The sequence below is a fragment of the Tursiops truncatus genome, chromosome 1 (assembly GCF_011762595.2).
Source record: "Tursiops truncatus isolate mTurTru1 chromosome 1, mTurTru1.mat.Y, whole genome shotgun sequence".
Classification (NCBI taxonomy): Eukaryota; Metazoa; Chordata; class Mammalia; order Artiodactyla; family Delphinidae; genus Tursiops; species Tursiops truncatus.
In genome coordinates, this window is record NC_047034.1 from 139,459,074 (window position 1) to 139,581,811 (window position 122,738).

Genomic DNA, 122,738 nt, shown 5'->3' on the forward strand with positions numbered 1-122,738 from the left:
AGTGCAGCCCCGAGAACAAGGAGGGGTACATTTTTATAATCAAAGAAAAAATGGAGAGGGGAGAAGACCACCTTCTTCCTAGTTCTTGGGCAGATGTCAACACTCACATCATTATCTCCTCTTCTGACCCTGCATGGTCTAAACGGGACTGTCATGGCACTATTTCAATAATATGTATTTTAGCAAAAGTGTTGCAACATGTACTAAAGTATGGTCATTTATCTCAGGTTTAGGTATAATGTTCCCTTTCCCCTACTTTTTTTTTTTTTTTTTTTTTTTTTTTTTTGCCTTTCACCTATATTCCTGTTTTGGCTACATGCAGAAATGCTACTCTTCAAGGACTGTTACCTCTCTGACTTCATGTAACAAGATTCAGACCCCATATCTATTGTCTTGTGTTTTAACTATCAGGGTTTGTGGCTTGAGTGTGCCTGGTGTTTGGATGCACCTGGTCTTCCTACAAGGTAGTGTAGATTGTTGCTAGGTTACTGGATTCTTTTCTTGAGTGGTCATTAGCTTACAACAGTCTCTCAAACTACCTTAATATTCCCTTTCTGTCTTTAATCCCCTAGTGGGATTTCTAAACTAATTATTTAATTATCCTACTCTATCCCTATCATTTTCAGCTCAAAAGACTTCTTTTCCCTAGCAAACTAGATCTGGGGAAGTCTGGGAAGGCTTCACGGAGGAGGTGACATTTGAACTGGGGCCTTGAAGTTTATCCAGGATTCTATCCCGCACAATTTCAAGTGCTGCCATTCACAAGGTAGTCTCGGGCTCCCCCTGCAGTTGTGCAGGGCAACTCTGAGTTCTTCACACAGAAATGGAGAAGGTGCACCAGTTAGACTTGGCTGTCTAACAAATCACCTCCCAGATTCAGCAGTTGATTTAAAACAATAAGCATTTACAGGTCAGCTGGCTAGTTCTGATCTCAAGCAGGCTTATTCCTGTACCTGAGTCTGCTACTGAGTCAGCTGTAGGGTGATCGACCATCCTGGTTTGCCTGGGACTGTCCCAGTTATAGCACTAAAGGACCCGCCTCCCCGGTGACCCCTCAATCCTGGACAAACTGAAACAGCTGGTCACCCTAGTTGACTGGGGCTGTCGGGTCTAGGTGGGCCTGGGTGAGAATGGCTGGCGCCTCTCTATGTGGTGTCTTTCATCCTCCAGTGGGCTAGCCCAGGTTGTTCTCATGGCAGCAATGACAGGGGTCCAAGAGAGCAAGTAGACACGTGCAAGTTCTGTTAAAGCCAAAGCTCAGAACTGGCACATCGTCACTTCTGCCACATTCTGTTGATCAAAGCAAGTCTTAAGACCAGGGGTAGGAAAATAGCCTCCCCCTCTTTATGAGAGAGGCACATTGCCAGGGGCATGGATATGGGAACAAGTGTGGGAAATGGGCCAATTTCATAATCAATCTGTCACATAAGGGAAGTCCTGACTCAGATGTAGCAATAAGCCTGGCTGACCTGTAAATGGTTATTGTTTGAAACCAGCTACTGAATTTAGGAGGCGGTTTGTTACACAGCAAAATCTAGCTGATATACTCCCAACTCATGGGGTATATTTGGGGAAGGGCAGGAAGTTCAGTGTGGCTAGAGCATAGTGGGCTGTCAGAAGATGGGAGAGAGATAAGAATGGCTGGGTCTGTGTGTTTTCTCATCTCCTGGACTGGCAAACGAGGACAACAGGAGAGGGACCATGATTCCTTTATACAGATGAGAAAGACTGGGGCCCAGATAGGGCAGGCACACACCCAAGGCCACACAGCATGGGTAGGGACTGGAACCAGGGCTTTCCCTGCTGGGCCAAGGGAGGCCATGGGAGGAAGGGGGGCTTGATGGTGCTTTTGCAATCTCTTACTTAAGACCAAGAGGCCATCAAGTATTCGTAAAAGAATGGGGAGGGGTGGCTTGATGGAGATGGGTGGGTGTTGAAATCACCAAAACCCACTGGCACCTATACTTCTGCAGGACTGTGCTTATTTATTCCCTCAATTTGAATGACTGGATTTTTCCCCTCCAGATATTCCCTGGGGCTCCCTCTCTATAAGTAGTAGCAAATGGATTTACAGGTGTTTAATTAGGCTGGAAAATTATAGACAGCCAGAAGCCTTGACCATGATTCTCCCACCTCCTGGGGAGGCGCCCCTAGGCCAGGAGATCAGCCCAGTTCCAGTGAAAGGACCTTCCTGCTGATGAACCGGCCAACCAGGCCCCTGTAAATCCACTGACCTGCCACTAACTTATTGTGTGTCTTTGGAAGAGCTGCTCTTCTCTATGGGCCTCGGGCTCCTGGTCTGTACCGTGAAGAAGGGGATGAGGGGAGACACAGTGTCGGGGGATTTGAGAAAGCAAGGAGACCTGGAAGTGGCAGGGACAACCATGAGCTGTGCAGAGGACATTACGGGCCCCAGAGTGGCTGTGAGGAGCGGGGTGGCCCGTGGAGCGGGGAGGAGATGGGAGAGGCTCTGTCCTCTCTTGGAAAGGGTAGATGATATTCCTCTTTGACCAGCAAGCCCACTGTGTGCCCAACTGCACGTAGTCTGCACGGACTCACTTCAGCTTCTCCGCACTCCTGGAGTGGGTGTTTGCTACCGTGATAGACAGACGGGGGAAGCAACTGCCCTGTATCACACAGTAGGTGTGAAGCACGCGCAGTCTGACTCGGATTCCTGGCTTTCTCCGCAAATCTGCTGAATGTCTGCAGCCACCCTCCCACCTCCACCTGCCCGGGATTAAACCGGATGTGCTCCACTGGCCCTGCAGACACACCCTCTGCCTTGCCCTCTGTTCCACCAACTGCATCACATGAGCCCCCTCACCTCCGACTTCCGGTTCCTTCAGCCCCCGGCAAGCAGCAGCAGGAGCTCGGAGGGTGGAAGGTGGAGGTGAGGGAGACTGGGGATTTGTTCCCCGGGCCCCTCCCTGCCGGGCCAGGCTGCATCCTCTGTCAGGTGGCACCCCCCAGAGCCTCAGCCCTCAGGGTCCTGAGCAGGGCTGCCTTCACAGCCCTACAGGCGCTGACTGCTGCCCACTCTTGCTGGGCTCAGGGTGTTTCACCAGCCCTAAACCTGTCACTGGACTCATTTCCATCCTGACTCTGAGAAGGACCCTGGCAGACACCCCCGCAAGGCTGTTCCTGCCCCCAAAGGGCCCTGTGCTCTGTCACCCATAATTCCTCCTTTCCCCTCTCCCTGCCCCACAAGGCCTTCCCCTGTGGACACAGGGTTGGGAGGAAAACAGACCGATCAAGCTGGTTCCCAGCAAAGAAGTGTTTCCCACCCATCGGTCCCTGCAAATCTCCAAAGCCAGTCTTTAATATTTCACTTTAATCAACTCTCTTTTCTGTAAAAACTTAAAAAAAAATTGAATCTGAGTTTTTAGAATAAATTTTTAATTTTAGAACAGTTTTAGATTTATAGGAATATTGTGAAGGTAGTTCAGAGACCGACCAACTCTCTTAAACTTTATTTTAAAAGGAAACTTTTCATTATTCCTGCAAATGAAACCAGCATGATGTGCCTCAGACTTTCATCTTAAAAATGAACAATGAAAACAAAACAATGTTATTAAATTTTTTAAATTAAAATAAAAAATTAACAGCCCAATAGAAGTATTAATAAATCTGATTGATTTATATAATGCATTTTGCATGCAGAGTTGGCTGGGATCTGTGCGTGTGCGTCATGAAGCGCTCCCCAGTGCAGGGCCATCACCGGGCACCAGGCTGTTTTCCACCATGACCCACGTCAGTGCCCTGCCAAGAGTCCTCTGAGGAATGGACCAGCTATAGCACAGCCAGCGTTTATGGAGTCCTGCCTCTGGTGGGGCACTGTTCCGATGCCTTACATCTATTAACTTGTCAGAGCCTCAGAATAACCTGATGAGGTACCAGGTACTATTACTACCTCAATTTTTAGAGGGAGACACTGAAGCAGGTTAAGGAACTTGTTCAAGGCCACAGGCCAGAGCCACACGGGGGTAGTCAGGCTCCCAAGTCTGCATATGACTGTGCTCTGTTACTGACAGCAGAGAAAACAGGCATTTTCCCCATCCCACTGCAGCCTCCCCGGACCACGGCAGCAGCACCGAACTCACCTCTGTTCTCTCCCGCCTGTCCATTCTTCGCTCTGCAGCCGTGCGCTCTCAAACACGTGGAGCTCTGTGTAATAGAGCTGCCCTTTCAGACCTGCCCTTGCTCAGCATTGCACAGTGACATCCACCACTCCTCAGTTTTATTCTCCCCCAACCAACTTTGTACTCTGAAATTCCTCTATTACATAGAAGAGGTGGAAGACTAGAAAATGAACACCCTATATCCTTATCCAAAATTCAACAATCGCTAACATTCTCTCTCTACCTGTGTGTATTCTTCTATTTTGAATTGAAACAAAGCCTTTCTTCATGTGTCCTTGGCAATAATACCAGGTTTGATGTGCTTGTTATTTTTTTCTAAATACACTTGAAAATAAATACATTACTGTGAAAAGAAGATATTTGGCCATGTACCTCCTAAAATCACCCTGTGCATCCCTCCTGATATGACCGCCACACACTGGGGAAATCAGTCCCTAATGTGGGATGGATCTCCGTGGACCTCCATGGTTGTTTTCAGCAAGGATGCCACCTAAACTCACCAGTTCCCTCTGGTGGCAGGGCTGGGAGCTGTGTAGGGAGATTCTGTGGGGTCTAGGTGGGGAAGGCAGAGGCATCCTGGGGGTCTTCCACCTAGGCTGGGAAGGGAAGAAGGACAGTGCAGTCATGGCTTTGCACTGGCTGTTCCCTGTACTCTTCCTGTGTATTCGGAGGCACCCTCCCTCCCTTTAAGTGGGTGTCTGCTCAGATGTCCCTCTCAGAGAGGCCTTGCTAACCACCTAGCTACAGTTTCCCCACCCCGCTCAACCTGCTTAATTTTTCTTCAGACAAACACTTCAGACCACGACACTGTTTTCTATACTAGTCTGTCAGCTCCATAAGGGCAGGGACACAGCTGTCTTTACTCAGCACTACACTCCCATGCCTGGCACAGAGACTGACACTAGCACGTGCTAAATAAATGAGGGTTGAATGAGCAGATGAATGAATGAATCAGTGGCCTGGGGTTCAGATTCAGACTCTAGGGCTGTTGCTGTCACTAGGGGAAATCCAGCCTCCGCGTGCATGCCCTCAGTGATGGGGATCTCAGTCCCTACATTCCTGAAAGATGACCACATTCGAAGAGTTACTTTCTAGGTTTTTCCCACAGATACGATTTTTTATGTTTTCCCCAAAGCTGAGACTTATGTTTGTTTCAAACAGTAATGTAACTTCCCGAGGAAATGAGAGGGAGTTCGTGCCTGCCAGGGACTCAGGGAGGGCAAGGACCCTCTGCTTTCTTCTCACTCCCATTTACGCATATTTCTGAGTAAGAGCCCAGTTTCCCATCAGGCTCTGGGTCCATGGGGTCCCCACTGCCCCCACACTTCCCTACTGATGGAAAGATGGGAACATCATCCTCTCACCTGAGAAGACTTGTTGACAAAATCCTGAACTGGATGAGGCAATGGAAAGTGCTCCAGCTGAGACGCAGCAGGCCTGGGTTCTCTGCCACAGAATCACTGTGTAACCATGAGCCTTACCTTCCATACCTGTAAAATGGGGACAGTGAGTTTGCCCTGAGCCCAGGGATAAGAAATTATACTAGGTCAGATTTCCAAGCCCCAGGGGCCTTCTGCAAATAGCAACGGAACCACCCCATCCCCAGAGGCTCCGGGCACAAATCAGCAGCAGAGAAGCACCACGGGGCCCACTTTACCTAAGCACAGGCAGAATTGTAGCAGAAGAACAAGGTAAGTGGCTCCCGCGGCGGCCTGATTCTGAGCTGTTGGCGTGATGTGTGGGACAAATTAAGTTCATAAAATAAAGTCAGAGTGGGCTGTGGCAACTTGGCCACAAACTGTGCTCCTTGGCCACCTTGGCTGGGGACCTGGCACGGTTGCCCCTTGGAAGGCCCAGCCCATTGTCCACCATGTCCACCTGCCCTCCCCACAGACCACACTGAGTCTGGGCACCAGGCATTTGCTCAGGCCGTGTTCCTGCCTGATGTGCTCTCCCTGACTGGCTCAGCCCCACAGTTCCTGATCCAGAGAACAGGGTCTGGTGGGAGTTGAGGTGCTCCTGGGGGTGAAGTACCTGGGCCAGTAGTCGAGGTTCAAGGCCCAGTTTTAGGGTGAGGGCTGCCCCCTGCCTGACATCCAATGGGTTAGGAGTGAATCAACTCCCAGGTTCCATCAGGAATCCCTCCTACTGGGATTCTCACACCCTGTGTACTAACCTCCCATGCTTCAAGGTCAGCATCAGGATGCCTCCTCCAGGAAGCCCTGCTGGAATGGCTCAGATTCAGCCCCCTAACTCCCAGGCACATAAGCTGCTCCCAAGGTGGGAAGGTCCTGGGCTGGGCCCAGCAAGATCATCCCTGGCCACCCTGTGTAAGATGCCAGCATCCTCCTTGCCTTAACATTTCCAGTCCCCTTTCTCTGCTTTAAACTTTGAGCATGGTCCTCATCTGATGCACTTTAAATTTGCTGATTTGTTAATTCTCTGGCTCTCGCACTAGCATGTAAGCTCTCTGAGGGGAGGGCCTTTGTTGTTTTTGTTTGCTTTCATATTTCTGTGCCTAAGCAGTGCCCGTGTGCAGTAGCCTCAAGTATTAGTTAAACAAAGAATGAATGAAAGGAAGGACGCACAGCACATGCAGAGACTCAGGGGTGTGAAAGGGCGTGGGAAGGAAGAAGGCGCCACCGAACGCAGGATTCCTAGAGTGTGGTCTCGAGGTGAGGTGGGAAAAGGTAGTAAGGCCCAAACTGAGAAAGGTCTTGAATGCCAGGCCAAAGGTTAGAGGGGGGTGGGAGCTACGGCAGGACGTTAGATGGGGGAGCAAGAGTGTCACATCGGGGTTTAGAAAGACCCTTCTGGCTGGGTGGGAGGGAGGACTGTGGGGCAGAGAGGAGTGGGAGTGGAGAGAACAGTGAGGAGACCATGGAAGTAGTCAGGCGAGAGAGGGCGGGCACCTGGGGGGGGGGGGTCATAGTGGGACCTGGAGGGCGAGCAGGAGGCTTGGGCTGGGCAGGGACTGACAGGCAGTGGGGAGCATCCTCTGGGACCGGCTCTGTCTGGCTAGCCTCGCCCCGCAAGGCTGCCCCACGAGGGGCAGGGAGCCAGGGGACCCAGTCTGGCCCTGCCTCTTGGGACTCCAGGGATGCACGGTGCCTTCTGTTAATGGCAGGAAACTGCAGCCAGCATTGCCCACCTGGTGTCTGCCATGCGGGGTGTGGAACAGGGAAATTAAACCAGTGTGGGGAGCTCAGCTGACGCCACGTACCTGGCTCCTGAGGCTTCGGATGTATGACCCTGTGGGAGAAGGGAACCGTCACTGACTGAGCACCTACTCTGTGCCAGGCATGGGATGGGTGCTCTATATGCATTTGATCCTTACAGACAGCAAGGCGGGTACTATTACCCCCATTTTACAGATAGGGAAACTGAGACCCAGAGAAGCTAAGTAATTTTGGGGATCACACAGTGGCAGAGCTCTTTCTACTCCACGATGCTGCCTTCTGAAAGGAAGCCAGGCAGAAGGCACACAGAAAAGGAATTTATGATCAACACGGCAGCCCAGCAATGGAGGGGTTGCTTAGGGAGGGGTAGGTGGCCCGTCTTAAGATGTGCAATTAGAGATCAAGTGAATGCTTGGCCGTGTCTGCGTGGAGGGGGGGGAGGGCGAACTGTCTTCTAGGTTCCCCTCTAGCTGGGCACCTCACAGGGTAGGAAGGCCTGAGCTGAGGGACAGCTTTGCCTCTGCCCCAGGCCCCCACAGATCCCCTTCCCAGGAGAAAATGCCCCCTTCCTCAGGCTAGACCTGATACTCTGCAGAGCCACGGACCTGCCACTTTTGCTTGCTCTCTATCACATAGCCCTGGAACCATCAACCCTGCAACACAGGCCCAGAGAGGAAATGGGGCTGGCCCAAGTCACAGTTATGCCCCTGGAGGATTAGACCAAACATGTTCAGTGGTGTCCAAGGGCTCTGGCCACTGTCTAGTCCGCTGGGCCCAGCCCTGCCCTGGCCACCATGATCGTCCCAGCTGCTGGACACATGCCTGCTGGTCGGAGCTTCTCAGAAGAACCAGGAAGCTGGAATTGCTGTGACTCCCGGCCCTGTCCCCAGTACGGCCTTTGGGGACTCTGCATGCGCCTGCACAGGTGTGCAAGCTGGAAGTGTGGGTGGGGCCAGAGCATTTTATCTCTTAACATGGCTTGAGGGTTGGGCTGCCTGGGGTTCCATCCATTAAAGCAGCTTCTCTTTTAGTCCCAGGGGCATCTCTCAGGTGGCCAGTCCCCACTGGAGGGCTAATGACCTGAGTCCACTCCACCAATTCTACATGTTCCAGACCTGATGAAGGGGATGCAGTCTCAAGAGTCCTGGGTCTGAATCCCAGCTCTCCCCCCAGCTGTGTGACCTTGGGCACATGTGATGGGCACATGTGATGGGCACATGTGAGGTTCCCTCACATCTCTGGGCCTCAATTTCCCAGAGGGTTCAAACATTCCAAGAGCAGGACACAGCCTGTACTGTAGTTTGTTTGTTTGTTTGTTTGAATCAAATTGGTTGCCAACATTTAAAACATAAAAGATCAGGAAATTTCACACAAAAAAATCTAGATTTTCAGGTTTCACTGAAAAATCAGAAGATCTGGGCTCACTGGGTTCCCACCCCCGTCAGGTAATAACCCACTAGAGTAAGTCATTTTCTCCAGTCCTGACAGGCCAGGCAGCCCCTGGAAGCTGGTGGGTTTTCTACCCCTGAGTCAAGCTGGGAGCCCCCAGCCTCTTGCCTCAGCAACCCCGGAGCTCCTGGCCCAGGCCTGGTCATTGTATATGTGCTGGGTTGATGAATGAATGAATAAATAGATGAGCACAGCAAAAATGATAATAATAATGCCTGCTCCCTGCCCCCCACTTTCCCAGAGGAGCACAAGGAGGTCCTGGCATTTTATAAACCTTGAAGTCCCAGGAATAACAATAACCAATATGTAGGTAGCACTTACCAGGTGCCTAGCTCTGTCCAAGGCAATTTTCTTCCATTATCTCATTTGTCCCTCACCATGCCCCTGTGAGGTGGGACCTTCTCCATCCTGGGGAGGAGAGGGTAACAGGGAATAGTATGCCACTTACAGGGTTGGTGGGAGGATTGACTGAATTAATGAAGGTAAAGTGCCTGGAAAAGAGCCTGGCACACAGCAGGTGCTCAGTAAGCGCGGGCCATTGACACACAAGCCAGGTACTTTCACAGCAGTGATCTCGTGTGGTGGACAGGTGAGCCCCCCCGAGCTGGGAGGGGTTGAGACTTGCCCAAGGTCACAGGGCAAGTGGCTTGGAGAGGATTCTCAGATGCGGAGACGCGTGACTTCCTGCAGCGGGGGCCGCTGCTATGGAGCGGGTCCTGAGGGGGCCGGGTCCAGGAGAGGGTCTCTGGGTAGAGAAGGTGGGAGGCAGGAGAGCAGAGGTCTGGAGCCTCAGCAACATAATTCCAGCCCTGGCTTGACTTTGGCACTCTGGGCTTCCTCTCTCCCCTCCCAGGTTTGCAGCTGGTGTCTGGAGGCTGCCGCCCTGCAGCCTGAACCCAGTGCCCTCCCTCCGGCTGACCCACCCACCCACCCTCTCGGCCCAGCTCCTCACCCTCCAAACGGGGGAACCAAGGCCTGGGGACAGGCAGCCTGGCAGGGTGGAGGTGCCTGGGTTTCACTCCTCCCAGCCCTGCCACTTACCGGCTCTGTGACCCTCTGATTCTCCTTTCCTCATCTTTTATGACTCATCAAAAGTGTTTACCTTGGGCTTCCCTGGTGGCACAGTGGTCGGGAGTCCACCTGCCGATGCAGAGGACACGGGTTTGTGCCCCGGTCCGGGAGGATCCCACATGCCACGGAGCGGCTGGGCCTGTGAGCCATGGCCGCTGAACCTGCACGTCCGGAACCTGTGCTCTGCAAAGGGAGAGGCCACAACAGCGAGAGGGCGGAGTACTGCAAAAAAAAAAAAAAAAAAAAAAGTGTTTGCCTTGAGCCAGGCACTGGGCTCAGAGCCTTGCATGCATCCTTCCACATATTCCCGATGACAGACCCGTTTCATGGCTGGGAGGATGGAAGCTCAGTCTTTCCCTTAGTTGCACAGCTGGGAGCAGATTCAGAGTCAGGTCCGGGTGAGTCCAAAGCCTGAGTTCTTTAAATGAAGAAAGTGATATGTACCTCATCTGGTCGTGAGAACATAGAATAAAAAATAAAATAGGGCTTCCCTGGTGGCTCAGTGGTTGAGAGTCGCCTGCCAATGCAGGGGACATGGGTTCGTGCCCCGGTCTGGGAAGATCCCACATGCCGCGGAGCGGCTGGGCCCGTGAGCCATGGCTGCTGAGCCTGTGCATCCGGAGCCTGTGCTCCGCAAAGGGAGAGGCCACAACAGTGAGAGGCCCATGGACCAAAAAATAAATAAATAAATAAATAAAATAAAATAGTAGTTAAAGCTTCCATAGCCTTTAATTACCGTGCCAGTGGCTGTTCTAAATATTTTACATTCTTTTTTTAATATTCTTTTCCATTATGGTTTATCACAGGATATTAAATATAGTTCCCTATGCTATACATTAGGACCTTGTTGTTTATCCATTCTAAATGTAACAGTTTGCATCGGCCAACCCTGAACTCCCAGTTTGTCCCTCTCCCTGTCCCCCTCCCCCTTGGCAACCACAAGTCCCTTCTCTGTGTCTGAGTCTGTTTCTGTTTTGTAGATAGGTTTATTTGTGCCATATTTTAGATTCCACGTATAAGTGATATCATATGGTATTTGTCTTTCTCTTTCTGACTTACTTCAGTTAGTATGATAATCTCTAGTTGCATCCATGTTGCTGCAAATGGCATTATTTTGTTCTTTTTTATGGCTGAGTAGTATTCCACTGTATATATGTACCACATCTTCTTTATCCATTCATCTGTTGATGGACATTCAGGTTGTTTCCATGTTTTGGCTATTGTGAATGGTGCTGCTATGAACATAAGGGTGCATGTATCTTTCTGAATTATAGTTTTGTCTGGATATATTCCCAGGAGTGGGACTGTTGGATGATATGGTAATTCTATTTTTAATATTCTGAGGACCCTCCATACTGTTCTCCATAGTGGCTGCACCAAAGTTTCATTCCTACCGACAGTGCAAGAGGGTTCCCTTTTCTCCACACCCTCTCCAGCATTTGTTATTTGTAGACTTTTTAATGATGACCATTCTGACCGGTGTGAGGTGGTACCTCATTGTAGTTTTGATTCCCATTTCTCTAATAATTAGTGATGTTGAGCATCTTTTCATGTGCCTACTAGCCATCTGTATGTCTTTGGAGAAATGCCTATTAAGGTCTTCTGCCCATTCTTTGACTGGGTTGTTTGTTTTCTTGTTGTTGAGTTGTATAAGCTGTTTGTATATTTTGGAGATTAAGCCCTTGTCTGTTGCATCATTTGCAAATATTTTCTCCCATCCCATATGTTGTCTTTTTGTTTTTTGGGTTTTTTTTTTTTTTATGGTTTCCTTTACTGTGAAAAAGCTTGTAAGTTTGATTAGGTCCTATTTGTTTATTTTTGTTTTTATTTCTATCGCCTTGGGAGACTGACCTAAGAAAACATTGGTACGATTGTTCTAAGTATTTTACACATGTTAAGTGGTTTCACCCACACATCAACAGTATCAGCAGGCATCAGTGCTCCTATTATCATCTCCCTGTTATAGATCCAGAAACTGAGGCACAGAGAGGTTAACATGCCCAAGGTCACAAACTAGTGAGTGGTAGAATCAGAATTTGAATTCAAGCCTTCCAGCTCCAGAGTCCTTGCTTTCACCCACTATGCTGTGAACATAGAGCATCATGCATGAGGCATGTGCTGAACCCCAAACCCACAGGAGCTCTCCCCATCAGCTCCGTCATCAGTATGTCAGCTGCAGAGCCAGCAATGAGGATGCAGGCCCCAAGGATTCCTGCCCCAGACTGCTCCCCCACCCCATCACTCCAGCCCCACCCCAGGGTCTAGTCGGGTACACAGGCCATAACCACCAGGACAAAGAATCAACAGCCTGAGAACAATGTAGGAGTCGCACCACCCATCTCCCTAGAAACCCAAGACAGGGCTGGCCCAGCTGACGCAGGGAGGGATGAGGTGTTTGCCTCCTGTTCTCTATCCTCACCCGGACCTCCCCCTCTCAGTTCCCTGAGCCTAGACAGGGAACTCTACAGCAGACACCACAATCTGGGAGCCATGAGCATACTCTCCACTTTCTTCTGTCCTGTATCCCACCCCTCCAGGTCCTCCTAAGTGAGGACACTTATGATGCTGTTTCATTATGCCCTTTCCAATTTCTGGGCCTTTGCTTGGACTACTCCTTCTGCCTGAAGGCTCTCTCACACCCCTTCGGAAAGACCTCCTTTTCCCTGTAAGCAGAGTTTGTCCCGCATTCCTCTGATACCCTACGGCCCCCATCTCCCCTTTCATGTCCCATCACACACCATTGTGATTGTGTATGTGTCGTTTCAAGCACACAATGCCCTCTACACACATAGCAACAAACTCAGAAACATGTAAGCACATAGAAATATACCACTCTCTTCTCACAGGGTTCTCACAGGGTACACTCCCACACCCAAAGGCCCATGTATGCACTATGACCTTCTAACCAAGACACGCATGTACGTGCTTACACTCAAGCAAGTATCAAGGTAACATCTGTGACTTTACATATGTACACACACATGCACATACACACTCACAGCACACAATCCAAGCGCACAGGGCCGAGCTACCCACAGAGAATCACATACTGCAGAAATAGTCAGGCTTCTACACTCTTGAACACACATAGATGTTCACTCATGCAAAAACATGCAACAACACCCACCAGTGGGATCACACGTGGGGATGCCGAACTGCATACATTCCGGAGTCATTCCCTGGGTAGGCTGGCCTGAGGCTGGGAGGATGTCTCCTCGGAGACAGTTGGAGCCTGGGTAGCAGGGCCTGGGAAACCAGGTTACCACCTCCCACTGGAGCTTGCGCCCGGAGGGGAAGATAAACGATGTGTCTATTGGGCTCCTGTGTGGAGGGTCCTGTGCGGGCGGGGGGCTCTTGGGCTGATTCCTGGCTTCTGTTTCCTACTTGCCACTTGTGCTTTCAGACCAGCAAGCCCCTGCCCTCAGGCCAGGCCTAAGCTTTTCCTCTAGGCGCCCTTGGCAGCCTAGTCCTTAAATAATGGAACCAGCTTTTACCAGCATTCGCTGAGCACAGGGCCAGACTGGGAGAACACCACCCCAGTGGCCTCACAGGGCTCAGGCTGGTGTCTACGCTGACAGCACTGACACCATCTGGAGGGATTCTCTTGACACCTGACATGTAGGATTATTCTGCACATTTTAAAGGAGTGGAAATGGAGGCTCAGAGAGGTAAAGGGACTTCCCCAAAGTAACACAGCCAGGGGGTGGTGGGGCAGAAATGGACCAGCCTTCCCAAGGGAGCTCCTGGTCCCTGGGCTCCCAGAACAGCACTGGGTCACCCTCACCTACTCCTGGGGGAAGCAGCAGGAGCAGGGAGACCCCAGGGTGAGGTGGAGTCTTTTCTGGGGTCTGGGGAGGCAATGAGGTAAACTTTGCTGTGGTGCAGCCTGGACTTTCTGCCTCTGGGAGGTCAACTCCTTGACAAATCAGGAGAGGGACTCCAGGCCTGAAAGCCATAGACATTGGTGGAACAGCAGTGGCTGCTGTTACCTGTGCTCCCAGCCCCATTTCTGGGTCCTAACAGGCTGTGACCCAGTTACCAGGTAGAGGCAGCATCCCTGGAAGATTCCTATGGGACCCCAGGCTCCTGAAGCCCCTGACCCAAAGGAGTTGAGTATCTCAGTTTATTGTGGGCACTGCAAGGGAATGGCTGGATCTGGCACCAAGGGTTTCAGAAATTACCACAGGAAAAGCTTATAGCTAAGAAACCTCCATGCCAGGCTGATTGCCTTTAAAAATTAGGCAAGACAGCCAGGAGAAGACCGAGCTCAGATCTAGAGGAAGCATGAAGCTGCTCTAGGCCTGGGCCTCCCCAACCGCTGGACTCCAGCAGAGATTTTCAAACTATGTACCCCACTTGGGGAGGGGGCCTGGGTGGAGGACTGCCAGCTTTGGGGCTCTAGGATTCCTCTCCACCCTTCAGCAGGAGCACTCAGTGTGACTACAGGCTCGCCAGTCTTATTTCTTCTTCCTGGACCCACAGGAAGACTGCATTTCTCACCTAACTTGCCAAGGTGACAAAGGCCAGTCACTGGGTTCTTTGGAAAGAGTGTGAGCAGAAGTGATGTACGTTGTTTCCAGGCCCAGTTTTAAATCCCCTAATGTGACACTCTTTGCTCTTTTGTTTGCTTCTCATAGTGACAATGTATTGAACTTACATCATAGATAGGGACACTAAGATGGAAGCAACTTGGATCCCTGAGTAATCATGTGGAGGAGAGATGCTCAGGAGAGCCACTAACCCACATTGTATTTGTGTGAGTGAGAAACAAACTTTTATTGTGTTACCCCACTGAGATTTCAGGGTTTATTTGTCATCTCAGCAGAACCCAGACTAGCATGGCTAATATATTCCTCTTGGATGGATTTTATATCTTGAGGTTGCACAAAGATTTTTATTGAAGAAAGAACTCCGTGACTAAAATCCCACATCCAAAGTGTCCTCTCTCAGGTCTCCCAGTTCTGATGTCCGGACATTCTGTATTTAGACAGCTGTGGGCAGTGGAAGTCAGGTGGCTTGAACTTGGTCATATACCCTGACTATGTGGCCTTGGGCAAGCTTCACACTTTTCTGCGCCTCGGTGTCCTCACCTATAAAGTAGAGGCAAAGATGCTTCACCTACAGGGCTGCTGTTAAGATCAGTGAGCAACTGTAAACTGTAAAGGGGGGAGATTTGCTTCAGGGAATGCACTGACGGTTTGTCATTATGCTCATCCCACCCACCACACCCACCACAGGCAAGGTCAGGGGAAAGAGACTTCAAGAAGGCATGAAATTTCATTCATTCAGCTGGGGGACACTTCCAGCCCTGTGTGGGGCCCTGGGCCACAAGGCAAGGCTCTGCAGAGAGACCGTCTCTCTTCTCAGCTGTATCTTCTCTGTCTTGGAGGAGGGGGTGGTATCTGACCTAATCACAGGTGATGGCTCATTAAGAGGTTACTATGTTCCTGGCCCTTAATGATTCAATGAAGTCTCACTCAGGCAGGTACATTCCTCATCCTCCTTTTACAGAGTAGGAAACTGGAGGCACCGAGAGACTGAGCCTCTTGTCCAAGGTTACACAGGTAGGATGTGGGCAGTGCTGGGATTTGAACCCAGGAAGTCCTACAGCAGTGCCTGGACACAAGACCTCTGGGCTATTCAGATCTCTTAGCATGTGTAGCAGCGGTGTCTGGGTGGCGGATGCAGGACGGAGGAGGGGAGGCTGTCCAGGGAGTGGGCTTCCAAGATTTAGCCAAATAGTAAAATTTCTCTGTTGCTTTGTCCCCTTCTGTCTCTCTGACTCTCTCCCCAGTTTCCTTCTTAAGCTCGTTTGATACCACTCTTCCCGACTTCATAGTTTTCCTCGCCTCACTTTAATTCTTTCAGAGCCTCCTCGCTGCCCTCAGGATAGAGCCTAAGATCTGAGGCTTGGCATTCAAGGCCCCAGGAGGTGCCCTTTCCAGTCTTGCTTCCTGCCGCTGCACTGTCTTCTTGTCCTGTGCCCTGTGCTCTACTTAGATTGAACTGTGTGAACTGCCTTCTCTTTCCCACCCCATGTCTCGCTCCATGTTGTCTCTGCCTGGAGCTCTCTCCCCACCTTTCCCACCAGCTCACTCAGCTCCAGGCAGCCGTCCCGGGATCTCCAGGTTTGGCCATGTTTTCTGCAGTGCTGTAGCCCAGGGCTGTGTCTCTCCTCTGATCCTCTGGGTTGCCACAGTCTCCATCTCCGTCTGAACCTTAACAGCTCCTCTAGGGCAGAACCTGGGCTGGGACCCCAACATTGCCCAGCACAGGGCCTGGCACAGAGGGGACATCAGTGACCTTGGGTTGCAGGCGAGATCTCAGGAACTCTTGAGGATGGCCTCACACAGAGTGACAGGTGGAGAGGAGTCGGGGGTAAGACCCAGGGTGGGGAGAGGGTGTGAGGACTAGGGCATAGGGAGACTAGAGTGGCTGGAGGGGGTCATTTGAGTTCTTGGGGACAGATACCCAGACTGATTCAGAAGGATGCCAGGGCCAAACCACAAACATCCCTTTAGACCGTGGCCAGGCTGTGGCCCTGGCATTAAAAATTACACGTATTATCTAATAATAGATATATATAAAATAGACATGTGTTGCATTTTTATAAGAAATAAACAGACTAGTCATATGCTTTATTATCCAAACCAGAACTTTCTGAGAAAGAAAGGGATTGCAGTGAATAATTATGTGGGACAACAGGTATCAATCAGGGCTGTTCTGGAAACCCCGTATGTATGGCCACCCTGGGTATAAAGCATAATAATGAACACCTTTGAACCCAACTTAAAGGTGAGAGATGACTAATGCTATGGGCTTCTTCCTTATCCCATTTCCCTGCCTCCCCTACAGAAGTAACCATTATCTTGAATTTTGTTGAATCATTTCCTCAGTTAAGCTTGTATCACATATGTATGAAAACCTAAACAATATACTTTATTTTTGCTTGTTTTTGAGGCCTCTAAAGGTTGGATTTTGTCCTATGAAGTCTTCTGCAACAAGCTGTTCTCCCTCAGCGTTGTTTCTAAGATTTCCTCGCATAGTTGTCTGCAGCTATATTTGATTCATTTCCACTGCTGTATAGGATTTCATTATACGGAGATGGCATAATTTATTAATTCATTTTCCTTCTAAGGACATTAGCTTAGTTTCCAGGTTTTTGCCATTATAAATGGCACTACTATGAACATTTTTGTATGGGTCTCCTGATGCTTGTATGCATGAGTTTCTCTAGGGTTTACACTTAGTAATGAAATCACAAGTTCAAAGTGGTTGCAGTAATTTTCACTGCATTAGGAGCATAGGAAAATTCTGTTGCTTCACGTCCTCACCAATACTTGTCACTGTCAGATTCATTTTGTGTGGAAAATCTCATTGTGGTATAAATTTGCTTTTTCCTGATTACTATAAGGTTGAGCATCTTTTCTTCAGGTCTATTTTCGATTCATATTGCCTCTGCTGTGAATGCGTGTTCATATCTTTTGCTATTTTTTTGAGTTATTTGTCTTCTTAGCATTGGTTTGTAAGAGTTCTTTATGTATTCTGGGTAGAATGCTTTGTTCATTGTTTGTACTGTAATGTATTCTCCCAATCTGTGGCTAGTCTTTTAGACAATGAGAAAAAAATTAACTTGGAGGAAGCAGAGACTATACATGGTGATAAATACTCACAGGAAACAACAACAAAACACTATTAACATCCTGAAAGAAATAAGAGAAAATATTGCATCATGAAAAAAGAACAAGGTACAATAAAAAAGGAATAGACATTGAAAAAGCAAAGAGCTCTTGAAAATATGATCAGAGGAAAAATAAAAATCTCTGTAGAAGGTTGAAAAAATGTTCTAGATAGAAAAAAAACGAGGTGAAAATATATATATAAGAAATGTAGAAGACCAGTTCAGGAGGGCCAATATTGGAATAATTAAGGAGATCCAGAAAGTAAAAAACAGAGAAAATGGAGGCGAGGAAATCGTTCTGTTATAGAGGTAGCTCTAGAAAATTTTCTCCAAACTGAAGATGAGTTTCCAGAATAAGAGGACCCACTGGGCGCCCAGCACAGTGAATGGAAACAGATTTACTCAAAGACACACTGAGGACACAGGTGCCTAAACACTTCCAGGGAGAAAGAACAGGGTTCTGTAAACAGGAAACAAAATGGCATTGGACTTTTCAACAGGAACTAGAAGACAATGGAGCAAGCCTTCAAGATTCAGAAGGAAAATTATTTCTAGCTTAGAAATCTATATCTCATCAAACCACCAATTAAATGAGAGGCACTTTTAGAAATACAAGGTCTCAAAAAGTTTACTTCAGATACCTCCTCTCAGAAAGCTGTGAACATAAGTTTGTCTTCTATGTCTGTGAGTCTGTTTGCTTTGTAAATAAGTTCATTTGTATCATATTTTAGATTCCACATATAAGTGATATCATATGATATTTGTCTTCCTCTGTCTGACTTACTTAACTTAATATGATAATCTCTAGGTCCATCCATGTTGCTGCAAATGGCATTATTTCATTCTTTTTTATGGCTGAGTAATATTCCATTATATATAGTCTTCTCAAACCAATTGTCTATTGATGGGCACTTGGGTTGTTTCCCTGTCCTGAGATTACCAAAGGGAAAAGGGAAAGGGGGAGGGATAAATTAGGTATATGAGATTGACAAACTATTATACATAAAATAGATAAGCAACAAGGATTGACTGTATAGCATAGGGAACTATGTTCAATATTTTATTGTAACCTGTAATGGAAAATAATCTGAAAAATATACATATATATATATAACTGAGTCACTTTGCTGTACACCTGAAACTAACACAATATTGTAAGTCAACTATACCTCATTTTATCCTTTTTTTTTGACAATGTGGTGCAGCTTGTGGAATCTTAGTTCCCTGAACAAGGATCGAACCCACACCCCCTGCAGTGGGAGCATGGAGTCTTAACCAGTGGACTGCATTACAAAAAAAAAAAAAAAAGCTATGAGCAGATGTTGCCCCAAATAAGGTCGTGAGGAAGACACGGGATGTCAGAAGCAGGAGATTCAACACAGGAGAAAAGTGCAGAGAAGCCTCCAGATGATGGGGAAGGGAAAGCCCACAAGGAGAGCTGAGCAGCTGGTCTTGCTATCAACCAGTCCAGGATGGAGAGTCAGAAATCTGCAGCAACTTCCCAGTCAAGTAAATTGGTAGAGTACTAACATGGGTGATTGTATTAATAGGAGTTTACACAAATGAGGGAGAGTTTGGGGATAAGGGATGAATACTTAGAAATGAAGCAAAAAATAAAATGATAAATAAATAAATATCCATTACTAACTCCAGGAAAAACACAGTTATGCAGGAAAAGATGCTAATCATGGCACACTGTGAATAGCATTTATTTTGTTATGATCACATAAAAATCCTTTCAATATATGACACTAAAGCTCAGGCAACAAAAGAAACAATAGATAAACTGGACAACATAAATAAAAAATAAAAACGGTGTATCAAAAGGCACAATCGACAGAGTGAATAGGTTACCCACAGAATGGAAGAAAATATTTGTAAGTCATGTATCCAGTAAGGGATTAACATCCAGAATACATAAAGAACTCCTACAACCCAACAACAACAACGAACAGAAAACTTAATTTAAAAATGGGCAAAGGACTAGAACAGACATTTCTCCTAAGAAGATATACAAATGGCCAAGAAGCACATGAAATGATGTGCAATATCACTATCAAGGAAATGCAAATCAAAACCACAACGAGGGGACTTCCCTGGCGGTCCAGCGGTTAATACTCGGTACTTCTACTGCAGGCGCAAGGGTTCGATACCTGGTTGGGGAAGATCCCGCATGCTGGCAGTGCGGCCAAAAAAAAAACACACCACAATGAGATACCACCTCATACCTGTCAGGATAGCTACTATAAAAAACAAAACAAAACAGAAAATAACAAGTGTTGACAAAGATGTGATCCCTTGTGCACCGTTGGTAAAATGTGAAATGGCGCAACTACTATGGAAAATAGTATGGCAATTCCTCAAAAAATAAAAATGGAATTACTATATGATCCAGCAATTCCGCTTCTGGGTATATTACCCCAAAGAACTGAAAGCAGAGACTTGAAGAGATATTTGTACACCCATGTTCATAGCAGTATTATTCACAATAGCCAAGAGGTGGAAGCAACATATGTGTCCATTGACAGATGAATGGATAAACACAATGTGGAATATACATATAATGGAATATTATTCATCCTTAAAAGGAAGAAAATTCTGCAACACGCTACAACATGGATGAGCATTGAGGACATTATGCCAGTGAAATAAACCAATCATAAAAGGGCAAATACTGTACAATTTCACTTACATGAGGTACCTAGAGTAGTCAAATTCATAGAGACAGAAGTTAGAACGTGGTTGCCAGTGGCTGGGGACAAAGGAGAATGGGGAGTTACTTAATGAGTACAGAGTTGCCGTTTGCAAGATGACAGTTCTGGAGATGGGTGGTGGTGATGGTTATGCAACAATGTGAATGTGCTTAATGCCACTGAATTGTACACTTAAAAATGTTAGGTAAATTTTATGTTATGCATATCTTTCCACAACTAAAAATAATTTTAAAACTTTTTAAAATCAAAGAATCACAACCATATTGGAAGGATGAGTGACGGTTGACTCAGAGAGTGAGTGTGTGAGAGTCCGTGTGTGTAGGTGTCTGGAGGTGCAGGGGGGTGGTGGTGAGAGAGCTAAATCATTGTCTTCATGGTGGGAAGTCAAAAGATAGTGCCTGAAACCGAAAGATCAAGAAATAGAAATGTGGGACTTCCCTGGTGGCACAGTGGTTAAGAATCTGCCTGGAAATGCAGGGGACACGGGTTCGAGCCCTGGTCCGGAAGATCCCACATGCCACGGAGCAACTAAGCCCGTGCACCACAACTACTGAGCCCACGTGCCACAACTACTGAAGTCCACATGCCTAGAGCCCGTGCTCTGCAACGAGAGAAGCTACTGCAATGAGAAGCCTGTGCACCGCAACGAAAGTGTAGCGCCTGCTCACCACAACTAGAGAAAGCCCGCGTGCAGCAACCAACACCCAACGCAGCCAAAAATAAAATAAATAAATTTATAAAATAAAAAAAAGAAATAGAAATGTGTGTTATTTAACTATAGGGAGGTAAATACCAAAAGAATCAGCTAAAAGATTTGAAAGTGTTTGCATCTGGGGAGAAGGAGATGGAGGTGGGGAGTGAACGACCTAAGGTTCTCATAACAAAGTGACAGAACTAGTTGATTCTTTAAACTATGTGAAGTAAAACTCTGATAAGAAAAAATAAAATAAAAACTCAACCAAAACAAAAGCAAACAGAAAATTGCTGAGCCTCCTCTAGAAGGCCCTGTGACTCAGGCGATGGGTATCCAGGGCCTGACGACCTCTGAGTCACCTTGAGGAGCCTGTTGTCACGGGCAGAGTGGCCAGGGCTTCTGCCCTCTATCCTTTTTCCCAGAGTAAATGGGGGACGCAGAGCTGGCGGCCCTGAGAGAAGCGAGACACATCTGGATGGACGGAGGAGCATTGTTTATTTGAATGAGCACACATTTATTTTAATGTGTATTGGAGAATATGATTAGCATATCAAACCTGTGATTTCACGGAGATTATTGCTTAGGATGAAGCGACGTTTATTAAGTGAAAGGATTTAAAGGGAAATACTAGGATGACAGTAGAGCAGGTAAGGGGAAATGGAGAAAGTCATTCCCCGGCGATAAGAATGACTGACTGGTCATGGGAAATACTGACCTAGTCCAACCCTCATGTTAGGGATGGGGAGCCCAGCCCAGAGAGGAAAAAGGACTTGCCCAGTGTCCTCTAGTAAGGCAGTGAAGGAGACAGATGTGACTCCCCTGACAGCACATGGCCAGGAGGCAGGAAACCAACACTGGGTCTGTCTTGCTCTGCTCTGGTCAGCTCTGAAACCCTGAAACGCCTTCATCCTCTCAGTTCCTGGGTGTATTCCTCTGTATGAGGTTCTGCAGCTAATAGCAGTAATGTTCACGATAATTGTAGATAGTCCTTAGGAAGTGTTTACTGTGTACCTGAAAAAGCAGCAACAATTATAATAGCAAACACATATACAAGGTATACTATGTACAGAAAACTCTTCTAAATACTTTACTTATATTCACATATTTCATCCTCACTAACCCTATGAGATAGTGTGGCAGCCAGTCTCTGAGATGGCCCACAGTGATTTTTGCCTCCTGGCTATTGCTCTCCTATATAGTCCTTCCCACATGGAATAGGGCTGACCTGTGAAACCAATAGGATATTGCCAAAATGATGGAGTGTGACCTCCCTAGTTAGGTCACAAAAGACACTGTGACTTCCTCCTTGCTTTTTCTCTCCCCCTCTTGGATGGGGAAAGCTGGCTGCCATGTCATAAGGACACTCAAGCAGTCCTGTGGAGAAATCTGTGTGGTGAAAAACTGAGTCATCCTGCCAACAGCCAATGTGAATGTGCCAGCCATGTGAGTGAGCCAACTCAAACCCTCCAGCTGCAGTTAAGCCTTCAGAAGACTATAGCCTGGCCAGCATCGTGACCCAACGAAGTTGCTCCCAAATTCCTAACTCACAGACAATGTGGGGGATAATAAATATTTGTTGTTGTTTTGAGTTGTTGTTGTTTTGAATTTGGGGTATTTTGTTATGCAGCAATAGGTAATTAATACTCGTAGGTAACATTGTCATCCCCATTTTATAGATGAGGAAATTGAGGCACAGAGTGTTCAAGTATCTTGTCCCAGATCACACAGTTAACAAGTGATTTAAACCATGGAGGTTTGGATCTGTATAAAGTTCATGTAATATATTAGAATCCCTTTTACAGGAATGAAGACACTGCTGGGAAAGAGAGAGAGAGAGAGGGAAACACAGGGACAGTGGCAAAGAGAAATTGGCAATTGGTTCCCAGTACAGCATAACAGACTTAGGCTAGACTTCTGTAAAGTGATGATAGTAGACAGTGGGAGAGCTCTGCTGCCCTTGCAGTTCAGCTGTGATCAGCTTGGGGCCACTGGTCTCTGTCCCTGGCTGCGTGGTTGACGCAGCCTTGGATACCTCGGGGTGGGGATGTGATGCCTGTGGGCACCCCCTCTCTGGGGCTCTTATCACCCTGCACTGACACTGTCTGCCCCCAGACCAGAGATCCTCAAGGGCAGGGATGGAGTCTTGCTCATCTGTGCCCCTTGCCTGGTGCAAGGCCAGTCAGAGCAGGCTGGGGGAGGTATATATGCAGAAGGCTCTCTGGCCCTGGCCCTGGAGAGAATTCATATGGTCACACTACCCTTTAACAAATTATCACTGGGGACACAGAAGGGACCAGGATGACCCAGTTTCTGACTTGAGCAGCTCCTTATTGGATGGAGGATACAACAATGATAGCCCAGTGCGATCAGAGAGATTGGGACACGGCGTGTTGTGGGAGGCCAGAGGGGTAGGGAGGACCTCTCTAGAGGAGGCCTGAGAACTTCCCAGAGGAGGAGGAATGTGAGCTGAGGCCCAAAGGATGCACAGACGTCAGCCAGCGCAAGACTGTTCTCAGCAGAGGGTACAGCCTGGCAGAGGCCTGAGGCCTGAGGCTGTCTTGGAGGACAGGGTGAGGGAGTAGAATGTGCAAGGGGTGGGCCACTGGCCTCTGGTGGCTCTTAAAGCAGGACACAGAGACTTGGGATGGGCAGGGTGGCATGCTGACAGCAGCTGGAATGTCACCTGTTTCTGTCTCGTGGGGAATTCATTGCACTTGGGGTTGGGCTTGAGGATTTTCTTTGGAAACCCAGGACTGGGCAAGGCCTATATGCTTGAGTCAGCCCAGGATGGAGAGAGAGGACAGGTGAGGACAAGAAGTCACTTGGGAACAAGTTGTACAAGGACCTCAGTGTCCATTTGGTGTATGGGGTGTGTCAAAGCTTTCTTCATTTGCCCTTCACTAGATTAACCAACTTAGGTGCCCTGAAAAATTCCCATTTCTGCCCTCTGGGTTCAAATGCTAGGCCTGCCATTTACTAGCTGTATGACCTCCCCACCCCTTAGTTTGCTCATTTGTAAAATGGAATCAACATAAAACCTGCCTCATGGAGATGTTGTAAGGACTAAATGGGTTAAAGCGTTTAAAACACCTAGATGGTGCTTGACCCCCTCCCCACCTCCAGCAAGTGTACAATAAGTATTAGCTATTATTATTACTTGATATGGTTTTCCTTTTAACCTTTTCAAGAATTTAAACATCATTTATCTAATGCCTGTTATATGCCACGCCTTGTATCTATCCTCTGAAAATAGGGATGAATAAGACATAATCCTCCTAGGCATACAGAAACCATGGTAAAGGCAACAACAAACAAACGTTGATCAAACATGCCCTGTAGGAACCCAGAAATGCAGGAGAGCTGGTTCCTGTCCTCAGGAAGGTCACAGGCTGACTAGGGAGAGAGAGAAGTGGTCCAAATTGGGTGGGGGCTGAGAGGAGCCTGGAGAACCTCCAATGAGGGGGTTTTCGAGAGACAAGGAGTTGCCCACTTTGGCAGCTGGATGTGTGTCAGACAGTATGAGCAAAGACCCTCTTGGAGGGGAGGTGAAGGAAGGCTCAGTCTTTATTCTCTGAGTGTTAGGAGGTTATCGGGGGTTTTTGACAGGGAATTATGTTTGAATAACAGTAACATAACTAATAGCTATTATGCACCTGCAGTACAGTGCATGCTGTGCATGTCCTCTAATGTAATCCTCACAACCTTGTGAGGTACTGTCACCATTCCCATTTTACAGATTAAAAAACTGAGCCACAGAGGTTAAGTGAGTTGTCCAAGGTCATGTAGCTAGGAAGGGAAGGAACAGACTTAAACTCAGGTAGTCTAACCCAGAGCCCATGCTCTTAATCTCTTTACCCTGCTGCCTCCGAACTTTAACCTACACAATCTTAAAACTAGAATAGACCTTTGAAATTCTCCATCTCTATTTTGCAGAAGAGAAACTGAAGCTCAGAGGTGGGAACTGACTTTCCTTGAGCAGAGTGAAGGAGGGGCTGAGATGAAGCAGTCAGTCTTGGCTGCAGGAAGGGCTCCAGAGTCCTAGGCATCCTGCTGTCACAGTGGCCATCGTTGTACTTGGAACAAAATCCAAACCTCCTGCTGGGGCCTACAAAACCCTCATGTGATCAGAACATTGCTGACTCTGACCTCGCCTGGTCACCCAACTTCTCCTCACCGAGCTCCAGCCCACCTCAAGGCTTCTGTCCTGCTGGTCCCTTTGCCAGGAATGCCCTTACAGCCAATCTTCCTATGGTTGGGCTCCGTCTTAGTCCACATGGGCTGCCATAACAAAATATCATAGATTGGGTGGCTTAAAAACAACAGAAATTTGTTGGGAGCCTGAGAAGTCCAAGATCAAGGCACTGAAAGATCAAGATGCCAGCAGAGTTGGTGTCTGGTGAGAGCCCACTTCCTGTTTCATAGATGACTCTCTTCTCGATGTGTCCTCACATGGTAGAAGGGGCCAGAGATCTTTCTGGGGCCTGTTTTATAAGGGCACTAATCCCATTTATGTCCTAATTGACTCCCAAAGACCCCACTTTCAAATACCCTCACATTTGGGATTAGGTTTTAACATATGAATTCTGGGAGGACACAAACATTCAGTCCACAGCAGGCTCCTTCTTGCCATTCAGCGAAATGTCACCTCCTCAGAGAGGCCTTCCCTGATCACCTCTCTAAAGTTACCTCCCATCACTCTCACATCACCCTACTTTATTTTTTCCATAGCAGTTATGATGATCTGAAATTATTATCATTTCTTATTTGTTTGTTTTCTTGCTTTTGTGTCTGTCTCTCCCAACTAAGATGTAAGATGTAGGAGAGCAAAGAGGGACGTCATCTATTTCTACACTGTATCCCTGGGCAATGCCTGGCACATAGGAGGTGCTCCATAAGTTTTTGTTGAAAGCATGCTTGCATTTCATTGTCTGTCCGTTGATAGTCTGTCTCCCCACCAATCAAGCTGGTACCATGTCTGATTCACGTTGGCACTCCTAGGCCCAGGGTTGGCACAGAGCAGAGCTGGGATGTGCTTGTTGGATGACCGAATTGCTAAGGGGCTGCCCTCTGTGGGAAGAAACAAGGCTCAGTAACAGGACTGCTGATGAGACAGAGTGGCTTCCAGGCCTGAGACTAACAGCTCCTGAAGCCCCTTCTTCTGCCCCTCTGACATGGATGTGAGGCAGCAAGAGAGGAGGGGAGAGTGGACCTACACTGGGCCTAGCCACCTCCCAGTCTGTCTTTTAGTGGCCAGTGCCCTCAAAACTCATTGTCCAAAAAGGCTGGGCTGGTTGGGCCTTGCTTACCAGCAGGTAGCTAAAATCTAGTCACCTGTACCCTGGCATGGATGAGATGAGGCTGAGACCTTCCAGGGGAGAGGTCTTATTCATGCCAGCAGAAGCAGACAGCAGCCCTTGGTGTGCGTCCCCTATTAGCAGGGATGAGGCGTCCCTTCTGTGGGGTCCCACAGTCTCTGCCCTTCTCCATCACAGAAAGGACTACCCTGTCGCCCCTGCAGTTCCCCCTGATTGTCTGCCCCTCTGCCTGGCCCAACAGAACACTGAATGAGAATGAATGGATCAAGTTTGTGAGCCAGGCCCAAGCCACCTGCCTCACATCCTTGGCCGTGGGAATTCTCACATGAGAATGCAACATAGGCATGTTAACCAGCTACACAGACGTGTAACATCCGGGTCGGAGTCTTGGAGGGGTGCAGAGGTTCATTCCTGCTCCCCCAGCTTCTCCCTGATCACACGAATCCTGGCACCCCAATCCCTGTCCACTACCATCCCTGCTCCGTGTGCACATGCCCAGGCCTGTGCACCCGGGAACATCATCTCCCCTCCCGTCCAGGTTCACTCCTAGGCCTCCCTCAGCCACCTATCAGCATGTCACCTCCTCCAGGCAGCCTGTGCTACTTCCCTTGGGCTGTCTGCCACCTCTGGGGGTAGGGGCCTCGCCTGGCTCATCCCAACGTCTGCAACGCCCAGCACGCGGCGGGCCTTGAGCAGGGTCACCGAGCACGGACCTAGGGAGAAGAGGACCAAGGGCATGAGGGAGGAGGGAAAGGAGGCGGCAGCGGGAGGAGCGTGGGGCGGAGGCGACAGCAGGGGGCGGGGGGGGGGGCGCGCGCGCAGGCTGAGGCAGCCCAGGCCTGGGGCCGCGCGCCCAGCCTGAGCCCGCCCCGCCGCCGAGCGTCACGGAACCTGCTTGAAATGCAGCCGAGGAGCCGGGGCGGGCGGCAGCGGTGGCGGCGGCGGCGGGGGCAGCGGCAGCCCCGGCGCCGCGGCAAGGACTCGGAGGGCTGAGGCGCGGCGGCGGCACGGGGTGCGCGGGGAGCGGCGGCCGGAGCCCGGGGCCCGCCATGGGCCGCCCCGAACGGGGCGCGCTCCGGCCGCTGGCGCTGCTGCTGCTGCTGCTGCTGCTGCAGCTCCAGCATCTCGAGGCGGCGGCGGATCCACTGCGCGGCGGCCAAGGTGCGTGCGGCCGGTCCCCGGCCCGTCTTTGCGCCGCCGGAGCGGCCAACAAAGCACGGCCCGGCGGCCGGGGGGCGGGTTGCGCCGAGGCCTCCGAGCCCGGGCCTGGCAGGGAGGCGCCCGGGCGGGATATGCTCCTCGGGACCCAGCTCTCCCTTAATTTGCCCTAGACCCCCGCCCCCGCGGCTCCCTGTGTGGTGGGCTCTGCCCTCCGGCACCTGCTCTTGGGGGATGGGCGCCGTGGGGGCCGGGCGGGCCGGGAACTTTGCTGGGGGTGATCACTGATGCTTTCGGGAGGGCTGTGTGATTCTCGCCGTTGGCGTTAATTTGACACGCGCGCTCCGCGGCGGCGATGAGCGGAGCCCGGAGACTACCCCGCCTGACAATGCGTTTCCGGCGACCCCTGCGTGTGGCAGAGAAAGAGGGGCTGCGTGCGAGGCGGATGTGCCCGCAGCGCCCAGTGCGCGTGTCGCGGCGTGTTGAGGGGCTCCCTGTGGGCTGTGTCTGCGTGCGTCTCTCACTAAGGGCCGTGTGTGCGGGTGAGTGTTCTGAATGGGGGGCATACCTAAGTGGTGGTACACCGACTGTGTGTGCCTGCCACAGAGCAGCCCGTCATCCCAGGAACCCTTACCATCCTGCCCTCCTTCCTGATCGAGGGTGCCAGAGGCCTCCAGGTCGTTGGCTTCAGCATCGGGCCCTCTCCTTCACTCAGTAGACCCCTCCCCGCGGCCGGGATCGCTTGTTCCGGGGATCCGGCTCACGCCCCCTCTCCCCCGCGCAGGGTCGGTCAAGGAGTGCGAAGAGGACCAGTTCCGGTGCCGGAACGAGCGCTGCATCCCCTCTGTGTGGAGATGCGACGAGGACGACGACTGCTCGGACAACAGCGACGAGGATGACTGCCGTGAGTGGCGGGCCGGGGAGGGAGGGAAAGGTGGGGGACTCCTTGCTCAGCGTCCACGTGGCTGCAGCCGCCACCGGGCCACCTGCCTGGACCTTTACTGCCGGAGCCTGCAGCCGGGAACCCTCCCGGGAGCCCTTTCCCTCCAGGCACTTAGGGACCCAGCGGGTTCTGGGCCGGCAGGTCCTGATGGAGCCGGGGGCGAAGCCCGGCGCAGCACGGCCCGGGAGGAGGGCACGCCACGCCCGGGTTGCTGGGCCGGAACTGTGGGGCGGCGACGCGACGCTCCCTGCAAGCGTCTAGCTTTCTGCGATCAGGCCCTCCGGGACTCTTGCCTAGGCCCCACGGAACGCGCTCGTGTCTCAAAGTTCCAGGCAACTCTGGGCCTAGCCTCACTCCTTTTCCTGCTGGGTTTTGTGAATGAATGGGCTCCCCGGGGCCCCTGATTGGCTGTGCGAGGACCACCCCATAGGTCCCTGTGGCCGGAGCAGGCCAATCGTGGAACGGCTGGGTGTGCAGTTTTCTGGCGCCCTTGGCGTTGGGGCCCTGCCCTGGCCCCGCCTTGGCCACACCCCCGCTCCTCCCCTGGGTAGTAGGTGCAGGCGGGGCGCTGGCGCTCGCTGCCTTTCTGCCTAGTCATGGTGAAGACCTTTCTTGTGCCACCCTGGTTGGCCGACTGCGCTCTCCTGCCAGCCAGACTGAGGCATGAGTCATGGGGCAGAGCAGGAAGGAGGGGACCAGAGGGATGAGTTTGTTTCCTGGAAGGGGGGGTGAGGATCCCAAGGCCGTGCGTGAACCCATGGTCACATGCAGGTGGCCGGCCGCCTTTGCTGAGTGTGGTGTCTGTACACCTGGGCACGACTGCTTTGGAAGTTGTTTCGTGAGGTGCATGTGGTTTCTGTGGGACCTGAGGCGAGTTAGCAAGCAGTTGCCACAGTGGAAGGAGTATAGTTCCAGGAACAGATAAACAGGACTCTATAAAACACAGACGCGGGCAGTCATTCATTCATCATTACTGAGCACCTGCTGTATGCCAGGCACCGGGACACTTTGGAGAGCAGGCCCACCCCGCAGGCCAGGGAGTGCAGGTTCTGTGGGAGGAGGGCAATAGGTGGACAGGCCCACAGCACCACGCAGTGGCAAGAGGGGTAGAGAGACCACCTGGACAGGCATTGTCTGTTGAGTTATAGTGGTTTTTTTCGGGGTTTGCTAGTCAGCCCCCAGGTTCATTCTCAGACCAACCCAGATTTGGCTGTGTGACATGGGCGCATCTTTCCCTCCTGTCTCAGTTTCCTCTCCTGACCACTTGGGCTAATGATTCCTGCCCTGGTTTTGAAGACCAGTTCTAGAAATGTAATTGAAAGTGATGCGACTAACATGTGCCGACTGTTAGCTGTGTGCCAACCACTGTGGTAAGTGCTTATCTTATATAAACTCCTGTAACCTTCAGAGCAGTCCTATTTTATACACCAAAACAAACCAAAAAACACAAAACAAAAAAGCCCCAAGGCACTGAAAGATCAAGTTAGTTATTCCACAGCTGTTGAGCTGCTAAGTAGGAGCTTAAATTTGAGCGTCTGACTCCAGAGTTCTTAGTCTAATTATGACCCTAACCATTTCCCAATGATATTGAAATTCTGAAAATGCCTGAGCCAGGGTAAAATGTGATAGTGAGTCTCCTCGCCCGGAGTTGTTCTTCTGTGGTTTCCTTACAGGGGGAGTGCTGAGGATGAGGCGAGGAAGTGGAAACTGTGCATTTCTGGGCTGGTTTTACCTTATCTCCCTGGCTCTGTATAACAACAGTTTTGTTGGGGGTGGCCGTGAAGAGCAGACGTGTTTCTTGTCATCCCCCTTTGTAGATAAGGACTCTGGCTCAGAGAAGTTGAGTGATTTGCCTAAGGTCACACAGCTGAGAGTGACAGAACTTGGTCAGGGTGTCCACCTGCCTCCTAGCTCAGGGGCACTGTCTGCTCTGGTGGGAGTGTGGTGCAGAAGGACCCAGGAGGGTGATCCGGGTGCTTTTCATCTCCATCGAGGCTCTGGGCAAGATGGAGGAGTGAAGTAGCGGGTGGCTGGGCGACCCCAGATGGGACCAGGGCCAATCTGACGGCCACTCTGGGCTCCTGCTTTCATTCTGAGGTGGATGGGGTAGAGTCACAGGCAGAGGGTTAGTGAACAAAAGCAACTGACGTTGAGGGCTTTGCTGTTGGTGTCAAGTATCCATCCCCCACACTGGGCTTTTCTGGGCTTTTCTGGGCTTCTCTGGGCTTGTCTCTTCATCTGCCAAATGCGGGGTAGCTGTTCCTCTACCATCGGTTATACCCGTAGGAAGTCTTCACCTGGGGCTGGTGAAGAGAAGGGAGTGGATGAGTGTCCACACCACCAAGGTCTTTAGAAAGGGACCCCTAGGGGCCACAGAGAGAAATCTTGAAGAAAGGGGTGGGAGCTTTGGGTGGCTGTATGAGGCGTGGTGTTGGAAAATGGTCTTTTGTCACCCCTTCCTTCCCTATCTGGGGAGTTCCCTCCCTTCCGGGCCACCTGCCCGAGCTGCATTTCTTGGAACCATCCTCCCTGCCTTATATTTGACCACTCCAACCATTCCACCCTGTGAGAGGGCCTGAATCACCCCATCTCTGTACCTCTCGGCCTGCAAAATGGGGATTGCCATTTGTAAGTGAAGTCTGTGTGGGGCAAAATGCGTTCAGGCTCCCAAAGGGGTCAGAATGCAGACCGTGAATTCTGAGAGCTGATGGAGGTTGGAGGGAGGGAGCTTGTATGTGGGGGAAACCAAGGAAGGCTTTCTGGAGGAAGAGACAGCTAAGGCAGGCCTTGAAAGATGGTAACTAATGCCATTCCCTCAGAGCTTACCATTTAAAAATAGGTGATGCAGTCTCCGCATTATAGAGGAAGAACTGGGGTTCAGACAGGTGAAGTGACTCCGCCAAATTCACACAGCTCCTCGGGGTTGGAGCTGGAACTCAAAGTAAGACCTTCTAAGTGCGGAAGCTTACCCGCAGCAGATGGGACTCGGCCTTTTGGAGACACAGATCTGACGGGGATGGGGAAGGGAAAGGCTCATGGGGTTTCAGTTCCCAGCTCAAAGGGCCTTCAAAGTGGAGGAAGGGGCTGGAAGCCCAGGGGCGGCCCGGCCAGGGGAAGGGGTGGGGTTCCTGGCTGCACCTGGGTCACGTAGGCCAGCTGGCGCCTTGGCCTCAGTTTCCTGTTGCTGCTTAGTGTCTGGGAGCAGAGACATGGGTTCTGGTCTCCAGCCAGCCCTTTGCCCCCAGAGTAGCAACAGCAACAATAATGAACGCTTACTGAGTACTTGCTGTGGACCAGTTGTGCTGAGATTCTACATGTATCACCTCGTGCACCTCGAGTCTATAAAATGGGGTGACTCTTGGAAGTACCCGCATTTTCCTCATTTTACAAAGGCACAGAGGGGTTAAGTAACAAGGGTGTATGATTTTTTTTTTTTTTTTGCGGTACGCGGGCCTCTCACTGTTGTGGCCTCTCCCGTTGTGGAGCACAGGCTCCAGACGCGCAGGCCCAGTGGCCATGGCTCACGGGCCCAGCCTCTCCGCAGCATGTGGGATCCTCCCGGACCGGGGCGCGAACCTACGTCCCCTGCATCGGCAGGCAGACTCCCATCCACTGCGCCACCAGGGAAGCCCAAGGGTGTATGATTTTTAAGTGAAACTGAAACTGCTGGGGTGTGAATGCAGGCACCCAACTAATGGAACTTGTGCTGCATCAAGCACTAGCTGACGACCTCAGGCAAGTCCTCCCAGGCCTCTGTTTCCCCATCTTGAGGGGACATCAACCCCCGCACTCCACTTCCAGCTCTGGGAAGAGCTCTGCGCTTCTCCGTGTGGATGGACTGCTTAGACAGGTGGACCGGTCGTATGCTCAGTTTCCTCTACCTGTTTAGGCTTCTTTAGGCTGCCCTGTTCTCCCAGCCCCCATCACCGCTCCGTTCCAGTTTTAATAAAGAGTGGCCGCAGCAAGGTCTCCCGTGGCCGAGAGTTCATTAGCTGGCAAGGCCAGGCTGTAGGAGTGCTGAGGCCTGCTGGGAAGTAGCCTTGTAAATAATTAAAGCTCGGCCACAGCTCCCAGCTGGGGCTGCAAGCCCGCATCTGGTCTTCAGTGTGCCGCCTGGCCTAGCCCATTCTCACACCCCTGACACGAGGCCCAGCTTCATGTCCTTTATTGGATGGAGTCATCTGACAGATCGTGCTGCTCTCTCTGAACCTCGGTTTCCTCATCTGACCCACCAGCTCCACCATTCGGAGTCCTCCCGAAGCTCCCATGTACCCATAGGATAGGGTTGGCTTAGACTCCTCTGCATCTGGCCCTCTGTGACCAGCTTCCGCTGCCCCACTGCCCTCCAGCCCCTTCCTGCTCTTCCTATGAACCTGTGACACCAAACTTCTGTCATATTCTGGCCTTTCTACTGCTTCTTACTGCTAGGCCTTTGCACGTGCTATTCCATCTGTGTGGAACACTTTCTGCTCCCTCACCTGGCTACCTTCTTTTTGTCATCTTAGAATCATCAGTGCAGGTATCACCTCCTCCAGAAAGCCCTCCCTGCTCCCCTCTTTCCCCAGGGCTGAGATACAGGAGTCGAAAGAGGGGACTTAGAGATGTGTGTTGGAATAACTCAATGTGGCCTTGAATCAGATACTCCTGGTTTTCTATCCCAACTGTGACCTCTGGCTGAATGGCCTTGGAGGTGATAGTAGTTTCTCCCTCCCAGTGATGAGGATTAAGTGAGATAATGTGCCTGGTAAGCAGTAGGTGTTCAATGAATGGAGTGGGTCTGTCTGTTCCTGGAGGAGGAGTCTCACTGAGGTCTCTAGATACCTGTCTGCCAGGACCCCCCTGGTTCTCCTGCCCGCATTTGCTTAGCCCGAGATCCAAAGGCTCGCGCAGCTGAGGCGTGCCTCAGCCAGAGGGTTCCCCAGCCACAGTGGAGGTGGTCCCAAGGCCATTCGGCCCTGAGATGGACCTGGGAGTGGAGGAAGGTACCCAAGGAGGGCCTGAGGGAAGAAATGAATCAAACAGGCCTGGTTGGTCTCAGTGAATGAGTGGCCGGGGCCCTGGGAGGGCCCGAGGAAGACTTCCCTCAGGCCGTATGCTTGTCCCAAGGCTGGTTTCCAGACCTGTCTGTGCCTGGGAAGGGGAGGAAGCCCTACAGCCCCCATGGCTCTGCCCCACAGGGCCTAAGCTTCTCCCTTCCCTAGGGCCAGGTCTGTGTCTCCGTGGCTGGCCCCAGCAGGCCTTGGGAGTGTTTGCTGAAGACTCTCCCATGGGCCTTCCTGGGGGCTCTCCTGGGACGGAGTTCCCCTCTGGGAACCCCCTGGGCTTTCTCAGGCCTGCTGGGGGTTCCCAGTGCAATAGGCCTCAGGGCTGGTTGGCTTAGTCCTCTCGGTTGTCCGCAGGCAGCTGACTTGACAGTTCTCCCTCCTTAGGGAAGTAGCAACAGCAGGTGAAACCAGAGAGTTGCCCCAGGGAGAGGGTGAGGAGCGAGAGGACCCATAGGGCTGATGGAGCAGGAGGGTATAGGCTTATTTGTGCCACCCTTCAGGGCTGTTACCAAGTGCAAGTCTCCTGGCCCAGGGTCTGTGGTCAGACCCCCAGGCCAGTGCCATCCCCATGAAGCCAGTCCTGGGCCTAGGAGAGCGTGTGGGGCCCTGCTCTGGGGGCTGGGCAGCCAGGCCTCGGGGCCCTGGATCTCAACAGCTCTGCAAATGCCCGCAAGCCCAGATCACCCAGTCTTTGAAGGCCTGGTGGAGATGCCACCTCCCCCAGGTGGCCTTCCCTGACCTCTTGTCCTCTTGCTCCCTAGTCCCTGAGCACCCACAACATGTCCCTGTTCTCCCCTCGATCTCAGATCTGTCTTCTCCACATTGTCTGCTCTGCTATCCTTGTGCTGAGCACGAGGGATTCCAAAATAAATAGCTCCCTTGAGGGAATTACTACTAACAGATACTGACTACTCACCCCCATGCCTGGCACGATGTTGGACAATCTGCATTCATTAATATTACTACTCACAACCCTGTGAGGGCTGTTTTCTTATTATTCCCATTTTAAAGATGATGAAACTGAGGCCCAAAGAGAAGTGACTTGGCCAATGTCATGATGTTTGAGTGCTAGAGCCAGGATTTGGCCCAGGCCTGTCCACTCTGGAGCCCAGACTCTTCCTTAGCGTCTTCCTCTCTGAGCTTTGTCTACCCAGTTGGGGTCAGAGGGCCTGGGGCTCAGAGGGCATGGAAGAAGAGGGTGAGGGGCTGCAGTGTCCAGTGATGCCTTCCTGCACTACAGGTTTCTGTCTAGGAGGGACTGTCTTTTCTGGAGACCACATGGGGCCCCAACATAAGGCCCCCCTTGTCCAGCACCCCCTCATGGGTGTGACCCTCCACAGTTTCCAAGGGCCTTCCTTGGCCATTGCCTGTGGGGTGGTGAGTACTGTTTCCATTGTACAGATAGGGAAACTGAGGACCCAGTGATATGTCGCTGATGCAGATGACTTCAAGGGGTGTCATTTCCAATATTGCCATCCTTCCTCAGAAAAGGCCAAGAGCCCAAGTCATCCAAAATGTGGACTTCGGTTCTCTGACCCCCATGCAATTCGCTGACTCTAGGTCTCATACATACATGCTTTTCTTCTGCTTGGATTGTCCTTCCCTGGCTTCTACCCATCCTTCAAAACCCAGCTCATTACCACGTCCATGAAGCCTTCCCTGTCTTCCTGGTGTGATCTAACCTCTCCTATGTCTGGATGCCCATGGCTTTGTGCACCCTTGTAATAGCCCATCATAGGAGCTCATGGTTGCTGGGAGAGTCTGTGGTGGGGGACCACAGGGCCTGGCCCAGAGCCGAGGCATTTGAGGGATGGTGTGTGCATGAATGAATGGACTGAGGAAATGTCCCCGACTTTTGAGGGTGAGAAGCATATATCGGTCAGATGTAGGGGACCCAGGGGCCTCTGAGAAGGCCCTGGGGGGTCCTTGAAGCTGGAGAAGGGAGCTGAGCATCCTTTAGGGACCATAGTCAGGCCCCCTCTTGTGAGCTGGGTCACCTGAAGCCCCGAGGGCAACAGTGACATCCACAGTCACACAGGACCTGGGCATGCAGGCCTCTCAGTGCTCACACTGTAAACTTGGGAGCTTCCCAGCTCCAGGCTTCAGAAGGTGAAACCGAGGCCCTGGTGGCTGGACATCAGCTCCTGGTGTCAGCAGGGACCCATTCTCAGAACTAGGGTGTCCTCAGTTCCTGGGTTGGGACTGAGTCAGAACAGTACGCTCCCAACTCCCACCTGCTGCCACCCCGCCCCCCCTCTCCTTTTCCTGCTGGACCAGGGAACAAGGCGTTCTCAGGCTGCAGGCGGGCACTGGCTCCTGCACACAGAAAGGGCTTGGGACTTCCCCACGGGGACCGCAGGTGCATACTGCCCCTGGCTGGGGCCTGCTGCCCACCCCCAGATCGCTGGGAACTCATCTAAAATAATATTGTTAACTATAGTAAGAGTTCACGAACATGCTCACTGCTGGGGGCTTTCTCATGCAATACCTCCCTCAGCCGGTGCCTGGACGCATCATCACTGCACTTCACAGAGAAAGAGCCGAGGCTCTGAGAGGTGAAGTCACTTGCCCCAGGCAGGTCAGCGGGTCAGCGGCAGGACTGGGCCATGCCTGTCTGGCTGCATTGTGACACAGGTGAAAGGAAGAGATACACGTTCACACATCCCAGTCACAGCTACAGTGGGAGTGGCCTGGGGTGTGCTGCGACCGCCCTTCCTTTCTAGGTACCCCAGGCATCCGTCCTTGCCAGCCCCTGCCAGTGGGTGTACCGGCTCCCTCCTGAGCAGCTCTGGCCCCTGGGTGCCCCCAGGCATGAGCGCGGCCCCAGGTGGCAGCTTTGATCATCAGTTGTGCTCGCCATGGCTCCTCTTACAAGCCAGTGTATGTCACAGGCCGTAGGAATAGCCCCTCGGCTGCAGTGGCTCAGGAGCGGGCCCTGCCTGTGAGCTCCCCCATCCCCCTGCACCTGGTTTGACCTCCCTGACCCTGGCAGGGCCCAGGCCAGGTGCCCACAAGCCGGCTGCTTTGCGGGCGAGGAACCCAGCTTTTTATCAGGCCCCTTGGAACACCCTCTAGTGACTAGGAGAGTTACCCAGAGAGGCAGGGCCATGGGGCTCCTAGGTCCACACAGTTCCTATGACCCCTCACGGCCTCCACGCACCTGCCCCTTGGATATGGCAGCCCAAAGCCTCTCTGAGGTCAGCCAGTCTGGGAATGGTCACATGGGAATGGTGAACGTGACCACCGCCCTCCCTTGGTCACTGGCTTTGAGATGCCACAAGGGACTTTACCCCAGCCGCTCTGGAGACTATTTCCGTTTCCGGCCCTCTCAGCCTATTCGAACCACAGTATGGCCTCTTCCAGTTTGTGCCTCACAGCTGCTCTGGGAGGAAGGTGGTGCAGGAGTTCATTATCGTCCCCATTTTCCTGATGAGGAAAGTGAGGCTCAGCAAGGGCATGGGGCTCCCCTGGGGCCACACAGCCTGTTACTGGTAGTGCTGAAGCTGAAACTCACTTCAATTGATTTCCTTTGTTTTTCCAACGGAAGTAAGTTTTTCTGATTATATAAAGGTAATTTCATACTTGTAATTTAAAGAAAAGAAAACACACAGACAATTCAGAAAAGGGAAAAGAGGAAGGTAGGAGTCCCCCTTGGTTATACCACGGTGGGAGCTGCCTGTCCTCCCAGAGGTGTTCTTGCATTCTCTGCATGCGAGCTGGTGTGCATGAACATGTGTGTTTCTGGGTTTTCTTTTTTTTTGGTTTTTGGGTGTTTTTGCAAAACGAGCTTGTGTTATGTCAGTTGTTTTCTCCCCACATCATGCACATCTTTCAGTGTCAGTAACAGTAGGTACGTATTATCGTTTTAAAGGGCTAGATAGTAGTCTACTGCATGAATCTTCCCTAATTTAATGACACAGTCTCCTATTGATAGACATGTGTTTAGTTGGTTATATATATATTTATATATATATATATTTTTCCTGTTCTGCACAGTGCTGGGGTGAATACCAGTACTACACCTTTGTGCATTTGTCTGGTTCTTCCCTTAAGAGGAAGTCCTAGGAAAGGCATGGCTGAGCATGTGCGTTTTCATCCTCACCTTGTCGCAGTCCCTCAAGGAGATGTTTTCCTATCTCACAACACCCCCTGACTCCGCATGGCCCTTCCCAGCCAGGCTGGCGGCCAGCAGGACCTCCCTCTTCCTTGAGCACAGGGCCACCTCACCCTGGCCCTGTGGGGCAGACCAAGTAGCCAGATCCAGGCCTCACAAAACAAAGCAAAGAGAAGGAACAACTGTGTTCTGGCCCCAAGGACTCCCCACCCCCACCAAAGAAAGCAGAAGGGAGTATAATTGGTCTTCATTTTTCTCAAGATATTTGTAGAATCTGTCTCCTCCACAGCTTTATAAAAATTGTTCTGCCCTTGCCCCTAACTTGCTGTGTGACCCTGCGTGAGGCGCTCTCCCTCTCTGAACTTCATCTCCCCTTTACCCATTGGTCCTTGCTCCACCTGCACTGTAACCAGCACTCTGAGCAGATTTCTTCTCCCTGGAGCTGGGCTCAGGACCAGTCCTGGCCTGGGGGAGGGGGACCTGTGGCCCTCGAGCTCCTTAATGCCTGGTGAGGGTTGGTAGGAGTGTACCTGGCTTTGTGGGTAGATTCCAGGCAGGCAGATGGAGGGTAGCTGGACTTTTTAGGGTCCACTTCCAGAACTCAGCCCTAAGACCCAGGTTCCTTGGGCCACTTTCCCTTTTGTCTTCTTCCTGTGCCCATGCCTGCACTGGATGCAGTGGAGTGATGGAGAAAAATGGAGTCAGGCCACCAGCCCTGTGACCCACTAGCCAGGGTCCCTGGTATGGGTCTTATGTTGTGAGCTTTAGATCCTTGGTCTCTGAAATGGGGATGATGAGCCCACCTCTCAGAGGTGTGCAGGCTGATGTAAAGTGTTCTGCCCAGACCTGGCCCTGAAATGAGCATCCCCTTTCCCCTTCCCGAGCCCCTGATCCCCACCAAGTGGAAGCGACCGTCAACAGCTTTCCTTCTCCTCCTCCAAGGACATAACAAGAGGGCAGTTGCTGAAATAGCAGCAGGAGAGATGTAGGTCAGCTGGCCAGTTGGGAGGACTTGGCTGCCTGGGAGAACAGCAGTTTCTCGGGCCGGGAGGGACTGTAGGAATCATCTCATCCGCTGCCATCTGCACCGGGGGCCCCAGGGTGGCTGCTTCCTGGGTGGCCTAGGGGAGCTGGTTACGCAGAGAGAACCAAGGAGAGCTAGTTAACCATCCGGGCCTGGCATAGTTAGTTATCTAAGAGGGGACCTTGGTTCACCAGTGGGTCCAATTTAACATCAGAGAGTTGGCAGCTGAGAGAGGCAGGAAGGGCCTGTTGACCCAGGTTAAGCTGCTGGTACGAATAGCTGGAGGCCAAGGGTGGGCTTTCCTGGTGGCGCGAATCCAGGGATATTCGTGCCAGTGCTCTTCCCGCCCTCCCTCCCTCTCCACTTCCTGGACCCCGAGCTGCCATCTGCTGCCCCCATCACTCTCAGAGCCGCACACGTGCGTGTGCATGGAGTGTGCGTGCTCAGAGAGCAGGTGTGCACCAGGAGGGAGGTGACTGTTCTGGACGCACAGAGGCTGCAGGGACAAGGTGACGCTCTTCCTCCCATGCTGGCCAAGGCCGCCCAGCCAAGGCAAAGCCAAAGCCCCCCACTGGGCTGTTTGTGGCGGGGAATTATTTGTAGCTGGAGAGGTGCCAGCGGTCTCTGTTCCCAGCCTGCCCCCTGCCATGGCAGCCTCTCCCCTCCAAGCCTCAGCCTATAGCCCACTGTCTGCACCCACCCACGCCCCATGCAGAGGGCTGAGGCTGATATAAACGCCATGGCCTGGAGACCAGGCCCACCTCAGCTCCACCCCTGCTCCTACCTTACCTAATGGCCATCAGCAGGTCTCTGCCCCTCTTGGGTCTCTGCTCACTGGGAGCGGGGCATCTCCAGGCCCCTCTCAGCCCCAATTCCCTGGGATTCTTTTGTTTTCCCCTGAGAATCACGGAGTTCACAGGAGCTCCGCCATGGCCAGGACCCAGATGTGGCGGTCCAAGGAGCTGCCCCCGTTCCCTGAGGCCCAGAAGGCCCAGAGCAGGGAGCAAGGGCTGTGAAATCCAACCCATCGCACAGGGGATGTGGCATAAACCGTATGTGCAAAGCTGGAACCAACTGTTAATTAGCAGCACCTATATCTGCTCGGGGGTTTCCGCCTGTTTATTTTTTTGCTGAGTCTGACCAGGCCAATTCTTTAATACCCATAGCCCCAGGCTTTAAATATGCTGCATATGTAATGCTCTCCTGTCTCCTTCTCTTTTCATCCCCCATCTGCACAGCTGCCTGCTTCTTGGAGGTGCACGGACAAGGCACACGCGTGGCCTCCCAGTGTCAGCTGGACTGGGGTTTCCACTGCAGTCCTTCCACGTCCTAGTTAGAGGCCTGGGATAAGTCCCTTGAATCTGAACCCCAGACTCCTGCTCTGTGCACGCGGGTAATGAGCAATTCCTGGTCTGGGTACAGTACCTGAAGCCTCACTGGATCTCACAGAGCCAGTTGGTTCTTCCTACACCGGGAACTGGGCCATACCAGGACACAGAGGTCTGCCAGCCATGTGGCTGGAGCCCCTGTTCTCTCTGCCACCCCTTCTCCCAGACCCCTCGCCCTCCCTCTCCCTGGCCTTTGGCCTCTCCCACACTTGCAAACGCTGCCCTGAGTTCTCCCCCTGGAAGCAGAGACCTGAGCCCTTGTCGCTGTTGATCCGTTACGAGCGAGTCCCCCCCAGGCCCTCACCCTCACCACACCAGGAGCCAGGTAGCCTCACCTTGTCGCTGACTTGCTGAGGGACTTGGGCAAGTCTCTGCTCCTCCCTGGGCCTCAGTTTTCCCACCTGTGAGGATTGGATCAGGAGAGTGAGTCACTTTGGACACCGTTTGAAATGCAGATTCCCTGACCTCTGTCTAGGTCTGACTCCAAACCTCTGCTTGCTGTGCGGCCAGGTGGGAGCCATAGACGTGGGGGTGGGAAGCCCCCCAGGTCCCCTACGTCTGACTGCTTCCGCATTGCCTCATCCATGAGCAACTCCACTGTGGCTCAGATAACAGCAGGGCCTCTAACTAGGCTGCCTGGGATCGAGTCCATACTTCACTGCTTCCTAGCTGTGGGACCCTAGGCAAGTTACTTCACCTCTCTGAGCACTTGTCTCCTCTCTAAAATGGAGCCACCAACACCTAACCCTCTAGGTGGTTGGACGATGATACGAGTTTGTTTAGGAAAAGCACCAAGAATAGTGTCTGGACGTGATCGGTGCTCAATTCAAGATTTGCTCCACTTATTTTGACCTCTTTTTCTGAACCTCCATCTCCCATCTGTCCTTTAGGAATCCCCTCCCATGCCAGGCTGCTGCACTGCTGGGTGGGCTGGGAGGGGCCAGGGAGCACCCCCAGAAGTCACCTTTGTCCCTGCTTCTTCCCCTGCAGCCCCAGGCCATAACTTACTGTCCTAATTTAATTAGGAAGAGTCCTTACAGGGATCTCATTAGGAAATGAGCCCAGAGCCTTGGGGACCTCCAGGAGGGGTGGGGTGCAGGAGGAGGTTGCATTGTGTCTGATCCTGCCCAGCCCTTGGCCCCATGCCCCAAATGTGCCCAGAAAGATAAGGGAGCCGAGCCCCTTAGACCTGTGACATGGAGTGTGGGCAGCCAGGGCCTCCATCCTCTGCCCCCTGCCCAGCTTTGGCCTCACCCCCCTGGATGGGGGTGGGGAAGATTGAGAGATGAGGTTTCTCTTGTTCTGCTCCACCTGCCCCTGGTGCCCAATGTCTCTGGCCTGGCACAGAGCAAGCCTTGGTGAATGTGTGTTGAGTGAATGAATGAGTGAGCTGTGGCTCTCGGGGCTGGAGCAGCGTCTTCATTTGGCCAAAGCAGGCTCCCAACCCCCATCCCAATGCCGGAATCCCCTCAGCAGCCCCAGGGGCTGGAGATGGGGAGGAGGCAATTGTCTGCTTGCATACCTCCAGGGACAGGGAGCTCACTGAGCAACCTGATAGCTTTTTCTGTCCCTGGATAGCCCTTCCTGTTACAAAATCTGTCTTCCTTTCAATCTCAAATCTGTCTCCAGTGACGCTTCTGCCCTACCCAGGTCCCAGCTCTGTTTCTGGGACCTCTGCTCACAAACACTGCCCCCTGCCTTCACTCGAAGCCTGCTCAGTGTCCCTTCCTGGCCTGTGATAGCTGACATGCTGTGTGGCCTTGGGGAAGACCTATCCCCTCTCTGGCCACTGCTTCTTGGAGCCTGGTGGGCTGCACAGTCTGGGCTCTATAAACATTGGCTGCTTTCTGTAACCATGACCTACCTCCCAAGGAAGTGGGGGGCTGAAGACAGATGTGCCATGTCCAGCAGTAAAGGTGACACCTCTGCAGACAGCTTATCTCCGGGTCAGCAAGGTGGTAGTGCCCAGACCCCGCGACGACCTGTGGCTGGGCACACGGGCACTGGGGGCTGTGCACGGACCTCTTCTGCCCTGAGACCAGTCCACAGCATGGACACTGTCCTGGCCTTGGTTAGGAACCTGGGAGTCATCACAGCCCCCGTCTCCCTTACCTCTAACGGCCACCAAGGCCTGATCCTCCTTGGTGGATCCAGGCCCTTTCCCCATCCCACTTCAGCCTCCCCGGACCATGGTAGCAGCACCAACCTCGTCTCTGTTCCCTCCCTCCTGTCCACTCTCCGCTCTGCCGCCGAGCGCTCTCAAACACGTGGAGCTTTCTCCTGCCCTTGCTCAGCGTCCTACAGGGACGTCCCCCACTCACAGGATAGTCTACTTGCTAACATTCAGGGCCCTTCAATGCCCAAACACATACCTGGCATCTCTCCTGCTGCAGACCTCACCATCCACTTGTCCCCCCAAACCCCATGGCTCTGTGCTCCAGCCACACCCCACATGTGTTTGATGTCACAGGGGCATCATCACACTCTCACATGTGGGTCCCTCTCCCTGGAACGCCCTTCCTCTGTTTGTTCAACCCCACTTTGCTTTAAGAGTCTCCATTTCCAGGGAGCCTTCACACCCCAGCTGAGTCAGGGCCTCCTCTGGGCTCCCCTGTCCCTGTGTTTCCTTCCATCTCCATCCTTGCCACTCTGCGTCAAGATGGTCCGATTAAGAGTCTGTGGTTCACACCAGACCACGGGCCTCAGGAGATGGGGCAGGGGGACCTGGCTAGGGCCTGCGGAGAAGCAGGGAAGGGAGGAGAGCGGGTGGGGCTCTTTGGCTTTTCACACGCCCAGCGCCCCTCCCACCCCAGGCTGTGTTTCTGCTCCTTGCGCTGCACCTCCTGTGCCACGTGCCCACTCGCACATGGTGTTTCTGTGAGCCCCCGAGAAGTGCCTTGTGTGGACTGGAGCCTTCGAGTCTGAGCTCCAGCATCCACTGCAGGCCTCCTCTGTGCCAGTGCCCTGCTGGGACCTGGGGAGGATCTGCAGATGGAAAAGCAGGCCTTGGCCGCCCAACTCAATATGTGACCTTGGGCAGTTGGCTTCTCTGAACCTCAAGCTTCCTTGGCAGTGAAAGGGGTGGATGACCCATGTCTCCTTCCCCTTTTCCTTGGGCACATCTGTGCTGCAGTTGGGGGCAGACGTGGCTTCACAGGACCCTGAAACGGCAGCTAGACCAGAACTTCCTCCCCGCTGGGGCCTGTGGGGCCTTGGGCCAAGCTTCGCCGGGATGAAGGGGGAAAGGGGTTATGCTCTCTGTTCGGTGCAAAGACCCACCCCCATGTTTGCCTGCACTTTGGCATTACCAAGCGCCTGCTCCCACGCAGGGTGCCCGGCTTGGTACCGCCCCCGTTTTAAAATGAAAAGTCTCATGTCCAATGGGACACTTGGCCTGCCGGCCTGCACCCTGCCCACCCCCGTCGCTGCTCCCCCGGCTCTGCAACAGGTCTTCCCCCGTTACCTGTGGGTTCTGCTGCCAGTTGGGCAGGGCTCACTCTAAAGAAAGGAAAAAGCTGATTTCTTCCCCACGTTTTGGGAGAATTCAAAGAGACATAGACCCCCTTGGAAGGTCTGGAGGAGCCAGGGCTGAGCACCCCTGTTGGGGTGCTGGTGTGGACATGGCCAGGAGGCCTGGCCTTTGTTCTGACCCTGCCTCTGACACAGCTAGCTGTGTGACAGCTCCCTCTGGGCCTCAGTTTCCCCAGCTCTGCCCTTCTCACCTCACATCAGTACAGTGAGGATCATTACCTCGACAGCCCTGCCTTTGCGTTCCTGCCGCCCTTTATATTCTTCAAGGCATTTTTCTGTCTGTTCACGTCCCATTCTGGCCTCGCTACTCCCAGGAGGCGGGCGGCACTAGGACCTTTATTCCCACATCAGATAGGAAGAAGCTGGGGACACAGGCCGTTTGCCTTGTACAAGGTTCTGTGGTTTACAGAGCCCTTTCCGTGTATTGCCTCTGGGCTCCTAGTATCCCTTGGGAGGTGGGCTCAGCAGGATTTGCTGTACCAGTTGTACAGATGGGGACACTGAGCCCACAGTCGCACGGGATTTCGACTCCTTAATGGTTTGGGAGAACGTAAAGGATGAAGCCTGATGGGTGGGTGGCCGGGCTGTGGCCGCGGTGTGTGGTGATTACCCGTAAGTGGGGGTCACTGGCTGGCTGGTCCTCTTCCCCGCCCTACTCCCAACTTTGTCAATGGCTTCATCAGTAGGAGACAGATGCAAGGGAAAGGAGGACACAGAGAGGAGTGGGGAGAGAGAGGACGTGGGGTGCGGGGGAGAGCACTGGGGAGGTAGGGGGGAGGGGTGGGGTCCAAGCAGCATCGCTCCTTCCTCTTGTGGTTCTCACAGCCTGTCTGCACCGATTCCTGACAGATGGAGGGAAGGGGAGAGCTGGTGCCAAGAGGCTGTCACCGCAGGCAGGCAGAGCGGGGGGGGTGCTTTGTGGCTAGTGTTTGTACGGGGAGGGGGCAGCAGCTGGTGGGCTGCCTGCTGGGCCTCCTGGGAGCCTGCTCCCCGGGAACCGTGGTTGGCAGGGTTGTAGATGCGGGGGGGGGGCAGGAAAGTGGGCAAGGGGTGAGCCTGCCACCTGCCTGGGACTGGCCGTGCCCTTGCCCCTGTCCAGGCAGACAGCCACCCGTCTCTCCTCTGCTCCCTGCTGCCAGCAGGGCCCTGCCTCCAAGGACACCTCCTACCCCCCTGACCGGGTTTCGGGGTGGATGGGGGCTCTGGAGGCTGATGCTGAGCTGTGGTCAAGGTGGACCAGGGCAAGGAGAGCATAGGCACCAGGAGGCCGTCGGGATCACAGGGCCACGAGGGGCTCAGAGCAGGTGGGGCCTGACCTCATGTCTGCAGGGCCAGAGCGCATTCGCTGAGCCGCCCCGGGTGTTCCCCAAAGCCCCCTTCATGCCGAAGGGCCTCTTGCTTTTTCTCCAGGCTCTGACACGTGTACAGGGGTGGGCAGCCCTGGCCCGGGGGTCAGTTTGGCAACTTCAGTAGCTCTTGCTTATTTAGATCGTGGGTTTCTCCAGGCAGGGTTGTGTCTCATGCTCTCTTTCCCAACTCCCGTTGGCCAAAACAGGGCCCAGCACAGTGGAGGGGCCCAGTGAATGCTTGTTGAATGAATGGATGGATCTCTTGCTTGCACACCTCCTGGGACGGAGACCTCACTTCTTTATAAGGTAGTTCTTTTTATTTCCAAAAACAGAGTTCTTTCTGAGAGGCCCTGTGGGTCCCAGGCCTGTCACAGGGGCTGTACAGAGCCCCCTGGCTAATCCTGCTGCCTTGGAGCTGCCCCATAGAGACCAGAGAACCCCCGAGCCCACCTGGCTCCTCAGTGGCACCTGTCAGGGCTGGTCTCCACTAACCTGGGGGGGGGGGGTCGGTAATCATAGCCATCGTTTATTGAGCTGCCGCTCAGTGCCAGGTTGTACCTCACTCGACCCTCAGGTCAGCCTGATAAAATAGGTACTGTTTTTATCCTTCATCATGCAGAGGAGAGAAATGAGGCAGAGGTAATGAGAAGCTTCCCCAAGGTCGTGGGGCTAGTGACTGAGTCAGGAAGTTGGGGGGTGAGCTGGGGGGAGGGGAAGGCCTCCTGGGGCAGGACTTGGGGGGTGTGTGGGGCTTGGCCGGGCTGAGGAGGGTTATACGCTGGAGGTAGATCTGACCCTGCACCACACACTGTCCACTCCCTCCTCCCTACACTGTTCCCAGACACATCCTTGACACCAGGACTCCAACTGGGTGTCCCTCAGGTGAGCCCTGGGGACCTGGGGCCCAGAGCCCCTCCTGTTCCCCTGGTTGTGCTCCAGGGGGAGCCCCAGGACTTTAACATGGCCTGTCCTGTTGGGTGATCTAAGGTGTGCAGGGTGATGGCTAGGGGCCCAAGGTGTTGGGATGGGCAGGTGGGAGCTGGGCCTCCTTCCTGCTACTCCTTAAAGTTGGTTCTGGTCAGAGGTGTCCTCCACATTAATATTAATGATGGCAATCATTAATGATAAATTATGGTGTTCCCGGCCCATGCCAGGGCTGGGCTGGGTGCCCTGGGGGAAAGCCGAGGGGAGTAGAAGGGGGGGACCAATCCTGAGAGCCGTGGGTGCACCTTCCACTGCATTTTTCTCTTCCCCAGAGCCTGACACAGGCTGGGCCCTCGGGGGTCAACTTAATAAAGTCTTAGTGGTTGAAAAACAGATACCTCTCTGGTGGGACACCTACTGCCCAAGGGCCTGCTTCTCCCCTTCCTCCATCATTGACAGATTGATTCCACTAACATTACTGCCAGGCCCCGTGCCCACCCAGCACGGCCCCCACTGCCTGACCTCACCCCTTGCCGTGGCTCTCGAGATCCTTCCAGGGGCTCTCAGTGAGCGTCATGGGTGACTGTGGTCCCCTGACCCCCCTGACTGTGTGACCTTGGGCAAATTAGCTCCCCTCAGAGTGCCTTGGTTTTCTCATCTGTACAATGGGGTTATGGTAGTTTCTTCCTCAGAGGACTATGAGGAGGATTAAACGAGATGGACGATGAGCACAGCGCACGGTAATCACTCAATAATGTTTGTTCTTATGCTCAGGATGGGGTGGGGGGGGGAGGAAATGAAGATCTCGGAGCACCTTGGCTCTCCACGCATGACCTCAGGAATCCTCTGACAACTCTGTGAGGGGGGATTTATCTTGTTCCTTTGCTGATGGGGATGGTGAGTCACAGAGAGGTAGGGTGACTCACCCAAGGCCTCTCAGCATGTGAGCGGCAGATCCGAACCCTGGTCTCTCAGGCTCCGAGGCCCATGCATTTGTCACTGAGCCAGGAAGGGACGAAGGGCTTAGCCTGAAAACTCCTTTGGAATTGGTGTTGCAAAGGCTCCCGGCTTCCTGTGCTGATCTTCAAACCTCCATCCCCCAGATCCCGAATCCCTCCTAATCCTGGGAAAGAGGCAGCCCCGGGTCACATCCATCAGCGGCTCTGAGTGCTCTCCCCGGGCCTCTCATCTCCCGCGTGAGCTGGGGAGTGGCAGGCGAGGGCCTGGACTTCGAGGACGGGGGATTTCCCGACTCGGTTGAAATCTGTCACAACATTCATATTAATTAAGCCTCGTTAATTCAGCCCTCTGCTTAGGCAGAGCTCCTGACAGCAAATTACTCATAAGTGAGGCAGTAAATTTATTGCTGCGTTTTCCCAAACACTCAGCAGCAAAGAACATGCCCCGGGGAAAGTCAGAGGAAAGGCCTGGAGGGCAACTGCTGCATGGTTCCTGCCAGCCTGGACCACCAGGGACCGTGACCCAGAGAACGGCGGGGGTTCACCAGGGGACCTGGGTGAAGATGGGCTCTGGTCCATTCAGAGCAGGCTGCCTGGAGACAGAGTGAGCGTCCCCTCACTGGAGGCATGTAAGTGGGAAGGCAGGGAGCATTGCAAGTCCCCCTGGGCTGGCCCGTCGTCTTCCCGCCTCATCCGTCTCACCCGGCAGACCGCGCTGGCTCTGTGCATTGTCTCCTCTGACAGTGCCTTGGAGTCCCACAGTAGGGCTCGTAAAGGGTGAGTTGGGATCTGGACGTGAGCCCCAGAGACCACCCTGGTGTCTGTAAACACCTTCCTCTGCAGTGAAGTCTGAGGAACCGAAGTGTGCAGGCGGGACCAGACAACCCGGCCAGGGGTGCTGCGAGGGGTCTCTCCCTCTCCTGGGTTATAGGGTGCTCTTGGAACCAGGATCAGGACCACATCTGGGCAGATGACCCTTGAGTCCGGACCCCCCTTACTAGGCTAGGTATCAGACCTCCAGGTGAGGATGCAGGCTCTCCCGGGCAGTGGGAGCCCCTCTCCCTCCCCGGCCCCACAGTCCTTCCCCCTAAGGTCCGCTTCCTTCCTTGGTTTCGAACTGGGCCATGCCTGGGACATTTGGAACAAACCCAGGCTCTGGGTACATAGAACTTTTGAAAAATTAATTAGAGCATTAAATGGTAGCCCTCTGGGAGAATCCCACCATCTGGCTGTTGCAGGAGAGGCAGGAAAATCTATGCATATCTGTCTGTAGCGTGTGAGCATCACATGAAGCCACCTGTGTGTGTGTGAGTGTGTGGCCCGTGTGCTGCGGTGTGTGCACAGCATGGCGTGTGTGTCTGTGTTTGGTATGTGGTGCACATCTGAGTGTGCAAGTGGGCGGTGTGTTTGTGTGCATGTGTGCCCATCTGCATGTGCTGTGTGCATGCGCCCGAGGGTCTGCATGTCTGCCTGAGCACACTTCTGTGCCCAGGCCTGGCTTCTGGGGGCAGTGAGTCAAACTGAGCTGTGTGCAGAGAGGGGGCAGCCTCTCCACCCTTCCTGGCTGAGGTGATGCTCACAGAAGGGCAGGTGGGCCGTGCACAGGTGGGACAGGGGTAGGTTTGGCAAGTGCACAGCAGGCCTGCAGGGGGCGGGCAGGGTGGGATTCTCATCCCCTGTTTGACAGATGGGGAAACCCAGGCCTGCCCAAGCGCTGAGCCAGTGTGTGGAGAGGCCAGGACTGGAGCCCTGGCTCTGGGCCCCCTGTGCAGTGCTCTTTTCACACCTTTGGCTTCTTTTATGCTGTTGGGTTTTCATGGAGGCTCAGAGAGGTTCTTGAGAGGGTACCACTCACATTTCTCAGGGTTGCTCAGGGGGCAAGGTCAGGACTTGCACTGCAGATCCTGTATCCTTCTTACTGTGTGGAGGAGGGTGGAGTCAGGGCAGAACACTGGGCCGATGGATGGTCACTGACTTGCTGTGTGGCCTGGGCCCATCCTGTCCCTTTCTTTTTTTTTTTTTTTTTATCAATTAGTTTATTAATTTTTGGCTGCATTGGGTCTTCGTTGCTGCGCGTGGGCTTTCTTCGTTGCTGAGCAGGGGCTACCCTTCATTGTGGTGTGCAGGCTTCTCACTGCAGTGGATTCTCTTGTTGCGGAGCACAGGTTCTAGGCACGTGGGCTTCAGTAGTTGTGGCACATGGGCTCAGTAGTTGTGGCGCACGGGCCCAGCCGCTCCGCGGCATGTGGGATCTTTCCGGATCAGGGCTTGAACCCGTGTCCCCTGCATTGGCAGGTGGATTCTTAACCACTGAGCCACAAGGGAAGCCCCATCCTGTCCCTTTCTGAGCCTCATGGGTGTTGTAGGAACTAAATAAGGAGATGCATGCAAAGGGCTTTGTAAACCTCAAGGTGTGGTAGATAGACGAGGGCCTGGCCCAGGGGCGGCTGCCACACTATGCTGAGGGCCACGTGTCTCCAGGGTTCCCTGAGGAGCAGGTAGGAGGTGGGGCCCTGGACGGAGGCTGGTGCCCTCCCCAGCCTTGCAGACTGTGAATCTTTCCCCGGCACTATCTGGCTGGGTGCTGAGTGCCGGCCCTTACTGTCTTCCAGCTCCAGTCTCCCACGAGTGGCTTGTGAGGATGAACTAGAGCAGGAACAGGGCTCAGAGAGCAGTGGGACCCACCTCTTCTCCAACGGGTGGTGACACTAAGGTCCAGAGAGGGTGAGTGCCTTGCTCAAGGCCACATAGCAGCTCAGGAGTACCGCTGGGACCGCAATGCAGGCCTCCTGGCCCCTGGCTCTGTTCTCCTTGGTCCTGTGTCTTTGGAAAGGGAGAAGAACAGAGAGGTGGTTCCTGTATCTGCAGGGAGGGAGGTGGGGGTACCAGCCAGCTGGAGAGAACTTAGGATCCCCTGAAGCTCCAGTTCATTATGCATGAATGAAGGATTTTTAAAGCATTGTTTCAATGATTGTTGTTTTTACTGTGTATGCAGAATGCTGGATGGTAAAGATGGTTTGTATCTTGGGCTGTAAGTTCTGTATAGATAGAAAAGCCCCAGGCCTCAAGATTGCACATGTTCTTTCATTTATTCATTCATCCAGCATCCATTTCCTAAGCATCCCCTTGGTGCTCACCATGTAGATCTTATCCTGCCTCCAGTGAGCTGCTAGTCTGGTGGGGAAGGGTCGTTGAGTGACAGGAACACGGGGTGATGAGGCTGTGGCCAGAACAGGCCTCAGATTCCATGTGGGCTCATGGAAGACTTTTCAGTAGAATGGGAGAACCCCAAAGAATGAGGAAGATGTACCCACCAGACACCCTGGCCTCACATGGGCTTGACCTTGGACAGGCTAACCATTCACCCAGAAATGGGCCGCTGGGCACCTTCCAGCTCCACTCCCCTCCCCTCCCCCATGCAGCTCTCCCTGGGCTCGGGCCCACACCCAAGAATGGAGGAGAGGCCCCCTTAGAGGACCCTGGCTGCCTGTGGGTCCGTGGGTGGAGATGGCAGGGCGTGCTGGTGGCTGGAGCTCGCCGCCTGTATGCCTAGGTGGGCCAGTCTTGACTCTGCCCCACTCAGGGTTATGATCACGGGGGGATTAGTGGCGACACCACTTCTAAAATAGCTTGTCCTTTGAGCCCAGCTGGCTGCCTGGCCATGATTCCACCTGGACCTTTTTCTCCAAGGAACAGCCCTTCTTTATACACAGAGAAACCATGTTAGGAAGAACCAGGAGGCCCAGGATGACAATGGCCAGGCCTCCTGATGCCCTTTAATAATTGTAACAAAAACTTCCTGAGGACCTACTAGGTACAGAGCCTGGGGGTGGGAGAGCGAAAAAGAAAAGTTGAGAGGAACTTGCATCACTACGTTGGGCACTGCTGTGTTATCTTATAAGCAACTACCCTGCAAGTCAGGATGCAGCATCACAATTTTAGATGAGGGAAACAGGTGCTCCGAGAGGTCAAGTAACCTGGCTGAGGTCACACAGCTAGTAAGGGGCCAAGCCAGGATGTGAGCTCTGCTTCCTTAACCTGCCCCTCGTGGGAGGAGGGCCACAGAGGGCTGCAGACGAGCATCTTCCAAATCTCTGTACTGGGAGAAAACGTCCACTTGAAGAAAAGGCCGAGGAGGATGGACTTGTCATGGGTGGTGGGCGTGCTCACGGAGCAGGCTGTTTCAGAGGCAGCTTCCCTATCAGCCAGGCTGTGGTGGGATCTGTCTTGTTGGAGGAACCATGCTGGCTCAGAGCCCGAGTGATGGCCCCCTGTCAGAGGGGCTCTGAGAAGTGGCAAGGGTCTAGGCCAGGATGCCAGTGGGGCGTGAGGCTCTGCTGGGCACCTGCCTCACTCCCTCTCTCAGCTCACTTCCCACGGCCGCAACCGTCTCCTCCTGCCCAGCTCTGGCCGGTAGCCCTCACAGAAGTCCTGCTGGGGCCCTGGCCGTAGACACCGAGCTGCGGCCCTTGGCCATTAACTCTGCCCGCGCTGCCTGTCCCTTAGCTGGCTGCAGAGAGGTGGGCGGTGCAGGCCAGAGCCCTGGGCGCCGGCCCAGCAGGACCAGCACCTGAGACACGGCCACCTCTGAAGATCTTGCCTAATGGCAGGGCTTACCAGCACCTAGCAGGGTACTTGGCGCACAGCAAGTACTTGATTCTTTCAGCTTCCAGAAGCAGAGACTTGAGACTTTTCAGTGGGAACAGGGGTCATCAGAAGCTTGGCCCTCCCAGGGTCCTTCCCAGAGTGCAGGACTAAGGGTGTGTGCTGGACCCCGACTGTACCAAACTCTTCCTTAAGTGGGCCGGGACCCCCTCCGCCATGAGCTCTCGCCAAGCGGTCCAGTGGCAACACGTGGGCCTGCCTCTTCTCCCCCACTCCGGCAGAGCCATCTCCCAGGAAACGTGGAATTTTCCCTCATTCCCTTTATGAGGGTGCCAGGGCAAACAAACAGCCTAATCCAGATGAGCGCTAGGCCACAATCACAGTCTCTTTAGGGGTTTTCTCTCTATTTCCAGCAATTTTGAGAAGCCTGAGTAATTGGTATTCCACACAGGTTAATAGAACTGCTGTCTCCTCTGTATTATGCCTTAATTTCCTTTATCACATAGCAAGTTGGAATTAATCGCCGCTCTCCTTCCTTTTTCCCACCGAAACACATTACCAGCCTGTCTGCTGGTTAAAGTCATCTTGTGGCAGCTCTTGGCGCCTTTCCACTTCCCTGGGAATCTTTCTGACCAGAGCCAAAGAACAAGGAGGGGTGAAAAATCCATTTGTACGAAGTGGGGATCTCCTGTTGAGAACTTATTTCCCTCCCTGTTCAAGAGGAAGGAACGTGTCCAGCCTCCAGCCGGCACAGCTGACTGAGTCCCCTATCGCTGAGAGCATTCAAGAGGGCGGGATGGCCATATGTCAGCGGTGGGAACAGAGGATTCCTGCACTGCTGGGGGGGAAGGGACAGGCCTTTGCCACTCCTGGCGCTTGGATTAGATTCTGCGATTTGAAGCTTCTAGGATTCTGTTGTTTGTAAGTTTAAAATTTTCTCTGTGATTTCCAAGTTGAGAAGAAGCTGTGAATCCATGATCCTACCATTGAGCCATTTGGGTCTAAGTACTTTTAAATCGTGCGCTTTAAGATTCTAAGATACTCTCATGGAATTGGAGATTCTGTTCTGTGACTCTAGGCTATTTTATGATTCCATGAGCCTCTTAAGCTGCAGTTCTGCTCCATGACTGGGTCTCAGGAGGGAGTGTAATTGCTTTGCCGAGGCTGCTTTGGGAGTGTGAAAAGCCCAGGCCTTCTCTGGCCTCAGTTGCCCCATTTATGAAATTGGAGGGTTGGACCAGGGGGCCCTCCAGGTCCTGCCTCGCAGGTGTGTTCTGCCTGCAGCTCCTTTAGCTCCTTCCGAGCTTCGTCCACACAGTGCCCCGTCAGCGCTGGCCACCCCACGGCACCTCTGGGAACCCAGAAACTTTTCCCATCTGAGCCACACCCCTTGCCCACTTGCCCCCAGCCCTCTCGCATTCCAGCAGGAAGGTGACCCAGCTCTCCTCCAAAGTCCCAGCAGGAAAGCTGGTGGGGGTGATAAGAAGAAATAAACCGGATCATTGACAAGAGCTCCGTCTTCTTTGTGAGCTGAACAGTTCACTCTACAATTTCAGCATCTACGATCTCCTTTAAATCTTGCCTCCCAAGAGGTGTAGTTACTGATTGTTAGCCCCATTTTAGAGGTGGGGAAACTGAGGCTCTGAGAGGTTAACTCACCTGTACTGGTGAGTTCCAGGACCCTGTGTCGCTTGCTGCTTGCTCAGCTGCCGGCCACATGCAGGCTGCATTGAACGAGGCGTGAGCAGCCCTAGGTGGTCAGTGTGATGAGGGAGCCCAGGGGCATCTCTCCCCAGAATCTGCTGCAGGGTGGGGTTGCCACCCACACACTCATGCTTCTCCCCTGGAACCACCCCTGGGATGTTCCAGGGCTTCAGAGAATGGACCTTGTTTCCTTCCCAAAGCACCAAGAAGCGAGACAAGAAACTGCCTTCTTCATCTGCTTTTAGAATCTACCTTTTCCTTCTGGATCAAACGGCATTTCGCAGGGCGGGCTTCCTCAGCCCCCACTGCTTCCCCATTGATGCAAAATCACCCCTTCTTTGAGGTCCAACTCAAAAGGCTCCTAGCTCACCGCCCCTGTCCCCCAAGCATCCCTCACCCCCAGAGACGAGCGGCACTGGTGAGAGCTCCCCAGGGCTGAGTTCAGCATTGTTTTCAGCTGGGGCACTGAGGCCCGGAGAGGGAGATGACTGTCTGAGGCCACACAGCAACCTCGCCACCCTCGATTCCTACCTTGTTCTGGGTTGCGGCCGGCCGTTATATCTGAGTTCTTGTCTCCTCAGCTTGGCTGTAATATCTGTGAGGGAAGGTCCACCTCTCATCCTTTGCTTTCCTTGTCAAGCATTAGGGATAAGATGCCCTGGGTTCTGGTCCTGCCTTGAGCTCTGTGACCTTGGGACAGTCCGTTGCCTTTCAAGGGCTTTTGCTTCCTCATCTCTCAAAGGGGGTGATGCCCCCTGCCTCACAGAGTTGCTGTAAGGAGCCAGACTGAGGGGCGGGGGGCTGAGGTCGTGAATCTGCCGCTCAGCACCGCATTCATTCAGGATCCCAGTTCTGCCAGATTTCCTTTGGCCTTCGCTGAGTTTCCAGCCAGAGACTCTCCTTGTCCCCAGAACAGCCCCGCGGTTCCCCACGTCTGAGCTGCTGCTGCTTTGTGGCCCCTGCTGTAGGGCCCTTGCCCCCTCTCCATGGAGCACCCACCCTGAGCCATGCACGTGCTCTGCTGTCCTCACCACCCAGCTGCACACCTGCCTCCCCTTCTAGACGCGGGTGCTGACTGCGCCGGCTCGGGGCATGTAGCCCTGCCCGCACGCCAGGAGTGCCCTCTGTCTGTCCCTTCCACTTTCTACCTGGAGGGGTACCAAGGCAGGCCTGTGAATGGTGCACATGGAAAACCTGACTCCTTTCTCCTTCGATGTCTAGATGAGGAGACCAAAGCACGGGGAGGGCAAGGGACTTGTCCAAGGTCACCCCAGTGGTCAGGGGCAACCTGGAGTAGTGCCCAGGGCTCTGAGGCCCAGGCCACTCAGTGGCACCTCCCCCACCACAACCCAGGCCTGGGTTTGCAGAATGCCCCCGGAATAGCCCTGTGAAGGGCTTTCCCATAGCCAAGGGCCCAGCTACAGTGGGAGGGGAAGGTTTGCATCTCCCTGAGGCCAGCTCCACAGGGAACCTTGGGATGACTCACTGAGCCCACTCTGGTCTGGTGGAGCCTCCCGGGGCCTCCCAGGCTGTCAACAGGGAGATGAGTGATGTCCAGCCAAGCTGCAGAGCTTCGCCTCGGCGCTGACGTCCAGGGTGGGCACAGCCTGGAAGGCTTGCTGCGGGCACTGTCCAGGTAGGTCTGACCTGCCAAAAATATGGCAACAAAACAAGTACCCTGTGGTGACTCGAGCTTGCTAGTGTCTGGGCTCTGGCAGGCCCCAGGCAGGAACTCCACTCCTTTGGGCCTTGTCGGAGGTAGAGGGCGTTGTCAGACGCCATCAACAGCTGATGCTTGAACTGGCCTTGAGGAGTGGGGAGAGTTTTGCCAGGTAGAGATGAAGAAGCACCTCCTGCAGGTGGAGCTGCACGAGTGGGACACCAGGTAGGCAAGCCCACGGTTTGTCCATGACCGTTGGGTGGATGTGGAGGCGTTGGTAGCTAGGGGTGGGTGAGAGCAGTTAGCAGGGCAGCCTGAAGTGTTCCTGAGCACCCTGCTAAGACACTTGGTCAGATTCTAGGGGAGATGGGAACCAGCAGGACCAGGAAAGGTGGCTTTCTGATGATGGAGAGGCCTCCAGCGGGACAGTGGAGGATTTCCAGTGTGGATTTCCGGCCCCCTACCTGGAGTCACAGCGGTGGATTGGGAGGGCCTGGGGACTGAGCCACAGATCCCCTCCTTTGCCAGCCTCACTCTGGACCTCTTTTTAGCACCATAACTAAAAAGAAAAGGAACTTAGAGGTCATCTCGTCCAATCCAGTCCTGTCGTGGAGGAAGAGAGCCAGGCACAGGGAAGGCAGAGGACTTATACAAGGTCACACAGTAGAACCAGGTCCCCAGGCCAGTGGTGGGAGAGAGCCCAGTGCCAACCCCGTTTGCAGTGAAATGGTCTTAACCGCTTTCCAAATAAAAGCTAGCAGCCTCCCAGACACAGGCCTCAACTACTTTGCAGAGCAGTGCCCTAACCCTCGGGCCTCCTGTTGGGCACCCAGTGGGCCAAGGACCCCTGGATGGCCGGCAAGCGGCTGAGGGTGGCAGAGAGCCCATACCAGCCTCCTGGGCAAGAAGCCCAGGGCCAGCACAGAGGGGGTGCCCCAGAGAGGGTGCCCCAGAGAGGCTGCAGCCCAGCCAGCCCCAGGGGATGGATTTCCCAATAACAGGGTGTCACTGCCCATTTATCACCAGGATAGCCCAGTGGGGCTCCTCTCAAAACGCTTCTCCTACCAGCCTAATTGGTGAAAGCGTTTGCATTTTCCACTCAGGTGGGGCTGCTTCCCAGCTGCTGCCTTGTGGTCAGAGGGTGCGGCATCCATTACTGCCTATGGGGGGGTAGTGGGGAGGGACTGCCCCTCCCCCAGACAGGTGGGGGTCATCACTCCGTCATTCACTGCTTCGTGCCACCTGGCTGCTTGGGTAGGAACGACTGGCCACCCGGCTTTTACTCCCTTAGCGAACCCGACGCAGGCTACTGACTGAGGCAGCTTCTCGGGCCCCTCTGGCCTGACCTCCTCGCCCACCGCTGCAGAGTTTTGTCCAGGGAGCCCTGGGTTTCCCACTCGAAGTCAGCGGGGTGGAAGCAACAGAGCCCAGAGAGGCCTGGCGGTGTTACCCAGCTTGTTGATGGCAGAGCCCGGCTGGAATGAGACCTGGAGCCTTTCCCTCAGCTGCAGAAGAGCTGTCCCTCTTCCCGCTGGGGCTGGTGATGGGAGAACGAGGCCTGGAAGGTGGAGTCCTTGGCAGGCTCTGAGGTCTCCTCGTGGGAGGCGGAGCTGTGACTGACTGGGGTTAGACTGGAAGGTCCCCAAGTTCAGAGGAGACTGAGTCCCCACTGGGGCCAGCCAAGTGCTCTCACCTGAGTGGAGGGACAGTGTGTGGCTGGGAACCAGGCAGGGCTCTGGCTGGAGGTCGTGGAGGGTTTCCTAGCCACACCTTCTGCTTTCTGGAGGCTCCTACCCTGAGGATACTGTGAGTTTCCCTCTAGCTGTTTCCTTGCAACCTCAAATCCCAGCACCAAGTGGGTGTCCCGTATCCGGAGTGGGCAGTCCTGAGCCTGGAAGTTGGTCAGGGAGTGGCCGTCCTCTCCATTGCTGCCTGCTTCTCCGAGCAGCACCCCTTGCACGGTGCTCGGTCCTTGTGCAGGCGCCCGCCGGGGACCCCTGCTGATCCCATCCACCTCTCCCCCACACCCGTTCCCCCCCAACCCCCTCACAGCTGTCACTGGCTTAATACCCCTTTGTCCACAAATCACTGCGACAGGAAGACCCCTTTGTCGTCGGTCCCTCGGAGACGTGCATCTTCCCTGTGGCGACAGGGAGACCCACATATCCCAGTGATGACTTGGACCTCCCTTGGTGACAGCGGGGCCGGGGTCGGGAAGCGTCCGAGAGCAGCTGGGATGTGCCAGGGCCTGGAAGAGGGACTTGGCTTTGGGAAGCCCCAGGTGGTCCCCTGGAGCAGCACCGTGAAGCACAACCCACCTGTGTCATAGAGTCACAGACCCAGAATGTCAGCTGGAGGGGGTCCTTAAAGATATGTTCACCTGAGGAAACTGAGGCCAAGGGGGGGGAAGTCACACGGTCTGTCAGAGGTGTGGGACCGTAGGTGTTCTTTGAGCACCTGCTTGGCGTCAGACTCTGTGAGGGGGACGCTGAGCTGAAGGAAATGTTGGCAGGCGCTGGTGTGTGGAGTCAGGTGGACACCCGGCTGAGGACGCTGTGTCCAATTTAAAAGCAAAGGCGCCCTCCCCAAAGAGTGACCCTCCCACCCCCGCTTCATTCTTTTATCTTCCGCCTGAAGCCCTTCACATGCCCACCCCTCCCCGCCAGCATCTGCTGCTTCGTTTCCTCTTACTCCCCAGGTGGGATGCGAGGGTGGAGGAGAAAGCGGACTCAGATGTCACCTGCTGATGGATGGTGGTGGCCTGAGCCCCGGAGCCCGCTGGGCAGCACAAAGCCGCAAGCTGAGCCCCTCCCACCGCGCTCCGTGGGTGTCGGGACGCTGTGGGAACGGGTTGCCTTTCTGGCACCACCCAGAGCCTCGAGTCTGACTGTCAGCGTGGACTCGGGGACACAGTCCTTTGCAGGATGGGGTCGGGGGATGTCTACAGCTTGTCGACACGTGTGCGTCACGCAGTAACTGTCCTGGAGTCCCGTCAGGAGGCTGAGGGTGTGTGGATCAGGGTGGTGCAGTCTTAAAAACTCGGGTCCTTAGAGAGTGAGCACCTTAAACTCACAAAAGCTATTCTAAATGTTGTATTAGACTCACGGGATCTTTAAACTGAGGGTTTTTAGGACCATCATGTGTCGGGGGCGGGATCGGGGGCGGGTTTGAACCCAGTGCTGCTGGACCCCAGAGCTGCTGCCGCTGGGCTGTGAGCCCAGGGTTTCACGGCCCCACCAGGGCTGCTAAGGGAGTGATGGGGTCCCCTCTCTCGCCCTGCTTCCAGTCGTGCAGCTCCATTTTACTCTATTTTATATGCTGGGGTTTCACTTAGGAAAAGCATCCCTCTGCTTCAAAATAAAGTTTTCCAGGCCCGGTGCTATGCTGCAGCTCTGGGCCAGGACCCGCCTCAGCCTGAGGGTGGCTCTGGCCGGCGGGTGAACAGGCAGGCAGACCGGGCTTCCCGGGAGGGGATGCAGGTTGCTCTGGGCCACTGGCTCCTCCCCCTCTCGCTCCTGCTGTATTGTTGCTGCAGCCAGAGAACACTCCGGGTCTGTCGTGCCGTTGACTGGGGTGACAGTTTAATAGTAGCTTCCTGGGCTGTCATTTAAATCTGCCTGCCAGGTTAGTAGGCCGGGGCCGGCTGGCACGCCCCTGCCCCCACCCCGGATCTTCGTTCTGCTGGCAGTGGTCGTCTTGGCAACGCCAGGGCCTGGCGAGCTCTGCAGAAGGGTAACCGTCGGGGGGAGCAGCTCTTTCATCTCCCCGACCCGAGTACAAGTGGCCCAGCTGCCTTAGGGCTGGGCGGCAGGGCCAGAGCCAGGCCGCTCGGTGCTGGTCCGAGCCTGAGAGAGGAAGTGGGAACAGACAAGTCCCTTCTGCGCACAGGGCTCCAAGGTGAGGGTTTACCTCTTTGCTCTGCCAGACTCTCAACTGCCCTGGGAGGGAAGGGACCTGCCCCAGGTGGCTCCGAAACAATGTTGAGCTGGAATCACCTGTCTGTGGGTCTCTGCTCTGCCCTCAAAGAATGTTCCCTGGGGCCCACGACCTGTCTGCAGAAACCTGAGGGCGGGCAGAGCCTGCATCTCTCGCATCTCCCTGTCCCGTGTGGCCTAGTATTAGTTCCCCCCAACCCCATCCTGGGCTTGCCTCTAGACATGTCCCTGCTCTTAGGACTGGGGTCTCCCCAGTGGAGTCCCCTCAGCTTCACTTTGCCCCAAGTACTCCAGGAATGCCTTCTCCTGTTTTTCATGGCTTGGTGGAGCTGGCCCAGAGACAGAAGATTGGGTCCCAGCCTCTGCTGTGTGACCATAGGCCAGTCCTTCCCTTCTCTGGGCCTCATCTTCTGATCTGAGGGGCTGGCACTATAGCAGTGTTTCGTGAAGTGTGGTTCATTGGACACTTGTTTCTTGGGAAATTAATAGACGTGGCATCCAACAAAGACACTCCTTGGCTAAACAAGTTTGGGAAGTGCTGGAGGAAACAAAATCCATCTGATATCTTTACTGTAGGCCTCTCAGGGCCCTTAGTAAGCCGGTGGGCATCATGAATCTTCAAGGGGAAGGTAATAAATCTTAACCCAAACCTCTGGGTGGACGGTCCTGCAGCTCTCTGTCCTGCCGTCTGCCTCTCTCTTCCTCTGCCAGGGCCTGATGGTCCGTGTGCACGGACACGCCAAATCCTGAAGGAGGCCCAGGCAGCTTGGAGCCATGGGTTTTGTTGGCTGCCCTGTGCTTAGCAGGGGCGGGGTGAGTCCCTAGGTGAGCTCAGGGAAAGCCAGGTCCCTGCACTGGGCCTCTGAGGGCAGCCTGGTGCCAGGTGGGGCGAGTTGGCCCCTGGCCTAGTGGAGCTCCCAGGTCCCTTGCCACTTGCCTCCTCCCCAGCCCCAAACGGCCATTCCGCTGGCTCCTCCACACCCCATGGCCTGTTATCCCTCTCCCTGGAACACCCTTCTCTGCTCTCCTCACTCCCACGGCTTGGATGACCTCTCTTCCTTGAACACAGTCCCCTCTTCCAGGAAGCCTTCCCTGCCCCCTGGGATGGTTGGGTGGCCCTCGCCTGGCTTCCTGGCCACACAGTGGGACTGGGGGTCAGAATGCCTGGGCTCAGGCACAGCCCCTCCCAGAGACACGTGCTGTGCCTTGGAGCAGCCCCTTCTCCCCAGGCCTGACTTCAGCTTCTAGAACAGGCGAGCCGCAGAGGGGACTTCAAAGCCCTGGGCTCTGACAGGACAGAGCGTTGTGATTGCCAAGACGAAGCCACACCGAGCAGCTCCACCCGGCAGTCCTGGCTAATCTTTGTTTTGAAGCCTCCTGTCTGCACTGGGGCTGCAGGAAGAGCATGGGTGGGGAATAACAGCACGAAGGACGCACATTGTCTCGGGGCAGGACGCCTCTGGGGGCGGGGAAGCTGGGAGGTGATGAGTGATCATAACAATTTCGCAAGATCATAGACTCTGGGCACAGAGGGCTGAAGATTCAGTCAGGTCCGCACTTGCATATCCAGATGAGGAGGCAGGCCCATGTGGCTGATGAGCCCAGTGTCACACACATAGCAGCTGGAGCTGCTGCCTTCACACGCCGCAAACTTGCACCTTTCTGCTTTTCAGTTCATAAGGTCCTTGCACCATCCTTAGCCTGTTTGCTTCTCACAACAACCCTCTGTGGTGAAGCAGAGATTTTATCCCTGAATGTAGGTGAAGAAAGTGAGGCTCAGAGAAGTTGTGTAACTTGCAAAAGGTCACACAGCCCACAAGTGGCAGAACAGAGTTCCATCAACCGTGAGCAGCCTGACGCTTTCCTTGGCCTGCGTTCTTGTTATAATTAGCAGCTCCCCCTTCTTTTGTCCTGGATTTCCCATTCTCTCCCCCTCTGCCCTGGGGTTGGCCCCTCCCCACTGCCCTTAGGAATCCCAAGTCCTTTGTGGCAGCCCATCTGTTGCCATGGCACCAGATTATGATGTCGCAGATCCTGGATGACTGTGTACTGCTCCTGGGCTGTGGAGTACAGGGATTCACAGAGGTGGGAATTGTCCAAGGGGTGACTGGCATGGAGGGACATAAATCCCTGGAAATATAGAGCCACGGCCTCGAGCCCAGCTTGGGAATCACCCTGGAAGCTGGAGCCAAGGCTCCAAGGCCAGGAGAGTGGGGACTGGCATGGTTTGCTCTGACAGCTTCAAAAGACTGCCCTGCCCTCATCTCTTGGTGGAGCTGATGTAGCCTCTTGACAAGGGGCTGTTGGGCTCTTTACACTGCACAACCTGACACTGGGATGCTTGCTCAGATCCCTTTTTGCCTTTTGACCTTGTGTGGCAGTGCTGCCTGGGAAAGCCACCATCCTCACTTGCCCAGAGAGGGAAGGAACTTGCCCAGGGTCACCCAGAGAGGAGGTGGCCGTGCCAGGGTTCAGGCTCAGCTCTGCTTCCAAATCCTTCCACGTGGTTACACTTCATACAGGGTCTGCCAAGATGGTTTAGTCTAGTCCCCAGCCTGAAACTGACCATGCTGCCTCAGTTTCCCCAGAGTGGTCCATTAGCAAAGCATAAGTTGTCACAGGCCCAGGTTTATTTTACCGCACATTTCTGGGCACATTCCAGGGGAGCCCTTCATGCAGGTGCCTCTGGTCTGTGGTGGATCCGCCACATTGCCTTGTCCTGCAGCCCCTGGGATCTAGTCCAACTGCATTTGCCTCTCTGGGGTCCTCATTTTTTGCCCGATAATGCTGAGGTGGCTAAGGGACTTAGTATAAAGAGTCCAAGCTTTGGAAGCTGCCACATGGACTTGAAATCCCACTTCTGCCACCTACCACCCTCACCTCTTTGAGCCTCAATTTCCTCTTCTGTAAAATGGGATTAACAACAGCTGCCAGAATAGCTACGAGGAATCACTGGGATATTGAGTGAAAGGTGGCAGGGCAGAGCAAGGGTGGAAAACGTCCAAACTGGTCATGACAGTGAAACAGGTCTGTTCCCCAAAACACCACCATGGGACATGCACCCGAGCCTGCCATTTCCTGGCCTCAGTGCTGCCCTTCAGGACTGTGATGTTGCTTGTGGCCGCTCTGGCCTGTCAGGACTTGGCACACTGTGGGAGGCCAAGCTGACTCCCAGGCTCCCAGGATGCCAGGGAGGAAAGGGTCCGTGGCGAGCATCTGGCTGGCCGAGGCCCAGCGATGGAGCCCCTCCATCCCCTTCTTCGTCAAGCCTGCCTTGCTCTCCTGGGGTTTGCTGGTCATGCACTCGTGCTGACGGGCTGGGCGGACTTCTCATCCGTGTGCTCAGGGCACAGACACAAGCTCACTGAGCACTGAGCTGAAGCTTCCATGGACTTCCCACCTATTCTTGGGCTTTTCTTCCGTATCTGATGCCCCTGGGCATTTTGTTTGGAGAGCCATGGTGGGGAAGAGGGACGTCTGACTGTGAGGTCCAACTGTGGCTCTGCTCCCACCGAGGTGTGACCTTGGTCATGCAACTTAACACCCTGGAGCTGAATTTCCCCACATGTCAAGTAGGGACAGAACAGGCCCTTTGTCGTGGGGTTTCCTGGTAAAGTGCCTGGCACAGAGACTGGCACACAGGATGCACTTGGAGAATGTTAGAATCGGAAAAAGAAAGCACTGGAATATATGTTTCTTTTTTGAATGCTGAGCTTCCTGTGGAAGGGGCGCCCTGGTGCTCATATTAGGAAATGCCCCAGGTGCCGTGGTTCATAAGTATACTTCCTTTCTGATGCACTATAAGCCATGATTTACCAAAAGCCGTGATTTACCAAATACCACATTGGTATTTATCACCCATGTGGACCCCTCAGTGCAGGGCTCAGGGAGGGCTTTTTGGGGGTCCTGGACTGGGAGGCAAGTGAGCTCGTTCTGACTGCTGCCTTCCTGTGTTTCCCTGGGCCAGCCCTTTTCTCTCTCTGGGTCTCAGGCCCCCATCTGTAGGTAGACTCTGATTCCTCTGGTTTCTTCCAACCCTGCACAGGCAGAGATGTTCTTCTAAGGAAAGTGTGAAGAAAGCTCAGCTTAGAATGCAGATGTACTGCAAGGATTTCATTGAAAAGAAAGACAGAAATGGAATGGATTCAGGAGGCCTAGCATCTGTCCCCAAATCCCTATTAGGCTGCTCAGTGGGGGAGCAGTCATGTGGCTCCAGAAGGGGCCAGAGGGCCTGTGGGAGGATTTACATAACCCAAGGCTGGTCACTGGGAAGGAGCTTCCCGGGGAGAGGGAGAGCCTGGCCCTGGAGGTGCGGGAGCAGAGGCTGGACAGCTACGTTTCCGATGGGTTCAATGCCCTGCACTGAAATCTACCCTGAGTTGGGTCCTGTGCTGAATCTGATGCAATCCCTGCGCTGGGGGAGTGTCAGGCCAGTGGAGGGACAGGGAGGGAGAAAAGTAAACCCTGTTGGTCCCTGTGTTCTTGTCCCAGTTCTGCTCCCAGCTGGGAGTTCTGCTCCCAGCTGCTCCGACCTGCTGTGTGCTTCCCCTATGAGGGCACAGAACACCCCATTTCCTTTGCTTCTAATTAAGGCTCAGACCATAAAAACAGCAATAGCTGCTACTTACTGAGCATCTGCTGTGTGCCAGGGTCTCTGCTGCCTGATCTTCATACATTATAACTTCTTGTTACTTCTCCTTGGAGCCCTTTGTTTCTTTCTCCCCATTATATAAATAAGAAAACAGATGCTCAGAGCTTAAGTAACATCCCCAAGATCACACAGATAGAAAGAGGCAGAGCTGGGATTCCAACCCCCTGTGTGGCCATAAGCGCCTTGGGAGCAGAGACTTATTTGGATGTCTTGCCCACAGATTCTCTTTCCCTCGCTCTGAACAAAACACACCTCATTAATCTTGCTACAAGGTGATCATTTACTTTCATAATTTATTATCACCAGCTCCCTGGTGCTTGCAGAAGGAGCCTCGACTTCAGTCTGGTTGTGGGGAGCAGGAAAGGCAGGTAAAGGGACTGAGAACTGGCTGAAGGGGCTAAGGCAGCTACCGTATGTGATCAGGGAAGGCTTCCCGGAGGCTGTGACAGTGGACCTGGCCTTGGGAGGAAGAGAGAGGTGTGATGGGAATGGGCATTCCCCGGATGGATGAATCCTGTCACCCTTGTTGAACCTGGAGAGCAAGGCCAGGGATTGCCCGTCTCCTCCTGGTGTGGAATGAATAAGCCTTTCTCTCCTGTCCACTCCTCTTGGTCAGGGAGGCTATGGGAGGTCACGTGGTCCAGCTTGCAGACCAGCACAGTCTGGTCACCCCGTAGCCACCTGAGTGTATGTCCTAGAAAAGCCCCGTGCCCACCAGGCCCCTCACACTCTTCTCCTTGCCCCGCAGCCAAGAAGACCTGTGCGGACAGCGACTTCACCTGTGACGACGGCCACTGCATCCGAGAGCGGTGGAAGTGCGATGGCGAGGAGGAGTGTCCCGACGGCTCGGACGAGTCCGAGGCCACTTGCAGTGAGTGTTGCCCCTAGGCTGGGGGAGGGGACCTGGCTCTGGGCTTCAGTTTCCTCATCAGGTCTTCCCGGTTGGGAGGTTGGGAGGCTCTGGTGAGGTGATCTGTCACGCACAGCCTCAGACTCACTTTGTGCTGAGCCCTTGCCAGCTCCGGGCTGACAGTCCGGTGCCTCTAGCTGCTGGTGTCTGGTGACCTGTTTCTGGACTTTCTTCCCAGCCCTCCGGCAGGTTGGGCCCCGCTCCTGTAGTTCCAGGAGCTAGAAACAGCCCCTTTGTGCCCTGCTGCCCAGAAGTAGCCAGAGCACATCCTCCAGGCCTCCCCTCAGCCTCCCCCACTAATTTGTTTCTGAGGACTCTAATCATAATTCTAATAGTGCTAATGGCGGCTGGTGCGTATCGAGCATTCAGTATGTAGCGGGCACTGTCCTAAGCGCTGTGTATGCTTTCATTCATCTAATTCCCACAGCGGCCTCATGAGGCAGGTACTGTCACTTTCTAACTTTTGCAGAGGCGGACACTGAGGCTCAGAGAGGTTGAGTGACTTGCCCAAGGCCACTCAGCAGGGATTTTGAGACCCCAGCTCTGTCCTCTGCTCTGGGTGGGCTGATGGCAGCGAAGACAGCCAGGGGTAAGGCGAGGGCCAGAGCGGAGCCCCAGGCCCCCGCCTCCCATACTCAGGCTTTGTCTCTCTGGGATTTCTTTTCCAGGCCCTAATCCTCAAAGCAAACTTACACCCACCAGGTCATTCCATGACATTTGTTAAATTAAAAAGGAGATGAGACGGGGGCAGGGAAGGACCCGGTGGTCCCGGAGGCAGAGCTTCAGCAGAATGAGCCTGAGACAAAAGGCCGGGGTGGGGGCCGCACGTGGAGGACAGGGGGCGAGGCGGGGGGGACCTGGTTGGGGGTGGGGGTGGGGCTGGCAGGGACCTGCGAGTCACAGTCCCGGATCTTCCTTAAGGGTCACAGTCACCCCAGAGGCAGAGGTGGGGACAATGGAGGCCAGCGTCCCATCTAGGGCTGCGGCTGGTGATAACTGGGTTTCCTTGTCTCCTAGCAACAGAGCTACCAGTCTCCGTGGGAGAGAAAGAGAAAGGGAGAGAGAAAGGGAGAGCAGGAGCCGTCCCCGCCCGAGACAGGGCACCCCCTCGTTCCCTTGCACAGCTGCCCTGCCTTCCCCGGACTTGCTGCAGGCCCTATTCTTCCCTCACCCCACCAAGTAGCCAAAGCTGGTGCAGCCCCAGGTGTCTGGGCCCAAGGGCAGCCCAGTGCTTTGTCCTGAGCTTGGCTTCGGGAGGAACAAAGCCCAGCCACGCCCACTGGTGACTCATCCTCCTGGCAACCTTGGGAGGGGGGGTGGGTCTGTTTAGAGAGAAAGAAACTGAGGCTGGGACAGGTTCAGCCACTTGCCCAAGGCTGCCCAGCTAATATAGGGCAGAGCTGTGTGCAGCCCAGAGTGTGTGTTTGGGCGGGGGGCTGTGGCCACCATGGCAATCAGCTCGGTCATCCAGACCCCATGCCTGCGGTTTCCCTGGACACTGGAGGTGGGAGGGGAGGGGGAGCATCGTCAGGGTCATTCCCGGGGTCTGTCCTGCTGCCTGAGCGCTGTGCCCGCCCCCCCGCCTCCCCAGGTCTCTGTCTCTTTGCATTGACGCTCCTTTTCATCTCCCTCCTGCCCAACCCTGCACTGCCGGGCTGCCTCCCTTCCCTGCTTGCCCCTCCTCCCTCTCCCTCTTGCCGGCTCTCTCTCTGCTGCCCTGCCCACGTTTCCCTCTGTCTTCCTCCCTCTCGCCATCCCAGCACTTGCTGCCTTCCCATCCTCTGGGCTGTGCGGGTGCCCTCGGGCCTCACGCCTCCTGCCTCCCAGGCCTGCTTTGTGTTCAGCTGTAGAGCACGTTTATCTGACCATTGAGTAACTGGAGGCTTAGGGAAGCTGAGGGCCCTGCTTCCAAGACACACAGGTGGTTCATGGCTGGTCTGCCTTCCAGGACAAAAGGCAGGCTCCACAGTGTCTCTGAGGCTTGACAGGGGGCTCCGTGGGAGCTGCCACCGAGGCCACACCCTGGGGGTCGGCGGCCCGGCTCTCCTCTGGGCTCTCCCAGTGATTCACTGTGAGGTCCTGCATACTTTCCCGCCCCTCTCTGGGCCCTAGTTTCTAACAGTCCAGAATTCCAAAGACTGTGATTCTAAGACTCCTGGACTCCTAGGATTCTGAGGCCCTCTTTCTCCCTTGCCTGTACCCAGCTGGGGCACAAGGCCTAGGATCCCACTTTCCATGCACAGTTACATTGGTCACAGGTGGGCAAGGTCTGTGGGTGGGGAGGGCTGCCTGGGGGAGGGCAGCCAGAGTGGGTCCTTGAGGGTCAGGCAGAATTTGCGGGAGCAGGATCTGGTAACAGGCTTGCTCACAGCGTCCTGACCAAGTGAGAACCCGGCAGCCAATTCACTGCCCATTTAATTGGCGTTGTCATAGCAACCTCCACAGCCTACCAGGTTCCTGGGGACTGTGCCAGCTTGCAGGATAGAGCCCCCTGCCTACCTGCAAAGAAAGATTATAGGCAGTAGTAAAGGGTAGTGGGTTTGATGTCTGATATATTTGGGTTTAGGTCCTTTAACCTGTGAGACCTCAGGCAAGTTGTCCAATCTCCCTGAGCCTCAGTTCATTTGTCTGCAAAATGGGGTAATGGTACCTACCCTACGGGGGTTATGAGGATCAAATAAAAAAATGCACACAACGTGTCAGTGCTGGAGCAAATGGCAGGGTTATTTTATGATTACGTTTTGACTGTAGGCCCTCTCCTCAATTTAAAGCCTTAGAATAGTCTAAGTGAGCGGGGTTTGCAGGGAAGGGAAAGGAATTTGGGAGCAGGTCCCCCTTCTTGTGTTCCCCCACTATGTCATCTGCCCCTCGCTGTCTGGGGTTTCTCCCAGCTCTATTTCCTTCTGGTTCCGGGTTCTGTGTCTATCAAATTGAGCCAGGAGTCACAGTGGGAAAGCGGGGACATTTGCCTAATGAAAGTAGCATTTCAGCTCTAATTATAGCTCACTTGACTGGGGCCATTTGTGATCCACCTTCAAGCATCTGTTGGGAGGGGCGTGGGATGGGGGTGGGGAGGTTAGTTCAAGGGGAAGGAGTTACAATTCTGGGTGCTGCTTCTTGAAAATGAGGTTTTTTTCATGCGTCTTAGAGCCTTCCCATCTGAAAGGGGGACCTCACAGATTAACCAAGCGTACCTTCCTATCAGAGACCAGAGATTTTATGAGATCCCAGCAAGGTTAGAGGCCAACCCAGCTGACCCTGTGAGAAGAAGCTTGGTGTAACTGCCCCCTTCTGCACAGTGGGACGTCCCATGTCGTGCCTCCTGGGGCAGCAGCTAGACCCTGTAGTTCCCACTGCCTGAGCCGCTGGTCCCCTCGGAGCTGGCAGTCCCCGTGCGGAGGTTGTCTGCCCCTGTGCCTCTTGTGACCTGACACTGCAGATGTGCTTGCTCAATAAGTAGCTGTCAGGCACTTTCATTCTTTTATTCGACAGACATTTCCCTTTTTGTTAATTTATGAACTTATGAATTAGAGAAAGTACCATTGGATTTGGATTTCTGGTGCAGGCTTCTCTGGGAATTTATAAATGCCTCCAGCCACTCCAGGGTGCAGTTGCAGGCCCTTGGTGACTTGGAGGATTCCTGATGTCTGAGAGACAGTGGGGCTTGTCACTCCTGCCTCGGAGGACCTGGGGTTACTTGGACAGCAGGCCAGAGGCATCCCTTGCGGCATCTGTTTGTCTGTGTGTGTGTGTGTGTGTGTGAGAGAGAGAGAGAGAGAGAGAGAGAGAGGGAAGGAGGGAGGGAGAGAGAGAGGGCAGGAGAGGACAAGAGGTGGAGAGAGGGAGAGGTGTTCCGTTCAGGGGTGGAGGCTGCGTCGTGGCAGGCCGCGTGGACTCTAATAATGTGTAATGTGCATCCCCAGAGGCGAGACCAGGGCCCTCCCAGCCCTTTGTATCTGCACTTCATGAAATAAAACTAGGGCATGTTTGCTGAGTTCCAAGTTTGCTCCAGGCCCTGAGTGAAGGGATTTCCATGTTTCCTCATTTAAACCACCCACCAACTCTGGGAGATTACGTCACCCCTTTTTCAGGTGAGGGGAGCCAGGGTGCAGAGAGGTTAAGTGACTTGTGGAAGGACCTTCATGTTAGTAAATGAGATTTGGACCCAGGCCTGTCCGGCTCCAAACCCATGCTCTGTCTCCTGCGTCGTGCTGCCTGGGGCCTTTAGCTTTAGTTATCCTGAAAGTGGACGTCAGACGGCCATCTGCTATCTCGCAGACTCTGCCTGAGCAAAGGTCCGGTGAGCCTCCTCCCTCCAGTGACCCCTCTGCAGCCCAGGGTTGCCGGGAGACCGGTGGGGCCTACTTTTCTCACGTGCAGTGTCCAGTGCCATAAGTTAAGCAGTGCAATTGGAGTTGAGGGACCTGGGGAGGAAGCCCAGCTCTGCCCTTCACCACAAGACTTCGAGCAAACGACTTTCACTCTCTGGGCTTTGCTCTCCCCACCCACCTCGTGAGGAGATACTGCACATCAACACTCCCCAGACTCACTTCCCAGGGCTGAGTGGTGAGAAGCCTCACCCAGGAGCCCGCGGGGCAAGGTCTGTGTCCTGCTTTGGGGAACAGCTGCACCCCAACGGAGACGGCAAGGTTCTAGGAGAGACAGCAGTTGGAGCACCCAGCGTCTAGTAGCCGGGCAGGTCACTTCCCCTCTCTGGGCCTCTGCCTCCTGTCACTCCAATGGCTGCTCCTCAGTGTGCCCTCCAAGGCCTCTTGTGTCCCGGCGTTCCAAGAAGGTGCCTTGGCTCTGTGAGGGTAGGAGGGCTGGTGTCAGGCACTGCTGAATCCTCGAGAGCCTGTAATTAGAGCTGTCTATTTAGGGACACAGCAAATGTCTTATTAATTATAAAGAAAGGAAGCAGACGGATTGTTTAATCATTGTCCTTGCTGAAAGGTTATGCAATTAACTGTATAAATATTCATTCAGAGTTCAAGCAGCTGCCTGCTGCATACCGGGGTATGCAGAACCAGGCCCCCAGAGATGGTGTGGACAGGTCAGGGGCCATTTCAGTCACCTGGGCTTTTGGGCAGAGAGTTTGGGGCTGGTTCTGGGCCACTTCTCTACCCGCAGGAGCAGGAGGGGTTTGATGGAAAAGGGCAGGGTTTTTAGTCCAAGGAACCGGGACTCTGCCCCTCACTGCTGTGCATTTTGGGCCAGTTACTTGGTCTCTCTGAGCCTCAGTTTCCTTATCTGTAAAATGGAGTGCTTACCTGCAGGACCACTGCCCTACTCCATTCCAGGGGTGCCACTGACATGATGATCTTTGTGAATGGTGCCCCTGGAGTTTGCACTCACAGCCTGCAGGGCCCACTTACCTGGCAGGGTGAGGGTCAGGATGACATGGGAAAGTATCAGCTCCTCAGAATGGAGCAGCCTGACCCACTGTAGGTGCCCAGTAAATGTGGCTCCCTGCCAGCTCCTCTGTTTCCTAAGGCCTGGCGCAGGGATATATGGCTGCCTCGTCCCTCCATCCCGTGGTTCCCTCAGGGGCTTGCAAACATACAGAACCTCCTCTATCACTTTTCTGGGAGTGAATTTAAGAGATGAAATATCCTATATCTTTTAGACTTGTAGAATGATAACTCAGGGGTTCTCAAATAGGGTGCATGAGAATCACCAGGGGAGGTGAAGTGGGGGGGAGTTGGCTAAAATGCCTGGGCTCTGCCCTCGGAAGTTTGGATTCAGTCTAGAGTGAGCTGGAGCCAAAGAACCTGCACTTCCAACAGCCCTCACACACCCACCCCTTAGTCAGGACTCCAGGACACACTGGTCGCTGCAGCCCCCTCGTGTTCTGCTGGGCCCAGAGTGGGAAGTGCTTTCTCGGGTCCTGCAGGGCGTGGGTGATGGAGGTGCTCTGGGCCCCTCTCCTGACTCCCAGGCCGCTCACCACCCTGCACTCGCCCCGAGGAGGCCGTTGTAAAGGGTCTTTGAGTGCCAGTGCTTTCCAGGGCTCTACACGACAGTATCTGTAAAGGGAAATTTCTGTAAAATGAATCCTGTGAATCCCGTATTCCCAACAGGTCGCCTTATATTTGTGAAATGTATTCCTAGGGATAACTTTGGGATCCACAGTTAGGGGTCCGAGGTACTCCTCTCCCACAGCGTAGTAGTGTCTGGGGGCCTTGACTCAGATACCTGCTCCCAACCCCACCTTGTCTGTGCCCTTTTCTCCATCTCTTGTGGCCTCTCACCCCAGCTATGGAAGTAAGAGGAAGAAAAACTGGTCTGAGATCAGAGAGAAAAACTGAGGGTAAGGCACCAGTAACCTGCCACCTGCAGGGGGCAGTGGACTGTGCCGTCTCTGGCATCAGACACAGCTGACTGCATCCTCACTCGGCTCTTGACAGCTGTGTGACTAGTACCTGGTGATGGGTGCCGTGTCTGGTACACAGCAGTGCTCAATAGCTACTCACTGAGGGAACAAACAAGTCCTCAGCTCTACGCGTGGAGAGTAATGGTAGGTATCATTAGTGAGCACTGGCTGGGCGTTCTAAGTGCTTTACAGACATTAACGTAGGTGTTCGTAACAATCCTGTGGGATAGGGAATAGTATTGTCCCCACTTTATGGGCACAGAGATGAGGATTGCTGGCCAAGGTAGATAGCCAGTGAGTGACCGAGCTGAACCCAGGCAGCCAAGCCCCAGAGCCCATGGCCTCGACCTTCGTGCCGGAGGCCCCAACATAATCTTCACCCTGCTGGGTTGTTGTAAAGATTAAATGGAAGCGTCTAGCTCTGTGCCTGGCACATCCTGGAGACCACTGAGTTCGGCCTCGTGTACCCCCTGAAAGGCAGAGGGAGCCAGCCGCGGAGGCCTGAGATGCGTCTGCCTCAGCTGGGTCTGTCACGTGGGACCTTCTGGGACGCTCAAGATGAGAGCCATCCCCAGGCCTGATCAGGGTTCTCATTCTTTCTTCCAAATTGAGAATCAACCCTGGGGCTTCGAGCCCCTGATTGAGTCAGCCTCTGATTGCAGCTGCAGTAATTATAGCTGTGTGGTCCCGCTGGGCCCTGCCACTCAGCGGCTGCTCTCAGCACCATCGCCAGGGGAGGGGGCTTGGAGGGAGCTGTTGGGGCCTTGGTGAGCCCTGCACATCTGCAGTCATGGAGTCACTGATCTGGAAGGCAAACTGAGGCCCACATGGGGCATATCTCACCCAAGGGCACACAGCTGGAAATGGCAGAGACTCATGCAGGGCAAGGCGGCTCCACATTGCTGGAGCTTAAAGGGAAGGCTTGGAAGGGTGGAAGGTCGGGCCGGTGAGGCAGGCAGGGGTTGGCTGGATCAAGGAGGGCCTTGAGGGCCAGGGGCCAGGGGTCCACGAAAGGGTGTTAGGCAGGGCAGTGGTGGGGTCAGTTGTAGGATTCAGGAAGTCTTAGGGGAAGACAGGGGCTTCTTCTCAGACGAAGAAACTGAGACATGGGGCAGGAAGGCCCTGGTGGATTCCCAGGGCCTCGGGCCAGGTTGCTGGAGCCTGGCAGTAGGACCGGTTGGCACCATGCCCTGTGTCCCCCGCGGCTAAGCCATGCACGTGTGTCTGTCTCCACAGCCAAGCAGGTGTGTCCCGCAGAGAAGCTGAGCTGTGGACCCACCAGCCACAAGTGTGTGCCTGCTTCGTGGCGCTGTGATGGAGAGAAGGACTGCGAGAGTGGAGTGGACGAGGCCGGCTGTGCCACCTGTGAGTCCGGGGTCAGGTCCCCAGGGTTCGCCACGCACAGTCAGGCAGCCTCGGGGAGCAGTGGCCGCTCGTGGGGAGGGGCCAGGTTCTCCAGGGGGCTTGGCAGGTGGAGAGGAAAAGGTAACGGTCAGGACACTAGTAATGGCCGGGCACTTTGCAGAGACATTCTTTTTCATCCTCACAAACACCTCACGAACAGCCATTATCATCCCCATTTGTGGGTGAGGAAACTGAGGCTCAGACAAGCGAGGAAAAGTGCCCACGGCTGAGTGCTGGAACTGAGATTCAAATTCAGGTCTGGACAGCAAAATCCATGCGTTCTTAAACCATGCCTGCCTGACATCTGCTCACCCATTCCATACATCTGTACTGATCTCTGAGCAAGGGCAGGGAGACCAGGGTGGGGACCGTAGTGAGAGATGGTGGTGGCCCGGGCCAGGGCACTGGCAGTGTCAGGGGTAGGGAGGGGGACTGTCGCTCAAATCTCAGATTTGAGCCCCCGTGCCATAGGGCAGGAAGACATTCCCAGCAGCCTCGGCAGGGACAGATGGAAGTGGTCACTGGGGCAGTTCCACATCACTGAGCTTCAAACACAGGGATTATCTCCTTCCCAGGGAGCGGGCCAGCAGGGCCTGGGCCAGTGGGGAGCACAACCCGACCGTGCATGTTACATATTTGATGGGCGCCTACTGTGTGCCAGGCCCGGAGCCAGGCTCTGAAAGGGCCGATAAGGTGACTGCTACACAGTCCTCCCTCTGGGAGCTCATGATTAACGGGGTAGACAGACTGGCTCTCGTTACAAGGCTGTGAGGCTGGGCTGAGATCTGGGCGATCCCTTGGGGGCTTTTGCCAAGCACGTGCCCACCACTGTCTCCCACCCCCTCCCTTTATCAGCTTCTGTATTTCATCCTATCCATCCTTCCAGGCCCAGGGGAACGCCATCTCCTCTGGGGGCTTCTGAGTCACAGCACTGTAGGATTCTGAGTCTGGAGTTTGGATATGTCTGAAGCCGGAAGCATCTGGTTATGGGGGCAGATCCTGGCTGGGGCCAGCAGGTTCAAAGCCCCGTTGATGGCATTGGCTCATTTCTTCAGCTGTGATCATTTTGTGGGGCCTCACTGGCCAGTGAGAATCCTCTTCCCTCCCCTACCCCCTGAAAATCAGATGTTTCCTCAGTCATCAAGGCCATCAGCCACTACCGCAGCGGGTAGGAATAGCTCTAACGAGGGCATGTTGTGGCAGGACTGTCTCCTGTTAATTATAGGAGATAGTGGTGTTCGAAGGGCCTGTGGGGCTTCTCTGCTTCAGCTCCCCAACCACCGGGGGAAACAAAAAGAATTCTCCCTTCTCTCATCCCTCAGAGCTTCTTCCATTCGTGAATGCTGGGCGAGGGGGGTCCCTGGGCACAGGCCTGAGGATGTAGATCTTCAAGGTGCTGTCAGCTTCCAAACCTTGGAGCGAACTCAGGATAAAGGCAGCACGTCTTCTCAGAACTCTGATCGTAATGAGTCCTCCCTCCCTGTCTGGACAGGAAGGAGGCATCAGCTTAATCTTGAGGGGCAGACATCACAGGGTAGGGTGTGCTTTTCCCACCAATGCCCCAACATCCCAAAAGCCCAGAAAGGGAAAAAAAATGCATCTGTCAGAAACCTGGTAGCGCTGTCAGCAACACATGACACGAGCTGCCCTACATGGTGAAACTGAAGACATCGTTCTCTTTTATGTTCCCTAACGATGAGAAAGGACTTTTTCCCACCGGAAAATAAAAACACAGACTCTTGGCGCCCCCACGTGGAGATATCTGGTGCTGCCACCACCGAGTTACCTGTGGCCACAGCTCCTGCATCCACACCCTGCCTGGGCCCCCAGGCCTGTTCTTGGCCTCTGTGTAAGGAATGAAGGAGGGAAGGAGGCCAGGTCGCTGCTCTAGAAACAGCCTACACTCCAGGATGGGAGGAAAACCAGAAAGCCGAGATGAGTTAGAGTAGGAAGTAAGAGCCCCAAACCTGAGTTCTGGTTCCCTCATCACCATGGACTGACTGTGTGACCCTGGGCAAATTGCTCCTCTCTCTGGGCCTCAGTTTCCCCATCTGTAAACTGGTAGTTGGGCTGGTGGTCACTAAGGCTCCCCCAGCCTCTGAGCTCAGAGCAGGCCACCAGAGAGGGGAAGCCCAGGGCCCCAGGCAGGGCCAGTGACCTGTGCCCTGAACTACTGCACATCCCTGAATTACTCCTCACACCAGGGCCGTTCCAGCCTCCATCCACACCACACCCACTCACTGCAGGGAGCTCCTCTGTGCCGGGCCTTCAGAACAAAAGTGGATCAGTCTCAGAGCCCACCCCCATGCAGTTTGTGGTCACGGGGCAGACAGAGAAGGACACAAGACCCAGACACCTGAGCAGGCTGTGAAGGGCACCAGAAAGGAGAGTGGAGGTGGGTGGAAACTTGCCAAGCAGGGGAGCATGAAGTGTGTTATGAAAGAGGTAGAATTTGGGCCCTTGAAGGATGCGAACTCATCGTTGCGATATACAGAGACAGTGGCGGGCAAGAGATGGGCGCCCAGCAGATGGGGCAGCTTGGGCAAAGGCCGGGAGGTGGGAAAGTGTACAAATGGTCCAGTGTGCGACGTGAAGCCGGAGCATGTGCGGGAGTGAGGTGATGGGGCAGAGCAGTAGCTCCGTGCCAGTGGCCTCGGATGCTAAGCCCAGGGACTTAGGGTAGTTCTGGGCAAACAGGGGACGGGGAGGGACCTGAACTGTGTTGTAAAGAAGCAGGTCCAGACCTTGTTCCCTGGGAGGGTCGGTGTCATGTTGCATATCATTTCCTGAGGACATCGCAAAGCCCTTCAAGACAGGGCGTGTTCTGCAGCTTTAGAGACTCCTAGTCCCACCATCCTGCTGGGAGCAGCACAGGAATTCCTACTCCCAACGAGGCTGGGGAGGTTCAGGGTGGCAAGTGTGCTGCCCCAGGTCATCCAGCATGACCCTGGCAGGACCCGGATTGGAGGCCCCCTTTGCTGTCCCCTGTTCGGCGCCCCAGCCGGGCTCATTCTGGCCCGCGGGTGAGGATCAGGGCCCCTGTAGCGGGACCAGCGGGCCGGGGCACCGGGGATGGGATGGGGTCCGGCGGGCCGACCGGCTCTCTGTCCCGCGCAGTGTGCGCCCCGCACGAGTTCCAGTGCAGCAACCGCTCTTGCCTGGCCGCCGTGTTCGTGTGCGACGGCGACGACGACTGTGGCGACGGCAGCGACGAGCGTGGCTGCGCCGACCCGGCCTGCGGGCCCCGCGAGTTCCGCTGCGGCGGCGACGGCGGCGCCTGCATCCCCGAGCGCTGGGTCTGTGACCGCCAGTTCGACTGCGAGGACCGCTCGGACGAGGCGGCCGAGCTCTGCGGCCGCGCGGGCCCCAGGGCCACGTCCGCGCCCGCCACCTGCGCCGCTGCCGCTCAGTTCGCCTGCCGCAGCGGCGAGTGCGTGCACCTGGGCTGGCGCTGCGACGGCGACCGCGACTGCAAGGACAAGTCGGACGAGGCCGACTGCCGTAAGCCACCTCCCCTCCGTATCGCCCAGAGCCGCGGGTGCGCGACTGTCCGCCGAGGGGCCGCGTCTCCTCGCCCTACTCTGATCCTAGTAATGTTTTAACGGTGGCAGCAGGACTTGGGAAAAGTGAAGTGACTTGTGTGAGGCCACGTGGCTGCTAAGCTGCGGAGCTCAGGGTCTTCACAGGTACCTGTGACCTTCAGTAACGCTCCCCCCCACCCCCATACCTCCCATCTCTGCCCTTCCCTGTCCCAAGCAGTCACGAGTGGTTCCAATGCCAGACACCTTGGTACACTCAGGAAGCCCCCCACCCTGCCTACCTGCTGGGCCTGCTCATCCTTCAAGGCCTTGCCCAGGTTCCTCTGATGGACCCAGCTGGGCTGCGTCTCTCCCCTGAGCTGCTGCAGGTCCCTGGCACCCTCTCTTACAGCACATCCACACTGTGATGCCCTTGTTGCTCGCCCCTCAGCCCCACTGTGCACCCTTGAGCTCCTAGAGGATGGGGAGTCTCTTAGTAATCTCTGTGTTCCCCACCCCTGCACAGCACCGCACACACACTGGGCGCTCAGGAGGGGTTTGCTGAAGGGATGAGGTCGTTAAGTAATGAGCACGGAGACTCCAAAGAAGACCACGTGTCTGTTTGGAGGAGTGGCCCTGGGGAGAGACGGTGGAGTGGGAAACAGGAGACCTGAATTGTAGTCCTGCCTTTGCCAGCTAGAGTGCTGTGTGACCCTGGGTGAGGCCTTCCCCCTCTCTGAGCTTCAGTCTTCCCATTTTGTGCCTTGGCCGGGTGTCCTCCGAAGACTCCCAAGCTCAGCGACCGGTTCTGTTTTTGCCAGGGGTGGATACGGAGTGGGGGTGAGGGTGGAGGTTGGGGGAAGAGAGCTGTCCCAGCACCATAATGGCCCTGACTCTCTCCCCTTCCCCTCTCCTGGCAGCGCTGGGCACCTGCCGTGGAGACGAGTTCCGGTGTGGGGATGGGACTTGTGTCCCTGCCATCAAGCGCTGCAACCAGGAACAGGACTGTCCAGACAGGAGTGATGAAGCTGGCTGCCTGCAGGGTGCGTGTGGTCAGCAGCAAAGGGGCAGCGTCCTCTGAGGCGAATGCCTGAGCTCCTCCCCCTGGCTCCGTAGAGAGCAGCGAGGGAGACATCACCCCTTGGTCCCTAAGATGCATCTTCCCTCAGAGCATTTCTTGCCCCTAAACCACCCAGATCCCCTTCCTGGGGTCCTAGTGGCACTAGACCTGGATTTTTAAGGACTTTGCAAAAGCTGAAAGAGACCTAGGGGGAGGGGACATGAAGGCACTGCAGGAAGTCCAGCCCCCACCATTGGTCCACATCTACGCCTCCAAGCAGCCTCCCTCACTCGTTCCCAGACTGAGCAGAGGCTGAGTCCCATTTCCCAGGGAGACCACTTAATTCTCAGATGGCTCTGCGGTCATCACCCTGCAGCAGCAGCAGGGACCCGGACTCAGTGGTCATCTGGAGAAATGGATCAGCGATTGGGCAGTGACGTGGCCTCCTCTATCTAGGGCACTTGGAGCATAGGTCCCCCTCAGGAGATGGTCAGTGCATCCGCCAGGGTCTCTGTAGAGCTGCTGCTTTTCCCTCCAAGTTCCCTAATGCTGACAGATCAGACGCAGAGCCCCATGCCCTGCCCTCCTAGATGATGCTTGGGTATCCCGATTATCCCTGGGGTCCTGTCCTTCTGTGAGCAGAGCTCCCTCTGGCCCTGTATTCAGCTCTCTGTCCTGGGTCACTTTCTGGAGACCAGCAGGGACTGGGGCTGGAGCTCTGCTCACCTCCCATGGGCCCAGCCCACCCCAGCCCTCCCTGCCCAAGGTCTCATCAGTGCTGTCCACTCTCTTGTCCGGCCCGACAGAGTCAACATGTGAGGGTCCCCGCAGATTTCAGTGTAAGAGTGGCGAGTGCGTGGACGGCGGGAAAGTGTGTGATGCTCAGAGGGACTGCCGGGACTGGTCAGATGAGCCTCTGAAAGAGTGTGGTACAGTACCTCTCTCCGTCCCGCTGCTGGACTAACCCTCCCTGCCACGCCCCCTCCCGGCCCTCAGCCCTCGACTGCCCCTCTGCACACATTCTGATCTGACCCTCTCTCTGGACTCGTGCGCTGTCCCATGGTCTCAGACGGGGCTCTTTGCCTTTGGGGCCTCTTGCTCTGCTACTCTGCAAATCAAAGGGCCTTTCCTTTCCAGATGCTCAGAAATTATGCTTCCTCTCACAAATGCAGCCTCTCCTCGCTTCTTCCACGTTCAGACCTCTGAGTGTGTGCTCACTCTGAAGTTTCTCTCTTCCTCATTATTTTTGCCCTGCCGACCTAGCCAGGGCGCTGGCCTCCGAGGCCTTCCAGACCCCTGCAGGAGACCCTGCAGGGGAAGAGGTGGGGAACAGCAAGTGGGTGGGCAGACGAGGCACATCTGGAGGCCACTGGGCTCAGGCCAGGCCCGGGTGAGCATAGGGCAGAGCCAGCAGCAGAGGGTAGCACCATCCTGAGAAGCTTTCTGGGAGACCAGACTCACGGGCTGGACATGAGTTAGGAGTGGAAAGAGGCGGCTGTCCTGATGGCCAGAGCTGTAGGGGTGGGTTCCAGGCTAAAAAGAACAGGAGAGTCTGGACCGTAGGTGGGCGGGCATCCTAGAGAGCACGCAGGAAACCCAGCGTGGGCTCCAGGAAGGTTCATTTCTGAGGTCAGGGGACAGAGGATTTCTTGGGGGACAGAGCCTAGGTCAGACCCTCCCTCCCCTACCCTCCTGGCAGACCCTTTTCCACCCAGTACCTCCCCTCCTGAGCCCTCAGAGGAGCTTCATCCCCTGGAGCTCCCTGGAATAGCACGTTTCTGCCCCTACTGAAGATTAAGAAATTGATTTCGGAAGGAGGAGTGGCTGGGTGAAGGTCCCTCGGCCTCCACCTGAGCTTGCAGGTGACAGACTCCCCCCAGGCCCTGCCATGGAAAGTCCCAGAAGAAGGAAGTTATGGAAAAGAGGATAAGGAAGCAGGAGCAGCGGAGCCTAGCCACCGCCCCCCACCCACAGACTACTAACCTGCTAAACTCTCTTCTCTCTTGTCTTTTGCATGACACACCAAAGAGACGTATGTACGCATGTGTTTGTGTCTCTGTGCTGGTGAGAGGCCAGTGTCTGTACCCATGGCTCCTCCTCTGAGGAAGGCAAGGGAATTGCATCACGTATCTCTGTGCGGCTCCCACGTCTGTGTGAATGTGCCTGCCTGTGCACGTAGGCTGGTGTGTGTGTGCATGCAGGTGTGGGCATGCAGGTGGGCGTGCGTGCTGGGAGAAGGGCACTGCCCCTTCCTTCAACAGGGGACCTCAAATGCTCCTCAGGCCTCTCTGGGCCATCTTCCCCTCTCCCCACCCTGCAGGCCCCCCAGCAGAATCACCTCCAGGGTAGGTAGAATTGGGAAGGCCCGGAGACTCCCCTCAGCCTCTGCCTCAGCACTGGTCTTCCAGGGAAGGGTTGACGGAGATAGACAGCTCGGGACCCGCTACCCATTCTCTGACCCCGACTCACCTCAGCCCTGGAGGACTCAGTTCCTTGGTCTTTCATCGAAGCCTGAGTCACGTGGAGCTCTCCCCTTTCCCCTTGCAGAGCCATCCTACACATGCCCCTCCACCCAGTGGTCGGTAAATACAATGGTTGAGCTGCTGCCCCTGCAGAAGGCAGGGTAGGAAGTGAGTGAACTGGTGAACAAATGAACGGACGGGAGGGAATAGTGTGGTGTGGGAGAGGTCAAGGAGGGCTTGGAGTGACAGAAAGAGTCCTGGAGGTGGTACCCTACAGAGACCACCGCAAAGCTACCACAGCTCAGCCCACCCCGAGGGGCTGGGGCTTCCCAGGGCTGGGCCTGGCTGAGTCACCCCCCGGCCCCCGAGTCATGGGGTTGCTATGGTCTTCTTCTTTCAGTTCTGCCAACATCCCAGAGAAACAGGAGGCGGCCCAGGGGTAAAGAGGAGCATTCCCTAAGCATGGCTCAGGCTGGAGGTGGGGCACCACAGCTGTGCATGGCCTGGGGTGGGCAGCTCAGACCAGCTGTGTGCATGGCCCTGGCTGGCCGGGCACAGCTCTGCCTGGCTTGGCTGGAGTGGTGGGACGTGGGCCTGATGGGCAGAGGGTGGCACGGCACCTTCCCTGGCTGGCAGAATTAACCCTCTGTGGTTCTAAAGCCCAAAGATGCTGTGAGAACTTGCTGAGCCTTGGTCCCGGCCTCCCTGACCTCCACTAGGACCCTGCCAGGAGGTGGTAAGGGAGTGGAGGACGGGGGAACCAGATGACCTCCTGGCATCCCTTCATCCCTTGCTGCAGTTGGTAATATTGGGACCAGGCCTGTGACTAAGTGTAGGAATAGGGACAGGTGCTGAAATGAGAGGAGGTGAAAAAATCCACCATAGTTCACGGTGGGAGAGAACTGACTTAGCAGCAGCTCCGTGGAGAAAGAGGCCTGGCAGCCTTAGATGACCACAGCTCAGTAGCGGGCAGCCCTTGTCGTTCAGACTCCTCTGGGTGGCAGACTAGCTCTGGGCCCTGCGGGAGAAGGACACAGACAGATGGAGTGCAGGCAGGGAAAGGCACTTGAATGGCGGGGGACCAGGAATCGGCGCTTTAAGGAGATTCTGGGGGAGCCATTGGACTCTGGTCAACCCCACACAGAGCCAGCTGCCTCAGGAGGAAAGCAGGCTTCCCGAGGCTGGGGGTGTTTAAGCAAGGGCATTTCGGAAGGGATTTTTGGGGTCCCTGAGGGTTGGACGTGGTACCTGCAGGCACCTTCAACTCTGAGGTCACAAGGAAGGAGGAGCCATAAGAAATGTGTTTGTGAAAGGAAAGACCTTAGGCAGCCTAGCTGCCTTCAGCCTGGTGGTGGACAGAGCCCTGGCCTGGGAGGCAAAGGACCCGAGTTCTGGTTCCACTCTGTCCTGTCTATGCGACCCGGCCCTCTCTGAGCCTCCTCTTGCCCAGTCACCTGGCTAATGAGGCTGAGGCTCAGTGAGGCTCTGGGGGAAGCTCGCTGCCCCGGGTCTCTGCTTCAGCTCTAGGCCCATCCCTGTCCTGCCCCCACCCCAATCTGAGCTCCTGGACCCTCAGGAGCCCACGTCCCTCCCCAGGGCTGAACGAGTGTCTGCACAACAATGGCGGCTGTTCCCACATCTGCACCGACCTCAAGATCGGCTTTGAGTGCACGTGCCCATCGGGCTACCGGCTCCTGGACCAGAAGACCTGTGGTGGTGAGCCCCTCCCCGAGCCCCTCAAGGAGGCGGCTCCTCCGGCCAGTGCTGACCTCTGCTCCCCCCCACAGACATTGACGAGTGTGAGGACCCAGACGCCTGCAGCCAGATCTGTGTCAATTACAAAGGCTACTTTAAGTGCGAGTGCCACCCTGGCTACGAGATGGACACCCTGACCAAGAACTGCAAGGCCGTCGGTATGGACACTGCAAGGTGGGGGGGGGCAGGGGAGCAGCTCTGAGGGAGTCCAGGAAGCAGTGTGCTTCCCATACGTGAGGAGCGGGTGTGCACACCTGCGTGTACACACACAGATGGCAGGTTGCACACACGGTGCTCAGAGTGTAAATATTCAGCACACACACGATGCACTGTGCATGTACACCCACGCAGACGCTGCACAGCGCCACCCGGTACAGCCCACAGAGTCTGCACTCGCACGACACACAGTGCCAGACACAGGCTGGACCATGCTGGCTACACACGGCACGGGCAGCCCACACAAAGAGCAGGCCATGTGCAGACCTAACGTTGATCGTCACGTCAGCCAACGGAATTCACTTATTTTATTCAGTTCTTTACACTGGACACCTAACATTGTTGTAGGCACTAGGGATTCAGCAGTAAGCAAAATAGACGTGAATCCCTGTCTGTCCTCATGGGACTTACACTCTAGTTGGTGAGACAGACAAGAAATCAGAAAAATAAATACAGTGCATGGCAGATGGTGATGAGGGTTCAGGAGAAATATAAAGTAGAGAAGTTATAGTTTTCGATAGAGTGGTCAGGAAAGCCCTCACTGAGAAGGTGACATTTGAATAAAGGCCTGAAGGAGATGAAGGAGTGAGCCATGCATCACCTGCAGGAGCCGAAGGCAGCAGCATGCCTGCTGTGTTCAGATAAGAACGAGGAAGCCAGGGCAGCCAGGGCAACCAGGGCATAGGAGGAGATGAAGTCCAAGAGGTGACTTGGGGGCAGATCACAAAGGCCTTCGAGACCATTCTAAGGGCTGACTCTCGGTTTCACTGTCAGTCGGGGAAGAAAGCCTTTGTGGGTTCAGAGTAGAGGGACAGGGTGTGCCTTACATTTTAACTGACTTCCTCTGTAGGCTGTGTTGGGAATAGACTGTCGGGGGCAGGGGAGGAAGCAGGGGAGCTGCTGCAGAGGTCCTTGCCGTCAGCCAGGAGAGAGGTGATCGTGGCTTGGATCAGGGCCTTGCGTGGGAATAATGAGAAGTGGACAGTATGAATATATTTTGAAGGTCAGGATTTATTTTGAAGCAGCAGGATTTGCTTATGAATTAAATGTAGGATGTGAAAGAAAAAAAAGGAGTCAAAGATGACCCCAAGGTTTTTGACGAACTAACTGGAAAAATAGGATTGCTATTTATGGAGTTGGGAAAGACGGTGAGAAAAGCAGGTTTGGGAGAATATTAGATTGATCTGGACATGCTAAATTTAACAAAACGGTTTAGACATCTAGCAAAGTATTGTGTAGGCTGTTGGATATACGAACCTGGGATTCAGATGCACGAATACTCATTCTATAGGTTATAACAACACAGCAGCTACAATAATTGACATGTAGCCCGTAAACCCAAAACATATACCACCCAAACTGCACAATGTACAGCACATACATTAGCCCATCACATGTAACATGCAACCTGTTCTTACCCCCACATGGGACAGGTGTGACACAGAACTGGGATTACATACGTGCAGTGGAGACAACATACAATGGCCCATGTATACACAAACCCTTATGTGTGAATATCTAAAGTGCAGTTACTCAAAAACTCAAATCATAAACACACAGGGTTCCTGTCACAGTCACAGCTCTCAGTAAAAATCACCTCAAGGTACCCTGTAACCCAGCTCCTGCCCTCAGGAAGATGAAGTGTCTTTGCTCCCATTTTGAGGTGAGGAAAATCACAGTTGGTCAGTGGCGGAGCTGGGCCTTGCATCCAGCTTTCCTCCTTTCTCCTTGCGCTTAGACCTCTAGTTTTCCATGGTATCTGTTTGTCCCACACCTTCCCTGTCACGCCAACCCTGCTTTGAAATAATCTCCATCACTACACACAGGTCACACACCCAGCCCCAGGCCCCACCTGGCTCTGTGCTGGTCCTACCCTGTCCCCAGGGAGCACATTAGCCTGGCACCGATGGACAGTGACAGGAACCAGGTGGCCTGCAGAAGTGTCAGCTGGAAAACAAGAGGGGGAGAAGGTACAGGGGCAGGTGTTGCCATTCAGTATTGCAGGTGCCTGAGAGTGGCCCGCTCCATCTGAAAACAGGCTGGAGGGGTGGCGGCCTGTGCGAAGTGCTAGGCCCTCATAGGCCTGGGGGACAGTGACCCTCCCCATGGAGTAGCCAGGAATGTCTAGCTCACTGAAGATCTTCCCAAAATCTAATCCTAAATCTAAAAATGGGTTTGTGTATACACGGGAGGTTGTGTGTTGTCCCTTTGCACGTATATAGTCTGTGTCATATTATACACATCCCACCCCTGCCTTTGGCTCAGAATAAAGTGAAAACTCTCTCCCTGGATCACAGGATCCTTTGTGATCTGGTCCCTTCCAGCATCTGCAGATTCGTCTCATGCCAATACACTCTGTATAAACTAAAGTCTCACAACGACCTCCTTGAACCTCCTCCCTCGAGTCCCACCCCCAGCCCTGAGGGCCGTGCTCCATGCTGCAGCCTCAGTCATCTTTCTAAATCATTTAACGCTCATGTTGCCCCTTCTTGAACACTGCAGTGGGGCCCAAGCAGAGGAGGTGGCAGCTGCTGGGGAGACATGCATTCTAGGTAGAGGGACAGCTTGAGCAAAGGCCCCGAGGCAGCAAAGCTCTGCCGTGGCAAGGTGATGACAGGTAGTCTGGTGGCCGGAATCAAGGTGTCAGGGGGGTGAGTGATGAGGCTGGACAGGGAGCTGGGGTCGTGCTGCAGAAGGCCTTCCGTGCAGGCCAGAGGAAATGGGGAGTCATCAAAGATTAGGGGGGAGTTTGTGTGCGATAAAAAGAATAAAAATCCCTCTGTTATGCATGGGGCTTTGCATCTTATGCTTCTTGTAGCCATCATTTCACCTGCTTCTTTAACCTGTGAGGTAGGAGTCGTCGCCACTTTTTACAGGAAATGAGGAGTCCCCCAGCAAACCAGTGGCAGAGCCTTGGTCTCCAGATCCCCCGCCTCTTGCACTGACCCTTTCCCTCTCAACCCCCCTGCATGGCAGCTGGCAGAAGCCCGTCCCTAATCTTCACCAATCGGCACGAAGTGCGGAGGATAGACCTGGTGAAGCGGGACTACTCGCGTCTCATCCCCATGCTCAAGAACGTCGTGGCGCTGGACGTCGAAGTTGCCACCAATCGCATCTACTGGTGTGACCTCTCCTACCGCAAGATCTACAGGTGAGTCGAGGCCTGGGTCCTGCAACCAGGCCTGGGGGGCGGGGCTGGGGCCAACAAAGAAGGAGAGGAAGGGTGGCCTCTGCACCCCTTCTGCCTCTATATTTCCCCAGGACAGAGATCGGGCTCAGGAAGGCACGGGGGATCACAGCGGTTGTGGAACTGCCAGGACTTCTCCACCTGCTGGGCCTTCCGGGGGGGCTGAGGGCTTGGATGGGCAAGCAGCTTTGAGCCCCACACATGGGGGCTTTGACTGACCTCCGGCGGCCTGAGCGGGCAGTGCGAGACACAGGAAATGTTCAGCCAGGGCGGAAAGGAAGAAGCCTCTGGGCTTTGGTAGGGATTTTCAGAGCAGCTCACATATATGTGTGTTGGATGCTGGGGACTCAAAGATGACTCAGACCTGGTCCTGCCTGGAGGATCCCACTCAGAGCATAGCGAAATCCACTGTGATGAGCATGAGGGAAAAGTATAGAGGAGGCCTCTGACCCAATCTGGCGGTCAAGGGTGGCACTACCTGCAGTCCAGCCCTTCCCAGCACAGTCAGTGGACTCTGGCGCTTGGGAAGGCTCCTTGCACATGCAGGAGGTTCTCTCCTAGGAGCCTCTGCGTGCCCAGGCCCCCTTTCTTTGTCCTGAGATCCACTTGGCAGGACTGCCGATGACCAGGCACTGGGCGGACTGTTGAACGAATGGTGGATGGATGGATGGAAGCAGTCTGCGTGCTGCTCACCGACAACTCGATGCTTATCACACCCCAGCACACACAGACACACTCACACTCGCACACCCAGAAACAGCTTGAGCAGTGCCTGTCCGATGGTTGTGACGGAAAGAGGCAGGATTTGATGATGCCCTGGTTATGGAGCTGTGGGAGGATGAGTCAGAATGAATTCCCAGGTTCACTTTGGGAGTTTCAGTTTCCGGCTTGGGAGGTTTCATGGACGGTGGTACCGTTCTCTGAGATGGAAGCAGGGGAGGAGTTTCGGGTGGGGGGTAGGCAGTCTGTCTGTGTGGCTGAGAGGAGGGGAATGGGGATGAACAGTTTGGGATGTGTTGAGTTCAAGGTGTCCATGGGACGTCCGACGGGGGCCAGTTGGCTTTATAGTCTGGAACTTAGACAGTTGTCAGGATCAGAGGGTCAGAGCTGTGGATGGCTGTGGGCACTGTGGAACTAATCACCCGAAGAGAGGGTAAGTGGAGAAGAAAACCTTGGGAAGTAAAGCATTTGGGAGAGAGAAAGCCCTGCTAATTTTGCCTCCTGAGTGTCTGCTGTATTGTGGCCCCTTCTGTCCATTCTTACTGCCTCAGCCCTTCTGCACACCCTCTTCGTCTCTCACCTGGATGTAGTCACAGCCTCCTAACTGGTCTCTCTGCCTTCATTCCCTCCTCCTCCAATTCCTCGCGTATTCTGCAGGTGCCACAGTGATCTAACATGCCTCTCTGGCCGTGTCCTCCGACCTGTTCAGTTACCCCTCCACAGTGAAATCCTGAGCCTTTAGCGTGGCACGCAGAGCCCGTCAGGATGTGGCCCCTGCCTACACTTACTTCCTGTCTTACACCCCACCTACCCCACTCCACCCCCACTGGATCCGTCACTGTTCCAGAGCACACGCCTCGGCATCTGCACGTGCTGTTCCCTCTGCCTTTGTTCTTTGTGTTCCTGACAGACTGGTCCTTCAGGGCTCAACTACAAGTCCTTCTCCAGCCCTCCAGGATGATGTAGTCTCCATTTCTCTGCTGCTATAGCCTCTGGTACTTTCCGTAATCACAGTGTATTGGTGTAATTATCTGGCTGTAAATTTCTGTCCCTACTAAACTGAGCTCCTCCAGGCCAGAGACCGTGGCTGACTTGAGCCTGTATCCTTACCCTGGTGGCCCAGGGAATGTGTTGAGTGGAAATGAGCCAAGTTCCTCTCCAATGCACTGCTGTGACCCAGAGGGAAGAGAGAGGGGAAGGGCAGCTCCAGATGGGCCCGGGGGTGGCACACCTGCCCACGCCAGCCCTGGTTGCTCCTAGCGCCTACATGGACAAAGCCAGCGACCCAGCGGAGCAGGAGGTCCTCATTGATGAGCAGCTGCACTCTCCGGAGGGCCTGGCAGTGGACTGGGTCCACAAGCACATCTACTGGACCGACTCGGGCAACAAGACCATCTCAGTGGCCACAGTTGATGGCGGACGCCGCTGCACTCTCTTCAGCCGTGACCTCAGTGAACCCCGGGCCATTGCCGTCGACCCCCTGCGAGGGTGAGTGTTCCCACCCCCAAATTACCCCAGGCGCTCAGTCCTCATGTGTCTGTCACAAGAGCTGCCTTGAGGGCTTTGGAAGGCCCTGGGCCACCCAGACACAAGCCACAGGGAAGAAAGTCTGTGCGGGCCCCTCAGCCTGTGAACCCCTGACCCAGGGTCCCTTGCGCACTGGTCGCCAGGGTGCTCCCAGGACTCTGCTACTCTCTCACCATATCATAGAAGCAGAGCATCTCAGAGCCGGGTAGGGCGCTAGAAATTGCCTGGTAGACGCTCCTGGAGCAGGACGTCTTCCCTCAGGCTGCTGCGTGCCACAGGTGGGCATCTGGCGACTGCTCGCACTTCCAGAGACAGGAGCTTGTCACTTCTCATACGGCCTGTTTCATTTTGGGGCAGCTCTGCCCATTAGAAAGTATTCTTTTGTTTGTTTCGTTCTTATGTTCCCATATCTGCCTCTCTTGGACTTCCTCCATTGGCCTCCGGAGTTACCTCTAGCATGTCTACTCCCTGCCCTGCAGGACAGCCAGCAAGATTTGAGGACTGAGATTACTGGGTCAGCTCTGCTCCAGCCTGCCTGCCTCCATCCCCATCCCTGTGGCCCACAGCCTCTGGGCCCCTCACCACCCAGGCTGCCCTGCTCTGCCCATGCCTCCATATCGGGGGTAGGGATTCTGAACAGAGCACAACTCCCTCCCTCCCTCCCTCCCTCAGTGGGGATGTCCTGAGATGGCATGGTTTTTAAGCAGCTGCATCATATTATGTTTACCAGGATCACCAGCTTCTTCCTGCTGCTGTTTCCTTAATTGTTAAGCAGGGATAAGAAAAGCCTCTTCTTCCAGTGAGGGCAGCTGGGGGTGAGGCTGGCCACCTGAGAGGGTGTGCGTGGCCTTTGTGTGTGGCCTTGGGCAGTGGCAGACAGCTGCCGCTTTGCACAGGTGCATCCAGGCCCTCTGCAGACAACTGTCATCTCCTTTAACCCCCACCTCAACCCTGTTCTCTGTCTGCTGTCACACAGACCTGGGGCTGCACCTGCCATGTCCCCCAAACCATATAGTTACACCCAGCCCATTCCTGGTCCGTTGTGGCTCGGTCAGGGTCCCGCCAGAAAACCCACTGCACACTCATTTTAAGATAATTTAAGGCCGGTTAATAAAGGGACTATTGACAAAGGAGCGGGTAAGGTCTCATGCACTATCCTGGACTAGTAACAGGTAACAGGCCTGAGGGGCAGGAGCAGGGAGGGTTACCCGAGTTGGGAGGGAAAGAGCCGAGTAGAGAGGGTCACCTTTAGGGCATTAGCCAGCTGGAGGCACCTCTGTAGGGGGGAGTTAGGGGAATAGACATCCTGACCTCAGTCTCTCCCCTTCCCTCTCCGATATTTTGCTGAGTACAACTGGAAGCCAGACGGCTAGGGAGCCCAGCCCATTGATGTGGTTCCCACATGCGCCAGCCTTTTGGTATACAGAGCAGAATGGCGATGGGATTCGAAGTGGCAAATGGAAGGGATCCAGAACAACCACGCAGCCCCCCAGCCTGGAGCCAGCCTTGGCTTGACACCAGCTTTCAGCAGAGGCATTTGGGGGAGGGTTAAGCACGTGGGCTTTAGAATCCAACTTAATTTGAACTTAAACTTGAAGCCTGGCCTTACTACTTATTCACAACGTGATCTTAGGGAAGTCAGCCTCTCTGAGCCACAGTTTACTCCTCTGTAAAATGGGACTAATAATTACACCCTCCTGGGGTAATTGTGAGGCTACTTCGTTCAACAAATAGTAAATAAGGCCTATAGGCCACACACGAGCTACCTGCCAGGTACAAAATGAGGAGTAAGGCAGATGAGGCGCCTGCCCTCAGCGGAGCGTATAGACTAGTGGGGAAAACAGACAGTAAACAGATACGCCACATACCGAATGCACACGTAAATAACCGATGGTGTGAGCGCTCTGGAGGGAAAAAACAGGGTGTTTTAAGAGTCAATAACAGGGAGAACCTATTTACATCGAGGGTCGGAGGAAGGTTCTCTACTGAAAAGACGTTCTAAATGGCACACAAGTGGGGGCAAAGGCTCTGTGAGGGCCTTGGTGCCCTGGAGGATCTAAGAGAAGCCCTGGCGGCGGGTGTGGAGTTTGTAAGGGAAGTGGGCAGTGGTGGCAGGAGAGATAGCCAGAGAGGTAGGCAGGGACCTAGTCATGCAGAGCCCTGTCGGATGTGGTAAGGATTTGGGATCTGATTTTAAGGTCAGTAGGAGAAACCATCATAAAGTTTAAAAACTGGAGAGTAATAGATCTTAAAAGTTATCACAAGAAAAAAACATTGTAGCTCTGTGGGGTGCTGGATGTTGACTAACTTCTTGTGGTGCTCGTTTTGCAATATCAGATCATTATGTTGTACCCCTGGAACTAGTGTCATATGTCAATTATATCTCAATTTCAAAAAGCAGGATAATGACAGCTTATTTCCATTTTTAGAAGCTCATTTTGTCTGCTCTGTAGGGATTGGATTAGAGGGGCAGTGATTACTGCATTTGTAAGTACAGGAGATGAGGCCACTCACCTAGTAAGTACTCAATAAATGTTCAAGAAAAAAGAGAGAGAAGCCCTGGACAGAGTTCTAGCTGTGTGACCCTGGCTAGGTCATCGGCTTTCTCCTCTGTCAACCAGGAAAGTAAGAGGGTTGACGGGGCCCTTCCCTTCCTGCTCTGGCACGCTAGGGCTGGAGCTGGAGCTGCTGGGGTGGGACAGATGGGCTGACAGGCTGTTCAGCTGAGGTCAGGGGGACTCTGGGAATACAGGCTTCTCCAGAGACTCAGATAAGGCAAAGACCGACACGCCTGCCAGTGCTAAGGTTTGATGGCTCCCGTGAACTTCAGAGGTCTTTCCAGTCCTCACTAAGCGTAATCTTCAATATTCAGAGGGCCACTGAGCCCTTGTGACCCACACCACCCCAGTCATGTTCCCTGACAAGAAGCCCATTGGGTTCTTCTCTCTTCTAGGTTCGTGTATTGGTCTGACTGGGGGTACGAGGCTAAGATCGAGAAGTCTGGGCTCAACGGTGTGCACCGGCAGACACTGGTGTCAGATGGTATTGAGTGGCCCAACGGAATCACCCTGGGTGAGCCCTGCCTTCCCCCACTGGGGGGCCTGTTCTAGCGCCTGGAGCTGACCACTGCCTGGGGCTCCGTGGGTCTTGTTGCTGTGTCCCCTTATAGTGCCACTGCCTGTGTTTCCTGATGGTTGCCCTGGGCTGGCCTCCTTCTGAGGCCTGGCCTGGAGATGTGGGCAGGGAAGGGCCACAGAGGAGCAGAATTCCAGGCTGTGGTCCCAGGCTCACAACCCGATCCCCTTGTCCCTTTTTCTTGCTCAAGATTTGCTGAACCAGCGCTTGTACTGGGTGGACTCCAAGCTGCACCAGCTGTCCAGCATTGACTTCAGCGGAGGCAACAGGAAGATGCTGATTTCCTCCCCTGACTACCTGAGCCACCCTTTCGGGATAGCTGTGTTTGAGGTGAGCTCCGTGAGGGGAGGCATGGCCCCATCAGGAAGCTGAAGCCTAGGAAAGGCTGTTCAAATAGGATGACTCCCTGAGACTCGTCCAAGTGGAAACAAAGGGACAGGGAAGCTGACTGGCTTGTTTGTACATAATACGTGAGCTGTCTTCAGACAGAGGCTATGCAGCCCCTTGTCCACCTGGCAGCCTTTCCTGTGCTTCCTCCCCAAGGCCCCTCCCTCAGAGCACTTCCCACAGGTAAGTAGCTAGACCAGGTACCCTCGGCACCCAGCACTGTACCCACGTATACAGAAGGTACCCAATAAAGAAAGGGAAAAGGAATACACATTTCCTTAGTATTATTTACTATGGAAATGGCCTGAGAGATGCTATTCAATTCAGCACACTCTCACTGACCTTTGCTGGACCCTGGGGTCATAGAAGTGAATCAGACATCATCCCTGTCCTCAAGAAGCTCACAGGAGGGTGAAGAGTCAAGACCCTCCTGTGTTCTGACCCTAACAACGTATCTCCTTGGGGAATGAGGAAGCCAGAAGCGACCAAGTTCTCACACACCCATACCTCTTCCCCAAAACTAACTCTGCCACCAAGGGGAGGGAAAGCAAGGGGACAGTGGCCTGTGGTGGGCATTGGCAATATTTGCTTGGAGTGACATCACCCAGCACAGCTCTGACATTGTGGGCAAGGCTCCAGCTCCCAAGTCCAGCCTCTGCTTCGAAAGACAGGTGTGTTCAGACACATGTGTGTGTGCTTGTACGTACATGTGGCATGTATGTGTACGTGCCTGTGTATACATAAATGCGTCTGTTTAAAAATGTGCATTCCTGTGTGTGCTCGTGCTTGTGAGTGTACGTACGCACACCAGTGCTTAGACAAGTTCATTTTAGGCACAAGTGTGCCTTCGGGTGTGTAGGTGAGCATGTGGGTATGTGTCTAGATCTGCACATGAGGCTGCACGGTGGTACCTATGAATGTGGATTCGCCTGCAGATACGCATTTAGGCTTGTGTGGACCAACCATCGGATGTGTATGCGTGTATACCCAGAGGCTGTAGGAGGCCCCCTAGGGATAGTGCTTGCTAGATCATACATCCTCCCCAATCTTGGTCCCAGGCCCTAGTAATGGTAACAGCTACAGAGACCCAACCTCGGTTTCTGGTGAACTCCAGGAAGCAGGCCGAGCTCAGCGTTAATGAGCAGCCTTCAGGCCAGAGCACTGAATAACCCTCTGAGACAGAAGGGAACCAGAGCCTATGCCACAGATCAGAGCTGAGAGTCCCGCTGTGAATCTGTGGACCAGAGAGTTCAGGGGAGATGCCAGAGCAGTGCTTGTGACTATGGTTTGAGGCCGAGCCCTCAGGCTGAGGTCGTGGGTTTAAGCTCTAGGCTTCCCATCCTCTGTATTTGTACCCCACAGGACAAGGTGTTCTGGACAGACCTGGAGAACGAGGCCATTTTCAGTGCAAATCGGCTCAATGGCCTGGAAATCTCCGTCCTAGCTGAGAACCTCAATAACCCACATGACATTGTCATCTTCCATGAGCTGAAGCAGCCACGAGGTGAGCCTTGCCCAGTCCCAGGTCCCCTGCCCACATCCCCTCCCTCTAGCAGGCAGGCTGTATTCACATGCACGTCACGTCTCGGCATCCCCAGAAGTAGTGGCAACAGTCCCTGTCGTTGGTGGACTGCCTTGCCGTCGCATATTTACTTCATCTTGCCTCAAGCTCTTGGTGAACTAAGGCTGGGTAGAAATAAATAAACATACAAATGTCCCATTTTTGCCATTCTTACAAAGTATGGATATCACTGTTCTCGTTTAACAGCTGAGGAAACTGTAGCTCACAGGGGTAAAATAACCTTAGCAGGTGGTAGAGCTAAAGCCTAAACTTAGGCCTGTCTGATTCCAGAGCTCCTTCGGCCATAAGGGAGCACATTGCTTCTCATTTGCTATTTGTTCGTACTTTGCAGTGGTATCAAGTAACGTATCCTAGGGCGGTCAGTAAGTCAGCTTGCTGGTTGGCAACAGACGCCAGGAATCCTGCAATTAGGTTGTCCCTTCCTCCGTCACTAGGATAGACTCATTCTAACTGTAATGGGAAGGGTGAAGGTGGGAAAGCAAAAAAGGGGTAAGGAGATAAGGTTGGTGCCTGATTCTAGATTAGAAATTTAAATAAGAAAGAGATACGGCCTGTGGCATAGGGAGAAAAAAACATGGACTTTGGAGTCCAACAGACCTCGATTTAAATTGTCTCCAAAATTACTAGAGGTATAGCTTTGACAAGTTTGTTCTCTTTGAGCCACAGTCTTTTATCTGTTAACCTGGGCATAACACCCCCTCCCCCCGAGTTGTCATCAGCGTTAAATGAAAGTGTGGGAATGGACTTGAGGACACGGGGAGGGGGAAGGGTAAGCTGGGACGAAGGGAGAGAGTGGCATGGACATATGTACACTACCAAGTGTAAAATAGATAGCTAGTGGGAAGCAGCCGCATAGCACAGGGAGATCAGCTCAGTGCTTTGTGACCACCTAGAGGGGTGGGATAGGGTTGGAGGGAGGGAGATGCAAGAGGGAGGAGATATGGGGACATATGTATATGTATAGCTGATTCACTTTGTTATAAAGCAGAAACTAACACACCGTTGTAAAGCAATTATACTCCAACAAAGATGTTTAAAAAAAAAAAAGGAAGAAAGAATGGGGATAAAACAGCAGGTACAGTGATGGAAGGTGCCCAGTAAAAGTAGTAGAGAAATCGTTTTGATTTAGCCGAGTGGGAAGGGGCTCGTGCGTGGGGGAGGGAGAGCCTGGCACATCCCGTCTGTGCCCCAGTACTCTCTCTCCCCGTCTCTCTCTGTGCCATTAGCTGCAGATGCCTGCGAGCTGAGTGCCCAGCCCAATGGAGGCTGTGAGTACCTGTGCCTTCCTGCTCCTCAGATGTCCAGCCACTCCCCCAAGTACACTTGTGCCTGTCCTGACACAATGCGACTGGGCCCTGACATGAAGAGGTGCTACCGAGGTGAGCAGAGCTACTGGGAGGGATGGCCCCTGGCAATGCCAGACCCCATCTGCTGAAATTTTCCTCGACTTCTGGAAAACCATGAGCGCCTGGTCTTCCTCCATCTTCTCTGGCTACTTGTTGCCCTTTGCAGGCTCCTCTTCTGTACCGACCTTGAATGCTGGTGTCCCATAGGGTCCCTCCAAGGCTTTGTCTTCTCACTCCCGAGAAAAATGCACATACACATACAACATGTTAAATTCAGTTTCAGGGGGATCAGGAATCCCCTGAAGGCCTCAAATTAAGAAACCTTGATCCCCATGGCTTTGATTACTATTTATATGCAGGTGACTGTGATCTTGCCTGTTTCTCACCCAGAACTTAACACACTATCTAGCAGCCCTTTTGTGATATGATTGGGACTAACAGTCAGTTAATACTTCAACCATATACATGTACATCCATCCTCCAGTCTCAATGGAGGCACGAGGCCTTTTGTTTGAGCATAAGTCTGCTGCAGCATTCATCATTTCCAGGTTAAATTGTTTAAAGTGGAGTGAGAATTTGAACCTAGTAGTGTACCAGTATACATGCAAACTCCTTCTAGATTTATATAATTTCCACTCCTCCCAGTCTTTTATCATGGTCTTGCCCACACCTGATTCTATAGCATTGTCCTAATGACTCATCTTTATCAAACCGAAATGCAGTATAAACACAGACAAGATGCTTGGCATTCAGCTAAAGTAAAAATCATAGCCCATTCAGTAGGATTAGGGAAGGAGTTTGAGCTGAGCCATGAGGATGAGTTCATAAGTATACTTCATCGAGGCAATAATTTAGGCACTAAAACAGCAAAATTCTTTGTCCAGTGACCTTCATGATATTTCCCCCGCAGCACCTCAGTCTACCTCAACTACAACGTTAGCCTCCACCACAACGAGGACAGTAGCCGACACCACCAGAGCCCCTGGGACCACCGTCCACAGCCCCGGCTACCAGAACCACAGCACAGAGACACCAAGCCTGGCAGCAGCGGTCCCAGGCTCAGTTAGTGTCCCCAGGGCTCCCAGCATCAACCCGTCTACCCCAAGCCCTGCAACCAGCAACCACTCCCAGCACTGTAAGGAAATGAGTTCTGCCTTCTTTCATGACGTGGGAGGGTCCTAGGGAAGCCAGGATCGGGGGATCTGTGGGAAGAAGTGGTCATAGCAGAGCTAAATGTTGGCTGTCTACAAGGAGGAAGCAGCGGGAGGAAGAGTGCCAACCCGCAATTTAGGAGTCATAGGTGCTCCTACCTTATAGAGGGTCTCGAGGGAAGCTACCTCCTATCTCTGAGCCTCAGTTTCCTCATCTACAAAGTAGGGTAATAATAACCCTTCCCCTACCTGCTTCGCAAGGTTGCCACGAGAGACAGAGGCATCCGTGTAAACAGAAGTGCTCATGCACACAGCCTCTGCTGACTCTGATAGTGTGTCTGTGTCACACGTTACTGACATGTATGAGGGAGCATCCCTCAGATTTGGAAGTTTCAAATGCCCTGGTCTCAGTTCTCAGCACTCTCGGTAGGTTCCCCATATAGTGATATCCATAACTATGGTCTGTTAGTGCCTCTCTGCAAACCCTGGGATGAAAATAATTAAGTTCACCACTTATTAAATCATCGGGAGCAGTAATTGTCACTGCTAGAAATGTTCTATCTCATTAACCAGCAAATACCTTTTAAATTGAGTTACCTGCTGGGGGAGTTCATTTAAGAGGATAAACTATCTTTTAAATTTTTTCCCATATGCACATGGCCCAGAAACTAAGCAGCGTGGTAGCACCTTAATAATCAGGCCCATCTTGCCAGCAGCAGCGCTTTCAGAGTTGAGCGCTTACCCTGAAGTTTGGAGAGGCAGGTGGGTCGCGTGTGAAGTCCAGTTCCTTTCACTTGGGCTGAGCCTCCAACCAGGGAGTCTCCCCACTGGCTTCATCACGCTCTAGGCTTTAATATCACTGTCCTGTGTATGCTTGGGACCCGGAGGGAGAAGAGAACGGCATTTCCACAGTAAACTTTGTAAGCAGTGCAGGTCTTTTCTCCCCTTAATAATTAGGTTCCCTTGGAGTAACTTGGAGAAACAGACACACTGAGAGGATAGCATTTGCGCCGTTGCCAGGAGACAATCATCTCCTCTCTTGGAGCAAATGATAGCTCCTCTCCAAACCTCAGAGGGCTGTCATGAGGATCCAAGGGAAAACTGCTTTTTAAACTAAAAAGTTCTGTACAGATGTTATACTGAAGATGAGTGTAAGAGAGTGGAAAAGATGGCACAACCTACTTTTAAAAATATATAGTACGGGCTTCCCTGGTGGCGCAGTGGTTGAGAGTCTGCCTGCTAATGCAGGGGACACGGGTTCGAGCCCTGGTCTGGGAAGATCCCACATGCCACGGAGCAACTGGGCCCACGAGCCACAACTACTGAGCCTGTGCGTCTGGAGCCTGTGCTCCGCAACAAGAGAGGCCGCGATAGTGAGAGGCCCACGCATCGTGATGAAGAGTGGCCCCCGCTTGCCACAACTAGAGAAAGCCCTCGCACAGAAACAAAGACCCAACACAGCCAAAAATAAAAATAAATAAATAAATTTATTTAAAAAAAAAAAAAACACTGATGATGCAGATGGACAGACAGAAATAAGAGAGACAAAACAACAGATACTGGCTGAAAAAGGCAATTGCCCCAGGTAGTCAGCAACATAAAGACCTAAGGGCTCAGCCCCGAGCTTCCCACCACCCAAATACTGTGGAAAGGGTAAGGGATTTAGGTCACAAATCCTGGGTTTGAATCCCAGCTCTGCCACTTCTCTGTGGGTCCCCCAAACCCCAAGAAGACTCAATTTCCTCATCTGTGAAATGGAGATGACCTCTGTCCTGATAAGATCTGGAAAGACTAAATTATTAAGCAGTAGCCGGGATCATCATTCTGGAACGGGGGCAAGAAGCAGTTGGGTAGTTTTTACTGCTTGAGGCCAGCAAGGACTTGGGACTCACAGTGATGGAGCATCGTTCTGCTAACGCTTGTGTTTTGCAGATGGGAATGAAAGTGGCAAGATGGGCTCAACAGTCACTGCTGCTGTCATTGGGATCATCGTGCCTATGGGTGAGTGTGGCCCCAAGTCACTGGTGAGAAGAGAGAGACCCTGCCCAGGGTCTGGGTAAAAGCACTGGAAGGACAGAGCGCTGAGCACACGGACCTCTCTCTCTGACTTTTTCTGCCCTGGCCGCCTTCCTGCGCACCTCCCAGTCCTGATTTCGTTTGGTTTCTTAGCTTGGCACACCAGGCTCTTCAGGACCTGGCCCCAGACAGCTATCCACATATTTCCCCCACTACCCGTCACGGATGCTCTACACACCAGCCGTGTGAAGCCGAACTGTAGGCTCCACGGGGACAGGTCTGGTGTCTCTCTTGCTCGCCACTCTCCCCAGCTCTTAGCAGTGTCTGGCACAGGGGACGAAATAAAGTATTTGTCGAATTAATGAGTAGAAAAAACATACATTAACAAAAATTCATAGAGCTGCTTGCCATTCCTTTAATAGATCGTGCCACCTTGCTTGCTTTCTGTTTCGTTTTCAACAAACATTTATCAAGTAGCTGTGATGTACCAGATTCTGTGATAAGGGGAGGGAAGGTGATTAAAAATAAGTAAGACATGGTTCTTGTCCTCCAAAAGTTTATAGACTTGTTGGAGAGACACAGATAATTTGATTCTGACGTGGTAAGTCCTAAAATGAAGCCGTGTGCAGTTCAGTAGAAGTGCTGAGGCACTTATCTTGGAATTGGGAGAGGAGGGAAGTGGACAGGGGAGAGTTCCTAGAGCAACCCAAGCAGGTGAAGACAACATGGGCAAAGCCAGGAATGGGGATGGCATGGGAGGGCGGGAGTGGGGTGGGTTTGGAATGTGGCCAGAATATAACATTTGGTTAAACCTCACAGAGAGCCACGTGGGCTGATTCATTCTCTCTTACCCTGATATTCACTTAGTATCCTGCACATCCTGTCTCTCATACCAGTCTCTTCTCTTGGTCGGATCTTTGAATTGCGATTGTCCATTCGTTGTTTTATCTCCCTTACTTGCCCATGTGTAGTACCTCAAGGATAAGGACTTGGCCCTTTTATCCTAAGAATCCCCAATATGGTGGTGAGTTAGCGAGTGAATGTTTTAAAAACTTCAACACCATCCAAGGGACTGTGCGAGGCGCCAAGGATCCAGGGAAGAAAAAAAGAAAAGACTTTAAGAGCTTTCAGTTTTGGGCTTCCCTGGTGGCACAGTGGTTGAGAGTCCGCCTGCCGATGCAGGGGACACAGGTTCGTGCCCCGGTCCGGGAAGGTCCCATCATGCCGCGGAGCGGCTGCGCCTGTGAGCCATGGCCGCTGAGCTTGCGCGTTCAGAGCCTGTATTCCGCAACGGAAGAGGCCGCAACTGTGAGAGACCCGCATACGACAAAAAAAAAAAAAAAGAGCTTTCAGTTTTTAGTAAGACTTAATGATAAAAAAGGTGATACAAGAGAGGTGTTACTACATATTATAAGGTGCTGTAATAGAGACCCGATGCTCTGTGGAGGAGAGGGAGTGGCACTTCTAAAGAAGGTGGCATTTGAATTGGCCTTGAAAGGCTTTATTAGTAAAGGTGATGGTGAGACTATTCCAGGCTCATTTTGAGTAGAGTGGAAAATACTCAGCATTGTTTAGTGAAAGAGAAATCAACTCCTCTCCTGCCATACTCTGCTCCACAGAAGGGCATGTGTATGCTGTTTCCCTGATGTAACCTGCCCTAATAGAATCATTATTTTAAATTTCTGCTTATCTGAGGGCTGAAAGAGGAATATTCTTTCCCTGATATTTCCCTGGGAGGCAGAGTATCTTTTCACAAGCGTATTGGCCAGTTACATTTCATCCTTTATGAATTGCCTATTCACAGTCTCTTCTTATTTTTCTATTGGTTCCTTGTCTTATTCTTACTTATTTGTAGAAATATTTATACATAATTAATGTTAAACCTTTGTAATATATGTTACAAATCATTTCTCCCATCCTGCCACTTGATTTTTAGAATTTGTTTATGGTCTCTTTTGCCATGCATGAATTAAAAATGTTTAAGTATCAGATCTGTTAATCTCCTACATTATGACTTCTGGACTTTGTGTCTTGCTTAGGAAGGTCTGCCTCATTCTAAATTATTAAAATATCTCTCTCTATATTTTTCTACTATTTTAAGCATGTTTTAGTATTCGATTATTAGTCCATTTGGCATTTAGAATGCAGCAAGTGTTAGAGATTTAAGTATTTTTTTCAACATGCTTGTCTAGTTTTCACAAGACCATTACTGAATAGTCCATCTTTTCCTTCTGACTTGAATTGTCATCTTATTGTAAACTATATGCCTATACGTACTTTGATCTGCTTTTAGGCTGTTTATTCTCCACCAATCCCTATATACTATTCCTATATACTCGAAACACAACTTTATGATATGTTTTAATGTCTAATAGGGTATTATTATTCTTGGAACATTTTCTTAGCTATTTTTATTCAATTTCTCTTCTAAGTGAACTTTAGAATCATCTTGTTAATTCTATAAAACTTATGATGGCATCTTATGCCTTGGGTATATAAATTGATGCGGGGAGAATTTACATTTTTACAACGTTGAACCTTCCCATCGAGGAACATGACATACCTCTCTATTTATCTGAGCCTTCTTTTATGGCCTTCAGTAGAATTGTATAGGTCACATAGGACTTGCACATTCCTTATTGGGTTATCCCAAGTATTTTATAGTTTCTTGTTGGGCTATTACGAATATTTTCTTATTCCATCCATTTTCTGATTGGTTATTGCTGATTAATAAGAAAGCTATTGATTTTTTTCTGTTGATTCTTGATGAACTAAAATCATTTCTAATGGTTTTTCATCTGCTTTTCTAAGATTTTCCAAGCATACAATATCTGTTAATGACAGTTTGATTTCTCCCTTTCCCATGTGTGCCCTTCAATTCTTTATTTGGTCTCACTGCATAGCTAGATCTCTGGGACAACAAATATAGCAGCGATAACAGACATCCTTGCCCTGTTCTTATCTTTATGTATATCAGTTATTATTGATTATTATAATCTTACCAAAATATTGTAGAAACCCCCTCTGTAGCATCCTAGACAGCTATCACCCAGCCTCCACTTGAATGCTCACGGTGACTGCTTACTATCTTGTGAAGCTGCTTGCCCCATTTTCTCCCGGCTCTATCTGAGAACTTCCTCCTTTACACATTAATATATCCATTTATTTTAACTCAGAACCTGTGTTTCCCTGCTGTGTTCCCTTCTAGAGATGCTCCTCTTCTTGCAGAGCCCCAGCTTTGGAAAGAAGCACCCCACCCTCCACCCTCCAATTTTGGGAGAGAATGGTTTCTTAGAGAAATCCAGGGAAGTAGCAGTATTAGGGCAAGAGTGTGGTGAAGAAATTCACTCACTCACTCAGCATGTTACTGAGCACCTACTCGCTACTGGGCACTGGGCACAGTGAGAGAAAGAAGGCACGGTCCCTGCCTTCAAAGAGCTCAGTCTAGTTGGGGGTACACATATATAAAGTACAACACTGTGGTCTGGGAACACGTGCGAGGGAACAACTGACTGTACCATGAGAGGTTGAGAAAGACTTCACATTTGAGCTGGATCTTGAAGGATGAGTAGTTAATGAACAAAGAGCTAGGAGAAGGGCTTCCCAGCAGCAGAAAAAGAGTATGCAGAAACAGAGCCTGGGAACAAGGGGCAGCCAAGCTGGAGAGGTGGCGAGAAATGCACTGATGTCTGGGCAACGGGCTGGAGCCTGCTGGAGATCCACTGTAACGTGTCTCTTCCTCCAGTGGTTATAGCCCTGCTGTGCATGAGTGGCTACCTGATCTGGAGAAACTGGAAGCGGAAGAACACCAAAAGCATGAATTTCGACAACCCTGTATACAGGAAAACGACAGAAGAAGAGGATGAGGATGAGCTCCACATAGGGAGGGCTGCTCAGATTGGCCATGTCTATCCAGCAGTAAGTGTTCCTTGCTGGAAGAATTCCTTCCTTCCTTTCCTCCCTTCTTCCTTCCATCCCTTCCTCCCTTCTCTCCCTCCTTCCCTCCTTTCCTTCCTTCTTTCCCTCCCTCCCTCCCTCCTTCCCTCCTTCAGACATTTATCAAGAACCTACCATGTGCCAGGCACTGTTCTAGGCCCTGGGGACACAGGAATGCTGGGGTAGGTGGTTGGGATAGAAGGGTATCAGGACCACCTTGTACCTAGAGGCTCTTCCTGGAGGAAAGAGGCCTGTCTTTGTGCTGAATACGTTTTCAGAACCTTTGGCCTAGAAAGGCAACTGTGGCCATTCAGTTCAAATGCATTCATTTCAGTGAACAATGTATACCAGTTATGTGCCAAGTACCACATAAGATACCAAGTGTTCAAAAGTAAAGAAGGGATGTACTTGCTCCCAGGGAGCTGGTGGGGGAGTTAGTTGGCTATTGAACAGCTGTGTGCTGAGTGCCATGGTGGAAGCTCAGGGGTCCCCTCTTCTAGGAAGCTTTCCCTGGTTTCTCTGTTCTCTCACCACCTCTCTCCATCACAGCACCTGTCACACTATAGTCTACTTGTCTTTTTACTCATTGGTCTCCCCGCTAGAACGTGAGCTCCTTGAGGGCAGGATTGTCTGATTAATGTTTCCCTGGTGCCTAGCACAGCATATTTGGCTCCCAGTAAGTATTTGTTGAACCAGTGCTATGGAAACATCAACAAAGGTGACAGAAGAACTGTGTCCTTGGAAGATTCATAGCAGGCTTCCACGTAGAGAAGGAGGAAAGTGGCATTCCAGAAAGAAGCATGTGCAAAGGCTGAGAGGCACGACAGGGCATGGCTTGTTGGGGGATCAAGGACCACAAAGTGGCTGGAGCAGATGTCATGGCTGTATAGCGGAGTCGGGGCTGGGTGTGACCTCATGGGTCATCCAGTCCATCCCCCTGTCAGGCGATCAGCAGCTTTGATCACCCACTGTGGGCAGAGCCCTGTCTTGGGGAGACCAGAGAAATGGAAGACCCAGCCCCTGCCCTCAAGGAGCTTTTTGTCTTGCCGGGGGAACCAAGGTCACAGCTGCACCAACTCCCGAAGAACCCTCTTTCCGAGCTGCCTGTCGTCAAGTGCAAGGTAGGGCAGTGCCACTCTGAGTCTGAGGGGCTGATGAGCGAGGGCATGAACCAGGCAGGTGCAGTCAATCCTAGAAGGCTTTCTGGTTCTAGAAGGCTGCAAACTGTGAGTTGGGTGTCGGGGCAAAGATGAAAGATGGGTTAGTTGCAGACCAAGGAAATGGCATGTGGAAGAAATGACTGAGTACGGGGCAGGACAGACAGAATTGCTGCTGAAGCTAATTGTTCGTGAAGGGGAGACGTGGGAAATGAGGTCAAGCAAGTGAGGAGCGTTAGCAGATGGCCTTGAGGATCCTTAACCTTGGCCAATCCAAGCAGACAGTTGCTTAAGCAATTTTTAAAGATCAGAGGGGGCACAGTGGAAGAAATGTTGAGCTTAGAGTGGAGATGACTCCCAGTTTCACTATTCCACAGCTCTGTGATCTCAGTCCCTTCTTTCTGATTACTTTTATTTGTAAAATGGGAATAATAACCCCCATTCTCTCTGCTGCCTAAGTTTATAAAGTTCAAGTGAGATAGCACATGTGAGAGTGCTTTGTGAGTTATAAAGCGCTCTGCACATGTAAAGTGTCATTGTTTCCACAGAAGGAAACAACCACTCAGGAGGAGCTATTCCTGATGAATCTAAGGCCTGAAGAATTAAGCTCCTGCCAACTGCAGAGAAATAGAGTAGGAGAGTGAGGAAATTGACATTTAGTAAGAACCTACTGTGTATCAGACGCTACTCAGTGTTTTACATGTATTTTCTTGTTTAGTCTTTACAGGAACCTATATACTTGATATTGTTAGCCCCATTTTGCAGATGAGGAAACTGAGACTCAGAGAGATTGAATAACTTACCTAGGATCACAACTAGGAAGTGGTAGAACCAGGATTGAAACTCCTATCTGTATGTACACAAAAGCCCATGCTCTTTCCACTGTTTCTCAGGGTATATGGCCTTGAAGCTGTGGAAATCAGTATTCTCAACAGCCTGTTCTCTCCCCTGTCCCCTTCTCAGGTAGCTCCACCATCACTGCTGGGACCTGACTTTGGCCTAGAGATCTATCTTGAGGGGAGTGGGAGGGTCACAGACTAGAAAAAGATAGTCTAGTGGAGCAAGGCCGTGACATTCATGCAAAACCACAAATAATCCAAAGATGATTTGAAAGGCAGTGGAGTTACTTTTTATTGTTTATAGAATGTTCAGAGACGGAAAATGCCAGTCTGGTTCTATCTTATGCTGGTTAGGTTGATTTAGAATACTCTGGACCCCATGTGTGTTAGGTACTACATTAAGCACTCTACACTCATAATCCCATGTGATTTCCCAACAACCCTATAAGGTAGGTCCTATTAGTACTCCCATTTAACATGATGAAACCGAGGCTCAGAGGGGTGAAGTGGCTAGCTCAAATTCATACAGCGATGAGAAAGATCTTGAAACAATGGGGTCTATCCGAAGGAGGGTATCCAGGAAATGGAAGAGTGGGACACAGCATTATATCGGGACCAGGCTGGGGAAGCTAGATGTGTAGCCTGGAGAAGAAAACACTCAGAAGGAAGGGAAGGGAACACAAACACTGAAAATTTCAAGGGTTGTCTGTGTAGAACTCTCTGAGTCTAAGAGAGAGAATCGGGGAACGTCGGAAGATATAAAGAAGCAGATTTCATGACAATATAGGAAAGAATTTAAGTCCACTGTCCACAATGGAATAGACTGGCTCAAGGGTTAGTGGGTGGTCAGCCATTTGTGGCAGAGGTTAGTCTAGTATCTAATGACTAGAAAGTTGGGGAGAGGGAAAGAGGGATTAAACTTAATTGATCTCCACTGCCTTCCAATTCTGGATAATTAGTTGGGAGGGGTGCAGCCAGTTACCTTCCTGATTGTGACTAGCATGCTAGAGACAAGTAGCTAATGGCCTGGGATTAAACATTTGCCAAAGCTAACCCACTGAAGTTGAGCAAACCTAAAATCCTGTAAGGGAGGATGGAGAAAGTTTAGATCTCCACAGCCTTCCTCTTTACAGAGGCAGAACAGAATAATGAAAAAAGCTATAGCTCTGGATTCATACAGATCTGGGTTCAAATTGAGTTCACCCGCTTGCTATATGATCCAGGACAAATGCTGTTTAAGCTCGTTGAGTCTCAGTTTTCTCATCTGTAAAATAAATAAGACAAACGTGTCTTCTGAGGTAGCTTCTTGAAGAGTATGTGAGCTACTGCCTATAAAGTAATAGAATTTCTGGTACCTTGTGATCCTATAAATAGCTCCAGTGGGTCTAATGATGATTTCTTTGCTCTGTCTCCCCCAGCGAGTGGCATTAAGCCTTGAAGATGATGGACTGCCCTGAGGATGGGACCACTCCCTTCGTGCCTCACGGAATTCAGTCCCATGCACTACACCCTGGATGGTGTATGCCTGGATGGAAGGGTTTCTGTACATGAGTCTGCGTGTCTGTGTGTGTGTGTGCGTGTGTAATTTTTTTTAATTTATATTGCGGAAAGGTAACCACAAAGTTATGATGAACTGCAAACATCCAAAGGATGTGAGAGTTTTTATATGTATAATGTTTTATACACTTTTTAACTGGTTGCACTACCCATGAGGAATTCATGGAATAGCTACTGCTGAGTGACTAACGTGATGTACATAACCAAATGGGGCCGATGGTACAGTAGCTTACTCATCATTTAAAAATTATATTTACAGAGGGTATTTGGTTTTGGGGGGCTTTTTTAGGTTTCAGAGGTTTTTTTTTTTTTTGTAAATAGAATGATTATGCTTTGTGGCTATCCATCAACATAAGTAAAACGAAGAAAACACTTCAACTCCCTCTCCCGTTTAGATTATTTATTAACATATTTCAAAAATAAGATTAGTTCTATAAGTAATTTAGAGAGGTGAGAGTATTTATTTTTGGTGTGATTGGCCTACCACCCGGACTCTGTGTGCATTTATGTTTATGTGTGTATGTGAGTGAGAAAGAAAAGTCTGTAGAGAAGAGGCACACCTATGGCTGTTGTTCAGATACATAAAGATAAATATATTTTAAAACAGTCCACAAGAAGGGTTATCTGTAGTTTTCAGAGAAGCCTTTGGAAATTTGGATCAGAAAAGAGATACCATGGTTTGTGCAAACATGCAGTGGGGAGAGGTAGATCTTTTCTGCCTCTGACTGTTCTTGGGATTCCAATCAGTCAGCAAAAGGCCCTCAGCTCACCCGTGGCTACTGTGGTTCTCTTCTGTGGCTAAAGCCAGTGTACAGACTTCACACAGTACCCACAGTTCCCGCGAGCTCAGGTGAGAACATGCCTGAACCTTGGCTACTCCTTGTTTTAAAGTTCAGCATTTCAAGTAACTTCATCTTCTTTTAGGACACTTGGGTTGAATTCACTGTTTCCTCTGAAGCACACTGAGGGTGCCATCCTTACTTATAGAGAGCTAAATGGAGACGTTTCTTGAACAGCCCAAGTTCACTGTTAGGACTGGCTCAGGCACTGACCTCCGAGTATGCTGTGGGTTGAGGATGAGGATGGAGGAACGGGTTTTGTTACATCTCTATTTCTCCCTTCCCCTTTCTCTCTACCATTTCCTTTAGGTGGAGAAAACAATTTAAAGTGATACATAGGTTTGTTGCCATCATGTGTTCACATAGATGAAACTAATATTTGGCTTAAATCAGAAAAAGTGGCCAAACCTAAAGTCCTGTTTGAGGGGGAAACGGCGTACACAATACTACAGTATAATGGATATATATGTTCACACAGGGATTTGGTTTACTGCTTTGCAAATAAAAGGAGAAACTCTGGGTATATGTATAGATTTTTTTTTTCATTGTGGACACTTACTTTGCTTTTCCTGGGCCTTGGGGGAGGCAGGGAGAAGCGCACTTTTCTTTTTGTGGGGTCTACCATTGAAAAGATAATCCTACAGTCCCAGAAGGAATTCAGTCTCCGTTGGCTCTTATCCAAGGTGTGGTCTTAACTCTGCTGTTCTGCCACTTCACTCCCACTGGACAACCAGGGACAAAGTGTGACATGGAAGTGTTTGGTTTAAGTAGGAGCAGAGGACATGTATCTAACCTTAACATACCTGGAACTTGACACTTTTAAGCAAATTCCTCCCCTTCTACTCCCCAGCTGCCCCCAGCTCTGTGAAGCTTGGATGTCTCACCAGCTTGATACCCTCTGAATTTCCAGGCAGACATTCTGGGGTTCTGTCACCCTGTTCCTAGGACCTTTCTCTACATCACTCATGGTCTCCTGTCTTCTGAGAAAATAACTGTATTCTGGAGCCTGGCCACTAAGCTTTGCATAAGCAAGCAGTTTCTTCATGATATACATGTGTTGATAGTCCTGAAACATTCATTGAGAGGGTATATGCAATTGACCTAGAACGACCAAAACCAAACAGAATTTTAAGAACAGGTGGCCAACTCCTATAGAGCTTAATCACTTACTACTATTCTTTCAAGAATGGAAAGTAAAATTATTTTTGACTGAAGAAAAATCATGAAAGTGAAAAGCACTGAAATTTACACAAAACAAGCAACTTTTTCTGTAACCTGCCTCCAAAGAAATAGAATTTCCTGGGGAAATGATAATAGTGACTAATGCATAGTTTCTAAACTTTTAGTCAGATCCTGTCCTTCACAGAAAAAAATAATGAATAGGGTCAGGATGATTCAGCCTGAGATCTCAAAATGATGATGAAACACAACTCTCTGAGAGACATCCATGTTTCCTGAATATGCTACAACTGCAGTTTGGAAGAGACAGTTACGGAAGCAACCTACAAAAAACTGTGGAATACTCATGTGTCGGACGGCAGTAAATAAGATGAAATCTGAGGAGTCAGGTTCATTCTTCTCTATTCTTGGATGCGTTTTGAGGTACAGTTGCACTTCTGTGGCCTTTTGCCCCTGCGTCATCATATACCTACAGCCAATAATGGATCACAGAGTCATTGGACTACAGAGCTGGAACGAAGCTTAGAGATAAGGCCTGAAGGGCAGAAAATTTATCAGACATTTTTTTATATGTGTAAAAGAAACTAGTCCCAGCCCTTTTCCTCGCTTTCCTTTTCCAGGAGACTACTTTGGGCTGCCTGAACATTGTATCAAACCTGCTGCCTATCTTATGGCCTATCATTCTGGTGGAATTTTGAAAGCACTGGCAGAAATATCCTTCCAGAAATGAGGAAAACTAAAATATTATTTATTTACTCTTGATAGCATGATTACATATAAAACAGATAGAGGTAAACTGTAACCTCAGAATGAGATCGTATTTAAATGTACAGCAATAAGTACTTTGCATCCCTCCAATTCTGTGTGATTGCAATATGTATATTCGTCCACTGAAACTATTTGCTAGGTACCAACTAAGTGCCAGGTACTGCAGATGTACAGGTCAGTCAAACACTTTCTGTCCTGACAGAACTCACAGTAGCAATTAGAGGAAGACATGTGGAAACAAAAACAAAGGAATAGATATTTTGGGGAGTACTGTTAGTTTACAAAGGTGTAAGAATGGGGTCAAGAAAGGCATTGTAGGAAAAGTGGCCCTAAGCTAAGTCTTAGAAATTAAGTAGGGGTGTCCAGGCTGCTTCAGGCAGAGGACACACTGAGCTAAGACACAGAAGCATGAAACAGCATGGGCATCTTAAGGAACTGCATGTAATTCACTGTAATGAGCAAAAGGCTCAAGGGAGACTTAGCAAGAAACGAGGCTGGATGGAAAGACAGGTTCAATGTAAGCACTTTATAGAATACTTCTATTTAGTTTCTGATTCAATTAATGAAACATTTCTTGGTCATTTACTGTGTATAAGGCACCAAGTGCATCATGGAAAATTGATCAGAATGTGTTGCCAGCACTTTGCAGACATGACAGTCTTCACTCTCAAGCTTTCCTGTGGCCAAAGGGAAACAGTGACTGCTTTTCATAAATTTGAGTTGAAGTTTTTTGATACGGTCAATGAAGACTTGATAGAAGGGCAGTGGGATTTTCACAGGATTCCATGTTGTCAAGAGCCTCTGGGATTTTCTCAACGGTGAAAAAGAAAACTGGAAATTTTGAAGACGTGGGGTCTGCAGAGGTGACCCCAAGCACTGCCCAGTCGGGTGCTAGGGGGAATGGGGAGAGAGCACAGGAATGTGAGCCTCTCTACCCCACTCCCTCACACCTGCTATACACTCATCATTTCACAAGATATAAATGAGTTATCAGTTAAATGCTTCAGAGTAAATAATTTCTTTTCCTGGCAATGCATGAAGATAGAGTATCAGAATCTTCTCACACTATTTTTAGGGTATTGGGGATTTTCAGGATATGGAGAACTTAGAGGTGGAGGAATTACAGCTTCAAATCTTCAGTTAATATAAGAAATCAGGAGGCTCTGTTCATTCAGGCTATGCACCATGTACATAGTCAAGAATCAGCAGAAATCCTCTGCATTTGCAAACACTTTGTGCTATAAAGAGTAATTTTAAAAAGCCACCTGTATATGTATATATATATTTAAAGACGTGAAGGTTTTGATACTTTTTTACAAAAATTACAAGAGAAAACAAATATCTGTGCAAACCATGTGTTTTAAAATAGCATTTTGTTCTATACAAGCTGTTGTTGATGTGGGGTGAGCTACTGGTTTGCAAACTCCATCACGTTGTACACAAATGAACTTTCCTTGTTTGTCTTCCTCTGAACACCCCCAAGTGACCATATTTGATGTAACAGGCATGTTAGAATGTTGGGTCACACTAACCATTTACGCTTTTTTGTCTTGTCCTTCTGAGTTCCGTTCGCTTCTGTACTCAGTCCCCTTTGCAGTCTGGTTTCTCTTCCAGAGGCAAAGGGTGGTGTGCTGCATCTCACTAATTGTACCAACATCATCTTGGTGAACTAAAAACCAAATGTGGACATTTGTAAAATCAGTGCACTGTTTCTAGAGAGAGATTAAATTCATTTTTTTAAAATATGAAAGTACTGTGGTGCTTTAACGAGGGGGGGGAGTGAATGATATTGTGAGATAAGGACTGTCAATATTATCATTCCCATTTTAGAGATGAGAAATATGAGTGAAGAAACTTCCCAGAGTCGATAGTTATGTTTAGTGCCCCCAAAGTACGTGTAGCACGTGTAGTGTTCTCTGCCTCGATTTTCCTTTTCTGCCTCTTCATCTGGCTAACTCCTATCTGTCCTTGAGTACTTTCCTTAGGAAGCCTTCTCTATTCACTCAGACTCAGACCTAACTCATAGGGTTAGGTAATTCTGTGCTTCCACAACAAATTTTTCCATTTGTATCCCAATATTCCTGCTCTGCCTCTAACCCCCATGCCAATGAGGTTGCTTTTACCAAGGTCACCCAGGACTTCCTTGATTATAAACCTTGTAAATATCTTCAGTCCTTATCTTCCTTGACCTGGAAGCAGTATGTAACACTGTTGCCACTCCTGTCTTGAAATACTCTTATTTTGGCTTACATTGACACCATACTCCTGGTTTTTCCCCTACCTCTCTGGCTACATCTTAATCTCCTTGCCTACGAGTTTCATACTTCTAATCTTTCCATTTTCCAATCCAGTCTACAACCAGCCAGAGTGATCCTTCTAGAATGCAATAGGTCATGTCACCATCACCTCTTTCCACTTTCCTGCCTAAAGCCCTTCATCCATTTTCCTTCCGTTTAAATCCAGTAGCCTTGGGTTTTAGCCCAAACTCCTTAATATGGGTTGTAAGGCCCTTCATGATTAGTCTTCTACCCCTTCTCCAACCTCATTATTATATTCACAACCTTATTCTGTATTCAAACCACACAGTTCTGGGCCTTCTGTCTGGAACATTTTCTTCAGGAAGACTCCCCTTAGACCCCCTAGACTGGATTAGGAGCCACTCCATGTGCTTCCATAGTATTCTGTGCTTCCCCTATTTGTAAATTTTATCCCTACATTATAATTGCTTGTATGTTCCTTGATTGCCTCCTCTGTAAGCTCTATAAAGGTATATCTTGTTCACCACTGTATTCCCAGCACATGACACATAGTAGATGCTCATTAAATTATGCTGACTTCAGGCACATCAGACACATAGACCATGCTTTTTCAGCTATACTATGTGGCCTCATACCCCCAAACCTGAAATCACCTTATAGCCTGATTGGAGTCGGGTGTCCTTTTTTTTTTTTTTTTTTTTGCGGTACCCGGGCCTCTCATCGTTGTGGCCTCTCCCGTTGCGGAGCACAGGCTCCAGACGCGCAGGCTCAGCGGCCATGGCTCATGGGCCCAGCCGCTCCGTGGCATGTGGGATCTTCCCGGACCGGGGCACGAACCCGTGTCCCCTGCATCGGCGCCACCAGGGAAGCCCAAGTTGGGTGTCCTTTAAATTTTCTCAGCATTTTTGATATTTGCCATATCTGCAGATGCCCAGATTCATCAATTACATTATAATTTTTTATAATTTCACTCTTGGAAAATAACCTTGTGGTAATTACCCAATGTCTCTAAATACTTAACTCCAACTACCACCTCAAGATTGTCATGAGGATTCGAAGAACAAGCACTTGTAAACAGACTCAGCCTAGGGGTTGACATTTATTAGGTGCCTAATACACGGTGGATCCCTTCTCTTTTTTATACAAGTCCCTTGTTGTCACCCACATCCACTTTTTTTTTTAATAAGATGCCTTATAGTAATTTACAGTTTACAAAGTATTTTTCAATTTCCAAGACATTGTTTCTTATCCTTGCAACAGTTCTGCCAGATGTATAACATTATTATGCTCATTTTAAAGATAAGAAACCTGAGGTCCAAAAAATTCAATCAGTTCACCTTTGGTCACAGTGAATCACTGTCACACAAGGGATTATTTTAATACAAATCTCCAGTGACTTTTTCCCCCCATCACACCCACTCTACACTCTGCTACCAATTCTTTTTCTGGGAGAAAAGTAGTAATGGCAAGACTGGGAATGAGAAGAGACCACTAGCCCAAATACAGAATAGTGTAGTTACAGGCGCCAAGAATGATGCCATTTCGGCATTGTCTCTAGATCCAACTCCATTTTCCCCTCTGGCTGGAACTTAGATGAACTACAGCAGGCTTCTACTAATTAGGAGTTTTGTTGCCCTTGGCCTAAGCAAGGAGGAAAATTTTTCCATAGCCAGAAAGCCTTCACAGAGGTCAACCACTTTGGCCTGAAAAGACAAGAGCCTCTTGAGCAGTAATTCTCAATCCTGACTCAATTGGAGAGCTCTGCAAAACAAAACAAAACAACGATACCGACACACAGGTCCACTGTAGGAGATTTTGGTTGAATTGGTTTGGGGTAGGGCCCAAGCACCAGTATTTTTTTAGGTGCTCCAAGGCGATCCGATTGCGCAGGCCGGGCCGAGAATCACTGCTGGGTAAGCTGTGCTGGGGAGTGGGAGATCAAATATTCAACTTAAGTCCTATTCACAGCACCTCATCTAGAGACCCGTGAGGTAGAAAGGGAAAGGAAGAAATAAAAGGTAGAAAGAGATAAAATGCGGGATAAGTGCGGCCGAGTTAGCTGCAGGGAAATGAAAAGCTCCACTGCGGATTCAGGGAAAGCGTGGCTGAGAAGGATTTCTAGAACTGATCCTTAAACAGGCAGAGTTCAGTCGGAGCGTACGTTAGACGCATTCACCGTGGTACGCTGCGTTCTCCCTTGAGGTCTCCCTTTAACCCTATTTTACTGATGAGACGACCTAGGTCCAGAGACGGTGAAGGGCCTTTTCCGACCCACACAGTCGGGTGTCCCAAATGGAGGTGGAGCCTGGGGGGACGCAGGATTCCGGGTGTTAAGCCCGAGGTCAGGCAACGCCGACCTCCAGACCCCCGCCCCCCGCCGCGGGGCCCAGAAGTCCACGGACGGCTTCCGGCCTCAAGCCCAGGAGAAGGCAGGTCGACCAGCCTCAGGCCCTTCACGCCTCGGGCTGAGCCGGCAGGGCTGCACAGACCCCACCTCCGGGGAAATGCAGCTTCATTCGGACGGGAGGGGCGCAGGCGCCTTGTCCCACCTCCGGGTGGACGGCTTAGGGAGGGGGTCTCTCCGCTACAGGCCGTGCCGTTGCCTGACGTCACTTCCGCGCGCCGCCGTAAACGTCAGTGTCGGGCGCGTACGGCGGCGGTGAGGATTGCAATTAAAGTTTGGTCTTGGTTGCCTTTTGCCAGCTATGGAGAGTGATTTCTACCTGCGTTACTATGTGGGTCACAAGGGCAAATTCGGCCACGAATTCCTGGAGTTTGAGTTCCGGCCGGACGGTGAGAGAAGCCTCCCCGCTCCCCGGGAGCGAGGACTAGGCCTGGGGGCGGGCTAGTGGGGAGGCCGGGGGTCCGGAATGTACGAGGAACTGGAGGAGGAAGGGACAGATGGCTGTGAGGCGCTGATTTGGAGGGAACGATCCTATGTCCTCCCCACTGGTTCTTTCTGTATGTGTGTAGGGACTTCTGTTTAGTGACGTTTTTGACCATAATGCTTCATTCAACAAACATTACTTGAGCGCCTATCTTGTGCCAGGTTCTGTTCCACATTCTGGGGTGCAGGAGTGAACGATGGGCAGGCTTTCTCTTTCATGGAACTTGTATCCTCGTGCTGGGAGATAGTAAAAAAAAAAAAAAAAAATTCCAGATAGTGATGAGTGGTCAGAAAATAAAACAAAATGATGAAATAATTGCTGGTGGGCCGCTTTTAGAAAGGGTGGCCATTGCAAAACTCTCTGAAGAGCAGATGTTTGAACTGAGATCTAATTGCCAAGAAGGAGCCAGCTTTGTGAAGCTCAGGAAGAAGAGCATTCTAGGCAGAGAGAGAAACAAGTGTCAAGGCCGTAGGGCAGAGATGAGCTAGGCATGTTTCAGGTGCCCAGTGTGGCTGAAGAGTACTGAACTCTGGGGAGGATAGTAGGAGATGATGTCGGATAAGTATGCAGGGGCCACACCATGTAGTCTTTATAGTTCATGGTAGAGTTTAGATTTTTTTCTAAGTGCAGCAGGAAGCAATTGGAAAGTTTCAAGCAGAGATGTAATCTGTTCTTGAAAAAGTATTGTAACTATTACGTGCAGAACGGGCAAGAATGGCAACTACTTAATGGGAGACGGTTACAGTTGTTAAGACAAAAAGGATGTTGGTTGGGACTAGAGTGATAGTAAAAGTAGAGGGAAGGATTTAGGATACTGTTGGAGGCAGAACCAAAAGGACTGCCAATTGATAGGATTTGGGGCGTGGCCAGTATGGTGAAGGAAAAGGAGTCAAAGATGACAGAAAACTTCCAGTACATGGAGGCACAAAGATGAACTGACAAGCCCCAATTGTAGAGAAAGTTTTGTTAACAATAGCAAGACAGTGTATTGGGTGTTGTGGTAGAAAGAAACAGAAGATTCTAGGAGCAGAAAGAAGGCACCTAACCTATCCTGAAGGGTCAAAGAAGGCTTCCTGTATAAAATGACACGGGGAAGGCGGGTGTGAGTCTTTAGGAATGTGTAGGAGTTGGTTAGGCAGATGAGTCAGGAAGGCATTTTGGACAGCATTAACAGCAAGGAGGCTGAAACCCCAAAAAGTGCATAGGATGTTTCAGGCAGAAACCAAGACAGTTGACCCTGGAACAACAAAGGTTTGAACTGCATGGGTCCCCTTATATGCAAATTTTTTTACAGAGTAAATACTATGGTACTACATGATCCACAGTTGGTTGAATCTCGGGTAAGGAACCGTAGATACCAAGGAACCGCAGATGCAGAGGGCTGGCTGACTCTTAAGTTATACTCGGATTTTCGACTGTGTAGAGGGTGGGCGCCCCTAACCCCCACGTTGTTTAAGGGTCAACTGTAGTTTGATTAACTCCAGCTCTGTGAGAGAGGACTATTATAGGAGTGAGGCTGGAAAGGGGCTCAGCTTAACGGTAAGCCACGTTAAGGAATTTGGATTTTATCAAGAAGGCAGTGGGAAGCCATTGTCAGTATCAGAGTGTTAGAGTAACCTAGTCAGAGCCATCTGTTACTATATCACTTTATCCACTGTATGGAGAGTGACCTGAAAGGAGAGAGACTTGAGGCAGAGAGACAGTGCAGTGAGGCATCAATTAATTTGGCTCTTTTTAGTGTGCCTTCTATAGGGAAATAATTATCTCCTCTATTTCCTTTTATCTTCTCCTTCATATCCACCCTATATACCCAAATTAGCCTGTTAGATGCACATATGCACAAAGGGCCTTGTATACCAAATATGCTCAATAATAAATCCACAGCTTTTCCATCATAAGGATAGATGGGAGTTTTTCACAGCCACATGTTAATATATGTAAAAAGTGTTTTACAGTTTTCAGAAATTTTCACCACTCTTGAGCCTTAGAAGGCCCTGGGTGCAGGTGAGTTATCAATTACTCCTATTTTCAGCTGAGGACATTAACCTGCAGAGACATGATTTGCCAGTCACAAAAGCCTGTTCTTTTCTCACACCTGAGCTGGCTTTTGCAAGAATTGTAATTCATTGTCAGCAGTATTTTTGGCTAGGAGGCTATTTAATAGTGTCGACTGAAAAAAAAAAAAAAAAACACAACCTAAAGATTGAGAATTATGTTTTATTCGGCAGAAATACTGAGGACTTAAGCCTGGGAGACAGGCTCTCAGATAGCTTTGGGGGACTGTTCCGAAGAGGTAAGGGATGAGCCAGGATATATAGGAGTTTGTGCAAAAAAAACAAAACAAAACCCAAAGACAAAAAAAAACAGGTAGTCAGAACATCAAAATATTACAATTAACTATTAATTAAAGAAATACCAGACAGCTCAAGTTAAAGAAGTTAGCACTTTCCTATGTAGAGGTTCTTGCTTGGCTGCTTGAGATCATTCCTTTGATATGCACCTTAACTATCTAGGGCCAGTATCCTGTTTCCCCCATCCTGAATCCCCTTAGGGTGCACCCGTGGGGAGGGAGCTGGGAGTGGTGTGGCTGGTGGCTTGATGGCGGCAACATCCTTTGTTTACTGATAAGGCAGGCTTTATTTATATGTTTTTATTATATATTGAATTTGTTTTTTGCCCCTCACAGGGAAATTGAGATACGCCAACAACAGCAATTACAAAAATGATGTCATGATCAGAAAAGAGGTAATGAATCCTCTGAGAGCCGTTTAGCCTTTTGTCCTGTTTTTGTTCTTTCTGTGAGTAGTATTGAAAGATAAAGAATAGGGAAGTATAGACATATCTGTAGATAGCTTCTAAAGTTTTTCTCAAATCTTCTTTTAGTTTATATTTTCTTTAACAATGCTGAATCGGTAAGGGGTAATCATTGAAGTCTTGCAAATCTTGGTTTGAACCCTGAATCTGCTACTTACTAACCTTGTGACCTTGGGCACACTTCCTGGTTGAACTTGATAAGTTTCAGTTGCTTAATCTGCAAAAACAGAAAACCCACCCCCCCACTAACTTAGTGTTTGATATATTCCCTGGTACCTAGCACTCAATAGAGCTCTTTTAATTTGCATTTGAATGGGGGAAAGGGAGCATGGGAAAGCAGTTAACATCACTGAATGCATGTTAGATGCCAGGCATGACACTAGGTATTACATCTGTGAGCTTATTTTAACCCTTACTGTAAGTCTCTGTGATGGGTGGTATTATATACCCTTTAAAGATAAGACAGTGAAGGCCCAGATATTAATTATGGGGCTTGTACAAAGTTAGACCTCCTAGTAAGAGATTGAGCAGGAATTCAGACCTATGCCTGCCTTTGTCGAGTCAGTGTGCTCCATTTTGGCATGATTTCTACCACACCATTAAGGTTTTATCAAAGTTATTCTTTTAACCACTTTGTCACATTTGAAAATGTCTTAACAGTCAGTATATTCTCATGCTATTGTATTTAATTAGCAATCAGTATTATGCTTACCCACACATGTCAGCATCCTCACAGTTTTTTTTAATGTGGACTAATATGTGAAATGTAAAAGACATATCTCTGCTCTTCAGAAGCATGTCATTTAGTTAAAATTAACCAGAGTTACTCACACATCTTTTGTTTGGGGCTCAAGTGTGAGTTTTTTAGGTAGGCAAGGAGTAGGTCCACATGAACAGGATGTACCAAGAAATAGAAGCAACTAGTTGGGGGACTGAGGTGTAGTCATTGGGCACTTCTGACCCTGCCGTCCTCTTGGCATGCTGAGGTCAAGCCGGAATGTCTTCCCACTTACAGAGGTGCCAGAAGTAAGTTTTCATGAGTAGTCTTTTATTTTTCATCACTATCTGAGTCAGAATGCTGCTTAGCGATACAGTTTAAATTCTGTTTTTTAACTTGCTTTCAGGCTTATGTACATAGAAGTGTGATGGAGGAACTGAAGAGAATAATTGATGACAGTGAAATTACCAAAGAGGATGATGCTCTGTGGCCTCCTCCTGACCGAGTGGGCCGGCAGGTGGGTGTTTCGGCAACTATCCACCGTGCAGAAATCTTACAAATAAGATGAGGTTTACTGCTCTGCATGTGACACTGAATATACTCATGTATGGGTGTGCGATATGGAGCCCTACACAGAGCAGATTCCCAGCACGTTGGTCTAAGAAAGCACTAATCCCACACAGAGGATCGGGGAGAGCAGGTGGTGCTGCTCCCCACCTGGAGCCCAGCCCTTAATTTCCTCTTGTGATCCCTCCCTTCTCAGAGTACTTGCTGCCCATATTACTTACTGAGTAACGACTATGGACAAAACGTTGTGAGGATACAGAGATAAATAAAACATAGTTATTTCAACAATCTAATGGAAAATCACGCAGGCAACTAAGTATATCTGTTTAAATTCATGGCTTAGATATTTATTCTGAAAACATTGTGGCAATTAAAAAATAAAAGCCACTGTCATATTTGACAGAATAGGAAAGGTTTTCTTTCCACTTTAATGCTGCTTTCCTAATCCAGACTTCTAATTGATTTCGTTGTTTCTTCTTTTGTCCTGTACAGCCCATTTTTTCCTTCCTGAAGCCAGAGTAATCTTTAAAAATGTAAATTGGTTTATTCCACTAATTTTAAACTCTCCAGTGGCTTCCCACTGCATTTAAAATAAAGTCCAAACTCCCACCTTACCTTCTACTATTCTCACCATCTCACACTGTGTTCAGACCTCACCGGTCTTATTTCTGTTACTCAGATACACCTAGGTGGTTCTTAGTTTAGGACCTTTGCATTTCCTACATGCTGCCCGGAACATTCTATCCAAGACTGTCTTTATTATTGAGGTCTTCACATGTCATTTCTTCAGTGATTGATGTCTTGCCTGTCCATCCAATCTAAAATGCCTTTCCCCACCACTTAAAAAAAATCTGGTTTTTGTCTTCATAGCATTTATCATTGTCTGAAATTGCCTTGTTTGATTTTCCTTATGCATCCCTCTTCCTCCTCCACTGCAACAGACGTACACATACACATGCATACTCCTTCGGTACAAGGACTTTACCTGTTTTTTTCCACTGCTATATCTCTAGTGACTGAAATAGTGCCAGTGTATAGTAAAAGCTCAATAATAATTATATTTATTAAATTAATATGAAAACTCGTATAAGCTTATTCTAATTAACCTCAGAATGATGGGCCAACTCTTGAGGAAGAGTGAAAAAAATCTCATCCTCAGTACTTACTCAAGTTAACTTTTTTTTTTTTTTTTTTTTTTTCCAATACGCGGGCCTCTCACTGTTGTGGCCTCTTCCGTTGCGGAGCACAGGCTCCAGACGCGCAGGCTCAGCAGCCATGGCTCACGGGCCCAGCCGCTCCACGGCACGTGGGATCTTCCTGGACCGGGGCACGAACCCGTGTCCCCTGCATCGGCAGGCGGACTCTCAACCACTGCGCCACCAGGGAAGCCCTCAAGTTAACTTTTTAATTAACGTTCATGAGATCTTAGTAATACTATATATACACGTATTTTGCTTTAGGATTGATAAAATTTTCAGCTCCATTAGCTCATTCAACATTCACAATAGTCCTGTGAAGTGGGCAAGGCATACTCCTATATACCAGCAACAACCTACTGGATAGTGTAATTAAAAACAAAATCCCATTCATAACAGCAACAAAAGCTATACAAAACTTGGGAGTGAATTTAACAAGATATATAAAACTTATGGGAAAGGGCTTTCAGAAGGACATAAAAATATGTATCATTTTTATGGATGGGAAGACTCAATATTATATCGATTTTCACCAAAATAATTTATAAATTCATTCCAATTCAGATCAAAATCACAACACAATTTTTCCTAAAACCTGATGGAGCCTCTAATTCATGGAAGATCAAAGGGGCAAGAGTAGCCAAGATAATTTTGAAGATTTCTTATAAAACTATAGTCATTTGTATGGTGACATTGCCTCAGGAATTGACCACTAAACCAATGGGACAGAATAGAGAACCCAGAAACATTGACCCATGAGTATACGGGAACTTGGAACAGTATATGACAGAGTTGAGCTTTCAAATTAATAGAAAAAGGATGGACTGTTTAACAAAGTATACCAAGTTGATTGGCAATATATTTACAGAGTATTTTTTAATTAGACGATTTATAGAAATAAAGCAAAATTTTAAAACATAAAAGAAAATATAGACTGTGTTATTATTTCCGGGTAGAGAAGTTTTTTAAACTCCTCAAGGGAAAAGATTAGTAAATTTGACTTCTTTAAATTTAAAACTTCTTTTTATCTAAAGATATCAAGATAAAATAGAAAGATAAGCCACAGGTTAGAGGAAGGTATTTGCAAATCATAACTGGCAAAGCATTTCAATCCAGAATATATAAAGAACTACAAATTAATAATAAAAAGGTAAACTAGTGGCAGAATGTGTAAGGGTTATGAATAGACAATTACAGAACTGGAAAAACAAGTGGGCAATAAATTTATGAAAACATTTACAGTTTTATTTGAAAAGTGAAAATGAGGACAACAGTGAAATACCATGTCAGACCTATTAGAACGGTCAAAAAAAAAAAAAAAGGCACCAAGTTTTAAAAAGGATATGAGAAAGAAAAGGGGGATTCATATATACTGGTGGAAACAACATTGCTACAACCATTTAGGGAACGATTTGTTAGTGTCTAGCAGAGCTGAAAATATGTTTACCTTCTAGGAATTTCCTAGAGAGATTTTCACATATATACACAAGATGCATAGAAGGATATCTTTGCCACATGGTTTATAGAAACAAAAATTGGAAACTTAAGTCTGCTTCAATAGGGAAATGAATATTCTAAAGCATTTAAAACTAATGGACTTGATCTACCTACAAAAACTTTGTTGAAAACAAAAAACAAAATAAATGAACAAGCCAAACAAAACCACATAGATAGAGAAATCAGAGTAGTGGTTACCAGAGGGAAGGGGCTGGGGGAGGTGGGGAGGGGGTGTTGCAAAATGGGTAAAGGGAATCAACTGTATGGTAACAGATGGAAACTAAATTCTGGGTGGTGGGCACACTAGTATTTACAGAAGTAGAAATATAATATTGTACACATGAAACTTTTAAACCAATTTTAACCCAATATGGGAATTCTCTGGTGGTCCAGTGGTTAGGACTTGTTGCTTTCACTGCCGTGGGCCCAGGTTCAATCCCTGGTCAGAGAACTAAGATCCCACAAGCTGCATGGTGTGGCCAAAAACAACAACAGCAACAAAAAAACAATGTTAACTCAATAAAAAACAAATTAACAAAAACCCTTGTTGAATGAAAAAAGCAAAAAATATAGTACGATCATTTATGTAAAATTTTAAAAATATACTACCTAATATAAAATCATGATTGGAAAGAATACACCCCAACTTCTGGGGAGGCAGGAAGGAGAACAGAGTGGGAGGTGGGTCTAAACGCTAATATTTCTTAAAAAAGAAATCTGACACAGATATGATAAAATATTAACATTTTCAAATCTGAGTGTTAAGAAGTAGAGCTCAATAGATTGTAAGTTTGGGACTTCCCTGGTGGTCCAGTGGTGAAGAATCCTCCTTCCAGTGCAGGGGATGCGGGTTCAATCCCTGGTCAGGGAAACTAAGATCCCACATGCTGCGGGGCAGCTAAAGCCACTATTAGAGAGAAGCCCACGTGCCTCAACGAAGGAAGAGCTCGAGCGCTGCAGCAGCAGATCCTGCATGCCTCAATGAAGATCCTACATGCTGCGACTAAGACCCAATTCAGCCCCCCAAAAATTAAATAAATAATAAATTTTTAAAAAATAGATTGTAAGTTCCACAAGGGCAGAGATGTTTGTTTGGTTTTGCTGATCTGTCCCATAGGCACTGCCCTCCAATTCCCCACCCAACAGATTTTTTTTTTTAAGATTATAGTACTTGTTTCACTCTTCAGAAATTCAGACCCAAGGGCATACAGCTAGTAAGTGACAAAGCTGGGATCTGCTCAGGGTCTGGAATTCTTTTGCTTGTCCCATGTTGCCCAGAAAAGTTAGATCCTTGGTATTCGTGAAACAGATTTATACATGTTACTCCACACTGTTAACGATGAAAACTCCTATACAAAGCATGATGTAAATTCTTCTAAATGGTGGAGCCTCACACACACAACTTCCTCTAAGAGTATAAGCTACTCAAGGGCTAAACCAGTATTTATCTCATACCAATTATTTATCTCTTTGTTTCCAGTGCCCAGTACAGTTTAGGGCTCAGATTGAACTGGTCTTGGGAATGTGGCCAACTGTATTATAGTTTATGTGATTTGGCAGATGATGAACCCTTCTCCTGTGTGACTGATGAAAAATCCAATTCAAACTGACATTTCATGTTTCTAGGAGCTTGAAATTGTCATTGGAGATGAACATATTTCTTTCACAACGTCAAAAATTGGTTCCCTTATTGATGTCAATCAATCCAAGTAAGTATCCATGATCCTTATATCCAGATGTGTCTGTTTTAGAGCAGGCTGATATGAAACCCTTAACCAAATTGGGACCATTATGGGAAGATCTGGTACAAATGTAAGACAGAATTGGTCAGCTTTGTCCCCCTCAATAGAGAGACTCCAAATTATATATTTTCAAGGGCTTGCTCCTTTTGCTTTTGGTGTTTTAGTCAATCATTGCTAATAAGAGCTTCTCAGTAACACACACAGAGTAATGCCATAAGAGCAGCCAAAGTGGGTAAGAATCTGGCCAGAACAGAAATGAAACACAAAAAAACAAGTGCTGGAAATAAACTGTAGAATCAATGAGTCTGAACACCTTCCTCCGTGTTGGCTATTCCGATAGCACATCTTAAAGCCTGACTTTAGTGAAACTTGAAATTATTCAGAATATAAGTTTAAAAATTCATTTTGTCAGTAGGGTAAAATATAAAGTTGAGACATGAATCTACATGCCACAAAGAATCCTTAGAATTTGGCAACCTCTTTGGCTCTTGTGCTTTGAGGATTTGGGGTTAGATATGGCTCACCTTTAGTACATGTTAGGCATAACTGTCTTCCTGTGAACAGTCTTGTTCTTACCCAGTTATGCTGTAGTAATCTTCAGCCTCTTGGTCCTGCTTAGTACTACTTCAAAAATAAGTTTTCCTAATTCTGAAAGTAATACATGCTCATTGTTGAAAATATAGGAAATACAGAAAAGTAGAAAGGTGAAAATAGCCCGTAAACTTATCAATTAGATAACCATTAATCTTAAAGTATTTCTTGTCTTTTTCCTGTGCTTTAAAAAATATATATAGTCTTTTAAAGCACAAAAAATGTAATTGAGATCAACAGTCTGTTACTTTAATCATGATTTTTTCCCACTTAATATAAGCATTTCCTCATTAAGAAGAAACCTTAACATTTTAAATTACCTCATAATATTACATTTTAATATATAGTACATAGGCTTTTTCTTTTTGGACACTGGGTTGTTTTCAAAGTTTTAATTCTGTAAATACCTCTATGAGGAATATCCTGGTACATAAATAATCTGGGTTAGTAAATGGTATTTTTTTGCTGAGTTTTCTCAGCTTTTTAAACATTTTTTTCTTCTTGCATTATAGGGATCCAGAAGGCTTACGAGTATTTTATTATCTTGTCCAGGACCTGAAGTGTTTGGTCTTCAGTCTTATTGGATTACACTTCAAGATCAAGCCAATCTAGATTGAATATTTGTGTGGACACAAGGGGGGTGGGAGTGCTGCTTTTAATTACCATTATCAAGACATTTTTGTGTATATCAGGGCAGGATTTTTTTTTATAAACTAGAAATGATTGTCTTTAATAAATACGTAACAAAATGCAATTTTTATTATAAAGACCCGAACATGTGCACTCTTCTCAATTACTTTTTAACACTAACATGCTATGTGAAGTATTGCCAAAAATCTAATCAACTCTATACATATACCTACCAGTTTACAGGAAGTAAAAGAATAGAGAAACATGCTAATAAATACAGTGGAAATCCAATCAATATCCTTGTCCTGGGAAACTCCAGGACAAGGGATCTGATTTCTTCAAAAAATAAGCTGCAAACATAAAATAAATGGAGATGGAGTGAGAACCTATAAAAGGAGATTTGAGAGACACACAATCAATACAACATTTGAACCCTATTTGGATCATGATTCAGGAAATGTAAAATTGACATCATTAAGGAAATTTGAACATAATATTTGGTATTAATGAAGTATTGTTAATTTTTTAGATGTGAAATAGTATTGTGGTTGGTATTTTGGGTTTTGTTGTTTTCATCCAGCTTAATAACTGAGGTTGGGGGTTTTAAAATCACCTTTATAGATATATCTGAAGCTACTTCAGTATGGGGGGAAATATTTGGTTTAATACATTATAAGGGATAAAATGCCTGGTCTCAAAAATTTTTCCAATAATTCATTTTAAAATCAGAATACCAGCGGCCATTAAGAAGCAACCTAGTTGTTGTAGATAGTGTGGGGATTTTTTTCAGCAGGTAAATCTGTAGGAACTTTTTCTTGCTGCTAAATTGCATGGCTTCCTTAATGAGGCAAATTGCTGACTGAACAGACAGTGGGCGCTGAAAGGAACTAGGTCCTGATAAATCTCATTTGACTGAGGGGAGGTGATTAGGGTGAGCTCAACATCCCTCAAGACAGGCCAACTTGGGACAGGTCCCAAGTCTGGTGACTCCTAGGCAAGTGTTCCTCCACAACACACACACACACTCTGCCTCCTTCAAAGATTACAGGGCAGCAACTTAGGTGCAGATCTGGGACCTGAGATGTCAGGCTTCCTGGCTATAGTGCACCCTCTGCTACAGAAGGGTACCTGGCAATCAGGTAAATTCGTGGCAAAGTAGACATCCGAAAAGAGTCACTCCAAATTTTAAAGAAACTAGACCTCAGGAAGCTGTAAAAGCCTCAAACAGGCTGTTCCTTATAATACTCACAGCTTCTGTATGGTCTCAGCTGTGCCCTGCACAAGAGCACAGGTTCAGTAAATGTATGACAGAAAATAAACCAGGAACTCAGAGAAGAGCCAGCTGAAAGGTAGTGTCCAGTCTTGGCGACCACAATGAGGACATGTGCACGAGCCAACCCCCTGAAAGGTCCCCTGGGGGAAGGAGGAAGGAGCAGTTTAAAGATGAAAAAGGTCCCGTCTCTGAAACCTACGAAGCCGGCCCTGGGCTGGGTGAACGTGATCTAAGAAGCCTCCAAGGGCAGGCAGGGACCAAGCGCGAGGTTGGGTGAGGGAAGGCAGAGTCTGAAGGGCAGGAAGCGG

The 122,738-nt window shown here is 51.3% G+C and overlaps 2 protein-coding genes and 1 long non-coding RNA gene across 34 annotated transcripts; 2 read left to right on the plus strand and 1 right to left on the minus strand.

Moving 5' to 3' along the window:
* Positions 1 to 3,375: 3,375 nt before the first annotated feature.
* Positions 3,376 to 10,030, minus strand: LOC109550378 (uncharacterized). 9 transcript variants are annotated; one of them, XR_004528909.2, is made up of 4 exons: positions 9,870 to 10,030; positions 9,089 to 9,175; positions 5,504 to 7,391; positions 3,376 to 4,735 (listed from the first exon to the last, which is right to left on the minus strand). It is a non-coding gene; the product is annotated as an uncharacterized lncRNA (long non-coding RNA). The 9 variants fall into 9 exon arrangements; XR_004528907.2 differs by having other exon boundaries at positions 9,089 to 9,512; XR_004528905.2 differs by having other exon boundaries at positions 9,089 to 9,512; positions 9,809 to 10,030.
* A 17,076-nt stretch (positions 10,031 to 27,106) lies between these two features.
* LRP8 (LDL receptor related protein 8) lies at positions 27,107 to 104,832 on the plus strand. Of its 24 annotated transcripts, none has more exons than XM_033866367.2 (21): positions 27,107 to 27,403; positions 28,185 to 28,304; positions 63,981 to 64,103; positions 71,752 to 71,880; positions 75,037 to 75,420; positions 76,358 to 76,480; positions 77,304 to 77,426; positions 79,360 to 79,437; positions 80,556 to 80,675; positions 80,747 to 80,872; positions 83,907 to 84,081; positions 86,098 to 86,325; positions 89,318 to 89,436; positions 89,690 to 89,829; positions 91,249 to 91,390; positions 92,695 to 92,847; positions 93,725 to 93,949; positions 95,898 to 95,966; positions 99,727 to 99,899; positions 100,862 to 101,038; positions 103,332 to 104,832. In XM_033866367.2, exons 1-21 carry the CDS (start codon positions 27,292 to 27,294, stop codon positions 103,368 to 103,370), a joined length of 3,078 nt encoding a protein of 1,025 aa, XP_033722258.1. In that variant the 5' UTR covers positions 27,107 to 27,291; the 3' UTR covers positions 103,371 to 104,832. The 24 variants fall into 24 exon arrangements, with proteins under 24 accessions (XP_033722258.1, XP_033722272.1, XP_033722303.1 ...); XM_073789573.1 differs by lacking the exon at positions 27,107 to 27,403 and adding an exon at positions 27,593 to 27,942; XM_073789578.1 differs by lacking the exon at positions 27,107 to 27,403 and adding an exon at positions 27,595 to 27,942 and having other exon boundaries at positions 79,360 to 79,398.
* Positions 104,833 to 111,140: 6,308 nt separating this feature from the next.
* On the plus strand, positions 111,141 to 121,302 carry MAGOH (mago homolog, exon junction complex subunit). The gene is made up of 5 exons (XM_004332516.3): positions 111,141 to 111,307; positions 114,089 to 114,147; positions 115,341 to 115,451; positions 119,821 to 119,903; positions 121,040 to 121,302. Exons 1-5 carry the CDS (start codon positions 111,220 to 111,222, stop codon positions 121,137 to 121,139), a joined length of 441 nt encoding a protein of 146 aa, XP_004332564.1. The 5' UTR covers positions 111,141 to 111,219; the 3' UTR covers positions 121,140 to 121,302.
* Positions 121,303 to 122,738: the final 1,436 nt, after the last annotated feature.

What these genes read in the sequence shown, in the direction of transcription:
- LRP8 (XM_073789573.1), top strand. Translation starts at nt 27,756, where the DNA reads ATGAGCGGAGCCCGGAGACTACCCCGCCTGACAATGCGTTTCCGGCGA. An exon ending in ACTAAGGGCCGTGTGTGCGG is followed by an intron (nt 27,943 to 28,184) that starts GTGAGTGTTCTG and finishes TCCCCCGCGCAG; the next exon opens with GGTCGGTCAAGGAGTGCGAA. An exon ending in CAGCGACGAGGATGACTGCC is followed by an intron (nt 28,305 to 63,980) that starts GTGAGTGGCGGG and finishes CTTGCCCCGCAG; the next exon opens with CCAAGAAGACCTGTGCGGAC.
- MAGOH (XM_004332516.3), top strand. Translation starts at nt 111,220, where the DNA reads ATGGAGAGTGATTTCTACCTGCGTTACTATGTGGGTCACAAGGGCAAA. An exon ending in GTTTGAGTTCCGGCCGGACG is followed by an intron (nt 111,308 to 114,088) that starts GTGAGAGAAGCC and finishes TGCCCCTCACAG; the next exon opens with GGAAATTGAGATACGCCAAC. An exon ending in ATGTCATGATCAGAAAAGAG is followed by an intron (nt 114,148 to 115,340) that starts GTAATGAATCCT and finishes ACTTGCTTTCAG; the next exon opens with GCTTATGTACATAGAAGTGT.